Source organism: Talpa occidentalis, unplaced genomic scaffold, assembly GCF_014898055.3.
Source record: "Talpa occidentalis isolate TD23 unplaced genomic scaffold, MPIMG_talOcc4v2.1 talOcc4.4, whole genome shotgun sequence".
In the NCBI taxonomy this organism is placed as follows: domain Eukaryota; kingdom Metazoa; phylum Chordata; class Mammalia; order Eulipotyphla; family Talpidae; genus Talpa; species Talpa occidentalis.
Genome location: NW_023604295.1, coordinates 99,257,646 through 99,401,824, shown reverse-complemented (window position 1 = coordinate 99,401,824; position 144,179 = coordinate 99,257,646). Strand labels below are relative to the sequence as shown.

Genomic DNA, 144,179 nt, shown 5'->3' with positions numbered 1-144,179 from the left:
ACAAATGCGTGAAACTATTTGGTAACTCTTTCACTTTCTGATTTATTTTGCTTAGCATAATCATTTAAAAATCCATCCATTTTGTCCCAAAGGGCACCATTTCATTTTTTTAAATACTGAGTAGTATACCATTGAGTATATATACCACAATTTCCTTATCCTGTCATCTTTTGATGGGCATTTAGGTTGACTTTATGACTTGGGAATTGTGAATAATGCTGCCATAAACATGAGGGCATAAACATTTTCATATCAGTGTTTTTGTTTCTTGGGGTGAATCCCTGGGAGTGCCATTGCTGGGTCATATGGCATTTCCATTTTTATTTTTTGGAGGAATCTCCATATTGCTTCTTATAGAGGCTGCACCAACTTGCATTCTCACCAAGAGTAGATGAGTGTTCTTATTTTTCCACATCCTCACCAACAAGTATTGTTCCCAGTCTTTCTGATAAAGGCCATTATCACAGGGGTGAGGTAATATCTCCTTGTGGTTTCAATTTACATTTCCTAAAATTTAATATTCTTGAACATTTTCTGCCATTTTTTTATTATTTACATGATAAGAAAAAAATGAACACTGTCACTTAAAGAAACACTTTTGTGAAGGACAATGCCATTTGGAGCTTTCATTTTTTCCATGACTCAGAAATTCATTAGGTATATTTTCATCTCCCTGAGTAAAAGCACCCAAAGGTGAATGCATGGTTTCTGTGTGGAGTAGCAGGAGGAGACAGGAAGCCCTGCAGGTCTAGAGCTAGTCAAACAGAAACCAGCCCTGCCACCTTGTTTGCTCTCTTGTCTCATTCTCTTCAGAGAGTGGCAAACACAGAGCCCCACCCCTTCCTGACTCTAAGTGTCACTCATGTAAGGTGTGTGCAAGCAAAACTTCTACAGCTATCACCACAACTGCTTTACATACTTGGGGTTTCTTTGCATTGCAAACATTAACTAAAGGTCATTTAATTTCTTCGTTGTTGGTTTTTTGTTTTGTTTTGTTTTTTTTTTTTCATTTAAACTAATCAAAAGTCACAGGGTGGGGCAACTCTCCTTGTTTCACATACACAAACTCTAGTGTGGAAAACAGAACACAGAACCTCTACAGGAGTGTGCTGAAGCACCACAAAGGGGAGTGAAGACTCCCCTTTACCGCTCCCCCATACCACTCCTTCCCCGGAGGAGTAGTAGTATATTTCTGAAAGGTTCGGAGCTGTAAAGAAAAGGACAGTCAGGCTAAATTTCTCAAAGGAAGGAAAAATTTATTGTGCCCGGGGGCAGACCTCATGGACCCAAGGTGAGGGTCTGTGAAGCCGCGACCGATGTGAGGAGAGATGTCTCTTTCATAGGGTGAGGAGAGGTCAGGCAGGAAAACTGGGTTGGCAGGGGGGAAACAGATTTCCGGGGAACAAAGTTGTTTTGGGTGGAGCTGAGTTGTTTTCTCCTGTTTATGGCTTCAGTTTAGGTTTAATGGTATCAATGGCCCTGGTGTCAGGGTCATGTCTTTTTCTATGTGGACTTCTTCATTCCTGGCCTCTGCATCGACCTTTCAATTTCCTTCAGCAGACCTCCACTCCTCAAAGTGTAATTTAAATTATATTTTGTAAATAAGATGATTTTAAACACCACATTCTGTCTAGTCTTTCATTTTCTTTTTTTTTTAAGATTTATTTTTATTTTTTTTATACAAGCACTGGGTACAGTCAGAAGCACAGGAGGGTGAAAGAATTCACCAGAGCCAGAGCGGGGAACAGAACAGACAGACCGACGAAATATACTGCTGAGGGGAGTAGTCAGCGTGGCAGGAGAGGTCTGCGCGCCATGTGGGACCCTTGCCTGGGGGCCAGGGATCAAACTGGGGCTGCAGAAGCTGCGGGCAGCTTCGCAGCTCAGCGCTCAACTGCTGAGCCACCAGGGGAGGCCCTCTTTCATTTTCTTGATATCCCTTGACATACAAAATTTGAATTCTGATAAAGCTCAATTTCTCTGTTTCCTTTTGTTGCATGTACTTTTGGTTTCATATGTAAGAAACCCATTGTCTACTTGAAGATGACCAAGATTTATGTCTAGGTTTTCTTCTAAGAATTTGTAGTTGTAGCTATTACATTTAAGTCTTTGGTTCATTTTGACCAAACGGTTAATTTTTGTATATGATGCAAGGGAGTGGAAGCAGCTTCACTTTTTGCTTTGGATATCCAATTATCCAGCACCATTTGTTGAAGAAACTATCATTTCCCCCTATTGAATAGTCTAGGCACCCTTATCAAGAGTCTTGCCCATGAAGTGAAGATTTATATCTGAATTCTTAATTTGATTTCTGTTTGAGCTACTTATTTATTGTTATTTCTGTGTCACACTGCCTTGGTTACTGCAATTCTATAATAAGTTTTGAAGTTGGAAAAACATCCACTTCCCAGTTTTGTTATTCTTTTTCAAGAGTGTCTTCTCTATTTTGGATTCCTTAAATTTCCATATGAATTTTAGGGTAAGCTTGTCATTTCTATAAAAAGAAGTCATCTGGAATTTTTATAGAGATTTCACTGAATTCAAAGACCAATTTTGCCATCTTAACAATATCAAGTCTTACAATCCATGAACAATCGTTGTTTTACCATTTATTTCAATCTTCCTTAATTTATTTCAATAATGGTGTTTGTTTTCAAAATATAAATTTTGTACTTCTTTCATTAAATTCATTCCTAAACATTTTACTCTTTTTGATGCTATTTTAGATGGAGGTGTTTTCTTAACACCATTTTCAGGTTTTTCATTGCAAAACAAGAAATGCAGTTAATAATTATATATTAAATTTGTATCCTTCAATATGCTCATCATAATAGTTTTTTAGTGATTTCTGAAGGTTTCTGTGTATAAGATCACGCCATCTACAAATAGAGATAGTTTTACTTCTTCCATTTCAATATAGACTCTTGTTTCATTTCTTGCCTCGTTACCCCGGCTAGAATCTCCAATATAATGTTGAAAAGAGTGATGAGAGTAAACAACCTTGTCTTATTCCTAATCTTAGGGGAAAGATACTTAGTGTTTCATTATAAGATTTAATGTTAGTTGTGATATTTTATTTTTTTTTAAAGATTTATTTATTTATTTATACAAGCACTGGGTACAGTCAGAAGCACAGGAGGGTGAGAGAATTCACCAGAGGCAGAGCGGGGAACAGAAAGGCAGACTGACGAAGAAATACACTGCTGAGGAGAGCAGCGGCACGGCAGGAGAGGTCTGTCCCACTATGTGGGGGATCGAACTGGCGCTGCAGAGGCTGCAGGCAACTTCGCAGCCCAGTGCTCAACCGCTGCGCCACCAGGGGAGGCCCTATTTGTGATATTTTAATAGATACCCTTATCAGATTTAGGATAGTTGCTCTGATACTTTTATTATCTAAAAATTCCTTTAGAAATTCTTTTCATACAGTTCCACAGATGCAGAGCTCACTCATTTTATGTTTATTTAAATTTTTTTGTTTTATCTACAGTTCTGAAAGATAAGTTAGCCAAATACAAAATGGTAGGTTGACAGTTATCTTCTTTCAATACCTTGGAGATATCATTCCATTGTCTTCTCTCATTGCTGACAGTCTTACTACTGCTTCTTTGAAGGTAATCTATTTTTCACTAACTGAAATTAAAAACTATATCCTTGATTTTCAACAGTGTCATGATGTGTCTTTTTTTTTTTTAAATCTTGCTTAGGATTTAGGGGGTTCTTGAATGGTGCAATGATGTCTTTCATTGGTTCTGAAAAACTCTCAGCAATTTTGTCTTCAAATATAGCAAAATAGCAACTGCTGCATTTTCTCTCTCTTCAGTTTTTTGGATTGCAATTAACCATGTGTCCAACTTATAAACTGGAAAGTCACATGGAAAAGAATGAAACTAAACCACTGTCCTACACCATGCACAAAATTTAATTCAATATGAATTAAAGACTTGGTGTAAGACTGAAAACCATAAAATACATAGAAGAAAATACAGGAAAAACACCCCACTACATTGGCCTCAGAGATATCTTTGGGGACTTGACCCCCATGGCAAGAGAAACAAATTTAACTACATCAAACTAAAACATTGCTACACAGCAAAAGAAACTATTATTAAAAGTAAAAGATAGGGCCTCCATCATGGCGCAAGGGGTTAGGATGTAACGTATGAAGCTGTCTGTAGTCATTGCAGTGCGAGTTTGATCCCTGGCCAGGGAGCTACCCACATGGTGCAGTAGACCTCTCCTGACTTGCCTGCTGCTTCCCTTAGCAGTGTATTTCAGTCAGTCTGCCTGTTCTGTTCCCCACTCTGTCTCTGGTGAATCCTCTCTCCCCCCACACCTCTGGCATATGCCCCAGTTCTTGTATTCATAAATAAAGAAAATCTTTTTTTTAAAAAAAGTGAAAAATAGCCTTTTGAATGGGAGAACACATCTGCACATCATATGTCCACAAGAGGTTAATATCCAAGCTATATGAACTCACATTACTCCCAACAACAACAAAATAACCCAATCAAAACTGGGCAGAAGATACTTCTCCTAAGAAGACATGCAGATAACCAGCAAGGCACATGAAAAAATGCTCATCGTAAATTACTACGAAAATGAAAATCACAAATAAGATATCCCCTCCCATTAATGAGCATGACCTACATCTAAAAGACCAGGAATAACAATTGCAGATGAAGGTGTGAAGAAAAAACAACCCTTGCACACTGTTGATAGGAATGTAAACTAGTGCAGCCCCTATGGAAAAAGCCCCTCAGAAGATTAAAAATAGATCTACCATATGATCCAGCAATTCCACTCCAAGATAACTACCTGAAGAATAGAAAAACACTAATTCAAAATGATACTTACTCCTCTATTCTTTGCAATACTATTTATAAAGAAGATGTGGTATTTATACAAAATGGAATACTAGTAAGCTATAAAGAGATGAGTTTGAAATAATAACTGAATCCAATTCAACATCAGCTCTCCAATTTTATTCTTGATGTTTAAGCTCCATACAACTATCTCCTTACTCTAGGGAAGGACTGGCAACTATTTTAATAAGTATCAATATGCAGAATGAAAGATACCCTCTGGGGAGGGCAGTATATATTTCCTTGTCTCGGATCATCACAAACTGAATTTTTCAGGAAGCTATCAGTTGAAAATTAGATAAATCCAGTTCACACATAAGCAGAGGGTAAGGTAAGATGGTGTGAGTAGGGTGAGATAGTGTGGGTAGAGTGAGACTTACCAGTTCACATAACTTAAAAAGTATAAGAGTAAACCTCTCTCTAGGTCTTGTCTGAAAAAGGGTCTCAGACATCATCAAAAACTCGTATCTTGGGGCCTCCCTAGTGGCGTAGGGGTTAAGTCTCAGCGCTACCATGCTATCACCACTGTGGCCAGGGAGTTAAGCCACATATGGTGCAGCAGACCTCTTCTGTCTCCCCTGCTGTTCCCCTCAGCAGTGTATTTCAGCAAATCCACCTATTCTGCTCCCCATTCTATCTCTTGTGAGTCCTCTCTCCCCCCACATCTCTGGCCTACACCCCAGTTCTTCTACATACAAATAAATAAATCTTTAAAAAAAAAAACCCTCATATCTCTCTCCATCTTCCCTTTCCAATTGTCTCTAATATTAGATTCATTAAATATTCTGGTCATTGGTTTCAGCATCTCCAAGTGTTCATCAGACTTGATGCCAACTGTCCCCATGAAAATAGACACTTCACTTTCCCAACACTCCACTCAAAATGTCCAGAATTGAGTCTCACTCACCTGGTTTGAATCCTGCACCTATCTGCACTCCAATTACTGTGACCAAGCACCTGAGATGTGCTGATTGACCAGCACTAGGTCACACGGCCACCTCTACAGAGGAAACTGCTCCACTGGAACCTAATACATTGGGAGGAATAAGAGGTTTTGCCTCAAAAAAGCAGTCAAGATGCTATAACTTAGGATGACCATCTGTGCCAATTTGACCAAAAATGACAGACTTCCAAGGATCTAGGATTTTCTAGGACAGTGATATAACTAGGACAATCCCAAGCAAACCAGGATGACTAGTCACCCCAGTACTGTTATCAAATAATTCAAAAACCTAACACTGAGCCACTGTGCTCTATGACCCATATGTCAAAATAAATACAATATTCTTCCTCAAGATTCATACTGCCTCTCAGTTTCTGGTCTCAGGTAAGTCCTTCCCACCTTGCCCTCTGTAGGTGGACATAAGCTGTCAGCATCACTGTATTACATGGTGGGGTAAATAGCAAATCCAGACCTGGCCCCATGCTGACTCACTTAGCTGGGTCCAAATGACTCCGATCCACTCCAGCCAGAGTTTGAAGCTCCCTTTTTCTATTGAGGAGCTCTGCTCCAAGGGTCACTCACCAGTGATCATCTACTTCTTTCCCCAGACTCAAGCTATACAGTCTTCTCTCTTCTTTTGTATCATTTCACATATTTTCGCTCTTCCACCCCCCCCTTTTTTTTATTCTAAAGAACTTAGGTCACTCAATTTGAGTCTCATATCTATCCCTCAATCTCAGTTATACTCCTCGGCCCAAATCTTTATCATTTTCACCTGCCAATCTCTCTCTCAACTATCTCACAACTGATTTGGCTAGTGATTTCTTAATGGGCATTTTCCACAGCCCAGAGACAGACAAAACAATCCCCCAGAGTACAGGGAGGTAATTTCAGAATTTCTATTTCTGTGTTTGTATGCTGTATTTGTATTCATTTTTGTTTTATTCCCAGGTTATTTTATAAATATATAGTACATAAATATAGTAGTGCATATATATCTTTTGTAGATAATCATGCATTTCTGGGGACAAAGACTGTTCCTTATTCACTTCCATATCCCTGATGCTTAATGTACTGATAGGCTCAACAGTTGTGTAATTTTAGACAAATGTATCCATGAATAAACTATATTGATCACATGCAATCAATCACTCAGTCAATGAGTTCTCTTAGTCCCTGTCCATAGAATATTCTAAAAGAATCCCTTTAAAATCATAATCATTGTCCTTAGGGACTTTTCATTGCTTCTATTCTTTTCTGTGTCTGATGTGAATGATTTTTCACCAGACACTTTCAGTTCAAGAATCATGTTTCTTGCCCTTATATCCTTGCTCCCCCACACCCAAAATCCTTACCATTGAGCAGCTCACTGTCTATAGGACAGAGCCCAGTTCTCCAACTGTGGGCTTCTGCACTGATGCTGGTCCATGATAGTAATTTTTTCCATCTGAAAAAATTTTCTTTTTCCTGGTCTCTTATTTTAGTTTTCTAAATTCCTGCTATGAGTGAGACCATCTGGTATTTTTCTTTTTCTTTCTGACTTACTTCGCTGAGCATAATCCCTTCTAGCTCCATCTATGTTGCTGTAAACTGCATGTGTTTATCTTTTTTGATTGCTGAGTAGTATTCCATTGCGTATATGTACCACATCTTCTTGATCCAGTCATGTATTTTTGGGCATTTGGTTTGTTTCCATAGCTTAGCTATTGCTAAGCTACTATAAACATAGCAGCTGCTGTAAACATAGGCATACAGGTGCCCTTTGGAATTAATGATTCTGTGTCATTTGGGTATATACCTAGGAGTGGAATTGCTGGATCATATGGAAGCTCTAAGTTCAATAGGTCCAGAAATCTCCACACAGCTCTCCATGGTGGTTGGACCAGTTTGCACTCCCACCAGCAGTGCAGGAGAGTTCCTTTTTCTCCACAACCTCACCAACATTTTTTGTTGCTAGTTTTTTTAATATGTGCCATTCTCACTGGTGTAAAATGGTATCTCATGGTAGTTTTGATTTGCATTTCCCTGATTACAAGTGATGTTGAATGTTTTTTCATATGCCTGAAAAAAAAAGAAGGTAATAGAGGCATCACACTCCCAGACTTCAAACTATACTACAAAACCATAATCATCCAAACTGCATGGTATTGGAACCAGAACAGACACACGGACCAATGGAACTGAATAGAAAATCCAGAAATAAACCCACAGATTTATGGTCAACTAATCTTTGACAAAGGAACAAAGAATATGCACTGGAGCAAAGAAAGTTTTTCCAATAAATGATGCTGGGAAAACTGGGTCACTACATACAAAAGAATGAAGCTTGACTACTACCTCACACCATGCACAAAAACCAACTCAAAATGGATTAAAGAACTAGACATAAGACCTGAAACCATAAAATACATAGAAGGAAATATAGGCAAAACAGTACATGACATGCACCTCAAAGACATCTTTAGAGACACATCACCCAAAGCAGTGATAGTGAAGGCAAAGATAAACAGCTGGTACTACATCAAATTAAAGAGCTTCTGCACAGCAAAAGAGACAATAACCAAAACACAGAGAAATCCCACTGACTGGGAGAACATTTTTGCATACAACACTAATGACAAAGGACTGATCACAAAAATCTACAAAGAGCTGATGAGACTCAACAAAAACAAATAATCCAGTCCAAAAATGGGCAGAAGAGCTAAAAAGAAACTTCACCAAAGAGGAAGTGCAAAAGCAGTCTTAAGGGAGAAGATAATTGCAAAACAGACCCACATTAAGAAGCAAAAGAAAGTCCAAATAAGCAATCTAATATCACATGTGAAGCAACTTGAAAAAGAGGAACAAACAAGACCCAAAGTTAGCAAAAGGAAGGAAATAATAAAAATATCAGTGAAAATAAATGCAATAGAATTCAAAAAGACTATACAAAAATCAGTGAAACTAGGAACTGGTTATTTGAGAAGATAAAGAAAATAATAAACCTCTAGCTAGGCTAACAAAAAAAGAGAGAGAGAAATCTTTAATTAAAAAAAAACAAATAAATGAGGCAAAATCAATAAAAAGTACAGAAATACAAAATACAGTAATAAGAGATTACTATGAATGAGTATATGCCAAAAAATTCTGTAACCTTGAAGTAATGGACAAATTTCTAAATCAATATAGTCTACCATGACTAACCCAAAAAGAAACAAATGAATTTAACAAACTGATCACAAGCTTAGAAATATAAGCAGTTAATAAAATGTTTCCTGAAAAGTAAACATGATGTCAGATGAATTTTACCAAATCTTTAAAGTCTAATGTCCATCTTGCTCAAAGTGTTTTTAAAAATACAACAAAAAAGAATGCTCCCTAATACATTGTATGATGCCAACACTACCCTAACGCAAAACCAGACAAAGACAGCACAAGACAGGAAAATTAAAAACTGATATATCCCTGATAAACATTGATGCAAACATCTCCAACAAAATACTATGAAATCAAATTCATCAGTATATCACAAGGATTATATACCATGATCAAGTGGGTTTTATCCCAAGAATGCAAGGATGGTTTACTATATGTAAATCAATTAATATAATATATGGACAAAAGTAAACATAAAAATCATACAATAGTATCAACAGAGGCAGAGAAATCATTTGATAAACTTCAGCACAAATATATGATAAAAACTCTAAGTAAGATAAAATAGGGAGATCCTATCTCGATATAACAAAGACCATATATCAAAATCCAACAGCCAATGTAATTTTTACTGGTGAAAAATTGAAATCTTTCTCTTTAAAGGGAATATGCCCATATTCCTGCTGCTTCTTGTTTTACCACCAAAGGGAGCAAGGTTTGGGTTTCCCATCTGAAAACTTGCTGATCTAACAAATAGTTTCCAAGTTCTTGTTTAGCTTGAGGGCATGCATAATGTTCAATTATCTTCCAAACATGCTAGGTATATTTTTGTTGACAATCTCTAGTCTGATAGTAATCAAACTAGGACTCAGAAACATAGCTAGGCCTAAAATGCTGCTGGTACCGGGTGGTATTTTGGTTAGCCATACTTTCTGGTTTTATAAAATTGAATCCTGATTTTCAAATGCATGTGCAAAATCGAACCATTTACATTCCCTGTCCACGGTCAGGAGAGTTTTATCCTGTTACTCCCACAAGCCAAAATGGATATGAGTCACTACATGACTAAATCCTGTCCTTGGAACACCCATGTTAGGCTGAAACTCAGGATTCAATGGTCATTCACATGACTCATCTGACTGGACAGCATGAGTTCATGACATGAACACATTGAGTTTCTTCCACAGAATCTGGGGTGAACATTTCACCAGAGGAAAGCAGGTTGACTTTGATTTCTAGACATTTGACTTTGCTTTCTCAGAGCCCATGCACAGTGCTGAAACCTCTGGACATAGTGGTATTCAGCATGTTGTTTAGGTCTATGTTTTCAAGATATTCTGAAAGTGTGGATTAGGAATATTACTTATTTCTCCAGGAAACAGAGACCAGTTTTGGTTAAAGTGTGTAAGTGAAACCCCACAACAATGTTAGAGTTAAGAATTACGACATGCATTTCCTCCCATGTTATCATACACACTGAGACTGCTTTGCCTCTGATTCCCAGATTTGATATATAAAATATTCCTACAAATTTCTGAAGCATCCTTAACCACTGACCATTTGGAGAGAAGGTTAGGTATAAGGAGATATAAGAAGATATAAGGTGTGTTCTCTTGGCTACAAGGCTAAGGTGAATATCTGGAAGGTCATCTGGGACCCTTGCAGCCCGAAGGGCAGAGCTACAAGAAGCCAGCCTCACAGTCACTTAGGGGCCTTTGATCCAGAATTCTCTCTCCTCGATTCAGGTTCCCCAATTGCCCCATTCCTGGGAGAACTGCAGTCCTCTTCATGACTAGCATATCCCAGGATATGATCCCTGATCCTTGTGCTTGTCAAGTAATTGAGATTTCTCCTAAAAATTTCCCTGGTTCCTGCAGATCTAAAGATTGGCTTGAGCTTCATCCCACACACTGGGCAAATCATCTGCCCAATCTAAGATTTCTCAGCATTCTCAGGAATTTTATATTTTCATGGCTACCTCAATTTCAATTCTCTGTTTCCACTGAAATTTTGTTCTCTCTGTCCTTCTGGAGTTGTTCTCGTCCCAATTAAGTATCAACTCAAATGTGGAATTTAGTCCTTTCTAAAAATAGAGTTTCTTTTTTAGAGTAGTTTTCGGTGACATAAATACTGAAAGGAAAGTACATAGAGTTGCCATTTTGCCACACCCCATATATGCCCAGTCTCCCCCACTATCAACATGCCAAGTTGTAATGGTATATCTGTTATCACTGTTGCCCAAAGTCTAAAGTTTACATTAGCACCCAGTATCGGTTGTGTACATTCTTTGTTGTACATTCGTTTGACAAATGTACAGTCCCGGGTATTCACATATTATAGTGTTATACACAATAGCTTTACTGTCCTAAAAATCTTCTGTGCTTCTATTTATCCAGCCAGAGCCCTGAGTCCCTAGCGATCAAACTTTTTTATTGTCTCCACTGTTTTGCTTTTTCCAGAATGTCATGTAGCTAGAATCACATAGTATGTGGTGTTTTCTCATAGCTGCTTCCTTCACTTAGTAATATGCATATAAGATTCTCACGTGTCTTTTCATGACATGATAGTCATTTCTTTTTAGCACTGAGTAACATTCCAAATTTACCACATATATTTACCCATTCACTAGGGAGAACTTGGTTACTTTTTAGTTTTGGTAATTATGAATCAAGTTGCTATAAACATCTATAGGCAGGTACTTGTGTGGACATAAGTTATCAGCTTGTTTGGATAAATACCAAAAGGTGCTGGGTTGGATAGTTAGAATATGTTTAATTTTGTGAGCAACTGCCGAACTGTCTTCCAAAGTGGCTGAACATTTTGCCCTCCTGACAGCAATGAATGAGAGTTGCACCACATCTTCACCACAATTTGGTGTTAGTATTTGGATTTTATTGGTCATTTTCATAAATATGTAATATTGTCTTGATGCTGCTTTAATCTGCAATTTCCAAATGACATAGGATGTTGAGCCTCTTTTCAGATGCCCATTTGCCATTTGTATGTCTTCTTTGATGAATTACAGTTCAAATCTGATGCTTTTTTTTAATCATGCTATTTGTTTTCTTATTGTTGAGTTTCAAGAGTTCTTTGCATATTTTGGATAAGTACCTTTATCCAAATTTTTGGATAAAAAATTTTTGCAAATCTTTTCCTTTGCAAATAGTCTCTCAGTCTGTGACTTATCTTCTCATTTTTATTTATTTTTTAGATGTTTTATTACTTACATTTACAATCTTTAAAAATAGATGAATACATACTCAAATATATGGCATCAGTTATTAGCTTGAGTGCTTTCAGGAGAAAAATGATTGTTATCTTTCTTAATTTCCTTTTTCTTCTAAGATAATACCATTGCTGTTCCAAAGTTTATTTTCAAAGTCTTAAATTAAAATGATCATCCTTGACTTACATGAAATTTTAATAAAAGTATCTTTTTTTTAATTTTATTTTTGTATTCCCCAAACAATTGCAACCCATTTATTTTTACCCCAATCCCTCCCTTCGTGTCCCCCTCCCCTCATAAAGTGTCTCTGGTTCATAATTGTTTGTTGATTATGATTTTCACTTTCTTATAGATATTCATTTTCCTGGTCCCTTATTTAAGTTTTCTAGATTCCTGCTATGAGACCATCCGATATTTTTCTTTTTCTTTCTGGCTTATTTCGCTGAGCATGATCCCTTCCAGTGCCATCCATGTTGCTGCAAATTGCATGTGTTTATCTTTTTTGAATGCTGAGTAATATTCCATGGTATATATGTACCACATCTTCTTGATCCAGTCATCTATTTTTGGGCATTTGGGCTGTTTCCAAAGCTTAGCTATTGTAAACAGTGCTGCTATAAACATAGGGGTGCAGGTGCTCTTTGGAGTTGATGTTCTTGTGTCATTTGGGTAAATACCTAGGAGTGGAATTGCTGGATCATATGGAAGCTCTATGTTTAGTAGGTCAAGAAATCTCCACACAGCTCTCCATAGTGGTTGGACCAGTTTGCACTCCCACCAACAGTGCAGGAGAGTTCTTTTTTCTCCACATCCTCGCCAACATTTGTTGTTGCTAGTTTTTTTAATATGTGCCATTCTCACTGGAGTAAGATGGTATCTCATGGTAGTTTTGATTTGCATTTCCCTGATTACGAGTGATGGTGAACATTTTTTCATATGCCTGTTGGCCATTTGCATTTCCTCTTCAGAGAAGTTTCTTTTTAGCTCTTCTGTCCATTTTTTGACAGGAGTATTTTCTTTGCTGTTGTTGAGTCTCATCAGCTCTTTGCAGATTTTTGTGATCAGTCCTTTATCATTAGTGTTGTGTGCAAAAATGTTCTCCCAGTTGGTGGGGTTTCTCTTAGTTTTTTCTCTTAGTTTTCTCTTTTGCTGTGCAGAAGTTCTTTAATTTGATGTAGTCCCAGCTGTTGATCTTTGCCTTCACTATCACTGCTTTGGGTGATGTGTCTGTAAAGATGTCTTTGATGTGCATATCCCGTAGTGTTTCGCCTATATTTCCTTCTATGTATTTTATGGTTTCAGGTCTTATGTCTAGTTCTTTAATCCATTTTGAGTTGGTTTTTGTGTATGGTGTGAGGTAGTAGTCAAACTTCATTCTTTTGCATGTTATTATCGAAACAAAAAAAATCAAATACTTGGGAATAAATCTAACAAAAGAGGTAAAGGACCTTTACAAAGAAAACTATAAAACACTGTTAAAAGAAATAGAAGAAGATACAAAGAAATGGAAAGACATCCCCTGCTCATGGATTGGAAGAATAAACATTATTAAAATGGCCATCCTACCAAAAGCAATATACAGATTCAATGCTATTCCAATCAAAATGTCAATGTTATTCTTCAAAGAAATAGAACAATTATTGATGAAATTCATATGGAATCACCAAAAACCCCGAATAGCCAAAGCTCTACTGAAAAAAAAAAAGAAGGAAATGGAGGCATCACACTTCCAGATTTCAAACTATACTACAAAGCCATAATCATCAAAACTGCATGGTATTGGAACAAGAACAGACACACAGACCAATGGAATTGAATAGAAAATCCAGAAATAAACCCACAGATTTATGGTCAACTAATATTTGACAAAGGAGCAAAGAATATGCATTGGAGCAAAGAAAGTTTGTTCAATAAATGGTGCTGGGAAAACTGGGTCGCTAAAAGTATCTTTTAATTATGTTTGATAAAAACATTATGAAAACGTTTTCTTTCTGAATCTAAAAGTTTTTTGAGTCTATATACATGGTAGCTGGACGTTAGCACAGAGAAAGATTTAAATAAGAAATATTACTTAGGAGTGGGCGGAGCAACATGGCGGCTAGGAGACGCTGCGAGTAAGATCTCCCATTAAAAAAAGTTAATAGGGAGGAAAAGCGGCAGGTCCCAGTGAGAACTGGGACACGGAAGATAAACGGACGACTCCAGCAAACTGCCCGAAGAAGAAAGTGGCCATAAAAGAGGACTAGAAGGGAGGGAAGCGCAGAACCCTGCTCCCCTCCCCCGCCCACAGAGGCAGCACTCTCCGACCGGCAGAGAGGAGGGAAACAACAAACCAAAACGGCCAACAAGAAAAACGGACACAGCAAGCGGGACTGTGAGTGGAAAGGAACTATTGCAGCCACCACACCCCATGAACGGGAGCTGAGGCGAACCCTGCAGGATCCGCCGCGGAGGTGAGCTCCAGGCGCCATTAAAGAGAGCCCCGCCCCCCAGGAGGAGACCAGCACCAGCACACAGCCCCGGCCGCCCGGCTGCTTGAAACTGACAGATGACTCCTGGAAGAACCAGAGGGGAACAGAGAAGCCCACCCAAGATGCCGGCCAGTCCCAACAACACAGTGTCCCAACGCATACGGCAAATTAGAAAACAGACAGTAGGGAGGAGAAGAACCACACGCAACCTAGCAACTCTCCATAGAAAAAGCACACCACAAAAAGAAAGCCAGCCCCCAGATTGCAAAGACAATAACTTGGAAGAATTTCTGAGCCTTCCAGAAAGAGAATTTAAAATTGCCGTGATTAAAAAACTGACAGAAGTCATAAAGGAAAACAATGATAAGGGAAAAATAATCAATGATCAGAAGAATGCAATTGAGTCCCTAGAGAGGGAAAACAATGGTCAGAAGAAAGAAATTGAGTCCCTAAAGAGGGAAGTAAAAGAAATGCAGGAGATCAAAGAATTAATGGAAGAACTAAAGAATTCTGGGAAAAGCAATGAAAGCAGAATAGATGAAATGGAAGAACGAATAAGTAATCTTGAAGACACAGAAATAAAAAGAACCAAAACAGAAAAGGAAAGAGAAGTACGAAGGAAAAAGAACGAAGAAAGACTTCGGGAACTATCTGACTCCATGAGGAAAGGAAATATAAGAGTTATAGGAATACCAGAAGGAGAGGAGAGAGATGTAGGAACAGAGAAAATATTCAAAGAGATAATTGAAGAGAACTTCCCAAATGTGAAGAAGGAGCTGAAAATTGATATACAAGAAGCAAGAAGAACACCAAACTTCCACGACGAAAGGAAAAATACAGCAAGACACATAATAGTAAAGCTCCCAAGAATCCAGGACAAGGAAAAAATAATGAAGCTGGCAAGAGGGAAGAAACAGATAACATTCAAAGGAAAACCAATCAGGCTGACATCAGACTTCTCCGAAGAAACACTACGGGCAAGGAGAGAGTGGAGGGACATAGTCAACAGACTCCAAGAAAACAGATGCCAACCAAGAATACTCTATCCCGCAAAGCTCTCCTTCCTCTTTGAAGAAAGAATATGGACCTTCCCAGACAAACAGAAACTCCGGAATTTCATTGCAACTAAACCCCCACTCCAAAAAATACTACAAGGAGTCCTAAAGCCAGAACCTCAGAGGGACGAATAACAATGAAAAAAGGCCAAAAAAAAAAAAAAAGTTATTAAAAGAATAAATAAATAAAATCAAAGGAAAGACAAACACAATGGCAAATACAGATGTTAACATATCAATATTAACTCTAAATGTAAATGGACTAAACTCTTCAATAAAAAGACACAGAGTGGCAGCCTGGATTAAGAAACAAAACCCAACCTTTTGCTGTCTCCAGGAAACACATTTAGCTACAAAAGATAAAAATAGGCTCAAAGTTAAAGGATGGAAAACAATCCTACAAGCAAATGGACCAAAAAAGAAAGCAGGAACAGCTATACTTATATCAGATAAAACAGATTTCAAACTCAAAAAGATAAAAAGAGACCCCAATGGTCACTACATTATGATCAAGGGGACAATACTTCAAGAAGAAATAACACTCATTAACATATACTCACCAAACGAAGGAGCACCAAAATATATCAGACAACTGTTGTCCTCTCTGAAAACAGACATCAGAGAAAACACATACGTAGTGGGAGACTTCAACACACCACTATCAACAATGGATAGATCAACAAGACAAAAAATAAGTAAAGAAACCAAAGCTCTAAATAAGGACCTAGAGCAATTAGGCTTAACAGACATCTATAGAACACTAAACCCCAAAAAAACGGAGTACACATTTTTCTCAAGCGCACATGGATCATTCTCCAGGATCGATCACATACTGGGGCACAAGACAAACATCAACAGATACACCAAGATTGAAATCATATCAACCATCTTTTCTGACCATGAAGGCATCAAACTAGAAATAAACCATAAAAAGAAGGCAAGGAACTTTCCTACCTCATGGAGATTAAAAACCACACTACTGGAAGACCATTGGACTAATGAGGAGATCAAAGAAGAAATTAAAAAATTTTTTGAATTGAACGACAAGGAGGACACTAATATCCTAAATGTATGGGATGCAGCAAAAGCAGTAATAAGAGGAAATATATAGCAATAGAAGCTCACATCAAGAAACAAGAAAGAACGCAAAGAAACAACCTAATCTCGAAGCTCAAAGATCTAGAAAAAGAACAACAAAAAAACCCCAAAACCAGTAGAAGAAAAGAAATAATAAAAACCAAAGCAGAAATAAATGAAATTGAAACTAAAAAAACAATCCAAAAGATCAATGAAACCAAGAGCTGGTTCTTTGAAAAAATCAATAAAATAGACAAACCCCTAGCCAGGCTCACAAAGGAAAAAAGGGAGAAAGCACAAATAAACAGGATCATGAATGAAAGAGGAGAAATCACAACGGACACAGCAGAAATCAAAAGAATAATCAGTAACTACTATGAACAGTTATATGGAAACAAGTTTAACAATCTAGAGGAGATGGACAAATTCCTACAACTCTACAATCACCCAAAGCTAGATAAAGAAGAAATAGAACACCTAAACAGACCAATTACAATTAGCGAAATTGAAATGGTAATAAAAAACCTCCCCAAAAACAAAAGCCCAGGACCTGATGGATTTACAAATGAATTCTACCAAACATTCAGAGACGAATTAGTGCCTATCCTTCACAAACTCTTCCAAAAAATTGAGAAGGAAGGGACAATACCAAACACGTTTTATGAAGCCAACATTACGCTAATACCAAAACCGAACAAGGACAACACAAAAAAGGAAAACTACAGGCCAATCTCCCTAATGAACACTGATGCAAAAATCCTCAATAAAATTTTAGCTATCAGAATCCAACAATGTATCCATAAGATAATTCACCACGACCAAGTTGGATTCATTCCAGGGGCACAAGGATGGTTTAACATCCGAAAATCAATCAACGTTATCCAACACATCAACAAAAAGAAATATAAAAACCATATGATAATATCAATAGATGCTGAGAAAGCTTTCGACAAAGTGCAACACCCATTCATGATAAAAGCCCTTGAAATTCTGGGGATACAAGGAACATACCTCAACATCATAAAGGCCATCTATGACAAGCCAACAGCCAGTATCATTCTCAATGGTGAAAAGCTGAAAGCAATTCCATTAAGATCTGGAACAAGACAAGGATGTCCACTCTCACCATTGCTTTTCAATATAATACTGGAAGTCCTAGCCAGGGCAATAAGACAAGAGAAAGACATCCAAGGAATCCAAATAGGAAAAGAAGAAGTCAAACTATCACTATTTGCAGACGATATGATATTATACATAGAGAACCCCAAAAACTCCACAGAAAAGCTAATTCAACTCATCAATCAGTTCAGTAAAGTGGCAGGATACAAAATCAACACGCAAAAGTCAGTAGCCTTCCTATACACAAACAATAAATCTGAAGAAGAAGAAATCGAAAAGACCATCCCTTTTGTTATTGAAACAAAAAAAATCAAATATTTGGGAATAAATCTAACAAAAGAGGTAAAGGACCTATACAAAGAAAACTATAAAACACTGTTAAAAGAAATAGAAGAAGACACAAAGAAATGGAGAGACATCCCCTGCTCATGGATTGGAAGAATAAACATTATTAAAATGGCCATCCTACCAAAAGCAATATACAGATTCAATGCTATTCCAATCAAAATTTCAATGTCATTCTTCAAAGAAATAGAACAATTATTGATGAAATTCATATGGAATCACCAAAAACCCCGAATAGCCAAAGCTCTCCTGAAAAAAAAAGAAGGGAATGGAGGCATCAGACTCCCAGACTTCAAACTATACTACAAAGCCATAATCATCAAAACTGCATGGTATTGGAACAAGAACAGACATACAGACCAATGGAATCGAATAGAAAATCCAGAAATAAACCCACAGATTTATGGTCAACTAATCTTTGACAAAGGAGCAAAGAATATGCATTGGAGCAAAGAAAGTTTGTTCAATAAATGGTGCTGGGAAAACTGGGTCGCTACATGCAAAAGAATGAAGCTTGACCACCACCTCACACCATACACAAAAATCAACTCAAAATGGATTAAAGAACTAGACATAAGACCTGAAACCATAAAATATATAGAAGGAAATATAGGCGAAACACTACGTGATTTGCACATCAAAGACATCTTTACAGACACATCACCCAAAGCAGTGATAGTGAAGGCAAAGATAAACAGCTGGGACTACATCAAATTAAAGAGCTTTTGCACAGCAAAAGAGACAATAACAAAAACAAAGAGAAACCCCACCAACTGGGAGAACATTTTTGCACCCAACACTAATGATAAAGGACTGATCACAAAAATCTGCAAAGAGCTGATGAGACTCAACAACAACAAAGAAAATAATCCAGTCAAAAAATGGGCAGAAGAGCTTAAAAGAAACTTCTCTGAAGAGGAAATGCAAATGGCCAACAGGCATATGAAAAAATGTTCAACATCACTTGTCATCAGGGAAATGCAAATCAAAAACTACCATGAGATACCATCTTACACCAGTGAGAATGGCACATATTAAAAAAACTAGCAACAACAAATGTTGGCGAGGGTGTGGAGAAAAAGGAACTCTTCTGCACTGTTGGTGGGAGTGCAAACTGGTCCAACCACTGTGGAAAGCTGTATGGAGATTTCTGGACCTACTAAACATAGAGCTTCCATATGATCCAGCAATTCCACTCCTAGGTATTTACCCAAAGGACACAGAAACATCAATTCCAAAGAACACCTGCACCCCTATGTTTATAGCAGCACTGTTTACAATAGCTAAGCTTTGGAAACAACCCAAATGCCCAAAAATAGATGACTGGATCAAGAAGATGTGGTACATATATACCATGGAATATTACTCAGCATTCAAAAAAGATAAACACATGCAATTTGCAGCAACATGGATGGCGCTGGAAGGGATCATGCTCAGCGAAATAAGCCAAAAAGAAAAATAAAAATACCGGATGGTCTCACTCATAGCAGGAATCTAGAAAACTTAAATAAGGGACCAGGAAAATGAATAACTATAAGAAAGTGAAAATCAAAATCAACAAAAAACTATGAACCAGAGACACTTTTAGGGGGGCGGGGGTGGGAGGGGAGGGATTGGGGTCAGAATGGGGGGCTGCAATTGTATGGGAATATAACAATAAAATTTATTAAAAAAAAAATAAAATAAAAAAAAGAAATATTACTTAAATAAGAAAATTAAAAAAGAAAGATTTTTTTTAATTTTTATATTTATGGATATTGTTAATGTTTTGACAGTATAGGATTCCCCCTTCAAGTTAGTCATCATAGCACTCCCACTACCAAAGCACCCATAATCTCCACCAAAGTCCATGGTCCTCTCTCTCTGGTCAGCATTTTCACCCCTTCCCCCTCCTGCTCTGAATGCCTCAGATTATGGTCAGCTTTCAAGGGTTGGTTTTAATGTTTGTCTTGATGAGACCCTTTGTTTGATTTCTCTATATTCCACATTTAAGTGACAACATCTGGTATTTTTCTTTCTCTTGGCTAAACTTACTGAGCGTAATCCCTTCCAACTCCATTCATGTTGCTGCAAATGGCATCAGTAGTATTCCATTGTGTATCTATACCACATCTTAATCCACTCCTCTGTTTGGAGGCCTTCAGATTGTTTCCATATCTTGGCTATTGTAAATAGTGCTGTAATAAACATAGAAGAGCAGGTTTCCTTTTAAATTAGTGTTTTTGTGTACTTTGGGTAGATTCCTAGGAGTGCAATTGCTGGACCTTATAGAAGATCCATACTTAGTTTTGTAAGACCCTCCACACTGCTTTCCATGGGGGCTGGATCAGTCTACATTCCCACCAACAATGTATCAGCATTCCTTTTTGCCATACCCTCACCAGCACCTGTTGTTTCTGGTCATTTTTTATTTGAAAGATGAAAATGAGTTTTATTTCAACAAAGGGCATAATATGTATGTATTGCCATTCTTTTTTTATATTTTATTTTATTTTATACATTTTACATCATTTTTCATTTTTGTACAATGTAAGCATTTTCATCTTGGTTATATTCTGCATACAATTCTGCCCCCCCCTTATCTTGACCCTAATTCCTTCTCCCCTCTCCTCCCAACCCCCCGCAGTGTGTCTCTGGCCCACAGTTGCCCATGGATTTTGATTTTTACTTTATTATAATTAGTCTTTTACCTGGTCCCTTATTTAAGCTTTCTGAATTCCTGCTATGAGTGAGACCATCCCATATTTTTCTTTTCCTTTCTGGTTTATTTTGCTGAGCATGATCTTTTTTGATTGCTGAGTAATATTCCATTGTGTATATGTACCACATCTTCTTGATCCAGTCATTTATTTTTGGGCATTCACATTGTTTCCATAGCTTAGCTATTGTAAATAGTGCTGCTATAAACATAGGGGTGCAGGTGCCCTTTTGAATTGATTCTTTGTCTTTTGGGTAAATACCTAGGATTGAAATTGCTGGATCACATGGAAGCTCCATCTTTAGCAGGTTGAGGAATCTCCATGCAGCTTTCCACAGTGGTTGGACAAGTTTGCACTCCCACCAGCAGTGCAGGAAAGTTCCTTTTTCTCCACATCTCACCAACATTTGTAGTAGCTAGTTTTTTAATATGTGCCACTCTCGCTGGTGTGAGATGGTATCTCATTGTAGTTTTGATTTACATTTCCCTGATTACAAATGATACTGAACATTTTTTCATATGCCTTTTGGCCATTGCATTTCCTCTTTGGAGAAGTTCCTTTTTAACCCTTCTGCACATTTTTGACTGGATTATTTTCTTTGTTTTTGTTGAGTCTTATTTCTGGTCTTTTTGATATGGCCACTTTCACAGGTGTGAGGTGGGATCTCATTGTGGTTTTGATTTGCACTCCCTGATGATAAGTGATGATGAGAAATGTTTTTTCATATGCCTATTGCCATCAATATGTCATCTTTGGAGAAGTGCCTATTGAGTCTTTTGCCTATTTTTTAATTGGGTTCTTTGTTTTCTTCTTTTTGAGTTATATGCACTCTGTGTACAACTTTGATATCAGCCTCTTGTCAGATATATAGTGTGCAAATATTTTCTTCCATGCAGTAGGGTTTCTCTTCACTTCTGACATCTTCCCCTTTGGGACCTCACACTTTCGGTCAGGTGCTAGTGAGGTGTCAAGGGAGGTCTCAAGGCCTCTTGTTTTCTCATTGTCTTGAGGATGATAGTTATTTTTATTCTCAATCTTTGAAGATACAGTTCTGTCATCTTCTGGTTTCTACTATTGTAATTGGTATAATGGCTCCAATTCTTTCTTTCAGGTTTATAAAATGGTTTTTCTCTTTATTTTTAGAAATTTGTAATACTGTATTAATCCAGATATCGGTTTATCTTTATTTACCTTTTGTAGAATGATCACACATGCTTAATGTGGGATTAATAGTCTCATCAGTTCTAGAAAATAATTAAGCCATTTGTCTTATCAAATTGTCTTTCTCTTATTCTCTTTATTCTCTTCTTCTGGTACTCTTTAGATTTACATGGAACTTCTCATTTTAGCCTTCAGGTCTTTAACTGCTGTTTCATATTTTTCATCTCTTTAGTTCAGGTTACATTTTCCATAATTTTCTCAGTTCTATCTTTTTGTTTGTGAATGCTAATGCAGCTGTGTTTGATCTATTAATTACCTGTTATTAGTTTTTTAATTGATGCCGTAACAAATTCTCAGAAATTAAGCAGCTTCAAGCACTCATCTATTATCCCACGGCTTCTGTAGTCAGATGGTGTGTTAGGGTCTCACCAGGTTGAAATCAAGGGTCCAGTCATGGCAGTGGTTCTCATATGGGACTTGGAGACCTTTTCTAAACTCCCTATTGGTTGGGAGAATTCAGTTCTTTGCAGTTGAAGGGCTGTGATCCCTGTTTCCTTGACTTGTGACTCTTTTTATCTTCCAGTCAACAATGACACATCAGTCCTCATCCTTCTGATCTAGGACTTACCTTTCTGCTGTATTACCCTCACTCCCTGTTCTTACCTTCCTCTTTTGTTTCTCAGGGCTCATAGGATTACATAGGACTTCTCTGGATAATCTAGGATAATCTCCTAATTTTAAAGTCAGTTAATTAGTAACTTTAATACATCTGTAAAATTCCTTTTACCATATAATGTAATATAACCTTGGAGTAACCCAAGAGGCAGAGATCATAAAGGCCCAAATTGTACCTGTTACATTATTCACTGAGGTTTTTTGTTTTATTGACTATATATTTCATTTCTAGAAATTCTAGGAGGGAAGGTTGCCAAATCTTCCTATATTATTTTATGGTGACCTTTATTTACAAATGATTTTAGTTTCTTCTTATAGCTTTCACCATTATTACCTGATTTTCCTGTGAAATCCCTGGTAACTGTTAAGTCTTGTGATCTTATTCATAACCAAGTGGTGCCCTACAGTAAGCTCATGAGAGCTGCTTTTGTGCATTTCTTCCCAACTTTGCACTCAGTGATTTGACATTGGTAATTCAATGTCAGCCATAATGGGAGAACTTATGCCATGGAAATTCGCAAATGCTACAAGTCAGCAATAAATTTTTTTTTTGAGAGTTGGTTTACCAGAATGCGGATCATTGTTTATAATAGATTTTGAATTTTGTGTTTCGAGCTTAAGTTGTACAGGGATTTAAATGTACCTGCACTGAGGGTTTTGCAGTTGCCTTTGCAAGTTATGTTATCAGCCTGGAATCACCTTCTAGTGCTTTTTTCTTAGTGAGGGAGTTCCAGGAGCATGAAGTGGGGTGTGTAAATTCAAACCTCAACAACATTTGAAACAGGTTGGTGGTCACTTAATCTCAGAGAACTTTGTCTTCTTTTTTTCACACAGAGACCAGGTCAGATTAAGTCTAACAAGTCATTTTCTCTTAGGGCCAGTGAGCTGAATTTTCTAGTTCATCCCTTCACTGTATAAATTGTTGAATAGATTATTGAATGACCCTTATCCAGTGATTTTCAAATTATGTTCCCTGAAGCTCTGTGGGATTGTAATAAATGATCTGAGTGGCTAATTCATGGAACAAAGGAAAAATGGACAAACTCTTCCCTCCATCCTATAAACCAAAGTAGCACAACTTTCTTTCCTCTTTACACTACTACAAAGAATACACACACACACACACACACACACACACATATACACACACACATCTTTTATCTATGGCATATAAGTCTTCCTGAAAATATCACAATGAACCGAGTTCCACTTTTTTAAATTATCAGATTTTTTAGATATTCCAAACCCTCTACTTTTTAAGGGGGGAAATATAGGCACAGAGGTGTTAGCCAGTGATGTGTGATATAAATCTGTATATAAGCAAAAAGAATTGAGACTTGAATTCAGGTTCAAAATAAGTAGGAATCATAGTTGGATCAAAAATTTAAAAAGTCTTTCTGTAACTGGAGATGCTTTGTGTGAGAAGATTAGGGCTTAGTTTCTGATCAGTATGACAGAACAACGTGAAAGTGATTTGTCAGTAACTAAAGTTTTTAATTATATTACTATCAGGCTGCCTAGCAATATTTGCTATAATTTTCTGTGCAATGTTCTATGCAATGCTAAGCACTTCATATGCACTATCACATTTAATCTACAAAACAATCCAGGAAGACAAACACTGCCATTATCTAATTTTATGGAAGAAGAGAATGAGACTCAGAAAGGTGAGGTTGCTGTTGTCTCATCACCAGGCAGCAGTGGAGTGAGGACTGAACCCCAGGTGTCTCCATCCAGAGTCCAAAGCTTCCCTGCTGCCTCTGTTGCCTCCCCTCCTCCATGGCACCTGCTGAAGGCAGTCAGTGCCACAGAAGCTGCAAACAGCTTGAGCACATTAACTCTCAGCTGCATCAAATAACTGCAGTTGATTACTTGCAGATTCTGTATTTGCAAATTCTCCAACTCTAAAATTTATTTTTTTCCAAAATCAATACTCTAGAAGTTTTCTCTTTTTGTTATTGGAATGTGCAGATGCAGAGGGTAAATAACTTGAGTTGAGGGAGGTAACACTTTCCCAGCTTAGATGGAATAAGGCTACTGTAAAGAAAATGTCAGGCTTTTCTGCCCTCCCGCCATCAGGATAGATGATGGATCCTTGAGGTCCTGAATGCATGCCTGATGGCAGGCACCTGGAGTAGGGTGTGGGCCTAGGTAGATGGGATTCACCTGGGCTAAGACTGTGATTTTTTTTTTAAGGGCGGTGTCACGGGGACACCAGCAGAAGCTGAAAGAGAAGCCAAGAAGCCAAGAACGAACAGAAGCCGAGAGAGAAGCAGAGAAGGCTGGAGAGCTCAGATAGAGTGAAGACTTGCTGGGGGCTGGGAGGCCTGCCAGCCCCCCAGCACCCTTGCCTGCCATGTACCTAGTAATCCCAATAAAAGACCTGCAAAAACCACTGAGGACTCTGACTCCTCCTTTACCCGGTCTGCTGGATCCTGGAAAACCGGCATTGTGCCCATTCCTGCCCTTACAGCTACTCTCTGCCTTTTCATTTCTGCTCACAGGATTGTGAACAAGTGTCCTTCTCACAACATACTTAGTGCCACATTCTTCCCATTTTTTTGTGCTTTTTGCTAGTGATTTCTTGTAAAGGTCAGGAATGGACACAGTGCAGGTTTTCTAGGATCCAGCAGACCAGGTAAAGGAGGAGTCAGAGTCCTCAGTGGTTTTTACAGGTCTTTTATTGGGATTACCAGGTACATGGCAGGCAGGGGTGCTGGGGGGCTGGGAGGCTGGCAGGCCTCCCAGCCCCCAGCAAATCCGCTCTCTCTCGGGGCTCTCTGGCGTTCTCTGCTTCTGCTTCTTTGCTTCTCTCTCAGCTTCTCCTCAGCTTCTGCTTCTCTTGCTTCTCTCTCAGCTTCTCTTTCGGCTTCTGCTGGTGCCCCCGTGACGCCGCCCTTAAAAGCCCAGTCTTAGCCCAGGTGAATCCCATCTAGCTATGCCCACACCCTACTCCAGGTGCCTGCCATCAGGCATGCATTCAGGACCACAAAGATCCATCATCTATCCTGATGGCGGGAGGGCAGAAAAGCCCGACATTTTCTTTACCCTACATTTCTCTATTTGAAATGGCCCCCAAGGGTAGTACTGATGTGATGTCTGTGCAAGAAAGCTATGATCTGCCTCATGGAGAAAAGGTGTTAGATAAGCTTCTTTCAGGCATGAGTTATAGAGTAGTTGGCCATGAGTTCAATGTTAATGAATCAACTTTATATATTAAATAAGATGTCTTTAAGTAGAAACACACATAAAACAAGGTTAAGTATTGATCAGCTGATGAGAATGTAAGCAGAGGCTACCAGGCACCAGTCCTGCATTCCCCTGAGGGCAATGATTCAGTATTTGCTAATTCAGTGTTCCTGGCAACTTTTAGAACAGAACTACTGTGCTTAACAAAAATCGGCTATTCTTCATCCTGCCTCATAACCAGCCTTCCCTGAGTCTTTTAACTAAGGCGGCACCTCGGGAGGATCAAGTATATGAAACCCCCTTATCTATACTAGCTTGTGGATTAACCACTGGCAGCTCTGCCTGACCTGACCAACCTGCAAGGCCTTTCAAGCAGTACCCTCAGCACCTGCTTTACCCTCTACAGAGGGGAGCCTGACTAATCGGGAGAGAAACTCCCTCAAAAAGGCAAATAGTGAGTAGAGTGTACATATGGTGGAAAACAAATGGTTCCTGGTACCACGTCGTGGAAATTATCTCCCCGAGGGAGATAAAGAGCAGGGGTGGGGGCCAGCTGGCACTGCTGAGTCCCCTCCTCCATCCCATGCCCCATTAGTGACGTGTGCACCAGCCTCTCTGAGAAAACTCCAGCCCTACACTCAACACTCTCACCCGCTATTGTGTGGTGCTGTGTGGACGCTGCACACCATGGCTGTGACCGCCTGCCAGGGCTTAGGGTTCGTGGTGTCCTTGATTGGGATAGCGGGCATCATTGCCGCCACCTGCATGGACCAGTGGAGCACCCAGGATTTGTACAACAACCCAGTGACCGCTGTCTTCAACTACCAAGGGCTCTGGCGCTCCTGCGTGCGGGAGAGCTCAGGCTTCACCGAGTGCCGAGGTTACTTCACTCTGCTGGGGCTGCCAGGTAAGGGCCGAGCACCTGAGGACACCTGGCCCGGGAGACTGCACCGCTATCTGCTATCTGGGGCACTACAGAGGGACCCTGGGGTGGGGAGGACAATCCCACCACCAGAGTCAGAGCAGAAGGGCAGCAAACTTAGGGAGCAGAGAGTTCTGGAGATGGCAGGACTCCTGTTTGGGGTTCATGGTGTCCCTGATAGGTGCTTAAGTCCCCAAAGGGCATACTTTTTTTAAATAACTCCTGTGTACGCAATGACATTGAGTCTCAGTCACCCACAGGAAGAGGATTCAGAAGGCCCAAGTTGTAGCCAATTCTTCCCTTTAGCCCTAAGATCCCCCTTCCTGAGTTGGGAGCTGTGAATCTCCTGAGAGCTCCTGTCCAGGCTGACTCCAGGGAAGCCCAAGCAGCCAGCAGCAACAGCAAGGGAGCAGAGGAGAGGAAATAAGTGAGTGCCATGTCTCTGGGGAGTGCAGATGGGCCCTTTCTGTGGCCTCCAGGCTTCATGCTGGCCACATGGAACCGATTCAGGGGTTCTGTGTGCAGAGGGCTCTGTTATGGGAAGTGAGTCTGCCACGCACAGCACTGAGTGTGGGCTGTGATGGCTGCCTCCCAGACCCTTCTTAGTTGCCCAAGGGTTGTTGTTTCTTTATTTAGTGGATTGGTCATTTCAACTTGAAGAAAGATTCAAGTCTCAAGGTTAGAATATGTAAAAAATGTCTTTCCCTCAGGTAACAGAATAAGATGATGAATAAACTTGTCATTTTATTTGTTACTTATTTGTTCCTTTCATAAATACATAGCAATGTCTTGAAAGAGGCATTGATCTAAGGTGGGCATTGAAAGGGGCATCAGAAGTGGAACATACAGGACTTTCCACTCCAGGGACTTGCCATTTGACTGCAGGGTTGAGACTCCACCACAAAGGCATTCATTCTTTCATGCATTCCACACACTGATGGAGGACTTGCTATAGGTCAAGATATTGTAGGCCCAGCATCCCCCCCAAAAAAATATGATCAGGGATATGAGGATTGTCACACCAAGGTGCCGAGTGAGGAGGACAAAGGACAAGTGCTGCAGAAGAAGAGGTGCAGATGAACCCAGGAGAGGCTCTACCCATGGGGAAAACCACATATAGCCTGGAAAGGTCCCTAGGGATATGGAAAGGGAAGCATCACAGAAGGGAAAACAGTGTGAACAAAACCATTAGGCTGCTATCTTCTGAGTCTTACTTGCATGAAATGAAGGAATGGATTTGGCTGGACAGGAGGGTTTATGTGGCACTGATCATGAAAAACATTGAATGACATGCTAAGGTAGTTAGAAGCTCTGAAAGGTTTTTTGGTATTTGTGTGTGTGTGTGTGTGTGTTTTAAAGATTATAGTACTTCAAGACCAGTAATCCTACAAGAGAATGCAGGAGGACAGTCAAAGGCAGTAGACGCAGAGTAAGAGAAAAGAGCTCAGTATAAAGAGGAGAACATGAGTCAGAGTGGTGGGTGACCAGCTGCCGGTTCAACAGGATATCCCTACACTTGGGACGGGGGAAAGGTGAACCTCTCCTACTTCATTCTGTTCTCCCTCCCTCCTTAGCTCTGGGTCTAACCACCTGACCTTGGGGTTCTCCTTTACCTTCAAAATACCCAGAATCTGTCCAGAGACTGGGACCCAGGGTCCATGCAGAGCTAGAAGCCATGACATAGACAATCACCCTGGGGCTAACTTCATGCTGCACAGACCACTCGCATGCCACGTGAGGGGTTCACACTGCTTGAAAAGGGCAAACAACTGTGTTAAATCCTGCACTAGCACTTGAGAAAGCCGCTGCCTTGTACTATGTTGTATAATCTCTATAATCTCGTGAGTTTGGTGTTGTTCACCTTTGGGACACAAGGAGAATGAGTTTGAGTGACTTGCCCAAGGACACATACAGATGAAGGCAGGGTTCAGACCCTGTCCTGCCTGCACTCAAGGCCAACTTGTAGCCCTAACTGGGAGTGCCGAGCCTCTCAGACACAATGCAGAAATCTCCCTGACTCGACATAGAGGCCTTTCTAGCCTCTCTTCTTGCCTAAACCTGGTGTCTAAGCCTTACACACTTCTCCTTGGGGTGTCTGCACTAACAACAGCTATTGACACACTCTCCCCATAGTTATCTGACAGATGGAGACTCAGCAGGGTCAAGTAACTTGCCCAAGTTCCTGAAGTTAAAAATAGGCCAGACTGAAATTGTTGGCTAAATCTCTTAGAAACTCTGTGTGTGTGTGTGTGTGTGTGTGTGTGTGTGTGTGTGTGTGTGTGTAAAATGTGACTAGACAGTTTAGAGAAATATTTTTCAAAAAGAGTTTTGTAGAAATCCCTTCTTTAAAAAATTCTTTCAGACCCTCAATGTTGATTTAAATTATACTTATTTTAATGTAACTTTAACAGAAGCAAGTATAATAATAGATTTAAATTCCTTATCCATATAATCTTACACGATTACAAAAGCCACCCTTGCAAATATAATATAATTAGCACCAAAAAAACTAATAAACCTAAATTTAAAAATTAATTTGGTGTTACTGATAGTTAATTTGAATTTGGAGTTTAAGTGGATAAAGACAACCTCAAATCCAATTTTGTGTTTCACTTGTGTCAGTGTTTTGACTTCAATATTATTAGTGCAAATTCTCTACAGGTTCATCTTTAAAAATGACATTAATAAGTTTGAGGTACTGGAGTCTCCCACTTAGCCACAACCCCAGCAGGGAATCACTCGATAGTGTCTGTGATACCTGTGACTTGACAGCTAACCCTTTGCAGTGGTCTTGTTCATCTGAGGTAAGGTGTACTGTGGTACTATTTTAATGCATCTCTAAAGCTATCAACCCAATTATTTCTACTGGAGAGAGAAAATTCTTTGCTGTACACTTACTGCATTAATCAGGTATGTGTCAAAGCCAGAGCTGCACAGTGTTATGGTGGTACTCTTCTGGCACTGACATGGGGTACAGGAGCAGTTTGGGACGCCAGTGCTGCAGGGTGGGGACAACCTCCCCATGCTATTTCTGTTTGAATTAGAGTGAACCCTTTGTTCCTGCAGCAACTGAAGACATTATGTGACTGTCCCCTGTGTAAAAAAGATTATAACCGTCAACATAATATAAAAATGGCCAGCAGAGGATCTGGAGCATACTTGCTTTCATTTATTTTTCATTGTTGTTGAAATAAAAGCACAAATTTTTTGAATTTCTATTGAGAAGCTACACACTCCTGAAAATGCAAATGCAGACTCAGGTTTAGAGGGAATAATTCCAGAGAAACCCTAGGCATATGATTAGTGATCATCTTCCTAGACCAAATTATTTCACTAGGCCAATAATTGGCAGCCAACCTGTTCTGGGTTGACTGGGTGTAGACAAGGTCCCCTTTTGGCAGAGACAGAATGGAAAAGCAAAGACCTCTGATGATTTCACACACAGTGAGGTAATAGAAAATAAAAAATAACACAGGAATTGTGGCATTAAAAGGAACATTTATTCATTCAACAAACATTTGCTGAGCAAGTACTAGGTTCCAGGTTATCTGTACTTGGGGACTATGTACATCAAAAGGCTCTTAATAGAAAGAGAGACATACTAGTAAAGAGACCATTCCAGTCCATGGGTCTCAGCTTTGGCGCTATTGGCATTCTGGACCATATAATTCTTAATGGAATGCTGTCCCATGTATTATAGGGTAGTTAGCAGCACCCCTGGCCTTCACCCACCAGCAACACTCTCCTCCTCAGTTGTGACAACAAAAAATGTAGGTGTTACTATGTATCCCTTCGGGGCACAGTGAGCCCCAGTTCAGAATCACTGTGGTGGAGTTTAGTGAGAACCATGTATGGAACAAGAGGTAAAGAAATGATAGCTGAGCTGATTACTAATAACATATGTGAGTTACCCAAGATGATAAAGAGGTAAAGGACTTTTCAGAAAGAGAGAACATCATCTGGAAAAAACACAGGCTTATGAGAGAGTACAGTGAGTTAACAAAATTAATATAATTTAGTTATGCTTGAAAAAAGAAGCTTTATGAAGAAAAATGTAAAAGGATTTATACACAAATATATTATAGGCTCCTCGATAGGAATATTGTAAAGATGTGAATTTTGTCCCTAATTAATGCATAATGATAATTATTAATTTACTATTAATAATAAAATTTATTGAGCCCTTACTATGCACCAGTCATTGGTTTAAGAAATTAACACATACCAATGTATAATTTGTATAATTATATACATATATAAAAATTACCTGTACATACTTTAATTTTCACAATCCTATTGAGTAAGTGGTGTCATTATCACCACTTTATAGATGAGGAATTGGAAGTCCAGAGAGGCTAATAAATGTGACTAATGACACTGTAATAGTGTCAGGGGGAGGATTCAAACCCAGGCAGATTTCCTCCAGAATCTAAGTTCTTTTCCATTACAAGAATTCTAATCAAAATATCAGTAAGAGTTTTCCTTGACAGTGTTAAAAGTAGTGGGCTAAATCTGCCAGATATTCAACCAAATTCTAAAGCTGCAATAATTAAAAGTGCTCTTTGGTCCAAAGATGGACACATAGGTCAATGAAACAAAATTAAAAATTAGAAACACATATATGTGAATTTAACATACACAGAGGAGTTTTTATAAAGCAATAGAAAATGTAAAGTTAGTTAATAAGTACTGCAGAAATTATACATTAGTTTTTTTAAGGGAAAAAAGAATTATAGTATCAACCAATATATATATATATATATATATATACACCAAAGTAGATTTCAGGTTAATTAAATGTAAAAAAGTACATGAAATATTTTAAATTTTCTAAAATAATTTCTATATCCTAAATGGAAAATAAATTCCCAAGCATAGAAATGACAGGGGAAAACACAAAGGAAGAGTAAACTCATTTGATTCCATCTTTCAACAAATATTTTTTAATCTATAAATTTATTTATTTTATTTATTATTTTTTTAATTTTATATATTTTTACATGATTTTCATTTTTGCACAATGTATGCATTTTCATCTTGGTTATAGTCCCCATACAATTCCTACCCCACCTTGTTTTGACCCTCATCCCTCCTCCCTTCCCCCCATAGTGTATCACTGGTTTATAGTTGCTTGTTGATTTTGATTTTTACTTTATTATAATTAATCTTTTTCCTGGTCCCTTATTTAAGTTTTATAAATTTCTGCTATGAGTGAGACCATCTGGTATTTTTTCTTTTTCCTTCTGGCTATTTTTCTGAGCATGATCCCTTTCAGCTCCATCCATGTTGCTGCAAATTGCATGAGTTTATCTTTTTTGATTGCTGAGTAATATTCCATGGTGTATATGTACCACATCTTCTTGATCCAGTCATCTATTTTTGGGCATTTGGGTTTTTTCCATAACTTACCTATTATAAATAGTGCTGCTATAAACATAGAGGTGCAGGTGCCCTTTTGAATTAATGTTTCTGTATCCTTTGGGTAAATACCTAGGATTGAAATTGCTGGATCATATGGAAACTCCATCTTTAGCAGGTTGAGGAATCTCCACGCAGATTTCCATAGTGGTTGGACCAGTTTGCACTCCCACCAGCAGTGCAGGAGAGTTCCTTTTTCTCCACATCCTCATCAACATTTGTTGTAGCTAGTTTTTTTAATATGTGCCATTCTCACTGGTGTAAGATGATATCTCATTATAGTTTTGGTTTGCATTTCCCTGATTACAAGTGATGTTGAACATTTTTTTATATGCCTGTTGGCCATTTGCATTTCCTCTTTGGAGAAAGTTTTTTCAATAAAGGGTGCTGGGAAAACTGGGTCTCTACATGCAAAAGATTGAAGCTTGACTACTACCTCACACCATGCACAAAAACCAACTCAAAATGGATTAAAGAACTAGACATAAGATCTGAAAGCATAAAATATATAGAAGGAAATATAGGTGAACACTACATGACATACACCTCAGTAACATCTTTAAAGACACATCACCCAAAACAGTGGTAGTGAAGGCAAAGATAAACAGCTGGGACTACATCAAATTAAAGAGCTTCTGTACAGCAAAAGAGACAGTAACCAAAACAAAGAGACACCCCACTGAGTGGGAGAAAATTTTTGCACACAACACTAATGATAAAGGGCTGATCACAAAAATCTACAAAGAGCTGATGAGACACAAGAAAAACAAAGTAAATAATGCAGTCAAAAAATGGGCAGAAGAGCTAAAAAAAACACAAATATTTTTTAAGCCCGTATTATGTACCAGGTACTGGGAGCACATAAATGGAATACATTGTATTTTTTCTAAAACTATGAAAAAATTTCAAATAATCAATGAGAAAAGATCTTTTCCATAATCATAGTAATATATAGACTCATAACAAATAAATAATTCATATAAATTTATAGGAAAAGTATGAAGATTCCATTAAATAAATGACAAAAAATATAAATTAACAATTCAAGCAAAGAAAAAATAAATGCTTCATAAATGTTTATTTAAAAAAAGTTTCCAACTCATTAAAAAAATCAAAGCATTGTAAATTAGAACACGTGATCATGTATAATTTACCAAATTCACAATGTAGGTAAGAGTGTAGGTAAGAGACAAGACATTCAAATACTGCTGCTGAGTATAAAATTCGTAGAAAAAAAATCTCAATGTACATTAAAAAATTATTTAAAGCATCACATCTTTAGACATATTAAGGAACCTATCCTTAAAAGATAATCAGAAATGCTGACAGGGAGTTACATGTAAAAATGTCCATGATAACATTGTTTTTCAAAAAGAATCAGGAAAGGGGCATAATCTAGCTTAAGAATAGGTGATGTTTAATTAAAAAAACACAACAAAACAAAACAAAAATAAACGGACAACTGTAAATCAGAGACATTCTGCAGGGGAGGAGGAGGAGAGCGATCAAAATAAGGGTGGGAAGAACACAAGGGCCTATGGTGATGGTGCACTGGTGAATTGTGGTGGAAATACTATGGGGACTACAACTGAGGAGAAAGCAAGCATTGTAAAAAAAAAAAGAAAGAAAGAAAGAAAGAAAAGATAAGAAAAAAGAAGAACAATGATGTAAAATATTTATAAATAAATAAGTTTTTAAAAAAGAATAAACGCTGTTTAGATGAATAACAGCACTTCTATGAAATAGAATGCTAATATTAGCTCATGTTAAAATGTTTGCCTGTTTCACATTAAATAGTTGATATTAAACATATTAAATGATGTTTACCATGACCTTTAATATCATGTGTTTGCAATTGAGTGAAAAGAGCAAAACACCAAATTGTGTAATCTCTAATACAAAAAAATAAAATGATTAAAAAGGAAGTATGTCAAATATTTTATCTAGGATTTAAAATAATGAGTTACTTGTTAAAATTTTCTTTCTATCCTAATTGTCTTTTATGAGTACCAAAATGTAGGATCAGAAATTAGGGAGATATATAATATGGCAATATTTTTAAAGAAAAATTATTAGGTATATCAATTATTTGTCTTACTAGCATAACAGTTTTACTCCTTCCTAATTGCTAGATATAATACTTTAAGTTACTATTTGGCCACCTATTTTGCCTAATTACCATAGATTCATTATATTAATATTCCCAACAAGTGACAAAGAAAAGGTGGGGGAAAAGCTTTCTCCAATGTCAGTAAAATAACATAAGCTCCAGGAAATTTATAACCCAAAATGACATTGCCAGACTGTATTTAAACCTGAGTATAGGGATTATTTTCCCTAAGAAGTCAGCAAAGTATTTTGTTCCTTTTAAAAGTGATTAAACAAAATTATATCAACCCTATTACTGTTAAGCATTACCTTGTAGACATTCATTTAATATGTTTTAGCAAAACTTCTGCCCTGGGAATATTTTCCTCTGTGACCCACAATTCATTCTTTGTCAATAACAGTACAGCAGTGGTCCACTCATTTCAGAGCAGAGAAAACTCACCAGGAAGTAAAAAAAAAAAAAAAAAAAAAAAAAAAACTCATCTTCCAGATGTTTTAAAACTTGTCAATACTAATTTCACATCACAAAGTGTATAGACTTGTGATTTCTTCTACTATTCACTATCCTGTCTAGGTAGAAGTTGATTCATTTCCTTTTTCACTGACATAACATTGTGCTATAACCTTATATAAGTTTCCTTATGTTTATCCTTTAAGCTCAACTTTTCCTGGTGAAAGACAGATACCGAATGGTCTCACTTATTTGTGGAATATGAATAACCAAAAAAAAAAACTTACAAAGCACAGTAATAATAATTCTTATACTCTGTGAAAAATATACTGCTTACCAGAGGGACTGGAGGGGCAGGGGAAAGCAGGAATGGCTCAGGGAAGGGAGGAGATAGGACACTGGCACAGGAGGCTTGGTGGAGGGTGAGTGAAGCATGTGCACATGTGGACATGTGAAAATTTTTCCCCAGAGTTATATAGATCTGTAAATGATAGACAAAGTAATAAAATTCGAGGGGGAAAAAAATCAAAATTTCTTTCTTTCAAAACAAGTCACTGTCACCATTTCAAACAAAAAAAGAAAACAATTCATTTGTAACTGAATAACTTCTTTCCATCTTGAACCTGTACATAAAAACATTTGCATCGGTTGGTAGAAAGAAAAATTGCCATGAGTGAGAACAGATAACTTCTAATAACCTATATTTATATTCTGCAACTTTAATCTATTGTTTTGGTAGCATTATACTCAATGTGTTTAGGGAAAGGAAAGTATTATCAGATATCACAAATGAGCAACTGGAAACCAAACTCTGCCAGACCTCTTGATGAATAAAAAGCCCTCCTCTTGGTTGAAATAAGAATGAAATTGACTGTGTCCATAGAAACATAGAAACACAGAGGCAGAATCATTGCTAAATTAATTCCAACATTTCCCAATCTAATTAGTTAATTAAGCCCTGTCTACCAGCAGTTAGCAGCTTCAGTTTTCCATCTTTTAGATTTGACCTAATAGCCCAGTTGGGAGGATACAGAACCACCAACAAATTTTACTTTCAGTCACACAACTCTTGCTTACACTCTTCTTTTGCATTTTCTGGCTCATGCTTCATTCTCTACAAACACTGATCACAGAACCTAAAGCAAGGTGCTTGACTGAGAGGAGTGTTGCCGCCATTCAAATCAGAAGGGGGACCTTCCCTATTTGCTTTCTGTGTTTGCTGAGAGTAGAACCGGGAGAGCAGTGGCTGGGTGCAACCAAGATAACGTTGAAATGTCCAGATGCACGAGTTTGTTCCCTGGAGATCACTATGGGTCAGATTTTTGGGGTGCGGGTATGTGTCAGGGCCTTGAAATTTGGATTTGGGAAGGTTTTGATTTAAATGTATCTGAATTCAGGGGCCAGACACATGACCCACAGGAAGGAGCAGTTCAACCAATTTGCTAATAAAATCATATCATGTAGACAAAAATCCAAAGGCTGATTTCCCACCATGTCTCTCCATTTTGTGATTATGTAATTACTGTTATTTTGAGCAATTATAGGGAAAATATTTCTGCAACACATAAAAGACAGTGTGGGAGACCTGACAGGACCAGATTTTCTGAAGTGTTCTAGTTTCCTCAGCACATATTACAGTAAGAAACTATGACCTTCAGAGGCTGAGCAGTTTGCCCCAAATCAGGCATCATCTTGCCCATTAGTGACAGCTTCAGGAGTCTGAAGTCACTCAGTGACCCAGTCAGGGCTTTTAGGCCAGCCTGCTCTAGTTCCTCCTCTGGCCTTTGTGGAACCTTCTGTGCCAGGCATGCATTTGTGTGTGGTTCTTGTGGCATGAGTGAAAGATTGAACAATGGAAGTCAACAGTATGCCTTGCTTCCTCAATCCAGCTCCTATACCTGTGGACCAAGTGCAAGCCTAGGACTTGGCTTTCTGTTCTCAAAAATGGGGACAACTCTACCTACCTGCCCTCTCCACCTGGAAACAGAAAAAGAGCACTGGACTAGAAGTGAGGGCCAAGCCCTACCTTGGTATTTTAAAAGCACTTGGCTAAGTTCCTTAGCCTATTTGTATCTCAATTGACTCACCAACCCCTCCCACCACAATATATGGGTGGGAGATAATACCTGCTCTAACCATTTCTGTAAGATCAACATGGAAATGTGTAAGTAAATGGAAAAATGTTAAAGTCTGATTTAAGACAGAGCTTCCAGAGGGCCATTTCAAGTGAGATAAGCCAAAGTGGTGACTAGGACCTAAAGGAAGGGCTGGTGGGCGGGACTTCCCAGCCCTGTTGGATATGTCTGCTTTTCCCCCAGAGGGTGGCAGTGGTCAGCGGAAAGTGTCCACTCAGGTGGCACTGCTCTCAAAACGGCTGGACCTGCACAGCTCAGCAGAACAAGTGCCTCTTGGGGCCTCTTCCCTAACTAATGAAAAAATAATGCCCTTGAGCCTAGAGTGAAACTGAACTATCTAAGGAAAACACTGTGAGCAAACACCAAGAGCTGAGGGAAACCATCTGATTAGGGCAGCAACCCTTCAGGAGCGCGCTAGGCCCACACCTTCCACAGGAGCAACGCGGCAGCTGGTTCTCAGGCGGCAGCCAGAGGGCCAAGGGCTAAGGCCATGTCCACCACCACATACCAAGTAGTGGGCTTCCTCCTGTCAGTCCTGGGCCTGGCGGGCTGCATCGCCGCCACGGGGATGGACATGTGGAGCACCCAGGACCTGTACGACAACCCGGTCACCTCAGTGTTCCAGTACGAGGGGCTCTGGCGGAGCTGCGTGAGGCAGAGCTCGGGGTTTACTGAGTGTCGACCCTATTTCACCATCTTAGGCCTTCCAGGTAGGCGCCCAGCGGCACCTTGCGGGGGCACAGCCAAGTGAGGGGCAAGGGGCTGTTGGCTCCCATTGTAGCCACAAGGGACCTCGAAACCACCACAGGGACTGAATCATGTCCCACCCCTGGGTGTGACTCTGGCAGTGTTGGCTGAGAACTAAAGGTGTGAATAAGAAAAGTCGGTCCGTGTCAAAGAAGGTGATAGTCTTATGAGAGAAAATCAGAATTCTTACTAAAGACAAAGGAAATGCTAGTAAGGAAACAGGTCTTGGGACTATTGTAAGGGTAAGCTTATGCTTCTACACTGTTCTGCATGGAGAAAATTAAGTGTATGCATGTATGTGCATGTGACATGTTCCTGCCTACACACACAGGGCTAGGGAAGTAGGATCGTGAATATTTTCTTACAGCTAAAAAAAGTTTTTTGAGAGCTAGTTTCCTTTCATTTTCAGTTAATTTTTTTTTCTGAATGGCTATAGTCTCTGTAGCTGCCAAAATTATTGTGCCATGAAGTTATAAATATCCTTGTTCTGTATATGTGTTAAGAAATTCTGATATGCACTCCAAAAAATCAATGTGTGTCAGAATATAATTGCAGAATTCAAATTATATATAATGATTTCAGAATATACATCATTATAAATGTGACATCTTTTCACATCTGAAGATGAAATAAGCTAAACTTCTATTTTTAATGCAGATAATTACTTCAAGCATGCATTATAGGGATGTTGTGTTTGGGTATTATGGAAGTTCTATTTTATTTTTTTTTTTAAGCAAAAAGAAAGTAATAAGTCAGGCAAATCGATGGTTCCAAGGAGTGGCCAAGAGGTGAGGGAGGAAAATGCTGTTGGGTTTGGTCTTTGCAACTAACACTTTGCAAATAGGTAACTGGAAATAAATTTGCATGAAACTGTTAAGACCTGTGAAGCCCTTGAAAGTGAGTTGTGAAAAGCCATTCAACTAATTGATCTTCAGAAAAAAATAGAAGATGGGTCAGAGTAAAAGAATTGGGTAATAGAGAGATAAGAGTATGGATTGTTGAGTTGCTAGTAACCTAAGTTTAACTACTAAATGGCTATTTAACTATTAAATTCATATTCAAAATTAAAGTATGACAATCCCATGACTTTATGTTCAATAACCTCCTCCAAGGACTTCACCATATGTTACCAATCTCTTTCTCATTCTGTTTCTTTCCACACATGGACAGCCAAACTTGTAAGTGGATAAATGCTAGGGCTGCCACTCTCACTTGTCTTTTCTAGTCTACCAAGGATCCCGTCCTCCCGGGGCCTCTCAAAATCTCTTCCCTTGACAGTGCTACAGTCTGCAGAACAAGACCCCCTCCCCTGCCCTGCCCAAGCCTGTGAAAAGCCACCTGGGCTCAGAAATTCCCACACCACCTCTCTGATCATCCTGCCCATCAGCCCCTCTCCTTCCCGCCCCTTTCATCTCACCTCCTCACTTATGCTCATGTCCTCCTTTCCTGGAAAATCTCTACATGCTGATAACTGCCAAGTTCTGTCTCTCCCTTGATCACCAACAACCAAATTAAAAGACTAAATTCTTCCACCATCTCTCACTCTAAACTTTTCTCAATTTGTTTTCTATCCTTCATCTCTATAGTGTTTGCTCCTTTGACTGTGGCAAAGGGTTGGGATGAAATTTCCCAATCACCAACTTCCAGCTCTCAATTGTCATCTCCCTAAATATTTCAAACCCCAACACCCTCCATGGTTCCATATTCCCAGCTTAATGAGCGCAGGCATGAGAGCCGGACACCCAGCCCTCCTGCAGCCCTCACTACCTTCCTTGACTTGTCTCTCACTGTTCTTCTGACCTTGACCTAGGTTCTCATTATCTGTTTATACTCAGAGCTTGATACCCATTGCCTCCACTGCACAAGTGCTCTCGTCTACCTCCCCAACAACTCTCTCTGCAAATCCTCCCATTTAATTGACTAGAATCCCAAAAATCTCTATACCATACACCAATGGCATTGAGCATATTCCCCAGTCATGACACTGCTCACAAATCTGAAACAGCATTCATTGTATATCCGCAGAGTGCAAACACAATACTGACCTTGTCAGCATCTGTGAACACAACAGAAGGGCAGCCATGTGCATAAGTATCAAGACCAAGGCAGAGGCAGCACCAGCGGAGGCAATAGCTACTCAACGAGAAGAGTCAGAAGGAGCAGTATAGGGAAAGCTGCGTTAGTGGCTCTGTTTGAGACCAAACCTTTGCTCATTAACTTAGTTATTTTGTATATTTGTCTCCTCAGCTTCTGTATTGCAGGCCCTTCAGCTAGATAGGAATTCTTTTCTCAATTCCCAGCATAGCACAGAGTGAGCATTCAGCAAATGGTTGATAAACTAAGTTGAACTGAATAGTAAGAATATGTCATTTTTAGTGTTAATACAAGCCATTAAATACAGGTTAATGGTTTCCCCTAAATAGAATGGCAAATTGCCTTTGTATTACAGTTTTCTGCTCTTTTATACTATGTATAAAACCACGCCTGAAACATTTGTTTGTTCATCCAATCATGTATTTAGCAGATAACTTTTGCATGCCTTCTATGTTACGGGACTAGAGTTTTAAGGATTATTTTAATCACAGTATGTAATGTCAGCTGTGGCATCAGACAAGCCGAAAGATCTCAGTAACTTAACAAAACAATAATTACTCCTTGCCTACATCAAGTCCATTGTGGGAAAAGAGGCCACCTCCTGCTGCAACAGAGGAAAAAATATTTAGAAACATAACTTCCCTTAACACCCTCAGCCTAAAAGCACTGCATGGCACAGTCCTTTGGCCAGAGTAGCTGCATGGCCCTGGGAACAGGGCAATATAGGCCCATGTGGCTGTTTGATGGGCAGGTACAGGCTCTGCTACAGGCATCATTTAAAAGGCAACAACTGCTGGGCTACAGCATATCTGCCATGCTGACTTCAATTCTGCTCGGCAGACAATTCTTTGAACACCAGTCAAACCCAATGTGAGTGCAAAAGAATATATCTTACTGGCTAATATTCATTTCTGAGACAAATGTTATTGAATACCTCTATGTATGAAATATTATCTGATATAAGAATATACAGTGTGCCTTTCCAAAGTCAGACATTTTGCTGAGGGTAGCCTGAATGGAATTGGGAATTGAGGTGAGTTTCTGCAGTGCAAAAATTCCTTGGCACTTCATATCAGAGGAATGTAAACATGGGGAAAATATAATTTTTGCAAAAACTTTCTAAAAAAACAGGAGAAAGAGAGGAAAAGTAGGGAAAGGAAGAAGGGAGATGTGGTATTGTTAGATACTTTTATTCCATGTCAGACCAGAAAGAGAGATCTTAGAAAGGAAACCTAGTTGCCACTCAAAGAACTTTGAGATGTTCCTAATCTATAAGGGGTGGGGGTGAGGTGCTCTCTGAAAAAGATTCAAGGGCACAGTGAGCTGGGAGAAAGAACTTCAAGTCATGTCTTGAGGAATGTCTGATGCTCCAGGCAAGCACTTCATGCTTTTGGAAAGCATTATTCTTGTTTCTTAGCAAGCTTATGGCCTTGGGACCCCCAGCAGAGTCCACCAAAAGCCCTGAGGGGTTGGGGCAGGGGTAAGTGGCTGCTGTTACTGTGTTTTATTTCCCAGTCGGGCTGTGAAAACTCAAGCTGGCTGATTAGTCTGAGAACTAGGACAGCTACCCCAGCCACCACAAACGTACCCCAACCCTGCCCTTCAGGATCAAAGGAACCAGATTCCAGCAGAAGTCAGGAAAGATATTTCTTGGGGCTGAGTTTGCAGAAAAGGATTTGCTTTTAAACATTGATCACTTGTGACCACGGAGAACAGAGTGGATTTAAAAATAGTCAGTCCTCATTTGCCAGCATTGACTATAATGAAAATTGGCATCCTGAAATATAAATATTTGTTTGATGACTTGAGATTTGACCAACTGAAATAAGGGGTAGGCGGGAATTACCAGAAAGAAAAGGTTAAAATAAAACTCAAAAGTCAAAGACAGGAACATAAGGTGATGGAGCAGCCAGAGAGGAGACTAGAAGATAGTTTGTGGACAGTTGGGCTCCCAGGAGCCGGCAAGAGAACCAGCCAGGAACTAACACCTAGAAGGTACCAGCAGAAACAGCTACTAAAAGCAATTTCTTGACAGGGAACCAGAGGAAGAGAGACCTATAGCAGAGGAACTGGGTGAAATGACTAGAGATAAAAATGGAAAATTGCAGAGTTCAATTTTGACACAGACCCCAAAGGACTAACCCCTCCCGCAGAGAAATAAGCCTTAAAGTGCTACAAAGAAGCCGATACCATTATAAAACTTTAGCTAATAATCACGATTACTATCAATGATTCAATTTTTCTGACTATAAGCTCTTGCCTTGCAAAATCTCAGTTAACTTTTCATTCATCTAATAAAAATGAACCATGTTTGTTGGAAACATAGCCACAGAACAATTTCATTCCATTCAACTAACCTACTAAAGGGTAACGAGGTAAGTGGTGTAATAGCAGAACAGCTTACCTATATGTATTAGGAGCTCTGTATCCTTTCTAGACAGATTCCTTCACTGTATTCTGAACAGTTAATATAGCATGCAACTCTCCAAGGACAGTCCCCAGAAGTAAAAATAGCTACCATTTATTGGACTACACATAAACTTTCCAGTTTAAACTTCACACTAAATAGGGGGAAATTGGCTTTATTTTTACACAAAGTCGGAAGCTGACATTCAGAGACAGGGCGAGGTAACATACCCAAGCTCCTGAGGACAGAAAATGGGAAAAGCAGGATGGATAGGAACATGAGGTTGAAAGACTAACAAGTCTGTGTCCTTGTGGCTGCCCCATGCTTAGGCCCTGTGTCTATGTTCTGGCTAGAAGGGTCTGCCTTAAGAATCAGATTGGCTGGAGCTCAATTAGAGAAGAGGGCGCATCGGCACCTTGATCATTTATATCAATACACTAGCAACGACTTGATTAACAATTAGGATACTAAGTTATAAAAGTGAAAGACTCATTCCTCATTCTCATTTCTTCCTGGCAACTGTGGTAGAAGAAGCAAAGGGTAGTCAATAAGCAGGGTAGAGAGGGAGCAAAGCCTGGCACACTAATGCCCCTGGCTCCTTGATGGCATTGCAGTCAAGTGCATTTTTTTCCAATGTGTTTGCAAACATTTAGACTAAATTTGGTGCAGTGGCAGAGCCCTCTGGTTAGAAGCAGATGAGTTAAGATCAAGGGCACGATTAGGACACCTATATCTCTTGCCATCCCTTTCCCCATCTGTGAAATGCATCACAATAAGCCATCTGTGTGAAAGTGCTTTGTGACCCACTTACAAGATCTCACTCTGACATCATTAAATGAAAGAGTGTGTCTGTGCTGTGTTTATATAATCCAGTGTTCTTGAGCAGGATAGTTGATTGTCCAGATGTTTTTTCTCCTCCAAAAACTAACATCTTTTTATGAATCCAGATATCCAAGGAAAGATTATTTTGAGTCCTTTCACATTTCTATCCACATACCCCCTGTGTTCTAAGCACTTCACAGTTCTTGGCCCCTTGGCAAACACAGAGGGTGTTGATTTTTTCATAGGGTGTTGCTTTTTGTTTGTTCTTTCATATAACTGGCTACATGTCCCCTTTCTAGCTCAGTGTATTAAAAATTTAAAAAAGAACTACTGGAGAATGAGGGAGTTTCCCATCAACCTGTGAATCATATTTGTATACACAGGACTGTGAGATGTTAATGAAGCTACATTTAAACTAGAGAATAATCTTATAAAACCTAAGCAAAAATCCATAAAGGTGGGGGTTGGGGGGGAACTATGAAACTGCTGTTAGGAATTTCCTAAAGGAGCTGCCCTATTTATTTCTTCTTACTATTGACTGAATGTTTCACAACATGTATAATGTTCACAATCCTGTGAAATCAGTTGTCCTATGCCAACATCTGGTGGAAGAAATTGTTCCTAAGAGGTGGAGTGATTGAAATGAAATCTGGGTGAACTTGTGGTTTGGGATCAAGATGCTTTCTCCTTTTTCAAAAAAGAGAAATGTTTTAGCACAAATGAACCTTTTTAAATATGTGGATAAATATCTAAATGTGTATATATTCTTACACGCCTGAAGGAATTGAGAAAATGCTTCTGAAGCCCAAGAGAACCTGTGCATTAGGTATAAAATGAGACTGCTTATGATGTCGTGATGATCAAAGCTGTCTAGACGTTGGAATTGAACTCTGCCCAGCTGTAGTTGGAGAGTTTGTTGCTTTCCCAGCAGACACAGCCACCCAAAAAGCATCCAACCTAGCATGGCCAAAGGGGGTGTGGGTGAGAGGGACATTTCTTTGGGGGAACACTCATCATCAGAATTATGTAGTCAGAGCCCAGCTTAGCAGTGGAAAGGAGGGGTAAGGAGGTTGGGAGCCACCCGCAATGCTCAGCCATCAACAGCTCTCCTGCTTGTGGCCAGCTGATGCTGAGTCCATTTTTCCTGAACTTCCACACTACCTTGGTCCAGGTCTTTTTCTTCCTCCTCTTCTCCAATATTCTTCCCCACTTTCCCTTTGCAGACCCTCATACACGTCTCTTTCAAACCCTCAGCTATCTCTGATCACCAAATGAGAGGATTCTGGTTTGCACACAGCTACTTCAAGTCAAAACCATGGAGGGCTGGTGACAGATAACTTCTTGTTAGGGAAGAGGAGGATGCTGTTCTTACTGGGACTGGCTTAATTTTATGCTGGCGTCAGCAGCATTTGATTGTCCCCACTTGTCTTTGTAAGAGAGAGTGTTAACCCATGCCAGAGCTTAGGAAATTCTGCTTCCGGATGGTTAAATGACTTCCCCAACAACTCAACTGAACTTGTATTGTTCTGTAGAATTTCACAAGCAACAAGAGACCGCCTTATTGGTTCTTTAGGATCTCTGGAAACTCCAGACCCTTTCACCTTGTTCTCTAAGGGGCCTTTCCTCTGAAGTCTGTCTCAGATTCCCTTCTTTTGGCCTCCTCCACCAGTCCTTCCTGTCTCCAGTCTGAGGCTAAACTATGTCTAGGTACTCTCCCCCATGCCAGCGAAGGCCCCAGGTCTAGGCCTTTGGTTCCTGGTGACTTGTCTCATCAACTCCTTCCCCTGCCCCCACCCTCCAGCAAGCTCAGTGCTGTCATTGAGAATTCTCTTTCCTCCCAACTCCACACTCAGCACATCCTCCTGAGCCTTTCTTTTCCCAAATTAGTCTTAGAAATTTTGTTATTGAACATTTAAATGAAAATTTTGAAGAGTGGGATCAAATCATTAATATTCCTTTAAAAGTTCCTGCAGGAGATGCTAAGGTGCTGCAGGGTTGAGAACCACACCCAAAGGGACTTTGTCAATCCATAGCTATTTGGGTGGAATAAGGTATTTTGCAACAGGAAGAGAATACTAAGTTCCCATTTTTTGTTTGCTTCTTTCAGCCCTGAATCCTGCCCGCCCTTCAGGTCTGATAATGCTTCATTGTTCATTGGAAGGAATGTTGTAGTCACACCTTTGGTGCAGGGAATCAGTCTGTAGAGCCCCTTTGACTCACCTGTTATCAGCTGATAAGCCTGTGCCTCTTAGAATATCAAATGAGAAACAGAGTGGCTAAAAGAGAACCCTACCTCCTCTGAGAGCAATTTCTCTGGTTACCTATTTATGGAGAAGGATTAGAATCCAAGAGGGTAGAAATGTCCAGCTGGAAGGAAAGTACAAGTCACCACCATGCAACTCCATTCTCCATAGATATTACTAGACATCGGGGTTTCTAGCAGTGAGTGGTGAAGAACATTTTCCCACTTCCTGGCACCTGCTCTAACCACATCTCCCATTCTCAGAAGAAACCCCTAGGGGTCTCCAAAGCAGGGAAAACTTTGGGTTACCCATCCAGGTCCAGAGTTCTGGATCTAATAGTGGCCCCACAAGCTATAAAACTATTTGCGTTTTTTCCAACCACTTGCTGAAAGAAACGCATAGGAGTAAGCTAGAAGGATATTCTAAGAAATGAAAGAAGCTCAGGGTCAGAGTGAGCCCCAGGCAAAGCAGGTGCCAGAAGTTAAGAGAGAACCAGAAAAGAGGAGACTTTGTCATGCTAACCTGACTCAGCAGAGGCAAAGGAGTGTCTGAGAACTGGCAGCAAAGACTGACCAGAGAGGCTGACAGGGCACTAATACCAAGTGCTCCTGCAAGAAAGCAGCAGCTGCTCTCCTCATCCAGCAAGCACGGCGCTTTCACTTCCCACCTGCCAGTACTGCCATCCTTTCTCATCTAACAATGTCAGGGACAGATCCCTTCATCAGCCACAGCCACAACACACATGCTTTCAGTAACAGGTATTAGGACCACTCTATCTAAAAAGAGCCAATGCCCCCATCCTTGCTAAGAGTTCAGGAAAATTGTGATTTTTCATAAAGTGAGGAAGAGACCTTATTTATCCTTGTTAATTATTGTTTGTTTGGTAGGTTCGTTGGTCTGTTTATTTGTTTTTGTTTATTTGGTGGGTGGATTAGTTGACTGGTTTGGGGGTTAATTGATTGGTTGCTTGGTTTTGGTTATTTTATTTTAATAACATATCTTTCTAGGTGCTTCTCAAAAAGAATAAATGATTTTATTGTATGAATAGCCTGAGGTTTAAAATATCAGAACTAGCATAAGTTTTTAAAACCTCTAACAGGGCCCTGGGTAGATTTGAAGTTCAAAGATGCCCATAGGGACCTTTTATAGAGGGAAAGTTTTCCATATATCCAGTTTTCCATAAACAGAATAACCCTGAGGATATTTCCAGAGGTCTAGGGCTACCCCCAAAATATCCTCTCCATAGTTGTTCTGAACCATGGGCTCACATATCTTAAAAAGAACTATAACCACACCATGAGCTACTGTCAGAAAGTGGTGCTGTTAAGATTACCTAGCCCAGGGACTCCCAAGGTGAAAAGGATTTCCAGGAAACATAATCTTCCCAGGTTGTAAGCTGCTTGAAGGAAGAGATTATTATTCATGAAATTTCATACCTCTTACAGCATCTGGCAAAGGGTTTTGTAGATAATGTGAGCTTTAAAATACTTGAATGAACAAATGAATGGATAAAAGGACAGATGAATATACAGATATGTTAGTGTTTGAGAGTACACCAACATGTGCTAGATGAATACACAAAGTTGTAAATGAACAAATAATTAGATGATACCTACTCACATTGATTAATGAGGGAATGAAGAGCATGTGCCCAGTATCCTCTGAGACCAGCAAAGACATTAGGTAAGAATTTAGGTGACAGATGTGACACTTTAGAGTGCTCCTACATTATGAATAGATTTCAGGGGTCACTTTAGGGGACTTATGAGTTCTATTTGCCTTTCTGGGGTTACCATGACACAAGCTGGAAGCCCAAGGCCCCATTGGTAACAATTCTTCAATGAATAAATGGTCAGATCCTGATGGATGGATTCATACCATAAATTAACATATTTCCCATGAGAATGTAGTGCTCATGGAACCAAGTGCTCATGGGACCAAGATGAAGATGCTGCTTTTAGAATTCTCTTCCCAACAGTGAATCAAAGTTAAAACGAAAAGTTTATGGAGAAGAGAATCAGAATCAAGTGAATGGGCTCAGTGGCCTAGAACTAGACCTCCCTGCAGAGAGAGATGCCTGTGAGGTTGCCAGGGCCTCCATTTCTCCATTCCTCAGACACTGCGGAAGGCTCTTTAACAAATTCTGCATGATGAACTTCTCCTTTTTCAATGGTTTTCATTGATCGCCAATTCTTCCCTCATGACAAATGGCTTTGTGATACACACCATACAGTGAATAAGCTAGCAGCCCCACTGATATTGGCCATATTTGTGATGGAAATCTTCCCAAAAGATTGGAGAGCATTTCCTCCCAGTACTACCTTGTCATAAGAGTCACATTTATAAATAATCTCCTGGGACATGTTACTCCCAGAAATGATTTTCAGAGAATATTCCCTTATACATTCTTAGTATCCATTTCAGAGGATGACATTTTATGGCCAAGTTTCCAAGTTTAGAGCATACATTCTATTAGGACCATACAGATTCCTGTACCTTGACAGCAGCCAGATCTCCACTGTCTTCCCAGGATAAGCCCCCTCAATGCATTGTCCTATGATGAGAAAGTAACCATTTGAGACAGTTCTGAGTACGACCCCCCAGCTCTATATTTCCCTTCAAATGTGCTTGGAAAGTCCCAATTTCTTCAATTATAAAATAGAAATAGTTAATATTACCTACATTGCAGCAGTTTTTATGTGAGTTTAATGTTTTAATATCTGAAAAGCCCCTAATAGTTTTTAATCAACAGGAACAACTGGCTGTGACAATCAGGGTAAGACAAAGCTTGTGTTTTGTATCACATGGGTTTCAGTTCTGTTTGCCCAGAATCACCCATGCCCAGGGGCTTTCCCTTGGGAAGACACCAAAGACTCATTTGTTATCCTTTTATAAAATTCATTATACTTACAGTGGACATGTTCAGTGATTCTTTCCCTGCTTTGGCACAAGCTCATATGGGCAGATCTGTCTGCTCTGTTAACTACTGTTAGCATGTCTGACTTGTTACTACTCTCCTCCCTGTGCCCAGTCGTGGGGCTTGGCAAAATATTAAGTCACGTCACTGCACTTTAAGGATGCACTGGAAACAACTTTGGATATATCTGGTAGGAAAGGGTCTGCAGGAGGACATACAGCTTCCATCAGTTCCTGGAAAGGAGACTGGCAATGTTGAAAGACCCATGTTGAAAGGGTCATGAAATTGAAATAGCAGCTTTACTATATACACTCAAAACTCACAGTTTGCCATGACCTTTGCAAAGTGGCAGGATATAGTGTCCTTGGTATATTACTTAGCGACCTTGTTTCATTGTTTGCTATATATGAATTTTGGGTTTTCCTAAAGTGGACACAACTATATAAGCATTGAACCCATATGGAAAAACTCAAGAAGAAAGATGTTTGCTTTAGAAGTTGAAACAATACAATTTTACTGTAAGCGCTATCAATAATTTTCAATGTCACTTCAGTCAAGTCATTTCCCCTTCCTGGACATCAGATTATCAAGCTTTAAAATTAGAAAGAGAAATAGCTAAATTTTCTTGCCCCTCCCAGCTTGAACTGTCCAGAATCTTCTCATTCTATAGACATCTGCAGGAATATCCATCAATCACAGACTGTAAGTGATGGTTTTGCATTTTCCACAGTTCCACATACCTTAATGGTGACAAGGCTCACAGTCTATGGATTTACTGTTTCTCACAAGTTTGGTACTGATGAGTTGTGGTTGCTTAGTGTTACTATGCGAGAGTCTATTGACAGCATTGCTGTAGTCTGAGCTGTCTGTGCCCTACCTCTTGTCCCCAGCTATGCTACAGGCAGTGCGAGCCCTGATGGTTGTGGGCATCGTCCTGGGTGTCATTGGGCTCCTGGTGTCCATCTTTGCCCTAAAATGCATCCGCATTGGCAACATGGAGGACTCTGCTAAAGCCAACATGACGCTGACCTCTGGGATCATGTTCATCATCTCAGGTAAACATGGATTGTGGGATTCCCATTCTCACACCTGCTTCTGGGAATGTCATAGCAAACTCACTCTAGTAAAGCAACATAACTTGTCCCTACTGAATATGGCTGGACATAGATTCAGAACATTTCACGCTAGGATTCAAGATCTGAGACTAAAGCCCAATTACAATCTACAGAATTATCATAAATGCTAAGAACTCTCTTAGTTGCCTCCACGCTTATAAAAGATTCTCAATCCTCAGGTAAGTGTGTGATTTAATCTGTAAAGCATTATTTTAGTAAGACTCTAGAAAATGATTTAAAGAAAGAGTTCTTGACATCACCTAAGGACCAGGACCAAAATATTGTACCATTGTTTTAATTGAAGTAACATTGCATCATAATATTATATAAGTTTTAGGTGTGCATCTTTGAAAACCAGCATGGGTATATACTACATTAAGCTCACCACTAAAAGTCTACTTCTATTCTTCACCATATACTTCGTCCCAGTTTATCTACTATACTCCTTTCCTTTAGTTGTCTATGTAATTGATCTTACAGTCTAAAATTTGTTTTTCTTTTATTTAGTTCATTCATTTGTTTTCTCTCCATACCACATGTAATGAAATCATATGGTGTTTGTCTTTCTCTATTGCTCTTATTTCACTAAGCAAATACCCTCTAGGTACATCATGTTGTTGCAAATGACAGGATTTCATCTTTTTAAGAATTGAATAGTATTCCATTGTGTATATATACTACATCTTCTTTATCCATTCCTTCATTCATGGGCACTTAAGCTGTTTTCAGCTCTTGGCTGTTGACAATAATGCTTTTAAAAAAATGGGGTTGCATAGCTCTTCAAATTAATGTTATTGTTTTTTCCTGGGAAAGCACCCAAAAGTAGGACAACCCTTGACTCCAATGTGTTTGTAAAATCTCATTCTATGCACATACAACTCCTTTCACAATTAGTAAGATTTGAGATTCTAAGAACTTCACAATGTCTAGTGGGAATTTAGCAATGGATGCTTATGTTGACCATTCTGTTATGGGAATGGAATATTCTTTGACATGCTCACATAAAATCATTTAAGCATATTTGCCTCAGAAACATTGTGTTCCCTTTATAACCAACTCTGGAGCTTTCTTATTCTTGCAACACAGGTATTTGTGCCATCACTGGAGTGTCTGTGTTTGCCAACATGCTGGTTACTAACTTCTGGATGTCTACGGCTAATATGTACACTGGCATGGGAGGAATGGTACAGACTGTTCAGACCAGGTAACTTCTTAATCTCGGTCTCATTATTGTATGGTGAATATTGTTATAAAAATCCGGTTAAACACACATACCTAATGTGACTGTCAGTGCCTGAAATAGCAAACATTTATCAGAAGCAACCACACCATATTATAAATCAAAAAATGATCTGTAAATTCATAAACTTCATTTCAGTGAAATATCCTTGGTGATATGTCTTGAGGCTGATCTGACATTTGCATTGAAATACAGCAATAGTTTAGTATTCATCTAATACTCTTACCATGACCCATTGTGGTGGAAATGAAACAGAAACTATTAACCCAGGCATGTAAATGAGAAACACATCTCCAGCCCATGATGGTAACCTGGCTCTGGACAGGTAAAAACTTTATTAGAAGTGCAGTATCAGTGAGGAAAAGCAATGATACTGTCTGGTACAACTGCCTCTTTTTTCCATTCATTAATATTTTCATTTTATAAATGTATTTAGCACCTGCTCTGGACCAGGAACTGTTCAGGGTGCTAGAGATAAAGACAAATTCCCCATTCTCACAGCAGTCACAGTCTAGCCAAAGGAGATGAAAACCAGCTATAATTTGTTATCAGAAGGATAGTAGAACTTTCAAAAGATGGAAACTTTTGGTAACTTCAATGACAATGGCAACTTCAAATCCTGTGTTTATTTCCCCACCACTTCAAAGGGTCATATTTATAGCAAGAAGCAGTAGCAAATCCCTGAAGGAAAATGATCTTGTTCTTTGAGAGTGATATAAATATTAGACCTAAGTGGCCAGTCATCACTGGAGTAAATATACTTGGTGTTTCTCCAACCTCACCAATGTGGGGTACAGAAAGAGTGTGAAGATGTAATAAATCCATTACTCTCGGACTCCCTAGAACTCCAATCCCCACTCATGTTTCTGCTTTGTTTCAAGAATGGAGTTCAACAATGGAAGTCAAGAACGGGAAGGAAATGATCATCATAATCTCCTATCATTCGTCCCTTGATTACAAGAGCAACTTAAAAATAGACTGCACCATTCATCCTGGTTCTCCTAGGACTTTCCCAGTTTTAGCTTTGAAAATCCCACACCCTGGGAAACTCCTCTGTGAGCCATGGGCAAATCTTCCTGCTTACAAGAGCCCACCTTGCCTGGACTATCTGGGTCCCTGTGTCAGTGACTCTCTACCCAACTCTAATATCTGCCATGACTCATTCATACCATCTCCCTAGAACCTTGGGCAGGTGACTTCAGTCCTAAGATTGAGACTACAGGATTGTAAAAGTCTCCTAAAGATATCACACTCCTTCCAGTATAGTTCAGTGGTTAACAATGAGAGCTTTGGAGGCAGAGTACCTGGCAAAGCCACGTCCTTCCTAGGCCTTTGGCAAAGTTACTTGACCTCATTGATTTATAATGACTCTTAATTTACTCATTGTAAAATGGGAGTAGTAAATCCTATCACAATGACTCTTGAGAATTAAATAAAATTGTGATAAAGGAGCTTTTCATAGTATCAGTAATGACTCAATACATGTTAGTGATTGTTGTTCTCATCACTAACATTATGCCTCACTCAACCATCTAAAGGGGTATCAAGGTCAGGGACTTTGCCTGTGCCAGGGCAGAAAGACCAATGCTGCCCCCTCAGGAGAGTCATCTAGGGGGCATCTGGGAGAAGTCCCAGGAAGAGGTCATCTGTTAAGCCCCCAGTCACCCTAGGGTGTAAGAGGAAATGGGTTGGTGGTCTTCATTCCAAATACGGTAAAAGACACCAGAAATAAATTTTCTCCCAGAACTTTTCAAGAGCTGAGATCAGTCTGCCGATTTTGTCATTCACATCACCTTTGGTCATCAAGCTTATATTCTACTTTAATCCTGCTAAAATGTCTGTGCTTTCTAAGTATTCTAAAGTACCTTATTAAGTTGCAGAGGTCCACACCCACATGGTGTCTTCCTAGTGTGGCTAAATGTTCATAGCATGTGATTTTGACCATGCCAACTATTCACGGTATTCCATGGGCAGCCCATGCTCTTTGAGGAACACAAAGCAAAACCTCAAGGGCAAGAATCCACTTAGCTGAGCTCTCTTTTCCTGTGGGCTCTTGGAGATGAAGGTGAAGTTACCAGCTAACATTCAAATGCTCACTGATATCCTGAGAGTTACTGGTCACTAAGGATTTAGGGATACTTCTCTCCAGATATTATCCACAAATATCTATCTAAAATCAGAATTACTTTATTTGGGGGGATTTTGTTCCCAACCCTGCTCTAATATTATTGAGCCCCAGGGGAGGCAGCCCACAGAGGGAAAGGGCACCAGTTTTGGAATCAGACCACCCCAGGATATAATTCCAGCATGGGCTAGAGTGCTGGTGGGTCTATGTCTGTCTTGCTAGAATGAGGGTAGGTCTGTGTCTTGTTCACCCCTTGGTCACAGTGCCAAGGTAGAACCAGGCACATAGTAGGAGATCAGTAAATACTTGTTGAGCAGGTATATAAATAAATGAAAGAATGGTCTCTTCACCTTCATCTATTCTGACAATAGATGAATACATCGAGTCCCATCCATTCTTCCTGCATGGATAGTTGTGTGATTTGACGTACATAAAGTGAATACTCTTGGCCCACAGTAGGAACTCAAGGACCAAAATTCCCTCAAAAACAATAACATGAGACTGATGCCACCTCTTTCAAACTTTTCTTACAAACTCTCTAGACACTTACCTTTGTCAATAGGGACAGCACAGTATTTCCTGATATGTTTCTCTAAAACATCTTGTAGGGTCAGGAATAGACACGGAGCAGGATCTCTATGATCCCATGCAGACTGGGTAAAGGAGGAGTCAGAGTCCTCAGTGGCTTTTGCAGGTCTTTTATTTAGATTAACCAGGCATATGACAGGCAGGGGTGCTGGGGGACCGGGAGGCTGGCAGTTCTCACAGCCCCCAGCAAATCTTCACTCTAGCTGGGCTCTCTGGCGTTCTCTCTGCTTCTCTGTTCTTCCGTTCATTCTGCTGCTTCTCAGCTTCTGCTGGCGTCCCCGCAACACCGCCCTTATAAACTCAGTCTCTCAGCCCAGGTGTACCCACTTCAGGTGCCCGCCATCAGGCATGCATTCAGGACCACAGGTTTCCCTCATCTATCCTAATGGCGGGAGAGCAGAAAAGCCTGATACTTTTTCCTTACCCTACACATCTATATAATTATTTCTATGCCTGAGTGATGTATCAGTCCAAGAACCTCACTGCTGTTATGCTGACTAGCTTCAGTTCCAATTCTATTCTCCAAGGTACCTGATTCAGTTGCTTGTGACCCAATGGAGTATGTTTTCAGGGAGGCAGGGAGAGAGATAAGACAGGAATCCAAAAGTTGGGGACAGCCAGGTGCAGTGGGTAGAACCTTGAAAGTTGAGTCCCACATTCACAGCCAGCATCTCCCTGTTCAGGTATACCTTTGGTTCAGCTCTGTTCGTGGGATGGGTTGCTGGAGGCCTCACGCTAATTGGGGGTGTGATGATGTGTATCGCCTGCCGGGGCCTGGTACCCGAGGAAACTAGGTGAGTATCCCCATCCCAGTGCAATCAGACATTTGATCCAAGTCCATGTTAATGTGTAATTTACAACTGGAATGTTTAAGCATATGAAAGAACTTCATTGACTAAAGTATCATTGAAACTTCTCTTTTCAATGATTGGAGAGGACCTAAAGAACAGATCAGGAATATTTCAGCCTGAGCAGATTTAGGTGAGATTCTATTCGAAGGGGGGCAAAAATCCCTCTAGGTACCCTCTGGCTTCCACAGCCTATTGACTCAATGGTTCTCAGCTGGGAGTAATTTTCCCCCTGCCCTAGGGCTATTTGGCAACATATGAAGACAATTTTGATCATTACAACTTTGGAGTACAAGTGATACTTGCATCTAATGGGTAGCAGCCAGGGCTGGTGCTAAAATCCTAACAATGTACCAGACAGAGGCCCACAACAAAAAAGCATCCGTTTCAAAATATCAGCCTTACTGCTGCCAAGAAACCTGCCCTGATTCTGGGAGTGGACCCAGAGTAGGGAGACTTGGATTGGGTTCTACTGCTATCTAGCCCTGTGAGCCCCTAGCAGGTTATTTGCCCTCTCTGGGTTTCTGTTAGCTCACCTATCAATGAGTAAATGAGAGATGGCTCCTTCCTGCTCACAAATTCTATGATTCTTTGGCAAAATCACATTCTCTTGGATATTGTTTCTGGTTCATTTCCTTTTGATTGATTAATAGAGGGAACTCACTAGTCATTACCTACAAGCTTAATAAAACTCTAATACAAAGCCAGAAATTCTGCTCCATAGCAGAGGCAGAAAACCAGTGTCCCAAAGACTAGGGTGACCAACTTCTCAGTTTGCTCAACAATAAGGGGCTTCCTAAGACATTGGACTTTTTTTAAAAAGGTTTTATTTATTTTTGTGTAGAAGAACTGGGCTATAGGCCAGACGTGGGGGGGTGGTGAGAGGATCCACCAGAGACAGATTGGGGGGCAAAGCAGGTGGATTTACTGAAATACGCTGCTGAGGGGAGCCGCAGGCGAGACAGGAGCGGTCTGCTGTGCCATGTGGGTGAGCTCCCTGGCTGGGGATAACTCAGGCCATCACCATGTGTTTTTGCTGTGGTAGAGCTGAGACTTAACCCCTAGGCCACCAGGGAAGTCCCAAGACATTGGACTTTTAGTGCTAAAACTGCGATGTAGCCCACAGTAAATGGGGGCACTCCTACCAAATACATCTAAGGTCATGGAATATTTCTCTTTCTTTCAGCTACAAAGCAGTTTCTTATCATGCCTCGGGCCACAATGTAGGCTACAGGCCTGGAGGCTTCAAGGCCAGCTCTGGTTTTGGACCCAACCCCAAAAACAAGAAGATCTACGATGGGGGTGCCCGCGCAGAGGACGAGGCACAGTCTCACCCTTCCAAGTACGACTATGTGTAGTTTCCATCACACCTCGGCTTGGGCAGAAGAAATTCCCCAATTCACTCAAAAAAAAAGGACTTTTTTACCTTGATTTGGAAGTTAGAAAAGTCTTGATTTCACTTTTGGTGAGCCCACAGGTCTTGGTACATGTCTCTCTCAGTGTTCATCACAAAGCAGCTGAGTTATCAGGTATGAATTAGAGGCTTCAGCTCATGTTTTTCAATCCTTTATTTCATTTTTAATTATGACCTTTCTAATCTAATGAAAGAACTGGATTTAAATTCCTATCAGAGTCATGGATGATTTCGACCGACTCTGCCTCCTCCTGGTTGGTAGCCTATTGATTATCTATCTCCCAATTCCATCCCTGAAAATTTTTAAAAGGCAAAAATAGTCAACCAAAAGATACCATTTTCTGCTATTTGACTTTTTACTTTCCTCTCCTCTCCCCTCCCTAACTACTAATAAACACTGATTGAAGAAGTAATAGGGAAAGATATTTGTAATGTTTCCAGCTCATTATCTGAGTTTCCTACACTGTGATTGAACATTACCTAGAATAGTGATTCCAGCCTTTCTGCTTCTGTTGGCATCTGCTAGACTTCTCCATGGGCTTTCTGAGCTCCCCACTTCATGTCCTCTTTCAGTCACACACCAGAAAGTCTCTCAGAGGAATGAGAAAAGATTTTTTTTCTGTAATCTAAATATTTTTGATATTCTAAAGATGGTTAGGATAAATAATGTATTAGTAAATGGTACACTGTGAATTAGCTTCACTTCTGCACATGGAAAATGAAAAATTAATTCTTTTGATGTTTATACTGTTCTTTATAAAATCACACAATTCAGAATTTCATAAAATACTCACTGATCCTAAATCTTTGAGATCTCCAGGACTCTGATTATACATGACAGTCAGTATAACTCGTGTTAAAAAAAAAAAAAAGAAAGAAAAACAAATAAGGGAACACAGCAGGTCCTAAGAAGTGAGTTCAAACCTGTTCTTTCAAAAAAAAATTAAAAGGTGATTAATTTAACATTGGGTTTACAAGTGCTGGAATCCATGCTTACATGCTACAGGCAGTTAACTGTAGCAACTAAGAGGCACTGTGGTTAACTTGGTTACTCTGAAAGTTTGTTCTCACTCAATTCACCTGGAAGATTTGGCTACTTAAAAACTTAAGACTTTGCATCTACACACCTTCCCTTTATTTACATCACTGCTGCAGAAAACCAAAATGCATTTTTCCAAGCTGCCAGGATCCCATCCCAGCACCAAAACTAGAATAGACCCCCTGTGAAACTGAGTTAAGGACAGTCTCTCAAACCCACCAAATTAAGGAGCAGCATTGGCCCTGGAGGAATCTGACCATTGGGTTATTATTGTGGATTAAAAAAAAGTATCATATGAACAGTGCCTATAAATTTGGCCTCCAAGAGAATGGATAAATGGTCATAGGGTCCTCAGGCTAGACAGACTGCCGGGGGAAAGACCATGTCCCATTAAACTGTAAAGAGATGTGTTCACTAAGAGCCAAGACAGTCACGTCAGAGACCCTTCTAAGTGAGACAGAAAGGATTTAGGCCAAATCAGTTAGGGCACTCATGGAGCTCATTGACTGAAATGGAATAAAAGAGAAACAAATTAATCAAGAAAAAGAAAGTAGGGGGTGGGAATATGGAGAGTGTTAAGTGTTCTCAAGATTTAAGTCAAAGATCGTGGGGTATCATAGCTATCCCTCCTACCACCACTAAGTCCCTGGTCAGTTTGAGATTAAAATACAGCTCAGTTGGGTTTTGAATTAGTACATTCTCTGCCCAACACATAATTGTTTGAACACCTCCATATATTTAGATTGTGCTTTGTAATTTTTGGTTTCTCCTTCTTATTGTGTATGCATTGAACTATTGACCTCCATGTTTTGTTACTTAAATATTAAAAATGCTGTTATCTTACATTTGAATAGTTTCTGCTCTTTATTCCAAGCTTAGGAAGTAAAGTGGGAGTCACAGTACCTCCAAACTGAGTGCATAGTGCATGTGGTGATCCTATACTGTCAAAAATTAGCAAGGATTGAAGAAAATGGTACTTCATTGAAAAAAAAATTTTTTTAAGATTCATACAAGCACTGGGTACAGTCAGAAGCTCGGGAGGGTGAGAGAATTCACCAGAGCAAAGAACAGAACAGGCAGACTGACGAAATACACTGCTGAGGGGAGCAGCGGGCCTGGAAGGAGAGGTCTGTCGTGCCATGTGGGACCCTCGCTGGCGGCCAGGGATCGAACTGGTGCTGTAGAGGCTGTGGGCAGCTTCGCAACCCAGTGCTCAACCGCTGCACCACCAGGGGAGGCCCTCACTGAAAATTTTTAAAAAGCTGAGTGCATCTTCCCAGAATGTTTCTTCTTGCAGAGTCAGCAGTAGCCTGTCTGCTTGGGAATCAACTAGGTCTGATCCAGCACTTGAGAATTGTGAAACTAGGTCAGCTTAAAAATCCAACTAGGACTAGACCTCTATAATTAAGTTTATACATAAGTTAAATAATATACAGTCATTAAATTATTAAGATTTTTTAAAATATTAATTGTATTAAATGGTACATTCAAATACATCCTGGAAAGAAATATTTTCCAAAATATATTTAAAGTTGTTTCCAGTTGGGGATATAATGATACTTTTTTCTCTTAATTTGTACTTTTCAGTACTTTCCTAATTTTTTCCAATGAGAATATCTTTTTTTACTACCTAAAGAAGAAAAATACAAATAAAAATTAATGAAGAATCAAAACACAGAAAATTACATCTAGACATAACAAACAATGTGAATATATTTAACCGTTACTTAACTGGATACCTAAAATGGTTAATATGGTAAAATGTTTGGTTTTTGTTTTTTTTTTTGCATGATTTTAAAATAATAATAACATCCAGACACAAAATCCACAGGGCAGGTTCTGCTTTCTACCTGGAGACCTGACATTCTCAGGCAACTTAGTAGGAGGATATTGATAAGTCACGACTGAGTCTCTGTTTACTCTGAACCAACAAAGAGCTCTACTGGTCATGCACCCAGAAACTAGCCTCACATGTGTTAGTTTTTCTTCTCCTTTGACACCATTTGGCATTCATTTTTCCATTTAATTACCCCTACTCACTTCTGAAGGTGGGAAAGCAGAGATCCCACAAGGATCACAAGGACCAAGACAAGCTCAGGACCGTGTTCTAGCATGTCAGGGCAGTCAGAACAAGGACTGGAGTCCACACCCAGATTTAACCTCTTACTTTTTCCATAAGGCCACACAGACCCCATCTCTTCACTCTCATCCCATTTCCTCCCCATTTCCCTACTCCCTTATCTAGCCAGGTAAGTCAAACTAAAAGGGTTAAGATGGGTGAGCTTTGAGCAGTTGCCTGGCCTTCCACTTCCCCTGTGTAGGGAAAGACCCAGCGCAGACCCTCCGCTCCCACACATTCCGTACCTGGGACACATGAGACCTGCAGCAGTAAGAAGGGAGTTGGTAAAAGCTGTGTCTTGTATCTAAAGAGGAAAATTTTGGGGGTCTCATTAAGTTTCTCAGGGTTTCTAAGAAACAATCTTAACCTTAGTAAATGTGTTACCCTTTGACTCTACCCAGAGTTAGCAATCAAGAAAAATTCAACACTCTTTTTTTCCTTTCCAATTTTTATTCCGCCCCCGTCCGCAAAAAAATATAAAAAAATAAAAAAAATAAAAAAAAAAACATGACAGGGGATTAGGAAGTCCATGAAGAGTATTCAGTTGGACAGAAATAACAAAGACCAAGTTCAGCTGGTAAGGCCCTATTTTCCCACTTTTAAAAAAAAAAGAAAGTCAAAGCTTTCTCAGTGTGGGAGAGGACAACTTTTCCTCTTAAATGGTGCAAAATGAGTTAGAAAATCTCTGATTTTGTCTATTTATCCTTTTCTTTCTGTTCTTTTTCTTTCTTCTCTCATTCGGCCTTCACTGCCTCTTCCTTGTATTTTTTGATCAACTGTTCCACTTCCTTTTATTTGAGAACTCTGATGCTGTCTTTCCATTCTCTCATCAGTGTGACAATTTCCACTTTTTCCGCAGTTTACTAACATCCATGGTCTTATTTAGAACTTTGATAGCTAAAGCAACTGCTGACTTCAAACTCACTTCTCCTTCTTGGCAGTCTTGTTTACCACTGTCACAGCTGCAGTGCTATTATTTCCAATGCATGTGGCTTTCCCACCCCATCGTTTCCCCTAGGATCACTATGATGGAGCCAAAAGCCTTAGCACTTATATCAGTCAATATTACAACAATGAAAGCCCAAAGGAACATTTTCCTCCAAACTGTATGAGCTTGTTCAGTATCACACAGTGCTATAACCAAATGCTCACAAGGAAAAGGCTGCTGAAACTGTAATACATACCTTTGAGCACTGAGCCTCAGTTCACTAGTCAGAACATTTACATCAGAATTTATACCTGCCACACTGCAAACCTCGTTCTCGTTGAATTTATAAATTCTTTGGGGGAAAAAAGACTTCATCAAGAAGCTTGTGTATGTTGCCTCTTGGGAGTAAACAAAACACTATGATTTGCTAAAATTCCCAAAGAGGTGCCAGTATGCATGTCCAGTCGCTTCCATGCATATTAGACTTGGCATAGCAACCTTCTGGAGAAAATATGGTGGTCCTGGAGTCATATTTTCCAGACATGTTTTATCTGAACTTTATGACATTCTGGAGGAAAGATACTGAAGAGAAAAGGGTTCTGGAAGAGAAAAACTGAGAATTCACTGTGAATATGCCTCCCCCCCCACTCTGGTAGTTTTTTTTAACAGGGCAAAGCAAGGTTTTAGAAACTCAGGCTTACATAAAAATGAAGAAAACATAATAAATTCCCCTTCCCTGAAAGACACAAGAATTGAAAAGTGTTGATTGTAGAAGTGAATGATGGCCAAAAAAATTACCTTGAACCTTTAGAAAATGTAATTATTAATATTACTATCATTATCATCAACTGAGATCTGGCAAGTCTCAGACAGCTTAAGGTCCTTTTTCTTCACAATGGTGCGTGCTCAAAATAACCCATGAGACAGGTATGATAGTTACACTTGAGGGAGTCACACCATCTCAGCCAGGTCCTTATCTCATGCCCAAGAACACTGAGAACAGGGACCAGAAAGGGACCAGCTCTTTATTTAAGTGACAGGAAATCTCCATGCAACAAGGAGGGGGTCCAAAAGGGTTACCACTGAAGTGCTGATGTCCGTGGTCTTTTATGCTAAATATATGGGGAAGTAGCTTGCTAAAGAGTGTTGAAAACACACAGGGAGGTAAAACACAGCTTGCTAAAGATTAACCCATGCAGCTCAGAATGTGGGACCACTAACCCCTGCTTCTACTATCTTCTTACCAGGCATTTTAGGCTATTCTTGTTTGAGGGACAGGGCTGACAATTTTCCACTCTCCGTGAGGCCTCTACCTTATCTGCCTAACCAGAATCTGTCTTATTATTATTCCCATTTCACAGATGAAGAAACAAAGGTCAGGGAGGTTAAGTATCTTGGCCAAGTAAGATGACTAACTGTTCTCCGGGTTTAGCACTGGAAGTCCTGAACTCTAGAAACTCCTCAGCCCCCAGATATTTAGAACAGTTGATTACCCTATGCCAAGACTATAAAGCAAATAGGAAAGCATGGACTCTGATCAGGGTTTGTCTGCTCCATACCTCACTCTTTTTTCTACACTACCACGAATCCCTTTAAAAAGGCAAAATTCATACATTCATTCAATGAAAAGAAGGAAGGGATGGAAGGAGGAAGGAAGAAAGATTTAAATCTACTGCTTAAAAAAAAATCACTTAGGAATCAAGAAGCATAATACTTAAAACAATGTAGTGTAAAACGTCAATCTTTAATTCTCAAGTTTAAAAAAATGTTAGACAAGAGTAAATCTGTTGTAAATAGTAGACGGACAGAGGGCAGGGTTGCGGGAAGACACCAGGCTGGCTGGTCTGTCCTGAACTGACAAGTCAGCCACTCAAAGCTCTCAGTGCTGTGTGAAGTGTGTGCCCATTTAAGGAGTTCCTGGCTGAATAGACCCTAGCGACTAAATAGACTTTGTCTCCTGGACAGGCATAGAGAGATGCAGGACCCCCATAATGCAGTATGAGGTGAAATCCCTGATCCCTCCATTGGTAGGAGCCAAAAGCTACCCAAAGGTCACTGAGATGGGGTTTGTGTCAAGGCTCTTTCATCTGGGCAGGAATCCTCAGTTGGAGCTCCTCAATGCTGTCCAGAGTCCGAATCAGTTCCACCAGCTCTTGAGAGGTTCCCCATTCCTTTCTGTTCTCAAGTGGCGCTGGATGTGACCTGCTCACTCTGGTCTCCGGTTCTGAACAGGCCAGGCCTTCCCTATTATCAAAGCTGCCGCCCTTTGCCTTTGTTGACAATAAAAAAGCTTATTTATTTTGTTCAACCAGCCAACTTGAATTTCCCCCAAAGAATGTTTTGAAAGGTAAAATATCAAACATATTAAGCATGTAAGACTTTGCTGCCCACACTTATTGCTCAAAGAAGGATGGTTGCTATGGCAACAACTCTGGCGAGGAGATGGAGTCTGGCTGAAGGGTGAATAAAATGCCATAACAGGGCGCAGGCTGCCCACCTAGTCAGCCCTTATGAACCTGAGAGTGTTTGCCCAAGCCTTAGGAGTTAAGTCATGATTAAGAAAGAGTGAGAAACAAAAATGTCTAATTGCAAACAAACATATTGAGGGGTAGGATGGGATTCAGAATGTGGGTGGAGATATTTGGGATGTAAGCACTGAGCATCAGTGACTGTCTTCCCCTGATGGTTCACAGAACCTCCCACCAGTAACTGCAGGCAGAACAGTCCATAAGTATGCATAGGGACTCAGCCAAGGGGGCAGGCACCCAAAGGAGGGTTCACAGAGAGTTGGCATCAGAACTACCCCTGGGCAACATATACCAAGACTCTACCTGGATCACCCCCTATCATCCAGTAGGCCCATTTCTGGAACTCTGCCAAAGGAAGCCATCCTGACTCTAAAAAACCATATTAGGCCCTATGCCAGCTCAAGGGATAAATGATGATTGGTCTAAATCAATCACAGGACTCATTCTCTTATGAGTGATTGGTTTAGGGGTGGAGCATATGATCCAGTTTTGATTAATGATCCATACAGGAAAGTCTCATTCTTTTTTTTTTTTAACATTCAATATTTAATTATTTATTTAATAGTTGTTAAATAATTGGAAATCATTTTAAAAAATAGTCTTATTTTTATTACTTCATAGAGGATTTGCAAAATTTATTTTTTAATTTTATATATTTTTTATATAACCAAGATGAAAATGCATACATTGTGCAAAAATGAAAGTCTCATTCTTTATGAGAAGACAGCACTATTCCCCAACACACATGCACACGCATACACACAAACACACACACACACACAAAGACTCATCATGACGAGCTGCGATGACTGGAAGTACTATAGCTACGTTGCTACCCATCAGAGAATGAAGCCTCCATGTAAGGCAGACACAGTAAGAGAAGCCTCAGGAAGTGGAGTCATTACTCTAGTATGTTCCTCACCAATAGATATCCTATCTCTGAACATTTTCTGTGTTAATCAGCTTCTTTATTGCTTAATCTGATTTTAGTCTGTATTTACTGTACTATTACTTAAAACCAGTGCATCCTAATCAAAACAAACATGGACACCCAGGCCTGTTTGTCATCTGAGAACATGAGAGGAAGCAGCTCCCACAGAAATATCCAAAGTGTGCTTGGAGAGCATGTGGACTGAAGAATGTCCTAGGAAACCCCATCACAAGGGAAAAAAAGAACAAGTTTACTTCAAAGATGAGTAGGGATGATTTTGGATGCCATGTGATGGTTGTCATTTTAATTGTCCTCCATTCTAGTGTGTGGAGACTTGTCTGAGTTCACGACAAGTACATTGCAAAAAAAAAAAAAGAGCAAAAAACAGTAGTGGCTACTTCACTAAAATTTCCATGATTACTGACGGTGCTAATATTTGTGGTGCCATGACCCAGCCACAACGGGAGACTAGATTGAAACTTCTTGGGAGAGAAGGAGGAATCTCTGAATCTTGGATATTAAATGAGCACAAAATTCTCCCTGCTTAGAGCCAGGGGCAACAAATAGTTGGATCTTAAATGAGAACTCAGACTGATTCCAAATGAGGTGAGTCGGATTTCGGCAGGGAGAATGCCAAGATCAATAAACAACGTCTCTCGTGGAACTAGCTGGAGAATGGCGGTACACTTGCCATTCTGAACCCCTTCCAGGCTGGACCTGAGCCAATCACTCCCCGCATCACAGTGAGGATTTATGCCCTCTGATGTCACTTGGAGAGGTGTTGGGTTCAGAGAACAGGATCCTTGGGTTACCTCTGAGAAAAGTTTCACCAGATTTCCTCTTTCAGTAGTACACGGTGAGTTTCCCCATAAGGCAGAAGCAGTTAGTTATATCCAAATGGGCAGGTTTATTACATTTTAAAAACAGAAAGGACAGAAAAGGATGTTTGCACAGATACAAATGGGCAGAAAGAGCTATGTTTGGAAGGGACTGACTTGTTAAAAGACCCTGTATGAGACACAGGTGGGCAGTCTCGGGAGGAGAGCTGCTGCCCCTTGCTAGAGCAGAAATTACCCTAATATCATCTTCTACTCCTTGAGAAGGGCTCATTCCTTCATTGAATTGCTATCTATTGTTAAACTAATTATTTCTAGGGTGTGGGTAGGTTGATTTACAAGAACCGGTGATTCTCTACAATGGACCTCAACCTTCATTCCAGATATTTTCTATAACACTCTGATGCTTACTGCAGCAGTTGGAGCCTAAGGATTTTTCATTTCTATAGCTGGGTAAACAACTGTGTTCATCATTTCTACCCCATCTCCAGTTCCTGGTTTTGTGATACCTCCATCCTAAATTTTCTACTCCCCTCCATCACCTCTAACATCCCATGTTACATATTCCAAAATCTTATATTTTACTTTTTGTCTACTCTTAAAAAAGGATACACTTGCAACGAACAATCCACGAAACCCAAGAGCTATCCTCATCACCGTTGTTGTCCTCTATCCTTTAGGGTACTTAACAATACTCAACTATTGCTATTTCCTGAAGAGCAACAGCACTCCACCTAGTGGATTTTACTTCAGAATTTTAGTACTATTGTTATTTTTAGAACTGTTCTTGTTTCCCTGCTTCATCCTAAAGATCTTAACCATGAGTAGCTATGACATGCTGCAAAACTTCTTTGTGCTTTCAGGGAGCTTTTGGAGAAGGTCCAACATTGCAATGTCCTTATGAAACAAGGCCATGGAGAATCCTTTGAATTACTTTCAGAACTATTTCTTAAGTACTTTCTCTGTGCCAGATACCATGGCAGGTACAGAGATAAAAAAAGAACAGGAAATATCATTTGTTGAGACTTTGCTGTGATGTACAAAATGCTGGGAACTTTGAAGGGTCTTAGCTCCTTTCATTCCCACAACAACCTCCCAGAGAATCATTAACACAATTACAACGAAGGAAACTGAGGTTCAAGGAGGTTATATGCCAGTCCCTCACCTAATGATTAGTGGGGCTGGGATTTGAATTTGGTATGTTTATGCACCATAATATAGGACCCAATGAGGAGTACAGTTCACAGGATGGGGGAGGAGGGACTGTGAATAATTTGGCATCAGAAAATTTCCTAGCAATCTGTAAGAAAGTGGATTATTCTCTCCTACCAACCTCTCTTAGCTTCGGCAGCACATTTGTTTGGAGAAAAGGATGTCCTGAACAAGACCCACAGTCAGGCCAATCCATTTCTCATTGGGATTGCCCTATAACACAGTCAGCATGAACAAACACCTACCTTGCAAGATTGTTGTGAAGATTAAAGACAATATGTGTAAAACATCTAGAATGTGGCACTGTGTTTGTAAAGAATAGCTATTTTTATTCACAGATATGTAAATTACTCTCAAGGAGGCAGGAGTCATTTTTCTACAAATTCTCAGTACCTGCAGTGGGTATTGAGGGAGGCTTAAAGTAAAAAAATAATAAGGATGGAGGTCACAAGACCAGAAACTGGAGGTGGGGATAAAAATGATTAACATAGTTATTAAACCAGCCACAGAAATGAAACATACTTAACCACCAACTGCTGCACAAAATTATCAGACCAGGGCCTCCCTGGTGGTGCAAGGGGTTAAGATGCATCCTATGAAGCTATCCGCAACCACTACAGCACTGAGTTTGATTTCCAGCCAGGGAGCTATCCACATGGTGCAGCAGACCTCCTGATTTGCCCTCTGCTCCCCTCAGCAGTGTACTTCAGTCTGCCTGTTCTGTTCCCCACTCTGTCTCTGATGAATCCCCTCACCCTCCACACCTCTGGCTTATACCCCAGTTCTTGTATACATAAATAAATAAATCTTTAAAAAAAAGTATCAGACCACATAGAAAGTATCTCAAGGCACAGACCAGAGGTGGGGATATGGAGATGGAGGGCCATTGTAGACGATCACCAGTCCTTCCAAATCTACCTAGTCACACCCTAAAAGTGACTAGTTAAATAACAGTTTACAATTCCACAAAGGAATAAATCCCTCTCCCAAATGAAAAACACTCTATCAGTACAATTTCTGCATTGGAAAAATGAAGCTCTCCCACCTGCCTACACAGGTTTTTATGCAGGTACCTCTCATTTCCTTTCTCCTTTTCCTAATAAACCTGTCCTTTTAAAATGTAACCTCTGCCTGTGTCTACTCAAATGCCTTCCTCTGCTGGTTAAACTTGCCATGTGCCAATGAAAGGGGAACTCTGTTGAAACTTTTCTTAAAGGTAACCCAAAGACCCCGTTCACTGAACCCAAAGCCTCATCAAACCAACATCAAAACACACCACCTAAACAGAATGTCTCTGATTTATTATTGACTGCTAATTTTGTATTTCTATTTATTATGTTACTTTTTTTTCCTGATCCCCTTATTTTGTTCCCCTCTATTCCTCCTATAAGTGAAACCATCCAATATTTTTCTTTTTCCTTCTGGCTTATTTCACTGAGCATCCATGTTGCTGGATCCATGTTGCTCCATCCATGTTGCTGCTGATGGCATGAGTTTATCTTTTTTGATTGCTGAATAGTATTCCATTGTGTATATATACCAGTCATCTGTTTTTGGGCATTTGGGTTGTTTCCACATTTAACTTATTGTAAATAGTGTTGCAATAAACATAGATGGTTCACAGGTGGATTAGTGGTGGGAATTTTATGGGGAATAGACCTGAAAGGAGAAAGTATACATTGTACAAAAATGAACAATATATACATGTGCATCTATATACATATATGTGTGTGTATATATACACATAAAAACAAAAACATTTTGTATTTATATATGTATATATGTATGTGTGTATGTATATGTGTATATATATGTATTTGGTGCATATATATATATATATATATATATGCACCAAAAAAAAAAAAAAAACAGAACAGAAAAGTCAAGGAATAATTTGCAAAAATAAATAGTCACTACAAACCCTAAAATACCAATTATACTTTTATATTCCTTAGAGGGTATCTCCATCATTGACAGGACTTACCCAAGAGGGAGATGGTCAAAAAGCAAGAATTTAATGGACTGCCTCTAGATAGTATAAGAAAGAAAACAGAAGCTCCTCCACCTGTTGAGGCCAAGGTTAGGAGAGACTCCTATAGATGAAAGGAATGTCCTATTCCCATTAAGGACTCAAATCATATGGTCAAGAACAAAATGAATGTGTTCTGACAGTACTTTAGTAGATTAACTGGTGAAAGAAGCATCATATCAACCAGGAGAATAAATTGGAGAATGTATGTCCATCCTTACCACCCAACTGGAATTCAGGTCTCACTTCTCTCACTCCTCTCAGGTCTCACTGAGGCCTATCTTTCAACTCTACAACTGTTACATATATGCAGTTATACTCCCCACTCTGGCTCTGGTGAATTCTCTCACCCTCCCGAGCTTTTGACTATACCCAGTGCTTGTATAAATAAATAGATAGATAGATAGATAGATAGATAGATAGATAGATAGATAGATAGATAGATAGATAGATAAATCTTAAAAAAAAAAAAGATGCAGTTATAGTAACAAGGAGAAGGGTACAAGCAATACAGTGTTTAGACCCACACAAGCAAGGTTGCTGGGGCCCTGCTTTTCAACATACCTTCCTTGAGATTTTCTAAGTTTGACTCCAGGGCTGGAACTGGTAGGGTCTATCAAGCCATCTAAGATATCCTGAGGCCAGACTGTAACAGTGAGATATCCATAGAAAAGGGAGGTTTCAGATTCTTCGCCCACCCATGGAAGGGTGGAGCTGAGCAGCAAGTAGAAGCTGGAAAAGAGTGGGAAAAGGACTTGGAAAAAAAGGAAGGAAAGAAAAGGACTAGAAGCACAATTAAGGAGGCACATGGAGCAGAGACATATGAAGAAGAAACTGCTTATTTTTTGGCCTTGGACGTGTAGCAGGAACTTGGGGGACATGGAAAGATACACTTGAAAGAGACGTGGGCGAGAGGCCTATGGGGAGGCTGACAATGGGTGCTTTTATCTTGACTTGTATTTTGATTTTGCTCTTTTCCTTTCAGACTTGCCTGGCCCCTTCTGCCCTTTTTTCGTGGATCCCCACCAGAAGGTTGCTTAGGCTTATGACAAGATTTCAGGCCTCAGAGACCCCTCTTTTGGGCAAAATCTGTTTGTCTGGGCATTTACCATGAGGGGACGGGTAACTTTGGGTATTTCGATTGGAAACTATTTAACTATATACTTCCTTTTCTCTCTATTGCACATTAATTGTGTTACAGTTCTTTTCTACTCAAGGTCTTACGCACTAAGAGTAGGTTTGTCTTTAGGAGGCAGGTTTGGGTGCCTGACATTTCTGTCTGCTAACAAAAGCAGGTCAAGGAGAACTCAGTCCCTGTTTTTCCCCATCTCAGGGATCTCTCTCTCTACCCTGAATGTGATATTGCTCAAATGCCCAGAAGAGCTCTGGGACTTGTGCCTATTTACTCCCAGTTCCAGGACAGCAGCCAGGCAGGCAGACCATCATTCCTAGTTGGTGTCATATTTCTCTGTGGGACCATGCAAAATCATGCTTACATGCTTTTTTGGGTAATACTCACTTTCATATTGTATCCTCAATGCCACATCAGGGCTATAACACTAGAGAGCAGCATGTGTCGTTTATCCTGGGGGTACCCCGCTGTTGGCACCAAGGGCAGTGTCTCATACCCTCACAGGCTCCACGTTATGGGCCTAGCAGTGGTCTCCCCACTGTCCACTGCAGGCTTTGAAGACCATAGCTCTGAAACAGAAGTAGGTCCTTCCAATCTTTGTCTTCTCTTGCTTCCACTTGATGTGGTGGCTCCTGCGTCTATCTTAAGCCATAGTGGAGGACATATGGACATGCCCTGTGCTTCTCAGCCTTCCCACAAACCCCTTGCCTATCTTCCCCGTAGGCAAAGGGGTGTCAACATTAAAAAGGTCATACGCTAGGAATGCAGTGATTAAAGGCTAAAACATTCCAGAGAAGATATGGTCAGAAGATGTGTCATTTCACACTTACATTATAAAATTCCAAATGATAAATTTAACAAGACCAGAAAATTATCCATTTCATTTCCCTTTATATTCAAGGTAAGATGTGTATTTGCACTCATCCACAATGAAGCACTCCAACAATATTTGAGAAAAATCATTGGATCCAATATTCTTAGGTGGCATGATGTAGATAGATATTGTACCTTAAGTAATGGTGTGGCCACCATTAAATAATGGGTATCAGGGTATTTCAGAGATACGCATATCTGTATTGTTTCAATACAAGCAGCCACAAAATTGGGAGCATTGCTACTTTTACCTCAAAATGAGGGATATGAATCTAGTCAGAAATGGTGCATATGATACCAAAGAACACAAAGATATGGTTCCTGGATCTGAATAGGATGAGATGGTGCAGGACTATAAAGAGTCTTCACATTCACTGACTGGACAAACAAATCCCATGTGCCTCCTTCCACACATTTTTCTACATTGCCATTGATAAATAACAATATCATACATGATCCCATGAATTTTATATGTGCTTGAAACAACTTGTTTATATAGACAGCCAGTGAAAAATATTCTCTTGGGATCCTGCATTCCCTCAAGGTACCTTGGACAGGGTGCATCTTTCTGAGGAAGAGAAGTGGGGTTGGTGGGGAGCAGCTGGTAGAAGCATGCATAGGGAAGTACATACAAACCTGAGGATGGAAGAACCTGGTTAACAAGAGTGGAGGCTCATGTTAAATAATCTTCATTTAAAATAATCCTTATTAGCCTTTAAACAACCTTCATTAACCGCCCCCAGAGTCTCCCAAATATAAATTTTAAAACAAAAATGAGCAGACTAAAAGCTATAAAATGTTAATATCAAGATGATGTATAGAAGATAATTAAGAACGACAGCAGTTAAAGCCATTTGTCCTGGGTCCCAACCCTGCCACTGTCATCTATAGCCATGTGACCTAGAGTCTCAGTACTCTACTCTGTAAAGTGGAAGGATGGTAGTACCTTTCATCAGGTGCTTATTGTACAATAAGTGCTTGATCAGTGTAAGTAGTTATTAATTGTTTGCAGAATTAATTGACCAAACATAAGTGGAAAAAAATCCTAGATCTGCTTCTATAAAATCCAGTTAATTATCCCAGTTATTTTTGTATTTAGTATAATAAACATATTTTCAATTTTTTTAAAGGTATGAATCCTCCTGTTGAAAATAAGTGTCTCAATAAGGATAAACAAAAATAAATAAATCCAATTTTAATACTGCACAGATAAAGAGAACATCTCAAACTTAAATCAGGAAATAAAATTCACTACAAAACAGCATTTGGAAGACCACAGTCTCGTCCAGGACAGAGTGAGATCATGTCTTTAAAGTAATAATGGAAAGTATTAGTATTATATACCTAAATATTGTATCATTTAAGAATGAAAGTGGTCTTTCTTTCTATTTTCACTTATTCTGATGGCACACAATCCAAGCAAAAGCACAGTGTTCCAAAGTTTATGAAACTTCAGGTGGTCCTCTAGCCCTCACCTCCTATTCCTAGACTGTCATAAACCCCTTCTACATAGAAATCACAGCCACCAATGTGATTGAAAATGATTATTGAGAATAACTGATTCTATACAAGCTTAATGGGTTGTTAAGTATCTGGGTTGTGAATTATATTCATTGACCAGTAGTCGATGGGTAAAAATTATGTGATAAGTTATATAGAGCCATACTCCAAATATTAATGCTCCAGCCTTAACCAACAGGAAGTCCCATTCTTTGCTGTGGTATCCTCACAAAATTTTCAGGCCTCTCAGTTTTCACTTGTGATACCCAAATGTACCTAGAACTGCCTCTCTGTGTTGTCCTTAGTAAGGTCATGTCCCAACCCAGAGTGCCCAGAATGTTCCACATACACACAGAACACTTGCATGCACCCTCCCTCAGCTCCTGCCCTCCTTGTGCTCCTTGATCTCCGTCCCCCTGCTGGTTTCACTAGAGGCAGCTCATTCCTTCCCCTGTGGAGTCCACAATGCCATTTTTTTTTTCTTCCAGGCCACTCCCAAAACACTGTCTACAGCACTGCAGATGCATGCCAGCTGCTTCTCACTACAATTGCTCCTTTCTCACTCCCCAGAATGGGGGCCTCCTTCTCTTTCAAAGGCCCAGTTCTCTCTGAGTTGTGTGGGCCTTTAATGATACATCTATGAGCCCCACAATCCCTAAAGGACATTTTCAAATGTCGTTGTGTTTCTGCCATATATTAACCACAAAAAAAAAAAAACCCTAGTTCTAAAGCAAAAAAAAAAAAAAAAGACAATTATGTGATAAATGGCTCAGAACCATGAAATAGATGCTGATTATAAATATAGGCTTTAGGCATTATGAAATTAGGCAGCTCTAAATTTTCAGAGAACAAAGAGACAGCAAGAGCATTTTTGAAATATCAAAAGGACTTTCCGGTTATAATTAGTAAATTGACTAACCTTTTTAAAGGTAAAAGGGAATTTCTAAAGCCTCAGCCCTTCATGGAATTGTAGATTACTGTAGGTCTAAGAGATCATCTCTGCCAAATTCCTCACTTTCACAGATGAAAAAACAGAAGGTGTGACTTTCCCAAGGTCACAAAACAATTTTGTTACTGACAGGATACCAACCAAGTTCTTGACTCCCTTTCTCAGGCCCTTCCCATTCATTTTACAACAGAAGCTGTTAGCAGGCAGATTGAGGGGCACCGCAGCACCCCCAGACCTGCCTACCCTCAATGGCTTCTGCCATCCACCACATAAAGACAAATATACTCTTAGTGCATAATACATTCAATAGAAAAGAACTTCAATATAATTAGTTGCAGTAAAAAGAATAGAGGAGGGCCTCCCCGGTGGCGCAGCGGTTGAGCGCTGGGTTGCGAAGCTGCCCGTGGCCTCTGCGGCCCCAGTTCGATCCCCGGCTGCTCCCTGGCCACCGGAGGAGGGTCCCACATGGCGCGCAGACCTCTCCTGCAGCCTGCTGCTCCCCTCAGCAGTGTACTTCGGTCCTTCTACCTGCTCTGCTCCCCGCTCTGGCTCTGGTGAATTCTCTCACCCTCCCCCGCTTCTGACTGTACCCAGCGCATGTATAAACAAACAAATAAAATAAATAAATAGAACATGCCTCTATTAAAAAAAAAAAAAGAATAGAAGAAAAAGAATATAGTTAAAATAGTTTCCCTATAAAACACCCCAAGTTACCCATGCCCTTGTGGGTAAGTGCCCAGCCAAAGAGGGTCATCCCAAAGCAAGGCCACTGAGGCCTGAAAACTTGCCCCAAGTCTAAGGCATCTTCTGGAAGGGAATCACAGGAAAGAGGCAAAAAGGGCCAAGCAAGTCTGGAAGGAGAAGAGCAAAATCAAAACCCAAGTCAAGATAAAGGCTGCCATTGTCAATCTCCCCACAGTCTGTCACCCACGACTCTGTTTCTTTCAAGTGTCTCTTTCCATGTCCCCCAAGTCCCTGGTACAAGTCTAAGGCCAAGAAGCAAGCATGTCTTCTTCACTTGTCTCTCTGCTCCCTGTGCCTCCTCCAGATTTTCTCTTCACCTCCTTTCCCCAGTCCTTCTCCCAGTCTTTCTACAATAGCTTCTCCAGGCTGCTCAGCTCTACCCTTCCATGGGTGGGAGAGGGAAGCTGCCCTTTACAGTACCATTGCAAAGAAAAGACTGGACCTTAGTGATCAGCTATCAGGGCAAATTCTCTCCAATCTCCTGTAAGACCTGTAACTATGGTCAGAATCATGGAACCAAAAGCCGTGGCCAGCCCTCTGGTCCTTCAGACCACTCACTTGATCCATTTTTCTGATGAGCTCTGTCGAGTATAAAATGCAGCTTCGTCTTCCACAATGGTCAGCTACTTCCAAAAACAGAGCAGTTCAGCTCGTCATCTTGTTTCTGGATCACCACCCCTGACTTTTATTCTGAGTTCTCTCTATCTCTTGGAAACATTTTTCTTTCTTGCTCCTTGCTTGGCTTATTCATCTTTCTTGTCTTATTATTAGGTGGAATAATGTATGAAGACACTTCTTGCACAATAATTGACTTGGAATTGTCTTCGTTCAGCTTAAAGATGGCAAGTGTCTGCTCTATGCAGACAGGAGTAATACAAGGACCAGCAACACAACCTCCTCCCTAAGTACTCAGCAAATGTTATGCCTGGCAGTTCCTTTTTCTGTCTGTCATTCTGAATATTGAGCCTCTACCATTACCTCCAGCACAGAGACAGGCTTGTAACCATCTGTAACAAAAAGCAACAAAAACAGACAGAACAACTGTGTATGCGTAGTAAGATTCCTCCCATATCTTTTCCTCCAGGATCCAGAGAGGACTTAGGACGAATCAGATACTGGCAGGGGGAGGCCACCAAAAAAGAAGGAAAAAAGGAAAGTGTCATCACATTTGAGGTTGTGTTGACTCCAGTGTTTGCTTTCCTTAGATCCCTGGTAAATTTAGAATTCTATTATAGTGTGTATACCAACTTATTATGTCATTGCACTTAAGATTTTCCAAAACTGAAATGGTCCCAACCTTTATCTCAATTACACAAACCTATCAAGTTCCAGCCTTAATATCAAGGTATCAACTTCTTATATCAAAGATTCAAATTTTTAAATAACAAAAAATATTTTTCAGATTGTAACCAGAGACCTATTAGAAATTTCCAATCATTGGCATTTCTATAAGTTGTTACTAAAGTTGCCTCAAAGATAGAAATAAACATCCTATTTCCAAATTGAGTCATGCAATCACGGAACATGAAAGCTGATATGTCCAGAGGTATAAACCAGGATGATGGTTACCAAGTGCTGGGCTGGGGGCCAGAAGTGATCCACAAATAAGTTTTCATTTGCCCAAGGCAAATGAAGCCAGTGGTATATCATTGTGAAGGACCAGTCTATTCTTGGAAAATTCTGTCTTTCATTGCAAAATTAACTCAAATCTGACCTATCTTACTATCTTCTGATGTTAAAATGTCTTTTATAAAATAATGTTGCCAGTGACTGTTGCATACTTTCTTCTAGGTTCTTTTTTGTCAAAATTAAAGATGGCAACCTCAGATGACCCACAAACTTTTTGTTTGCACCCCGTATTACCAAAACTTCCCACTTCCACTCTACAAAGAATTGGTCTGATGAGAATTCAAAACAGAAAGAATCATGTCTACTTAGAAGTGTTCAAAAGATAACCCAACTAAGGTCCAAGATAGAAGTTTGTCAAAACCCTGCTTCAAATAAGAATTCATAAAGGCAGATGCAGATTGAACTATGTTTACTTGCTCATCCATGCATGGGGGTTGGGATGCCTTCATAAAATACGATATAATTTCAACTTTGAAAAATGGCCAGCATCAAATTTTGAAAAAAATAACCAGGGTATTTATGATAAAATTTCAATGACATTACCAGTGCTAAATAGTCAATGAATGGAATAAATAGAAAGTCCAGAAACAGACCCATACACATACAATAATTTATGTTTGATAAAAGGGAATCTTTTTAAGTGAATAAAGAAGATATTGTCAAGTAATGATGTTGAGAGAACTAAACAGTAAGGTGTTTTGAAGTAAATAAGTCCATAAATCACAGCTAACATTGCCCCCACAAAATGAAGATAATGTGTGTTAAAATTTTAAACCCTCTGACAGAACTAAAAGAAAATACAGATGAGGGCCTCCCAGGTGGCGCAGCGGTTGAGCGCTGGGTTGCGATGCTGCCCACAGCCTCCGCGGCGACAGTTCGATCCCCGGCTGCTCCCCGGCCACTGGAGGAGGGTCCCACATGGCGCGCAGACCTCTCCTGCCGCCCGCTGCTCCCCTCAGCAGTGTACTTCGGTCCTTCTGCCTGCTCTGCTCCCCGCTCTGGCTCTGGTGAATTCTCTCACCCTCCCGCACTTCTGACTGTACCCAGTGCATGTATAAACAAAAACAAACAAACAAACAAATAAATAAATAAATAAAACATGCCTCTATTTAAAAAAAAAAAAAGAAAATACAGATGAACATGTTTAAATATTGGAATGAAGTCTTCCTAATTTTGATGCCAAAGAGAATAAAAATAAAACATTGATTTATTAGACATATAACAATTTAAAACCTTCCTATAGAAAGAACAAATTAAAAGAGCAAATGATTAAATAAGAAGTAGGAAAAAAGTAGCACATGTGACAATGGATTGATAGTCAACATATACAAATAATCCTTAAGAGCAATATGAAACAAATTGAATTAACAAATTCAATCTCTGAAAATCAAAAGTAAAACACAAAAGCAAACCTAATTATGTGTCCATTTGGCAGCATAGCCACAGAAAGAAGCCATTTGAAATGATTTTAACACTGTAATTAAAATGTGATTCCTAGTGGGATATATCCTAAGGCAAAGAAAGAACTCCCCAAAAAATGTAAAATCTTAAACTGTTGGACCTCCCTGGTGGTGCAGCTGGTTGAGCACAGCACTGTGGAGCTGTCCGCATACTCTGCAGCATGGGTTCGATTCCCAGCCCGCCAGGGAGAAACCCACATGGCACGGCAGGCCTCTCCTATCGCGCCCACTGCTCCCCTCAGCAGTGCTTTTGGTCAATATGCCTGTTCTACTCCCCACTCTGTCTCTGGTGAATCCTCTCAAACTCCTGAGCCTCTGGCCTATACCCTAGCTATTGTATAAATAAAAAATAAATCTTTAAAAAAAATCTTAAACTGTTTTCCATGTTCATATCATGGGCAATGGTGTTGGTGTTACTCTTCCGAGGCCGTGTTTGTGATGTGAAGAACCAGGACTTTGGGTGTTGAAGAGATGCAGATAGATGCCAGATCAATGAGGTAAAGCAAAAACCCCTTTTGTCCTGAATTTGAATGGGAAGTGTCAGTACAAACTTGTATTTCTTAATTATATTTCCTCTCTCTGTCCACTGGGCAGGCTTAGAAACAATGACAAGACCAGGCACCCAGATTGTGAATGTAATTACCATTTTCCTCTAAAAGAAACTAGGATTTCCCAAAGAAATTACAATTCTGGGGCAGGAAATGTAGAATGTTAGCCTGGATCATTTTTCACACCAGATTGCCAGGAAAGTATCAGATGACTAGGTCAAAAGGACCCAGGAAACCACTTGGGGAGGTATCCATTGACACTGATGAGAATTTCAGCATCAGTAAGGATAGCAACTACAAATTGATTTTAACAGTCAACTTTATTCAAATATATGAGTTTATATGGTATCAATGAAAGTTACTAAAAAAATCAAACCCTTAGCTTCCTTACCTCTATAAATTGTACTTAAAGACAGACAATTTGATATGGAGAATTTCTTCTTACAGACATGTCATGCTAGTGTATGCCAAAGGAACAATGGATACCACAACTTTAGAAATTCCTAATTAATAAATGGATTTAGGGAATGAAGCACCATTTATCATTAATGTCACATAAACACCCTAAAAAGAGGGAAAAAGATATTGCATACTTCCTGATGTCCATGCCACCACCCTGCCTATGAAGTATTTTGTCAAAAAGAATCAAAGCTGAAAAATGGAGCTACCATATGATCCAGCAATTCCACTCTTAGGTATCTATCCAAAGGACACAAAAATATTAATTCAAAAGGACACCTGCACACCTATGTTTATTGCAGCACTATTTACAACAGGCAAGCTATGGAAACAACCCAAATGCCCAAAAACAGATGACTGGGTCAAGAAGATGTGGTATATATACACAATGGAATATTACTCAGCTATCAAAAAAGATAAACTCATGCCATTTACAGCAACATGGATAGAGCTGGAAGGGATCATGCTCAGTGAAACAAGCCAGAAGAAAAAAAGAAAAATATTAGATGGTCTCACTTATAGGAGGAATGTAGAAGATCCAAATAAGGGATCAGGGAAAAAAAGAGTAACTATAATAAAGTAAAACTCAAAATCAGCAGGCAACTATAAACCAGAGACTTTCTGCAGGGGCAGGGGAGAAAGGAGTAGGATCAAAACAGGGGTGGGAAGAGCACAAGGGACCATGGTGATAGTTCACGGGTGAATGGGTGATGGGAATTTTATGGGGACTATAACTGAGATGAAAATGTATATATTGTACAAAAATGAAAAATGATGTAAATAATATATAAAATAAAATAACAAAAAAGAATCAAAATTGAACCTGATCAAGTATGTAGATCTAATTACAAATTTACAGATTGTTCAGGGGAGAGAGGAAGATATTTAACAGCACAATGGTCATATAATTAGTAAACTTTAGACAAAGGGGAATTCTGTAAGACAAATTAGTTTCTTCAGCAACAACAAAAATAATAAGATTGTGTGGGATAAAAGGAGGAAGACAGAAAAGAAGGAGGGAAAAGTGGAAGAGGAATCTGCAGATTAATAGGGCTTAAACCTGTATAGGAAAATAGAAGAAATAAAAATATTGAGTAGACATTTGATGATGGCTAGAGAATATTATTTTTTTGTTCAAGCATTGGTGATACAATCATTTTTTCAGAAAGAAAGTATATTTTAGAGACACGTGGAAATATTTGTAGCTATGATAGTATTATTAGGCAGGAGGCTGGAAAGTGATTTACGGAATCAAGAGTCAACTTGCGTTGAGAATTGTGAGAACTGAGCAAGGAAGATAATGTCAAAACCGTTAGACGTTAAATTTTTATATATGTTGAAATTTTCTATAAGACACCAATCAAGAAAATAGCAACAAGGAAAAGTTAATTACACCAACTGGGAAAAAAAGGGACTAAAATTTTTATTTTTATGCCGCTATATTTAGGGGTAATTATGTAGCATAGTTACTGGAATCATAAGTGATTTCTTTTATTCATTTATATTGGATATTTATTGGATCATATGGAAGCTCTATCTTTAGTAGGTCAAGAAATCGCCACACAGCTTTCCATGGTGGTTGGACCATGTTGCACTCCCACCTGCAGTGCAGGAGAGTTCCACTCCTAGGTATTTACCCAAAGGACACAGAACATTAATTCAAAAGGGCACCTGCACCCCTATGTTTATTGCAGCACTATTTACAATAGCTAAGCTTTGGAAACAATCCATATGCCTAAAAATAGATGACTGGATCAAGATGATGTGGTACATATACACCATGGAATATTACTCAGCAATCAAAAAAGATAAACTCAGGCAATTTGCAGCAACATGGATGGAGCTGGAAGGGATCATGCTCAGCAAAATAAGCCAGAAAGAAAAAGAAAAATCCCAGATGGTCTCACTCATAGCAGGAATTTAGAAAACCTAAATAAGGGACCAGGAAAAAAGACTAATTGCAATAAAGTAAAAATCAGAATCAACAAGCAATTATAGACCAGAGACACACTACAGTAGGAAGCAGGGGGAGAAGAGGGATTAAGTTCAGAAAAAGGGGGTGGGAATTGTATGGGGACTATAACCAAAGGAAAGAAGACTTCTTGGTTACTGAAGACAAAAGACCAGAAGCTTCTTTGTTGGGGTGGGCCCTGAGCCGACCCCAGGGGACAAGACTAGTCCTCAGATCATCAGCTGGGGACCCTGGGATGGCCAGGGCTCCATGCAGTGGTGCCAGACTTCTCCGCAAGCTTTGAGCGAGATATGGGCTTCTTCGGCTTCTCACTCTCATCCAGGTTCTGTGGGGCATCTTCCAAGAAGGAGATCTCCAGCTCACTCTCATCATCAGACTGCTGCATAGAGAAAAGGGGGAGAAGAAAAGGCATCTGACAAGAGAAATGGAAACACAGGATGAACATGGGGACAAAAATGTCTGAGTTTTAGGGCAAAAGAATTGATAACTCCAGGATGCAGCTTTCTGATTGAGAAAGGTTAAACAGAAGTATGAAGTAAAGAGAGCTGTCAATTTTTCTGCCTAAAAAATAATAGGAATGAGGGAGTTGTTCCCTGACAGGAGTGGGAGGATGGTTGCCTTGTGGGACATGGAGCATCCGAGCTCTAACTTGGATGGCAGCTAGTGTCTGAGAGAGGAAGGGTCATTGAGACTTTCTTAGTGATGAGCAACAGCCTTGAGTATTTACAACAAAGGTATCAGAACACCCCCCTGTATGCTGGTGCCTACTCTGGTGTGCTATGTGAGGCCACCCCAGTAGCACACCCTGGGGTGAAGCCTGCTCTATACACATCCTTGTGTGGAGTCCTGTGCAGAGTGCAAGAGTGGGGAGGGGTTCTCTATGGGATGAGCCTGAGCTGAAAAGAGCAGCAACCACAGGGCCAGACACAGGGCCACTTCTCTGCTTTACCAGAGACCAGAAACAGGAATAAGAGGGGGCCAGGAGAATCAACCTATGGAGTAGTCACTTGTATAAAGAACTGAATGGCTTTTTAATGTTATCATGGGCTCAAACAACAAGCATTTGAAAGTGTCCATTTCAACTCATACAGAGGCAGGAAAAATAGTCCAGGGAAGAGGTCACCTGCAGTACCCCACTAGGGTCAAGGCTGACACTCACTGGACCCTCCTCAGCCCCCACCCCAGGCCCCCATAATTCAGAGCCAGCTCAGTCAGGACTGGCAGGGCACCCTCCAAGCTTCTTGTACCCCACCTGAGACGTCCTCCTTCGCAAGGCAGCCGTCGATGGCCTGGTTTTGGGCAATGAGAACAGACTGACCCCTCCAGCAGGCTTCTTCACTGGAGCCTCCAGCTTTTCCTCCAGGCTTTTGACCATCAACTGCACCAGTGTTTCTGGAAGGTCAGCAGAGACTGTTAGCAAGAAAGGCCCAGAGAATGAAGGCACCATGCCTGTGCGTCACATCTAGGCTCCAGTATGGATAGACAGCGTGTGAAGAAGGGTCAGAAGGAAGGGCAATCATGAAGGTGAAGGGCAAGGAGAGAAACCCAGGCCAATGTGTGCTGGCAAAAAGAGGGGTTAATATCATGAAAATATAACAGTACAAACTTAGAGACATGGCCAGGGATGAGGCTTATAAACATCTGAGACAGAACTTCCTCTCAGCTTGGTACCTGAACTGCAAGACTAACATGAAGACACATCCTCCTTCAATGTCTTCACAGAAACAAAAAGAAATATTATAAATATAAATTGGCACAGGAGGGTTGCAAACCAGACAGACTCTCTGAGAACTCCATGCAAGAAGAGGGTAAGCAATGACACAGATCATCAGTAAACTCACAATGATGTGATAAACCAAGGTGGACATGCAGACCTCAGGAATGGCTTAGAAGCAGGAAGCTAAGCACTGCCTTCTAGGATTCAAATGTCGAATGGCCTGAGCAGAAGTCTGGAGCTACAACAGTCCTTGGGTCATTGATTCATTTGGGAAATGTTTAAGAGCCTACAATGTACCAGGCACTGCGTTTCTCATCCCTATTACCCTCTTGCCCACATATCTAATTTAACAACAGAGGAAGCCCTCATACAAGTGCCAGCAGTCAGAGGGCTGTGTCCCAGGGACTCCTGACTCCTGGCTCTAATATCGTTCTACTCCATCATCCCATCTGCGAGGCATCAATATTTTTCTAAAGATGTGGTTCTGGTTGGTTGTAATGGACCAGCAGGCTTGGAAAATACTGTGAAGAAGATGAATATCTGCAGAATCCAGTGAGAGTGTGGACTTTGCAGATGGCACAGACTTGGGCTCACATCCCTAAGCTTCCATTTATTGACCATGGAAAGATGAAACTGTAAGTTCTACATTCTTTAACTTCTTGGCCAGAAAATGCAACTGAAGTAAGAAGCTCCAAGTTTCATTCATAGTTCAGCGGGTTGAGCGCAGCGCTGTGAAGCTGTCCGCAGCCTCTGCAGCATGGGTTCGATTCCCGGCTGGCCAGGGAGATACCCACATGGCACGGCAGATCTCTCCTGTCTTGCCCACAGCTCCCCTCAGCAGTGTTTTCAGTCATCTGCCTGTTCTGTTTCCCGCTCTATCTCTGGTGAATCCTCTCACCCTCCTGTGCTTCTGGCCTGTACCCCAGTTCTTGTATAAATAAATAAACCTTTTTTTAAAAAAAGAAAAGAAAACCTTGAAAAAAGAAACAAAAATCTTCTGAATCATGGAAGCTTGAAGACAGTGCAATGTCTTCTGAATTAGAAAGGAAAATAGTTTCCTCCTGGAATTCTATGCCTAGCCAACAGAATAAAAATATTTTTAGATATTAAAAAGAGAAAAAATCTTGAAAGAATGGGATTGACTCAGTTGCTTTAAGAAGAAAAATGTGTATTGGGCATTATAACTCCTTAGACAGAAAACAAGTTTAATGAATATATTTGCTCTAGTTACTATAACAAGTTAAATTTCTATGATGTCCTTTTCATAACTACTTGATTTCTGCCTAAATCTCAGCTGAGACAGGCAAAGGACTTTCCTGAAAGATTAAAAAGCTACTTTTACCCAAAGATTGTTGGTGAGAACTTGGGCAACCTGCTGTAAAGGTTCATTGTTACCTTGTGTGGCTGTCACCCTCGCCTTCAAGGTTACTTGGGCAACCATGATTTTCATTGTTCTCTTTTAATAAAAACCTATACTCACTATGTGTGTTACAGGAAACTATATTTGTCAAAATGTCCATTGTCTTTGAGACTAATTGTAAACTAGGTTTGCCCTGGAGGCTACTTTAACCACAGTGATAGTAAACAGGTAATTGTTAACGCAGTGACCATGTTCCCCTGGATCTGGCGCTAATGAACTCAAGCAATGTAAAAAACTGTGCAATCCTAAAATTCAGAAAATGGCTGAAAACAATACTTTCTGGGAAAACAAATTTTAAAAATTAGAAAATAATAATTCCAACACATTAATTTCAAAAACATAATAGAGAATATCAATTTTCCAACATATTACCGCTAGTTCTCTCATCTTGAACAAATCTCTGAAGGTCTCTGAGGCTGTTTCAACATCTGTGACAACGTGAAAGCACAATCTTACCACATGGTGGCGTCAGGGGATTTCTGCGCACCCTCCAATTGGGCAAGCATAGAGGGATAGCCTCTCCCTGTCCCCAGACACATGCCCACTGTCCCCACAGCTGCTGTATCCCCAGAGCCATGTTTCAGCTGGAGGAGGTTCATCAGCCTGCCTTTCTTTTTCTCTAATCCTGTCGCTGCACTAGTGACTGAGATAGGAGGTTGTCTGAGTCTGGAAGCCTAATTTTGCCCATTCAGCATCTACTTTGCAAAGCCAGTTCTGTGCACAAGTATAGCCAGCTTCTGGATCTGGGGAAGCTAGAAGGATCCCCACTTTGGCTTCAGCAGTCAAATCAGCTCTAGCAGGAAGCCAATGCCTTTGGTACTAGTGGCCCCTGTCATTAACAGAGCAATGGTTCCCACGGGTGAGACCCTGGAAGAGGAGAGAAAGGGGTGAGCTCCCCTGAATCCAGCAGTTAAATAACTAAATGACAAGAGGCAAAATGAACCGCCCTCAAATTCTGTCTTCCTCCTGATATCTGCATTATCCCAAGAAAACATCTGAGGGGTGGGAGGATCATTCTCTCCAAGTGACAACAACTTGTTGAATCAGAAAACCTAAAGAAAACTGCTGGGTGTTCAGGGCCTAGAGAAATGTGGCCTGGAGAAAGACTATGCCAGTGGTCCTGGTCACTCACCTGAGGAAGCCAGCCCACCTGAGCCCTTGTCAGGAGCCTGGGGCCTCCCCTCTGAGCTCCCACTCTCAGACCAGTCCCAGTCATCCTCTGCATCGGGACACCTCTTGGGAGGAACTTTCAGAGGCTGACCAGACATGTGCTGCATGGATTCTCCCCCAAAGTCCTCTTCAGAACTGAAGGGCGGTGTGCTGCTTCAAAGAAGAAATAAATTGTAGAGTGTTTGCTTTATCCAGAACCCCACACACACCCTCCCTTGGGCCATGTGATAGGATCATGCAATGTGTAACAGCCACATTAGCTTCTCCTTTAGGAGATGAGCATCCCACCTTTCTAGTGTGGCAACTGGGGACAAAGTAGGGAAGGGGAGGAGAGATTCATCTTGCCTGGGAGCGAACAACCCGAGACTTTTCTCTGGAGCTGGAACTCACCCGAGGCCCCTCTGTTCACTTTTGTCTCTGCCCTCACCTGTTTGCAAAAGCCTGTGATGAGCCCAGAATAGGCAGCCCCATGACAGATCCCCTGAGAGAGAAGATTCCAGGGCTTACCTCAGGCCATGTTCTGGGGCAGCAGAGGAGTTGGAGCGTTTCTGTGCTTTGTGGTGTCGAGTAGAGCTGGGCACCCGGGCCAGGTCAGGGCCACGGCTGCCGAGACTCTGAGGAGTTGCCTTGTGTGGCTCTGCTGGCTTGGAGGGGGATGGTATATATTGAGTCCTGGCCTTGGGCTGAGGCTTTTGGAATGCCACTGAGCTCTGCTGCCTTTTGGCTAGAAACACAGACAGGAATGAGTTTTACCGTATAGCTATCTGGGCCGCCAGTCCTGAAGAAATGCAGAAAGAGGTTCCAACATGCTGGAAATGGACAAGTGGCTCTGTTGCAGTACACCATAATAACCACCATGACTGAATGATTGCCCTTGCTCCAGGGGTCCACTGCCAGCTGCACTTGGGAGTGGGACTGTGTTTCTATCCAAGACTGGAACAACAGCTGAGTTCCAGTGTCATATCATCATTCTAGGAAACTCAGAAGGCAACAGGTCTGAGGAGGGCCCCAACAGACCTGAAAGACCTCCCCAAGACCACAGACCATCTCTACCCACCCAAGCGGCAGCGGGCAGCCTTGCAGGAAGGCCTCGCTGCCACTAGAGGTCGCCGCACGACCACATGGGCCATCAAGCTCCTCACACCCTCCTCTCGGAACTGGATCTGTGAGGCATGCTAAAGCAGGCAGTTAGACACAGTCCCTGGTTTTCCAAACTGCACCAAGACTATCACTACAGGGAGGGGAATCTAGGATCAGCAACTGTGTGTGTGTGTGTGTGTGTGTGTGTGTGTGTGTGTGTGTGTGTGTGTGTGTGTGTGTGTTAAGAAAAAGAAAGTGCATCCCAGGAGTCAGAGTAAGCACTTTTCCATGAGACTCTTACATACGTGGACTGTGCCACAGTGTTAAATGTGTCTCTTATTAAAGTCCAATGTCAAAACAACATCTAAAACACAATGCTCTTGGAAAATGCATTTACTCAAAAATGGACCTCTGGGAAAGCATAAACTGAAGAAAAGGGGAAAGGGAGGGCAAACTTGCAGTGGGAGAATAATAACAATAGCTACAGTTGCTGTGCAGAGACACCAGCCTGTGCTTCCTACAAAATCCATGTGGCCACAGATATTCAGAGTCTATCCTTTTCCCTATTCACAGAGATCTAGGGACTCCATTGAGGCCCATGGACATAAATGGTAGATGCAAACCCAGGTCAGCAGTCATCCCATAGCTAAGATTATTGCCACTTCCTTTCTACATGCCAGGTTTGTCTCAAAACAAAAGAGGCACAGTCTGAGCAGAGACAGAAGGAGAGCATTCAGACATACTCATGAGATCTAGAAAGAGAAGCAAGCACAGACTTTGGAAGAGAGGTATACAGGCTGTTGTGAAAACACAATGCTCATCTAACATGGGTGAGATGCCCTGGAGAAGGCAGGACTCGGATCCTAGGGGAGTAGAGAGTGGCAAAGGGGGTTCACTCCCCACTTTCTGACTACAGGGGTAAGGGCTGGAGGGAAGAGGGCTGGAAGAGCAGCACACCTTTCTTCCCATTCATCTTCCCTGAGTGTCTTGCCCCTGGTCCTGTAAGTTCCCACCACCCATGGCTTAGGGTTCCATCACATCTCCCAGTTCTGGATGGTTTCCAGGTGAGGTGGCAGACTCTGGCACAGTAAAGACTATACCAGATGACTACTGTGAGTGAATGAGTGAATGTTTTAGTAAATAAGCAGAGGGCAGTTCACTTAAATTGAGTATGAATGAAAGTTACCAATCAGGACACATATTCTACAGTCTGATTTGGAACTACAAAAGACTGAACAGCAAAAACAACCCTAAGAAAAAAAAATAACAAAACAGAGGTATTATGCTCCCCAACTTCAAACTATAGTACAAAGTGATGGTGATGAAAGCAGCATGGTATTGGAATAAAAACAGACACACAGATCAATGGAATAGAATTGAAAGCCCAAACAAAACCATACACATGGGGCGACTAATTTACAATAAAGAAGTCAAGAGCATAAAACAGAGCAAGGAAAGTCTCTTCAATAAATGGCTGTGGGAAAACTGGGCAGTCATACAAAAGAATGAAACTAGGTCACTTCTTAACACTATTCATAAAAATAATTCAAAATGAATTAAAGGCTTGAATATACAACTGAAACAAAAGTAAAAACAAATGGGACTACATCAAATGAAAAAGTTACTGACTGAATAGAAAGGCATTTGCACACATCAAGCAGGGGGGTAATATCTAAAATATACAAAGAGGGCCTCCCTGGTGGCATAGGTGTAAAAGCCTTAGCACTATCAATGCCAGCCACTGCGGCATGAGTTTGATCCCCAGCCAGGGAGCTGACCCACATAGCACAGCAGACCTTCCCTGTCTTGCCCACTGCTCCCCTCAGCAGTGTATCTCAGTAAATCTGCCTGTTCTGTTCCCCACTCTGTCTCTGATAAATCCTCTCACCTTCCACACCTCTGGCCTAGACCCCAGTTCTTGTATGCATAAATAAATAAAATAAATCTTTAAAAAATAAAAAACTCAACAACAAAAAAGCAAAATAATAAATAGCCATTTTTACAAAGAAGACATACAGATGGCAAATAGGCACATGAAAAAGTGTTCCTCTCTTATCATTAGGGAAATGCAAATCAAGTGAGCTGTCTCCTCACACCAGTGAGAATGGCAATCATCTAAAAGACAAGAAAAAAGTTTTGGAGAGGATGTGGAAAAAAGGGAACCCTCGTACACTATTGGTAGGACTGTACAAGGGTGTGGTCATTTTGGAAATCAGTATAGACAGTTCTCAAAAAAATGAAAAATAGAAATTCCATACAATCCCACTTCTGGGTATTTACCTGAAAGGTACAACAACACCAATTCAAAGAGATGTATGCATCCCCATATTTATTGGAGCATCATTTTCAATAGCCAAGAGCGAGAAACAACCTAAGAACACAGATGATGGATTAAGAAGATGTGGTATATATATGATGGACTACTACTCAGCTTAAAAAAAAAAAAAAAAGAATGAAATCCTGCCACTTACAACAACATGACAGACCTAGAGAGTATTATGCTTAGTGAAATCAGTCAGACAGGAAAGACAAATACCATGTGACTTCATGCATGTGGCATATAAACAAATAGATGAGCTAAAGGAACTTTTAGACTGTAAGACCAATTGCTGGTTACCAGAAATAATGGGAGAGGTGGGTAAATTGGACAAAAGGGATCAATAGCAGGGTGAAGGATAGCACTGAACTTTTAGTGGTAAACTTCATGTAGTATATACACACAGATTTGTTAATGATGCACACCTGAAACTTATATAATGCTAAAATGCATTACTTGGAGGGGGATCAACATGGCGGCGAGGAAATGCTGCGAGTAAGATATCCCATTAAAAAAAAGTTAATAGGGAGGAAAAGCAGCAGGTCCCAATGAGAACTGGGACACGGAAGATAAATGAGAGACTCCAGCAAACTACCCAAAGAAGAAAGTTGCCATAAAAGAGGACTAGAAGGGAGGAAAGCTCAGAACCCCACTACCCTCCCACTACCCCACTACCCACCCACAAAATCAGCACTCTCCGACCAATGGAAAGAAGGAAAACACAAAAAAACTAAAACAACCAACAAGAACAAACTGTTACAGGGCAGGGAAAGGAGCAGCCCAAACCCTGTAAACCTGCCTATTCTAAATGGGTTCTGCCATCCGCCACATCAACACAAAACATATGAGACTTTAATGGGAAGGAACTTTAATAAAACTAGGAAACAATACAGGAAAGGCAAAGAATCTAGTTTCTAAATGAAGCACCCAAAGTTACCCATCCCCTCATGGGTAAAAGTCCATCCATATGCGATGGGCCCAGAGCAAGGCCCCAAAGCCTGCCACAAGTCTAAAGGATCTTCCAGTGGGGACCCACAGAAAAGGGTCAGAAACAACCAGACAAGCCCGGAAGGAAAAGAGCAAAATCAAAATCAAGATAAAAGCTGCCATTGTCACCTTCCCATGGGTCTCATCTGTATCACCCACATCTGTGTCACCCAGTCCATGACCAAAAGGCAAGCGCAGTTTCTTCACGTGTCTCTAGGCTCCATGCGCCTCCTCCAGGTCTCCTGGCTCCATCCTGCTTCCTTCCTTCCTCAGCCTCCTCTGCAGCTTCTTCTCTCCCTGCTCAGCTTTACCCTCTCTTGGGTGGGGCAGGAAACCTGGAACCTCCCCCTTTCCTGGGGACCACCCTGTTACAAAACTACGCATCAAGGGGACTGTGAGTGGAAAGGAACTATTTCAACCACCACACCCCGTGAACTGGAGCTGTGGAGAACCCTGCAGGATTCTACCCGGAGGTGAGCGAACAGCTCCAGGCACAATTAGAGAAAAACAAAGACTCCCGGAGACCTACAAACAGCCCCAGGCCAACCGGTAAGCTTGTGCGGGAAAGCTGTGCACTTGAAAAGGATACGCAGATCGCGGCTGCCCAGGTCCCGGCGCCTGCGACTTGGGCTTGCAGGGAGACACGTGGGGGCCCTCACTGAGGTGAATATCCCTCACTGAGTAATCAGAAACCAGGCGCCCAGACATGGGAGTGGGGTGCAAAAGGCGCCATTTCTGCAGACACTGAACTGGGCTACAGCCAGCGTCCTGGACCTGAGGGCTTTGGAACTGAGACCTGGGGCACAAATTCGGGGCATGGGATCCCCACGATGTGCCCCCTTGTGGGGCACAAGGCAGACACAGCACCCCAAAGCCGTTGAGGCTTTCCCCACCACTCCCACTCTGTTCCCCTGTCCCACTGGGCAAAAAAAACAGCTCCCCAAGGACACTAGGAGAGATCTCTGGCGCCACCTAGTGACCAGAAAAAAATCACCAACACCCCATAGAATAGGGACCTTTCTTCAGTAAACACTGCTTGAAACCAGCAGAAAGCTCCCAGAGGAGCCAGAGGTGAGCTGGGAAGTTCACCCACGCCAGGCCCCTTCTGACCAGCAGTCCGAGCCCAGAGGGGGAGCAGGCACCCTCGGCCAGGGCAGACCAGGGGCACAGAAGAGTGTGCCTGTCTCCGAATCACCATTTTAGAATAGGGATCGTTCTTCAATAAAGACTGCTTGAAACTGGCAGAAAGCTACCTGCACAGTCAGAGGTGAGCTGAAGGCCCCCACAAGCCCGGTCCCACCTGGCAGGAGGTTGGAGCCCAGAGGAGGATCCAGAGATTTGGAACCCAGAGTGCAATCTAGCTGCCCCACCTCCAGGGAAGTCTGTGGGACTTCAAGATGCACCTTTGTAACTAAACACAGAAGGAGGAGAGATTCTGTGACAGTGACCATTAACATACTCAAAGTACCACTGCCTCACTAAACTTCTGGCATAACAGTTTTTGACTCATTTGGATTGCCAGTTTCTGAAACTCCCAAAAGAACACACCAAAAAGATGCCAGCCAGTACCACAGCACAGTGTCCCAATGCATAAGGCAAATTAGAAGACAGGCAGTAGGGAAAAGAAAAACTACAAGCAAAGTAGCAATGCCTCAGAAAAAAGACACACCACTAAAAAAAAAAAAAAAAAAAACCACCCACCAGCTTGCAACTACGGTGACTTGGAAGAACTTCTGAGCCTTCCAAAAAAAGAATTTAAAATTGCCGTGATGAAAAAAACCGATGGAAGTCATTAAGGAAAACAACGCTCAGAAGAATGAAATTGAGTCCCTAAAGAGGGAAATGAAGGAAATACAGGAGATCAAAGGATTAACAGAAGAGCTAAAGAATTCTGGGAAAAGCAGAAATAACAGAATAGAGGAAATAGAAGAACAAATAAGCACTCTTGAAGACACAGAAATAAAAAGAACCAAAACAGAAAAGGAAAGAGAAGTACAAATGAAAAAGACTGAAAAGACTTCAGGAACTATCTGACTCCATGAGGAAAGGAAATATAAGAGTTATAGGAATACCAGAAGGAGAGGAGAGAGACGTAGGAACAGAGAAAATATTCAAGGAGATAATTGAAGAGAACTTCCCAAACGTGAAGAAGGAGATGAAAATTGATATACAAGAAGCAAAAAGAACACCACACTTCCACGATGAAAGGAATAATACAGCAAGACACATAAAAGTAAAGCTCCCAAGAATCCAGGACAAGGAAAAAATAATGAAGCTGACAAGAGGGAAGAAACTGATAACATTCAAAGGAAAACAATCAGGCTGACATCAGACTTCTCCGAAGAAACACTACAGGCAAGGAGAGAGTGGAGGGTCATAGCAACAGACTCCAAGAAAACAGATGCCAACCAAGAATACTCTATCCTGCAAAGCTCTCCTTCCTCTATGAAGAAAGAATAAGGACCTTCCTAGACAAACAGAAACTCTGGAATTTCATTACGACTAAACCCCCACTCCAAAAAATACTACAAGGAGTCCTAAAGCCAGAACCTCAGAGCGACGAATAACAACGAAAGAAGGCCAAAAAAAAATTATTAAAAGAATAAATAAATATAATCAAAGGAAAGACAAACACAATGGCAAATACAGATGCTAACATATCAATATTAACTCTAACTGTAAATGGACTAAACTCTTCAATAAAAAGACACAGAGTCGCAGACTGGATTAAGAAACAAAACCCAACCTTTTGCTGTCTCCAGGAAACACATTTAGCTACAAAAGATAAAAATAGACTCAAAGTTAAAAGATGGAAAACAATCCTACAAGCAAATGGACCAAAAAAGAAAGAAGGAACAACTATACTTATATCAGATAAAACAGATTTCAAACTCAAAAAGATAAAAAGAGACCCCAACAGTCACTACATTATGATCAAGGGGACAATACTTCAAGAAGAAATAACACTCGTTAACATATATTCACCAAATGAAGGAGCACCAAAATATATCAGACAACTATTGTCATCTCTGAAAACAGACATCAGAGAAAACACATACATAGTGGGAGATTTCAACACACCACTATCAACAATGGATAGATCAACGAGACAAAAAATAAGTAAAGACACTAAAGCTCTAAATAAGGATCTAGAGCAGTTGGGCTTAACAGACATCTATAGAACACTAAACCCCCAAAAAATGGAGTACACATTTTTCTCAAGCGCACATGGATCATTCTCCAGGATCAATCACATACTGGGACACAAGACAAACATCACCAAGATTGAAATCATACCAACCATCTTTTCTGACCATGAAGGCATCAAACTAGAAATAAACCATAAAAAGAAGGCAAGGAACTCTCCTACCTCATGGAGATTGAAAACCACACTACTGGAAGACCACTGGACTAATGAGGAGATCAAAGAATTAAAAAATTCTTGAAATTGAATGACAAGGAGGACACCAATTTCCAAAATGTATGGGATGCAGCAAAAGCAGTAATAAGAGGAAAATATATAGCAATAGAGGCTCACATGAAGAAACAAGAACTCAAAGAAACAACCTAATCTCGAAGCTCAAAGGTCTAGAAAAAGAACAACAAAAATAACCCAAAACCAGTAGAAGAAAAAAAAAAATAAAAACCAAAGCAGAAATAAATGAATTGAAACTGAAAAAACAATCCAAAAGATCAATGAAACCAAGAGCTGGTTCTTTGAAAAAATCAATAAAATAGACAAACCTCTAGCCAGGCTCACAAAGGAAAAAAGGGAGAAAGCACAAATAAACAGGATCATAAATGAAAGAGCAGAAATCACAACGGACACAGAAGAAATCAAAAGAATAATCAGTAACTACTATGAACAGTTATATGGAAATAAGTTCAACAATCTAGAGGAGATAAATAAATTCCTACAACTCTACAATCACCCAAAGCTAGATAAAGAAGAAATAGAACACCTAAACAGACCAATTACAAGCAGCGAAATTGAAATGGTAATCAAAAACCTCCCCAAAAACAAAAGCCCAGGACCTGATGGATTTACAAATGAATTCTACCAAACATTCAGAGATGAATTAGTGCCAATCCTTCACAAACTCTTCCAAAAAATTGAGAAGGATACCAAACAATACCAAACAATACCAAACACATTCTATGAAGCCAACATTACACTAATACCAAAACCAAACAAGGACAACACAAAAAAGGAAACTACAGGCCAATCTCCCTAATGAACACTGATGCAAAAATCCTCAATAAAATTTTAGCTACCAGAATTCAACAATGTATCCATAAGATAATTCACCACAACCAAGTAGGATTCATGCCAGGAACACAAGGATGGTTCAACATCCAAAAATCAATCAACGTTATCCAACACATCAACAAAAAGAAATATAAAAACCATATGATAATATCAATAGATGCTGAGAAAGCTTTCAACAAAGTGCAACACCCATTCATGATAAAAGCCCTTGAAATTCTTGGGATACAAGGAACATACCTCAACATCATAAAGGCCATCTATGAGAAGCCAACAGCCAGTATCATTCTCAATGGTGAAAAGCTGAAAGCATTTCCATTAAGATCTGGAACAAGACAAGGATGTCCACTTTACCACTGCTTTTCAATATAATACTGGAAGTCCTAGCCAGAGCAATAAGACAAGAGAAAAATATACAAGGAATCCAAATAGGAAAAGAAGAAGTCAAACTATCACTATTTGCAGATGCTATGATAATATAGAGAACCCCAAAAACTCAACAGAAAAACTAATTCAACTCATCAATCAAATGATGAGGATAGAAAATCAACACGCAGGATAGAAAATCAACACGCAAAAGTCAGTAGCCTTCCTATACACAAACAATAAATCTGAAGAAGAAGAAATAAAAAAAAAACCATCCCTTTTATTATCAAAACAAAAAAAAATCAAATACTTGGGAATAAATATAACAAAAGAGGTAAAGGACCTATACAAAGAAAACTATAAAACACTGTTAAAAGAAATAGAAGCAGACACAAAGAAATGGAAAGACATCCCCTGCTCATAGATTAGAAGAATAAACATTATTAAAATGGCCATCCTACCAAAAGCAATATACAGATTCAATGCTATTCCAATAAAAATTTCAATGTCATTCTTCAAAGAAATAGAACAATTATTGATGAAATTCATATGGAATCACCAAAAACCCCAAATAGTCAAAGCTCTCCTGAAAAAAAAAAAAAAGGGAATGGCGGCATCACACTCCCAGACTTCAAACTATACTACAAAGCCATAATCATCAAAACTGCATGGTATTGGAACAAGAACAGACACACAGACCAATGGAATTGAATAGAAAATCCAGAAATAAACCCACAGATTTATGGTCAACTAATCTTTGACAAAGGAGCAAAGACTATGCACTGGAGCAAAGAAAGTTTGTTCAATAAATGGTGCTGGGAAAACTGGGTCGCTACATGCAAAAGAATGAAGCTTGACCACTACCTCACACCATAAACAAAAATCAACTCAAAATGGATTAAAGAACTAGACATAAGACCTGAAACCATAAAATACATAGAAGGAAATACAGGGGAAACAATACGTGCTATGCACATCAAAGACATCTTTACAGACACATCACCCAAAGCAGTGATAGTGAAGGCAAAGATAAACAGCTGGGACTACATCAAATTAAAGAGCTTCTGCACAGCAAAAGAGACAACCAAAACAAAGAGAAACCCCCCGACTGGGAGAACATTTTTGCACACAACACTAATGATAAAGGACTGATCACAAAAATCTGCAAAGAGCTGATGAGACTCAACAACAACAAAGAAAATAATCCAGTCAAAAAATGGGCAGAAGAGCTAAAAAGAAACTTCTCTGAAGAGGAAATGCAAATGGCCAACAGGCATATGAAAAAATGTTCAACATCACTTGTAATCAGGGAAATGCAAATCAAAACTACCATGAGATACCATCTTATACCAGTGAGAATGGCGCATATTAAAAAAACTAGCAACAACAAATGTTGGTGAGGATGTGGAGAAAAAGGAACTCTCCTGCACTGTTGGTGGGAGTGCAAACTTGTCCAACCACTATGGAGAGCTGTGTGGAGATTTCTGGACCTACTAAACATAGAGCTTCCATATGATCCAGCAATTCCACTCCTAGGTATTTACCCAAAGGACACAGAAACATCAATTCCAAAGAGCACCTGCACCCCTATGTTTATAGCAGCACTATTTACAATAGCTAAGCTTTGGAAACAACCCAAACGCCCAAAAATAGATGACTGAATCAAGAAGATGTGGTACATATATACCATGGAATATTACTCAGCATTCAAAAAAGATAAACACATGCAATTTGCAGCAACATGGATGGCGCTGGAAGGGATCATGCTCAGCGAAAGAAGCCAGAAAGAAAAAGAAAAATACCGGATGGTCTCACTCATAGCAGGAATCTAGAAAACTTAAATAAGGGACCAGGAAAATGAATAACTATAAGAAAGTGAAAATCAAAATCAACAAAAAACTATGAACCAGAGACACTCTATGGAGGGGTGGGGGTGGAGAAAGAAGCAATTGGGGTCAAAATAAGGGGGTTGTATTTTTATGGGGAATATAAAAATAAAATTTAAATTAAAAAAGTAAATAAATAAAATAAAATAAAAAATGTGTAAAAAAATGAATTACTTGAATTTTTATATCAATAGAAAAACAATAAAGGGAACAGATAACATTTAAAAAAAAATCTCTCCTGATGTTTTTAAGCATGACTAAGAACTATCCTGTCTTAAGAGCTCTTCGGACCAAAAGTTTATATATTAACAGCATAGAGTTCTCCAGATTATCAATACAAATTTTCCCATATACTCCCATACCAACTGTCCTGTTATCTATTTAATGTTTTATATTAAGTGACACCATTTCTAAACATAAAATACCTAATGTATTCCTGCCCAAGTAATCATTTCTGTGAACTCACAGTTACTATGCTAGCAATATGTTCTAATGCACATGAAGAAAAATAAAGATTAATTATTTTAAAATTATTCATCCATGTTCCAAATAAAATCATCTCTCATATATGCAGAGATATGTAAAACAACACTCTAGAAATTTCCTTTGAAGTCAGAGCTCATCTTGGGTCTGCCTGGACATGGGGGAGGTCAGAGCTGACTTCCACTGTCCTCACAGGTCCAGGATTGAGGACACGAATGAAATGTGCTGGGGCATCAGGCTGCATGAGAGGTCCCAAGCCCATGTATGCCCAAGCCAAATCACCCAGTGGATCTAGAATTGGGGGACTCTCGAACCTAAAAATACATGTCCCCTTGCTCCCTAATTTCTTGAGGACAGAGACTGGAGAGTGCTGGTTCACAAGAACTTTAATCCTCCACAAGAACTCTAGGGTACTCCCTTGACACCATGCCCAATGGCAAAGCAGCTACTGTGCGGCCAGGGAACAACCTGAGCTCTGCGGGACTGACCCACCTCTTACAACCACCCCCTTACCCCCGGTCCATTTTCATGTGATTTATATTTGCCTCTGCCTTCAGCCTTAATACTGTATTTAGCTCTGACATGCCTGGTTTATAGAGCCAGAAATGGCACGAGCTGCTCTCTGTCAGAGCTAAGTTAAATGTGTGGCCAAAGGAAGTAAAGCAATGTGGGCCCAAGTTGCTGAGTGGGGCAGCATGTCTGAGGCAGGACAAATTTAGGGCTGACCATAAGCTCTAGGTATGGCTCTCCTCAACTTCCCTGAGACATTGGTGCCCATTTCACCCTTGAGTCTGTTTCCCCAACAAAGGACTTTTGAACTCAGTCACTTGTGAGGATCCTACAGTCTTGTTCTTTAGAGCAATGCCCTCATGGCAGCAGGAATTATTTCCTCAACAAGCCCAAACCCTCCAAGTTACAGCCCCCAAGCAAGCCCTCTTGCCAGCTTACCTGGAGACCTGCTGTCTCGTTGGAACCCCACATTCCCCTCTCTCTCCTTCATTTTGCTGGCGATTTCCTTGGCAAGTTTCTTCCTCAGACTCAGAAATTCAGGAAAATTTGCTGCCTTCTGCGCCCGCTCGACTTTCAGGAGGGACTTCAGTCTTCTGAAAACCTGAGTTTTGATTCCCTTTGCCTTCTAAAAAAGACAGAGGTTCATCTTTGGAGGCAGGGCTCTCCTTCCTCTTTACCTTAAGCCTCTCAAACCTGTTGCAGCTGCCTAAGAGGCCCTGGAACTAGAACCCGGTGCTTTTCAGGAGAGGATGAGAGAAGTGTGGGGCCAGGGAAGCAGCATCTTCACACACTGCCAGAAGCGTGGTGTGCAGTGCTGGGAGCCCCATTGCAAAGAGCTCGACAGGGGGCTGCAGAGGGGCTGCACACAACTGCATTGACCATGCAGCATTTGGGGTTTAGACAGGATAGACTCGCCACCATGCAGCTGAATCCCAGGATGGGACCTCAATTTGCTCCTACTTATGCCTCAGGTGCTATGTGATGTCAGACACCTTGGATACATGGCTAACAATGTCTGAAAAAATTGAGTGCCAAAAGCAAAAGCCACGTACCCTCCCAAGACCTGTTAGGCCTTGCTTGGGTTTCTAACATCCACCCAGGGTCCATAGGAGGATTTGGGGAGGTACCTGAATCCAATATAAGGACTCATTCACTCGAGAATTGAAAGACATATTTTAATCAAGTCTGAACAGAAAGTCAAGGTGGAGATTAAGCAGTGGTCAAAAACAAAGGTTGAAGAGCATCGTTATTAAGCTAAACCTAGGTGTCTTTATTTTTTTACTCTATACACAGTATTGTCGATATTATGATGTTCAGCTACCTTAATAATAGCACGTTTTTATTTACAATAGATGTCATAGTGACTTGAATAATAAGCTGCCAATGCTGTTTCAACAGAGCATGGAGAACAATGGCATTTAACTACCAATTGTAGCAGAGACACTTTCAGTGCCTGCCTCACGTGCCGAGTGGGCATGGATGCTTATGCCATAGCTGATGGACACTCCACCCAAGGGACCCATGCAGAGGCCAGATTGAGCTAATACAATTCCCTCTGTCCAAAAATAGACACAGAAGAAAGTAACCCATGAGTGGCTCAGTCAGGATGCAGGGTAGCATCGTAGCTAAGAGGCAACTGGAGGAAAGAGAGAAGAGACCACCCATGCTGTGAGGGGAGGGGAGAAGTTGTGTAGTTTTATATTTATAGACATTAAAGTCAGCCCAGTTTGGAACAGATAAGATGACTAAGCACACAAGGCAAAGAACAACCCAGCACTCATCTGCATCTGAAGAGTAGATGGTGGGAATCTGAAAGGTAGGTATGGGCCCTGCAGTTTGGCTCTGGGACTTACTTGCTTTATCCCCACACTGTTCAGCTTTTCTTGCAGAGTTTCCTCCAGAATCACCCTGAAGTGCTTCACCAAGATATGTTTTTGCTTCAGAGTTGCCAGCACCTTCTGTTGTTCATCTTGGGAGTCCTCCAGATCTGTGGCACAAGACAATCACCAAGGTCAGCCTGGTTGCCCCAGTGTCCCACTATGTCCAGCCAGTGACTCTGCCTGGAAACCCAGGGGTATCTGCATGGTCCAAGTGTCCATCCCAGTGCCAGGAACTGGGGTGCCTCTGTTTCTGAGTAACACTACCTCAGATTCCACTCCCCTCACCTGCCTTCAGGATTTCATCCCTGCTGGTCTGGACCTCCAAGCTCTGCTCTCAGTCCTGCCCCTGGCTTTTTTTTTTTTAAGATTTATTTATTTATGCATACAAGAGCTGGGGTACAAGCCAGAGATGTGTGGTGGGGGGCAAGAGAATTCACCAGAGAAAGAGTGGGGAACAGAACAGGCAGACTGCCTGAAATACACTGCTGAGGGGAGCAGTGGGCGAGATAGGAGAGGTCTGCTTTGCCATGTGGGTTGCTCCCTGGCCGGCTGGGGATCGAACACGTGCTGCAGAGGTTGCGAATTGCTTCATAGTGCAGTGCTTAACCCCTTGCACCAACAGGAAGGCCCCTTCCCCTGGCTTTTAACTTACACTTGAGTCCTGACAGCAAAACCCTATAATAGGCGGGACCCAAGGAGTTTTCACTGACTTACCCTTGTCAGTCTCCTCCTCTACAAACTGTGTTTCTCTAGTAGGATTTGCATCATCTCCACTGTGATATCACTCAACAGATATCTTCCCCAAAAGGTGCATGTAACTCTAATTTTCACTACTATCTCCCACTATTAAATGCACATGTTGGGGTGGGGTTAATGGAGGGAGGACCACTTAAATAAATTTGGTTACATCCATTTAGTGAAATAAAGCAGTATTGTCCTGAAAACATGATGAAGCATTTTTACAAAAAGGATAGAAATAATTTGTAAAAAAAAAGGTTGTTAAGAAAATACATAACTGGGGCCTCCCCTGGTGGCGCAGGTGGTTGAGCGCTGCGCTGTGAAGCTGTCCGCAGCCTTTCCAGCGCCCGTTCGATCCCGGCCAGCCGGCGAGGGTCCCACAAGGCGCAGCGGACCTCTCCTATCGCGCCCGCTGCTCCCCTCAGCAGTGTATTTCATCAGTCTGCCTGTTCTGTTCCCCGCTCTGTCTCTGGTGAATCCTCTCACCCTTCCCTGCATCTGGCCTGTACCCCGGTTCTTGTACAAAATAAATAAATAAATCTTTAAAAAAAAAGAAAAAGAAAATACATAACTAGGGAACAATATTTGCAGTGTATTTCCACTTGGGGAAAGGAAAAGAATGGTTCATGTATGTGGTTGTATTGTACCAAGTATCTCTGTAAAGAGACATGAGACAGTGTTAACGACAATTTTCCAGAGAAATTAGATGGCACTCAGAGAGGTGGAGAGATTTAATTGTCACTCTAGAAGGCTCAGTGGGGCAGCTCCCAAAAGTCTGAGCCCTGAATTGCCAGAATGGTAAGGTTTTATACAGTTTGTGTGAGGAAACTTGTCACCCCATCCATCATAGCACAAGTATTCTTAGTATTCTTTTTTTTTCTATTTTTTAAAATAAATTTTATTTTTATATTCCCCATACAATTACAACCCCCTTATTTTGACCCCAATCCCTCCCCTCCCCGCCCCCCCACTCCCCATAGAGTGTCTCTGGTTCATAGTTTTTGTTGATTTTGACTTTCACTTTCTTATAGTTATTCCTTTTCCTGGTCCCTTATTTAAGTTTTCTAGATTCCTGCTATGAGTGAGACCATCCGGTATTTTTCTTTTTCTTTCTGGCTTATTTCGCTGAGCGTGATCCCTTCCAGCTCCATCCATGTTGCTGCAAATTGCATGTGTTTATCTTTTTTGAATGCTCAGTAATATTCCATGGTGTATATGTACCACATCTTCTTGATCCAGTCATCTATTTTTGGGCATTTGGGTTGTTTCCAAAACTTAGCTATTGTAAACAGTGCTGCTATAAACATAGGGGTGCAGGTGCTCTTTGGAATTGATGTTTCTGTGTCCTTTCGGTAAATACCTAGGAGTGGAATATAGCACAAGTATTCTTTATTGTTTGGGAAGGGGGTCAAGGTAGCCATAGCTACTAGTATGGGCAAGCAGCACATTGCAGGAAATTTCCATTCCAGCAAGCAGCAGACTCCAAGCAGCAGACCTAGCAACTTCCTGCTTCATTTCCCCTGTTTGATACCCCTACAAAGAGCTGTTAACAGAGGTAAGCAGAGGGAGACCTACTTCTCACTGCACACACCTCTGTATTTTGTTCTTTTTTTTTTTCTTTTTCTTTCTTTTTTTTTTTTTTTGCTAAGTATATATATTATTGTAAAGTAAATTTTTGACATAATATTTTACTCAATAGTAAAGAAGAATATTTGCTGAAAATAGAGGAAGTCTTTGCTGACACAAACAAAACTCTTGCCTGGGTATATCTGTTGGGTCATTTCGAATTGTCAAGTCACAGTCTGGAGGTAGCCAGGGCCTGGTCAGCAGATTGGCTGTGAGCACAGTCTGGTCTTTCCTAGGAGCTTCTGCCCTGCAAGCCTGGGACCTCCTTGTGGCCAGGAAGCATGTCAATGTTTGTTTGTTTTTCATTTCTCTTTTGCCTCCTCTAGCAACAACTTGCTGAGAGCACTACAAATCACAGCCAGTCACTGAATGGGGTGAATAGAAATAGCAGGTGACCAGCACTTTGAAGACAGTCAAGGCAACTTCTGCACATTAGTTAAGCCCTGTGTGAATTGTCTATATCATGATCATTACACAGAGCAAAACAGCAAAGGCCACCCTCCACTCTGGACCATTCAAGGAGAGGGGCGTGGGGATAGACGTTGTCTCACACACCACCTAAATCCAGGCTCAAGCACTGCTGCCTCTGTGATCAGGCAGTCTCTGGCCCCCTCTGAGCCTGGCTGTCCCCACCAGTGAGCAAGAAGATTGCACATCAGTACCTGCATGGAACACTCCAGGCACACAGGTGCTTAAGAAATACTGATTTCAAGTACTGTTTCCCTTCACCCCAGCTACTGGTGTCCACAGTTAGGTAGATACACACTAAACAATGAGGAGGGCAGCAATGCACCCACCTTCCTCTGAAGGTGGAAAAGAAAATGAGTTCCCACCTTCCTCTGAAAAGTCCTCTTCTGTGTCCACAGCCTGTGGGTCCTGACGGATTGCTGGGGAGAGGAGGAACAGTTAGTGGCTCCAAAACCCTGGCCCCCATTCTGACAAAGAAAAGTGGGAGGAACCATGTGAGCACCAGTCAGAAAGGGCAAGCCCTCTAGCCCATTATAGGAAGAAAAGAATGGAGTGGTGGTCACAGGGCAGCAATGCACTGGACACCCACCTTCCTCTGAAAGTGGAAAAGAAGATGAGCTTCCACCTTTCTCTGAAGAGCTCTTCTCTGTGTGCATGGCCTGCGGGCCCTGATGGATCCCTGAGGAGAAGAGGAACAGTTAGAGCTCCAAAACCCTAGCCCCCATCCCTGATTTAAAGAAAAGTGGGGTCACCATGTAAGCACCAGTTAGAAAGGGCAAGCCCTCCAACCCATTACAGGAAGAGAATGGAGCTGTGGTCATAGAGCAGCAATGCACTGGACATCACCTTCCTCTGAAGGTGGGAAAGAAAATGAGGTTCCACCTTTCTTTGATGAGTCCTTCTTTGTGTGCATAGTCTGCAGGCCCTGATGAATCGCTGGGAAGGGGAGGAAGTTAGTGGCTCCAAAACCCTGGCCCCCATCCCTAACTTAAAGAAAAATGGGAGGCACCATGTGAGCACCAGTCAGAAAGGGCAAGCCCTCCAACACATTACAGGAAGAAGAGGATGGAGCCTGGTCACAGGGCAGCAATGCACTGGACACCCACGTACCTCTGAAGATGGAAAAGGAAATGAGGTCCCACCTTTCTTTGATGAGTCATCCTTTGTGTGCACAGCCTGCAGGCCCTGATGGATCGCTGGGAAGGGGAGGAACAGTTAGTGGCTCCAAAAACCTGGCCCCATCCCTTATTTAAAGAAAAGTGGGAGACACCATGTGAGCACCAGTCAGAAAGCACAGACCCTTCAACCCATTACCGGAAGAAGAGAATAGAGCTGTGGTCACAGGGCAGCAATGCACTGGACACCACCTTCCTCTGAAGGTAGAAAAGAAAACGAGGTCCCACCTTTCTTTGATGAGTCCTTCTTTGTGTGTACAGCCTGCAGGCCCTGATGGATCACTGGGAAGGGGAGGAAGTTAGTGGCTCCAAAACCCTGGCCCCCATCCCTGACTTAAGAAAAGTGTGAGGCACCATGGGAGCACCAGTCAGAAAGGACAAGCCCTCCAATACATTACAGGAAGAGGAGGATGGAGCCTGGTCACAGGGCAGCAATGCACTGGACACCCACATTCCTCTGAAGGTGGAAAAAAAAATGAGGTCCCACCTTTCTCTGAAGAGTCCTTCTTTGTGTGCACAGCCTGTGGGCCCTGATGGATCACTGGGGAAAGGAAGAACAGTTAGTGGCTCCAAAACCCTGGCCCGGGAGAGAGATCAACATGGTGGTGGGGAAATACTGCGAGTAAGTCCTCCCATAAGAAAAAGTGAATAGGGAGGAAAAGTGGCAGGTCCCTGCGAGAACTGGGACACGGAAGATAAACGGGTGACTCCAGCAAACTACCCGAAGAAGAAAGTTGCCATAAAAGAGGACTAGAAGGGAGGAAAGCTCAGAACCCTGCTACCCTCCCAGACCCACAAAGTCAGCACTCTCTGAACAACAGAAAGGAGGAAAAAACAAACAAAAAAACAAACAAGAACGACCAACAAGAACAAACTACACATCAAGCGGGACTGTGAGGGAAAGGAACCATTTTAGGCACTGCATCCTGTGAACTGGAACTGTGGAGAATGGTGTGGGAATCTCCACAGAGGTGAGCAAATGGCTTCGGGCGCCATTAGAGGAAGATAAGGATTCCACTGAGACCTACAAATAGCCCAAGGCCAGCTGGTAAGCTTGTGCGGAAAAGCAGCACGCTTGAAAAGCATACACGGATCACGGATTGTGGCTGCCCGGGTCAATGTGCCTGTGACCTAGGCTTGTGGGGAGACGTGCAGGAGCCCTCATTGAGGTGAATGTCCCTCACTGAGTAATCAGAAACCTGGCGCTGGGACATGGGTGTGGGGTGCAAAAGATGCCATTTCTGCAGACACTGAACAAGGCTTCAGCCCGCGTCCTGTATCTGAGGGCTTTGGAACTGAGACCTGGGGCACAAAATTCAGGGCGTGGGATCCCCACGACGGAGGGGCACAGGGCAGATATAGCACCCCTATGCTGTTGAGGTGCTCCATGCCACTCCCACTCTATTCCCTCAGACCCACAGGAAAAAAACAGTTCTGGAAGGACAGTGGGAAAGATCTCTGGTGCCACCTAGCCACCAGAAAAAAAAATCACCAACATCCTGATAATTGGAACCAGGGATCCCAAAAACACACTCAGGCTATGAGAGAGGATGGGCCATGCAAACGGGGGTAAGGAGGAAAATAAGTCGTGGAGCAAGACCCCATCCTGGAACTGAGAGCCAGGCACAGGATCCAGGGCATGGGACGTGCCATAGCAGCAGGCACTGCACAGGGTGATAGCCAGCACTTTGGATCTGATAGCCCTGGAACTGAGACCTAGAGTGCAGAATTCAGGGCCCGGGACCCATACAGCTGTGGGCACAGCACCTGGTGAACATGGGGCAGACACAGAACCCAGCTTGATTAAGAGCCCCTGTGTTGAGTGCTCTCCTCTGCCCACCACCCCTCTGTTTCTCAGAGAACCACTGGAAAAAAACACAGGTCAGCAAGTACGGGTCTCTGGCATCACCTCGTTACCAGAACAAAATCACCAACTAGCTGATTCCCTGTTGGAACTGAGTAAATACAGAGAGAGGGAACTGTAAGGGACAGTGTCCAGCAACACAGCATCAACACCCTGGTGGAGTTTTGGCCTACCAGCGCTGGTCTCAGTCTGGTAAACAGGTTCTGGTACCCCTAAAAGAGCACTCCAAAGAGACGCCTGCCAACACCAGTGGCACAACGTCCCAACACATGGAACTAATTAGAAAGCAAACAACAGGGAGAAGGAAAACATAAATAACAAAGCAAGCCTGCAGGAGGACACACCACAAAAAGAAACACAGTCACCAGAGCTCAAAAATGATATGGAAAAACTTCTCGGCCTATCAGATAGAGAATTAATGATCATCACAATTAAAAAGCAGAAAGAAAACAAAAAGGAAAAAAATGATTTGAGACAAATAATCACTGAACTGAAGAATGAAATTGAGACTTTAAGAAAGGACAGAAAAAAAAATGCAGGAGATTAAAAGATTACTAGAGGAGATAAAGAACTGGGGGGCGGGGGAGGGGGGAAGCAATGAAACCAGAATCGATGAAATGGAAGAACAGATTAGTACTATCAAAGATACAGAAATAAAAAGAGCCAAAAGAGAAAAGGAGAGAGAAGTGCAAATGAAGCAGTTTGAGGAGACTCTTAGACAATTATCAGACTCCACGAAGAGAGGAAATGTAAGAGTTATAGGCATTCCAGAAGGTGAGGAGAGAGACAAAGGAACTGAGAATTATTCAAGGAGAAAATTGAAGAAAACTTCCCAAGCATGAAAAAGGAGACGAATAAAGACATACAAGAAGCAAGAAGAACTCCCAATCACCACAATGAAAAGAAATCTACAGCAAGACACCTAATGGTAAAGCTTGCAAGAGTCCAAGACGAGGATAAAATAATGAAACTGGCAAGGGGGAAGAAACAGATAACTTATAAGGGAAAACCAATCAGGTTAACTTCAGACTTCTTCGAAGAAACATTACAGGCAAGAAGAGAATGGAGTAACATATTCAGCAAACTTCAAGACAGCAAATGCCAACCAAGAATACTTTACCTTGCAAAGCTCTCCTTCCTCTACAAAGAAAAAATATGGACCTTCTCAGACAAACAGAAACTCTAGAAATTCATTAAAACTAAACCACCACTCCAAAAAAATTCTACAAGAAGTCCTAAAGCCAAAGCCAACAGAGGAATGAACAAGAAGAACAGAATAAAGCAAGGAATAAAATCACAAAAAAGACAAATAAAATGGCAAATACAGATGCCAACATATTAACTCTAAAGGTAAATGGATTAAACTCATCAATAAAAAGACACAGAGTGGCAGGCTGGATTAAAAAACAAAATCCAGCCTTCTGTTGTCTCCAGGAAACACATTTAACCACAAGAGATAAACATAGACTGAAAGTAAAAGGCTGGAAAACAATCCTACAAGCAAATGGACCAAAAAAGAAGGCAGGAACAGCCATACTTACGTCAGATGAAATAGACTTCAAAAAAGGTAAAAAGAGACATAGATGGACACTACATTATGATCGAGGGGACAATACATCAGGAAGATATAACACTAATCAACATATACTCACCAAATGAAGGGGCACCAAAATATATTAGACAATTATTATCAGCTCTGAAAATTGACATTAAAGAAAATACATATATAATGGGAGACATCAACACCCCACTCTCGCCAATGGACAGATCAACGAGACAAAAAATAAACAAAGACACTAGAGCCCTAAATAAAGACATAGAACTCATGGTCTTAACAGACATCTATAGGACACTGCACCCAAAAAAATCCAAGTACACATTTTTCTCAAGTGCACATGATCATTCTCCAGAATCGACCACATACTAGGCCACAAGACAAACATCAACAGATACATGAAGATCAAAATCCATTCCAACTATCTTCTCTAATCATAAAGGCATCAAGCTAGAAATAAATCATGAAAAGAAAACAAGGACCCCTCCCACTTCATGGAGATTGAAATCCACACTACTCGAAGACCACTGGACTAATGAGGAGATCAAAGAAGAAATTAAAAAATACTTGGAGTTGAAAGGAGGACACTACTTTCCAGAATGTATGGGATGCAGCAAAAGCAAAACCAATAAGAGGAAAATATATAGCAATACAGGCTCACACCAACAAACAGGAAAGAACTCAAAGAAACAACCTAATTTCAGATCTCAAAGAGCTAGAAAAAGAACAACAAAAAAAACCCTAAAGCCAGTAGAAGAAAAGAAATAATAAAAATTAAAGCAAAAATAAATGAATTGGAAATTTAAAAAAAAATCCAAAAGATCATTGAAACCAAAAGTTGGTTCTTTGAAAAAATAAACAAAATAGACAAACCTCTAGCCAGTCTCACAAAGAAAAAATGGGAGAAAACACATAGATAGGATTACAAATGAAAGAGGAGAAATCACAACAGACTCAGTAGAAATCAAAAGAATAATCAGAGATTACTATGAACACTTATATGCAAACAAATTCAACAACCTAGAAGAGATGGACAAATTCCTAGAACGATATAATCATCCAAAGCCGGACAAAGAAGAAATAGAACTACTAAACAGACCAATTACAAGCAGCGAAATTGAGGCAGTAATCAAAGCACTCTTCAAAAACAAAAGCCCAGGACTAAACAGCTTCACAAATGAATTCTACCAAATGTTCAGCAGTGAATTAGTGCCTATCTTACACAAACTTTTTCAAAAAATTAAAAAAGAAGGAATACTACCAAATACACTCTACAAAGCCAACATAACACTAATACCAAAACCAAACAAAGACAGCACAAAAAAAGAAAATTACAGACCAATCTCCCTAATGAACACTGATGCAAAAATCCTCAACAAAATCCTTGCCAACAGAATCCAACAATGCATTAAAGGGATAGTACACCACGATCAAGTGGGATTCATCGCAGGGGCACAAGGATGGTTCAACATACGAAAATTGATAAGTGCAATCCAACACATCAACAAAAAGAAAAATAAAAACCACATGATCTCAACAGATGCTGAGAAAGCATTCGACAAAGTCCAACATCCATTTATGATGAAGACCCTTGAAATTCTCGGGATAGAAGGAACGTTTTTAAAATGATAAAAGCCATATACGACAAACCCACTGCCAACATTATTATCAATGGCGAAAAGCTGAAGGCCTTTACTTTAAGATCAGGAACAAGACAAGGTTGTCCTCTCTCACTACTCTTCTTCAATATAATACTGGAGGTCCTAGCCAGGGCAGTAAGACAAAAGAAAGACATACCAGGTATCCAAAAGGGAAAGAAGAAGTAAAATTATCATTATTTGCAGATGATATGATAATATACATCAAGAACTCTAAAAACTCCACAGAAAAACTACTCAAAATAATCAACCAGCTCAGTATAGTAGCAGGATACAAAATCAACACACTAAAATCAGTAGCCTTCCTATACACAATCAATCAATCAGAAGAAGACAAAATCAAGAAAACCATCCCTTTTATAATTGAAACCAAAGAAATCAAATACTTGGGAATAAACCTAACAAAAGAAGTGAAAGACCTATACAAAGAAAATTATAAAACACTGTTAAAAAAAATTTAAAAAGACACAAAGAAATGGCAAAACATCCCCTGTTCATGGATTGGAAGAATCAGCATTATTAAAATGGCCATCCTTCCAAAAGCAATACACAGATTCAATGCTATTCCAATAAAAATCCCAATGACATTCTTCAAAGAAATAGAACAAATACTGATGAAATTCATATGGGACCACAAAAAACCATGAATAGCCAAAACCCTACTGATGAAAACAAAGGAGAAAGGAGGTATCACACTTCCAAACTTCAAGCTATATTACAAAGCCATAATAATTAAAACAGTTTGGTATTGGAACAAAAACAGACACACAGACCAATGGAACTGAATAGAGAGCCCAGAAATAAAGCCACACTTATATGAACAACTAATCTTTGACTAAGGAGCAAAGAATATGCAATGGAACATGGACAGTTTGTTCAATTAATGGTGCTGGGAAAACTGGACCTCCACATGCAAAGAAAATGAAAACTAGAAACTAGACCACTACCTCTCACCATACACAAAAACCAACTCAAAATGGATAAATGAACTGGACGTAAGACCTGAAACCATAAAATATATAGAAGAAAATATAGGGAAAACACTACAAGACATATATTGCAATAACATCTTTAAAGACTCATCACCCAAAGCAGTGATAGTGAAGGCAAAGATAAACACCTGGGATTACATCAAACTGAAAAGCTTCTGCACAGCCAAAGAGACATTAACCAAAACAGAGAGACACACCACTGATTGGGAAAAAATCTTTGCACTCCATTCAACTGATAAGGGACTGATCACAAAGATATACAAAGAACTTACACGGCTCAACAAAAGCAAAATAAACAATCCAGTCAAGAAATGGGCAGAAGAACTCAAAAGACATTTCTCCAAAGAGGAAATGCAAATGGCCAACAGGCCTTATCATCAGGGAAATGCAAATGAAAACCACACTGAGATACCACCTTACACCAGTAAGAATGGCACATATCCAAAAAACAAGCAACAACAAATGTTGGCAAGGATGTGGTGAAAAAGGAACTCTCCTACATTGCTGGTGGGTGTGCAAACTGGTCCAACCACTGTGGAAAGCTGTCTGGAGGTTCCTCAGTCTACTAAAAATGGAGCTACCATACAATCCGGCAATTCCACTACTGGGATCTACTCAAAGGACACAAAAACATTGATTCAAAAGAGCACATGTACACCTGTGTTTATTGCAGCACTATTTACAATAGGTAAAACCTGGAAACAACCCAAATGCCCAAAAATAGATGACTGGATCGAGAAGATGTGGTACATATACACCATGGAATATTATTCAGCAATCAAAAAAGATAAAGTCATGCCATTTGCAGTAATGTGGATGGAGCTAGAAGAAATTATGCTCAGTGAAATAAGCCAGAAGGAAAAAGAAAATACCAGATGGTTTCACTTACAACAGGAATATAGGGGAACCAAATAAGACATCAGTGTAAAAAAAAATAATAACAACAGCACAAAACACAACAAAGCAAAAACAGACAATTATAAACCATAGACATACTGCAGGGGAGAAGCAGGGAGAAGCGTGGGAGGGAGAGAGGGATGGAGGAGCACAAGGTACTGTGGTGATGGTACATGGGTGCCTTGGGGAAGGAAATTCTATGGGGACTCAATCTGAGGGGGTGGGGGAAACAAATATTGTCTAAAAAATTTTTTTGAATGATAAATGTTAAAATAAAAAAAATAAAGGATTAAAAATATATATATGAAAAAATAAAAACAAAACAAAACCCTGGCCCCCAACCCTGACTTAAAGTGTGAGGCACCATGTGACCACCAGTCAGAAAAGGCAAGCCCTTCAACCCATTATAGGAAGAAGAGAATGGAGCAGTGGTCACAGGGCAGCAATGCATTTGACACCCACCTTCCTCTGACGATGGAAAAGAAAATGAGGTCCCACCTTTCTCTGAAGAGTCCTTCTGTGTGTGCACAGCCTGCGCGCCCTGTTGCAATGCTGGGGAGAGGAGGAACAGTTAGTGGCTCCAAAACACTGGCCCCTATCCCTGATTAAAGAGAAATGTGAGGCACCATGTGAGCACCAGTCAGAAAGGGCAAGCCCTCCAACCCATTACAGGAAGAGGATGGAGCCTCACACACTAGAGGCCAAAGAGGAGAGTTGACATTCCTGCTCTGCCCCTCACCAGTTGTGCAGGAAGCAAGCTCTTGAGCTGCTCTAATTCTCTTCTCATCTAGAAAGGGAGGCTAATACTACCACACCACCTCACCTGAAACCATAGGGACAATGTAATGAGTCAATGAATGGGGAGTGCTTGGCAAAACACATAGCAGAAAGTCGTTCCTGATGGCGCTGTCACAGCCCCATTGCTGGGAAGCTCAGGGCCACAGGGACAGAGCATCTGAGCTAGTGCAAGATTGGGAAAGAAATATCCCAAGGCAAGGGATAGGAGAAGACGTGTGGGTTTGCAAGGAAGGCAGAAGGGCAGCTAAAAGGCCAGGAAAGGGAGGGTGGGTAGAGTAGCAAAGACCATATTTTCTATGGGGCTGGCCAAAGTCCTCGCAGCAGAAACAGTCCCCCATAGGTTACTGGGTGCCTTTAGATGTCAGCACCTCTAACCTATCACACACATGCACACACACCAGCATACCAGAATACCCAAAAGGAAGACAGCAGACATTCCAAACTCCAAAAGCCACATTCACATAAATTTTGGGTCAACTTGTAACATTCTGAGAACAAGTTAAAAGTTATGGCAACCATGAAGTCAAAACCATAGGCAAGGTAAATTAAAAAGAGCCTAATCGTGAACCTTCTCCATTAATCACTACCCACAAGATACTCATCCTTCCCGCACAGTCTCTCCCATCTTACAAAGAGCAGGCCAGGCAAGAAAACCTGCCAGCTGTATAGAATGCTTTTAGCACAAACAATGGTCTGGAGCCCTTCTGTCCCAGAAGCAAACGCCTGCTCTCACCTCAAGTGCCTGATACCACATGTCCTATTGTTACAGGGCAAACTCCGATATAAAATGGAGTTGCCCGACTGTGGGTCCTCACCCACGCACTTAAAAGGACTTATTAATGCTAAACTTCAGATAAATGGTTTATTTATAAGGGAAGGGGAACTGGGGAAATGAATAACTCAGGGAGAAAAAGAGGGATATAAGTTTGTCAATGTGTCCTACCCATTCCGCTGACCTGGAATCCCAATGACCTGCTGAGCTGTCAAAAACCTAGCACGCCTCATGGCCAAAAAGGGGTGACCCCCAGCCACAGGGCCAGTTAAAATACCCAAACCGAGAGCCTAGTTGTTTAACTCCGCCCTAAGGTCCTCGCAATCTTCCCTTTGGTGATCATGGGATTTGTAGTTCCCAGTGTCGTGGGGGTGGAGGCCACAAAACGTGCATGGAGTTTGCTCAGGACATCCTTTCCCCCTATCACTATGACTGCCGTTGCCCATCCTCATCCTATAAACCACCTGGAGGAGGACAGGAGAGAAGAGCCCTAAGTGACTGGCTAGGTTGCTGCAAACCACCCCCTCTCAAACTTACCTTCTATTTTCCTGAGGAATATGGTCTGGATCTGCAAAGATGTGGAACAAAGAAAGTTAAAGCAGGGAACTCTGAGCGATGGGTCTGCCTAGCACCATGATGAAGTGACAGCCACTTTCTATGCCATCCGCTGGGAACTGGGAGGAGTCAGAGTCACTGCCCTAAACCCCCAACACACCTCCCCTTGTCCATAAGAGAGAAAGGATTGAATAGCAGTTGGTACCATATTCTATTTTCCCACAGCGGGTAGACAAGAATGGCCCCTCTTCAGAGAGGGACTGTGGTTTGAAGGGCAAGACCCCTGTGGAAACAGAGTGAGACACACACAGTCATGCTATTGACATAATGGTGGAAAACAGCCAGGGCAGGTGGGGTCCCCTCCTGCAGTGTGGGCATCTGAGCTGAGTGTCCCCTGGGAAGAAGGAGGCATGATGAGAACATTCACTGAACTGTCTGCCCAACCCCTCTTTTCCAGGAAGTCCCTCTTCTTCCTGCTTCCACACAGTTGCCACGTGTGACAACATGATCCCACAGCACAGCCATCACTGACTGTCCAGGCTTGGGCAGAGAATTTCAGGCAGTAACATGTGAGGTCAAGAGCTATGGGCAGCCAGCTGGTTTTGGTTTTGGTTTTCATTGTTTCTTAGCTTGCTTTGCATGTGCAATAGATGTGGAATGGAAGCTGAATCTCAGAGGAAAAAAAAAAATGAATTGAGGCAGATATAGAGGAGGAAGAGACTCACACAACAGAAAATTCCCCATCACATTCATGTCTGTTTCCAATTTAGTCCCAGATCCAGCTGCTTCCCTGAACAGACTCTGTATGACCCCAGTTCTGCCCTCCTTATGATAAAGTCCCTATCCTGCTTCAGCTTGAGATTTTATTACCTACTGATGAATCCAACATCCATTTGCAAGTGCTTCCTTCATTGCCCAACTCTGTTCTAGATCATGTACAACTAATTATTCACTTTCTACTCTTCCTGTAGCTGTGCTGCCTACATGACAAAGCTTCGGTCAGTAAAATATAAGCATAAGTCTTGGGAAGGAACCTTTTCATCAACTTCTTCCACTGAATGTGGTTATGATGTTTGGGGCTATGGTAAGAGTCAAGCATGAGAAATAAAGTAAGCACATTAAAGAAGCTGAAAAGATAAAGAGAGGCTGGATTTCCACTGGCATGACTGTGCCTTCACCTATTTTGGTGTTACAACAAAAATAAACACTATTAGCCTATTCTGTTACATTTGGCCAGTGGGTTCCTAATGGAAACATTAGCAAACAACAGCTCTAGGGTAGACAAGGAGAAACCCTCCACGCTGGACCTGGGGTAGCACAGCAGTGAAGCACAGGGTAGCAGGGGGAGGGAGAGAACAGTGAGAAGTAGCAGGGGAGGGAGTTAGATATGTAGACTGGGTGAATTCTGGATGGGAGAACAGGAAAGCACAAATCCCAAGGAATACAGGAAGAGCACACGAGAAGGTGACTGTGTGAAATCAATCCAGGGAAGCTGCATGGAGGCTGGCCCAAGAGGTGGATGGTGTCAGAACTGGGGCAAGGACCTGCAGCCACCAGAAGGGCCCAGCTCAGGAAAAGATACACTTCTCCGTAGACCTGGGAACCAGAAGGGGTAGCTGAGTGCAGGGTGGGCAAAGACTCAGCAGCATAAAGTCAGAAACCAGTTCTGGGAGAGGGGTACTTCCAGAGTAAGCGCCTTTTCATCACACTAGCTTATCTGACAGCCTCTCAGAGGCTGTGATTCATGAAGACATTGGGTAAGAAAGCACATCTGAGAAGATAGGGAAAGAGCAAAGCTTTGCATTCCCCCTGCCTGCCTAAAAGTGACTCTCACCCCTGCCTGCCTAAAAGTGACTCTCACCCCTGCCTGCCTAGAGTGTCCAGTGTGAACTTACATGAGGAACTTCTCCAGCCTATTTCATCACCTGTCAAATGGAGATGTGGAGAAAGTAACGTCTACCTTGAATGGCAGATGTTGTTGAAATGAAGGAATAAGCACAGTAGCAACCAGATGCCAGCATTTAACATGGTCTCTGATGTTAGCATGAGCCCACTAACATGGGCCTAACATGGGCACATCTTCAGCTGGAGGGAGGCTGCATCCTCACCTGTGTGTGCCCATCAAGAGTGAGGACTCCTCTCTCTCCATAAAGGACCTGAGTAACCATATTGGTGCTAATAAGCCAAGAAGAACCTAAAGAGATTCTTAGAGAAAAGGAGCCTAGTGACACCGGCATGGCTGGGAGGAGGGCAGACCTACCTGCTCCTCCTGGGAGATGATGACCTTGTTTTGTTCCTTGAGCTTGGCATGAAGGACTTTGATCTGGTGCTGGAACTCAGCAATATCTTTCCTCTTATCCTGAGTTAGGGTGTCCGTCAGCCTCTCTTTCTCCTCATACAGGCTTTCTTTCTCCTCCTGCAGCCTTTCTTTCTCCTCATGTAGCCTCTCTTTCTCCTCCTGAAGCTGGTGGGCATAGGAGTTTTAGTCAGTCAAATGTCTAAGTGACCTCTAAAGGTGCAGGAAAAATGGTCCACATTTCACCTGAAGCAGGATAGAGGGTTTCCAGACCTGGGAAGGTGGCTTTCAAACCAGACTGGCTATTTTCCAAGTTGGGGATGTATTTAAGCTGTGCCCAAGGAGCTATTGCAGCCCCTTAAGATGAGGACTGAAGGGCTCTCTGTCAAGTGGGGACCACCCACTGAAGGACAGTGAGGTAAGCTGACACCATTCAAAAATCATCAGATGGATATTTTTAGGTAAAAACAAGAGATGAAAAAAATATAGTAACAGGTTAGCTCTAGTGTAAGAGCAAAGAGAAAATAAGACTATATTTATACAAAGAAACTCTAGAAAAATATCTAACAAAGCAATGAAAGTGGTCACCTGTAGAGTGGGTGTTAGGACAAATATATGAAGATAGAGTGGTAGTAAGACTTTACTCAGGGCATCTTAATTATATTTTTCCTACTTCTGTAGTGAATCTGAATGTATTTCCTGCTTTAAAATATTTCAGGTAAAATAATACCATCCTATGGGAATTACTGGGGTGAGTGCTTATACACTCTGCCATAAGCACTTTCATCTTTTGAGCTTTCTGCAGCCCTTCTTTCTCCTCCTGCAGCCTCTCTTTCTCATCCTGAAGCTAGTGGGCAGAACTTAGGATTCTGGTTAATAACCTTCCTCCTCAACTTGCTTCCTCTTCAAGTGCATTTTATAGAAGTTATTTTCTCTACCCTGAAGTCTAGTGCTTTCTAAGCCCCTTGAACTATCACTGAGGTCCACAATCACCTGGTTCTCTCCTGGATGGGGTTTTAGAGAAAGGCCTAAACATGAAATCAACAGACAATTCATCTCAGGTTTACACACTGCCTGAAAATGTATAAACTGGCTGAAAGTGATCACTGCTGAGGGGACCACAGAGCAAATGATGTGTTGGGTTCAGAAGAGAATCCTAGAGGTCCCTGTTCCTGTTCCTGTTCCAGACAAACTATTCTCCAGGCAGCTGATCCTTTCTGTATAGTGATAGGGTCAGCAGGCTGAAACAACATTAACATCAAAATATCTGCCAATCAGGAAGCCAGTCAGTTTAGGTGCGAAGTAAAGGATGGGTGTGCTGAAGGATGAGAGGAAGTTCTGGAAAACCAGGTCCCTGCCAGACCACCCAAGGAGAGCTACCTCTCTCTTCTGAGCTGCATATTTCTCCTGCAGTTCTTTCGTTTTTCTGGTCCACTCTGTTTCCTGAAAAATAATTAAAAGTTTATCAAGTGAGCCACTTTAGATAATAAATATATTATAAATCTACCAGAATTACAAAATAGTGATTCATGATTAGGCAGACAAAACAGTGACAATAAAAGAAAGCCCAAAGGTGTGTGTGAGAGAGGAGAGGAAGGGATAGTTGGAATTTTAGTCTGGAGGAAGGTGGATTATTGACGTACAGTGTTCAAACAAGTAGCTAGCTGACTGGAAAAAAATATGAATTTTGATCCTTATTACATAGCCTAAACCAAAATACATTCTAGATGGGTCAAAGTTTTAAACATAAAAACACTTAAGTGATTAAAATAAAATGCAGAATAGGAGGTTACTGCTCTCAAACCACCCTTCAATGAGAATACTTTTATGGGATCCCAGGAATCCAGATGAGAGGTTCTCAGTGAGGCAAAAAAATCCAACACATTGAAGGTGACAAGGACAATAGTTACAATTTTCCTACATTACCATTCTCCCAAAGCTGCACAGTTCAATACAAAGAGAAACCCCTTAGGCCTAAAACTTCTCCCATTGGGGAAAGTGAAAACAACTGAACCCAAATGCCCCGGCCTTGGGGGATGGTGCCCAGAAAGCCCAGTTCTGTCTCACCCCACCCAGAACTGAAGAAATCAGCATAGCTAAATCATCTGAAGGCCACTAGGACACAGTAAAAGAAGAGAACTTGTAGCACTTGCACATGGCTTTCAAAAACTGGCCACAGACCCTACTGGTTGGTTTATGGAGACCAGGAGGTAGTGAATGTGAAGTAAAGGTGTAGAGTATTTGTACGCAATAAAAATTAAATTGTTATTAGCTTTAAATAGGCTACTATAACTATAAATGAAAGATAGTTTATATAAACCTTATACTAATCACAAAGAAAAAACCTATAGCAAATAGGCAAAAGAGAAAAAGAAAGAAACCAAAGCCTACCATTACCAAAACAAACAAACAAAAAATCAAATCACAAAGGAAGACAGACGGAGCAAAGAACAAAGCAACTACAAGGCACCAAAAATCAATTATCGGGCCTCCCCGGTGGCGCAGCGGTTGAGCACTGGGTTGTGAAGCTGCCCGCAGCCTCTGCAGCGCTGGTTCGATCCCTGGCTGCTCCCCGGCCACCAGAGGAGGGTCCCACATGGCGCGCAGACCTCTCCTGCCGCCCACTGCTCCCCTCAGCAGTGTACTTAGGTCGATATACCTGTTCTGTTCCCCACTCTGTCTCTGGTGAATCCTCTCACCCCCGACACCTCTGGCCTGTACCCCAGTTCTTGTATGCATAAATAAATAAATCTTTAAAAAAAGAAAAAGAAGTTGCAAATAAACAACCAGAAATTAAAAAGGAGACATTACAATTGATACCACAGAATGCAAAGGATCACAACTTTTTATGAAAATTACACACCAACAAATTGAATAATCTAGAAGTTGATAATTCCTAGAAACATATAACCTACCAAGACTGAATCACAAAGTAATAAAAACATGTGAACAGAAGAGTAATGAGTACATAGTTTGAACCAGTAATCAAAAATCTCCCAACAAAGAAAGCTCTCTACCAAATATTAAAAAAATTAATGCCAAGTATTCTCAAATTCTTCCCAGACATTGAATAGGAAGGAATACTTCTAAGCTCATCTCATGAGGCCAGAATTCCTCTTATCAAATGCAAGCAAGAACACCACAAGAAAAAAAGATTATAGGCCAGAATCCCTAGTGAACATAGATACAAAAATCCACAACAAAATGCAAGCCAACAAAATTCTACAGCACATTAAAAGAATCATATACCTTTACTAGGTAGACTTTATCCCTGCCATGTATCCCTAGGATGCAACATAATACAAATCAATGTGATACACCACATTAATAGAATGAAGGACAAAATCATATGATCATATCAACAGACATAGAAAAAGGCATTTGACAAAATTCAACATTCTTTAATGTTACACAAAAAACTATCAACTAACAAGGTATAGAAGAAATGTACCTCAACACAATAAAATTCAAATATGACAAAACTACAGCTAACATCATACTCAATAGTGAAAAGCTGAACGATTTTCCTCTAAGCTCAGGAACAAGACAAGGATGCCCACTCTTATTATTTCTATTCAACTTAGTACTAGAAGATGTAGCCAGAGCGATCCAGCAAGTAAAAGAAATAAAATGAATCCAAATTGGCTTTTGAAAGGAAGAAGTAAAGATGTCTCTGCCTGCAGATAACATAATCTTCTATACAGACTACACACACACATACACACACACACCTGTTAAAACTAATAAACAATTCATAGTGGCAAAATACAAAATCAGCATGCAAAAAACAGTTGTATTTCTTTTTTTATTTTTACATTGAATTTATTTTTTTTATTTTTATATTCCCCATACAATTGCAACCCCCTTATTTTGACCCCAATTGCTCCTTTCCCTGCCCCCCACCCCCCATAGTGTGTCTCTGGTTCATAGTTGTTTGTTGATTTTGATTTTTTTCTTTCTTATAGTTATTCTTTTTCCTGGTCCCTTATTTAGGTTTTCTGGATTCCTGCTATGAGTGAGACCATCCGGTATTTTTCTTTTTCTTTCTGGCTTATTTCGCTGAGCATGATCCCTTCCAGCGCCATCCATGTTCCTGCAAATTGCATGTGTTTATCTTTTTTGATTGCTGAGTAATATTCCATGGTGTATATGTACCACATCTTCTTGATCCAGTCATCTATTTTTGGGCATTTGGGTTGTTTCCAAAGCTTAGCTATTGTAAATAGTGCTGCTACAAACATAGGGGTGCAGGTGCTCTTTGGAATTGATGTTTCTGTGTCCTTTGGGTAAATACCTAGGAGTGGAATTGCTGGATCATATGGAAGCTCTATGTTTAGTAGGTCAAGAAATCTCCATACAGCTCTCCATAATGGTTGGACCAATTTGCACTCCCACCAGCAGTGCAGGAGAATTCCTTTTTCTCCACATCCTCACCAACATTTGTTGATGCTAGTTTTTTTAATATGTGCCATTCTCACTGGTGTGAGATGGTATCTCATTGTAGTTTTGATTTGCATTTCCCTGACTGCAAGTGATGTTGAAGATTTTTTCATATGCTTGTTGGCCATTTGTATTTCCTCTTCGGAGAAGTTTCTTTTTGCTCTTCTGCCCATTTTTTGACTGGATTATTTTCTTTGTTGTTGTTGAGTCTCATCAGCTCTTTGTAGATTCTTGTGATCAGTCCTTTATCATTAGTTTTGGGTGCAAAAATTATCTCCCAGTCGGTGGGGTTTCTCTTTGTTTTGGTTATTGTCTCTTTTGCTGTGCAGAAGCTCTTTAATTTGATGTAGTCCCAGCTGTTTATCTTTGCCTTCACTATAACTGCTTTGGGTGATGTGTCTGTAAAGATGTCTTTGAGGTGCATGTCACATAGTGAAAAACCAGTTGTATTTCTATACATTAACAACAAATTACCCAAGAAAAAGTAATATTAAAAAAAACTCCCATTTATAATAGCTTCACAAGTAAAATAAATTTAACCAAGGAGGTAAAAAATCTGTACAATAAAGCCTATAAAACATTTGTGAAAGAAATTACAGACAACACAAATAAGTGGGAAGATTTAGTGCTCATGAATTTGAAGAAAATTATTTAAAATGTTCAAACTGCCCAAAGCAATCTACAGATGCAATCACTATCAGAATTCCAATGGCATTTTTCACAGAAATTGAAAAAAAATCCTAAAATTCACATGGAACCACAAACACCCCAATAGCCAAAGTAATCTTGAGCAAGAAACCAAAACACGGAGGCAGCACTTCCTGGTTTTAAATTACAATGTCATAAAATCAAAACGGTATGGTACTAGCATGTGAATAGACATACAGACCAATGGAACAATATGAAGCCAGAATTAAACCCAAAATCCAGAAATAAACCCAAACACACAGTCAACTAATCTTCAAGAATATAAAAAAGGAAAAGAACAGTCTATGGTCTCTCCAATAAATAGTGTGGGGAGAAATGGATGTCTGCAGGCAAAATAATGAAATTGTTTATTATCTTTACACCACGCACAAAAATCAACTCAAAATGGATTAAAGGAAACCTTGTATATTCTTGGGAATATAAATTGGTATCCCACTATGGAAACAGAATGGAAGCTCCTCAAAAAATTAGAAACAGAGTGAGTTACTCATTTTTCCTGGGTACTTCCCAGGTATACATGTTAATAAACTTGACTTACTCTTGTCAAACAATTTTTAAATAGAAATATTGTGTATTCTATAAATACTGTGTATTCTGTAAATACTGTGTATTCTAACAATCCTGCTTCTTGGTACTAATCCAAAAGAATCTGAAAATCTCAAAGTGGTATCTGCACCTTCATGCCCATTGGAGCTATTCACCATAACAGTAACAATAACACTACCAGTCCATCAACAGGTAAACAAATAAAGAAAGCATGGTATATACATACACTGGAATAGTATTCAGTCTTTAAAAAGAGGGAAATCCTACCATTTACATCAACATGTATGGACCTAGAAGACTCTATGCTAAGTGAAATGAGTCAAACACAGAAAGACACCTTATGATGTCTCACTTATATGTGGAATGTAAAATAGTCAAACTCCCAGAAACAGAGTAAAATGGTGATACCCAGGGGCTAGGGGAAGGAGAAAATGGAGAGGTGATGATAAAAGGGTACAAAATTATACATGATATATAGATATATGTGTGTATTGTTTACTTATAGTTTTCTAAGAAAGTAGATCTTATATAGGTGTTATATATAACACACAAAGAAAATAATATTAATAATAAAGAGAATAGAAAGAAACTTTGGAATGTGTTAGATACATGTATAGCCATGGTGGGGACAGTTTCATGGGGATACACTTATCCCCAAACTCATTGAGTGGTACACAAGTATATGTAATTTTTCACATGTCAATCATACCTCAATAAGGTGGTATGTATGGATTAATCATGCCATGAAAGTGCCAAAACAATAAATGTTTTCTTTTTAAATCTGAATGTATCAAAAGTGAAGTTTTCTTTTAAAAGGCAAATAAATTTTAGTGACCATTAACAAAAGATTGATAATTTGATCATTTGGACCACATAAATAGAGTTGATGTTTATATGGCCAAAACTATGATAAAGTTGAAAGCCTAATAAAAATTCAGGGGAAATAGGGCCTCCCTGGTGGTGCAAGGGGTTAAGCACAGTGCTGTGAAGCTATCTGCAGACTCTGCAGCACGAGTTCAATCCCTGGCTGGCCAGGGAGCTAACCCTCATGGTGCAGCAGACCTCTGCTATCTCACCTGCTGCTCCCCTCAGCAGTGTATTTCAGTCAGTCTGCCTGTTCTGCTCCCCACTCTGTCTCTGGTGAATCCTCTCACCCTCCACACCTCTGGCCTGTACCCCAGTTCTTGTATGCATAAATAAATAAATCTTTAAAAAATAAATAAAGCCAGGGAAAATAGCCACAATAAAAGATAGGGTTCGTTTACATGTATTTTACAAGCTCACAAGTTGGTAAGGATATCAATAGAAAAGCAAGCATAGCAATGGAACACGGACAGTTTGTTCAATTAATGGTGCTGGGAAAACTGGACCTCCACATGCAAGAAAATGAAACTAGACCACTACCTCTTACCGTACACAAAAATCAACTCAAAATGGATAAATGAACTGGACGTAAGACCTGAAACCATAAAATATATAGAAGAAAATATAGGGAAAACACTACAAGACATACATTGCAATAACATCTTTAAAGACTCATCACCCAAAGCAGTGATAGTGAAGGCAAAGATAAACACCTGGGATTACATCAAACTGAAAAGCTTCTGCACAGCCAAAGAGACATTAACCAAAACAGAGAGACACACCACTGATTGGAAAAAAATCTTTGCACTCCAGTCAACTGACAAGGGACTGATCACAAAGATATACAAAGAACTTACATGGCTCAACAAAAACAAAATAAACAATCCAGTCAAGAAATGGGCAGAAGAACTCAAAAGACATTTCTCCAAAGAGGAAATGCAAATGGCCAACAGGCATATGAAAAAATGTTCAACATCCCTTATCATCAGGGAAATGCAAATGAAAACCACACTGAGATACCACCTCTTACACCAGTAAGAATGGCACATATCCAAAAAACAAGCAACAACAAATGTTGGCAAGGATGTGGTGAAAAAGGAACTCTCCTCATTGCTGGTGGGTGTGCAAACTGGTCCAACCACTGTGGAAAGCTGTCTGGAGGTTCCTCATCCTGCTAAAAATGGAGCTACCATACAATCCAGCAATTCCACTACTAGGGATCTACCCAAAGGACACAAAAACATTGATTCAAAAGAGCACATGTACACCTGTGTTTATTGCAGCACTATTTACAATAGGTAAAACCTGGAAACAACTCAAATGCCCAAAAATAGATGACTGGATCTAGAAGATGTGGTACATATACACACAATGGAATATTATTCAGCAATCAAAAAAGATAACTCATGCCATTTGCAGTAATGTGGATGGAGCTAGAAGGCATTATGCTCAGTGAAATAAGCCAGAAGGAAAAAGAAAACTATCAGATGGTTTCACTTATAACAGGAATATAGGAGAACCAAATAAGACATCCGTGTAAAAAAAATAATAACAACAGCACAAAACACAACAAAGCAAAAACAGACAATTATAAACCAGAGACCTCCTGCAGGGGAGGAGGGAGGGGGAAGAGGGAGGGAGGAGCTCAGAGGACTTGGTGATGGTACATGGGTGCCTTGGGGAAGGAAATTCTATGGGGACTCAATCTGAGGGGGTGGGGGAAGCAAATATTGTTTAAAAATAAATAAATTAAAATAAAATAAAAACAAAAACAAGTTTAATCATTACAAAAAAAAAGAAAAGAAAAGCAGGCATAGGATATGAGCAGATTTCATAGAAAGGACTGGCTTTTTTAATGTGAAATATTAAGCAATAGAAATACTTTATTGCTTACTACTAGTTACACATTAGCTCTTTCTTAACAATCTTGGAGAGCAGAAACAGTAACACAGCATGATTCAATGACCCTGCCAATTTCCTTTTCTTACCATAGAATTATCAACTATTCAGACCATATAAATTACACCATTCACCCCAAAGTGTCCCAAGCTGCCTCCCACTGGCTCTCTAGTGAACTGTGCACGTCTTCCCAATTCCACATTCAGGGGCTTCACACCTCTAGAAGGAAATCAGTCCTGGTGGGAAGATACACATCACCCAAAATGGCGAATGCTACAAATCAAAGCTTTTTTAGTTCCAGAGAGCTGGTTGCTAAACATTTGCCACCACTAGATCCATCCCCAAATAGTTTCAGATCCAAGAGACCACCGCACTTTCTAAGAGCTGTTTTCAACCAGGGTGGAATCAAAATGAGGACAAAGGTGTCAAATACAAGACACAGCTGTATGTAGTTTGAAAAGATACCAGGCAACTCTGGTATCACAAGCATGCTTATCGCCAGCCTCACCTGAGAACCCTAAGAACTCTACTCTCTGCACTCACATATTGGCAGATGGTCTGAAAATATAGAAGTTTGACGACTTTCAAGTTTCCTAAAACCACAGAGCAAAGATTTTGTTGGAACTTGCTCGACATGGCTCTGGGAAGAAAGGTACAGGGCAATTGCTTACCTGAATTTTCATCCTATCTGTGAGGAGTTGGAGTATCTGAGCCAGCTCACGACGTTCCACAGGCTCCTCATCCTGAAGTGACCCAAGGTTAGAAGCCCTCATGCTGTGGGTCTGAAGTCCCTGCAGGTTTTGAAAAGGCTGATCAGAGGTTAATTAGATGAGAATCTAATCATGAAGTTCTCTTTTATACCTTGAGCAATGTCAGAAGGGTACACCTTACCCCACCACAGAGTCCAAGCTCCTCCCCACTAGATATCCAGATATCTGTGAATATTCACAAAAGTCCACAGTTCCCCTTCTCTAAGTGTTCTTCTGAAAGAGCTCAGCCCTTACAGAAGGGAAACAAGTTCCAATGGAAGAACAGAATCCAAGAGTATAATTTCAACTGCACTGCAAGTCTGCTGTACTCCAAAAGGAGCTCCCTGCAGCTGCCCCATTTCTTCCTCAGTCTCGAATACCTAGAATCAGACTCTTAGGGCAGTCGTGAGGGTTTCTGGCACCTCGGTCCATTCCCTGAGGACTCCTACCCCTCCTCCAAACACACACATACACAGACCGGATGTCCCCAGGAAGGGCTGGCTTTGCACAGCTCAGAGCCATGTTACAAGAGATCCCTGAGCTGGCAGTGTGTGTTCTGAAGTAAAAGGCACAAATAACTGGATCAAAGAGAAGATGCCTTTCCACCCACTTGTGGTATATTTTTGAACAAGAATGATATATTTTGGGCCTCCCTGCTGGTGCAGCAGGTTGAGCGCAGCGCTGTGAAGCTGTCCAAAGCCTCTGCAGTACGGGTTCCTGGCCAGCCAGGGAAATACCCACATGGTGCAGCAGACCTCTCCTGTCTCGCCCGCTGCTCCCCTCAGCAGTGTTTTCAGTCATCTGCCTGTTCTGCTCCCTGTTCTGTCTCTGATGAATTCTCTCACCCTCCTGTGCCTCTGGCCTCTACCCCAGTTCTTGTATACATAAATAAATCTTAAAAAAAAAATGACATATGTCTAAACATATCACTATTGCAGTAACAAAAGTAAATCTCTCCATCTCTATTACTATATTAAACTCATAAGCCCTATTAATGCTTTGAATTTATTTATTAAATTTCCAATTTAACTTGGAAAATTTTTGCTAATCTTTAACTTCTCAATTTCTGCTAAGGCAATATTGAATCTAAATGTTAACCATTTCTAAATTCTTTGAATATTTTCATAGAGTCAAATGCTTTTTATCAGATGTTTGTACAACTCTGATTTCTGATGTGCCACTTCTGTCTTCACAGTGCTGCTTATAACACATCAGATAGCTGGCTTTCCTGTATTACAAACCTTCGTGGCATTTTCCATTCAACTAGAGACTCCCTTGGGCAGCTGGATTTATCTACAACTAATCTAAAATTCTCTCTTCAATCAGGTATCCCAGCCAAACAGAGCTCTCAGACTTCTGCATCAGGGGGAAAATTTTGAGGAAATATTTTCAAAACACATTTAGCTCTCATTGGCCCTCCTGTAATTCAGGAGAACCTTTCCTTGTATTTTGAAAAGTGATTGTCTTACACAGTGTTTTTCAAAGTGACTCTAAATGGAATCTCATTTGTTTCTCCCCCAGAATTTAAAAAAGTTATCAAAATAATTATCCAACCATATGAAGAATTTTATACCCAGTTTGGTTTCTATGCTTTAATAAAAGCAAAATAATAAAATATCAGACAAGAAAATCCCAGAGTGACATAAAAACACAGTACAAGTACATAAGTAATCCTACATAAAAAAAGAATTGGGGGCCTCCTTGGTGGCACAAGGAGTTAAGCACAGCACAGACTGTGAAGTTATCCACAGACTCTGCAGCATGAGTTCGATCCCCAGCTGGCCAGGGAGCTACCCACATAGCGCAGCAGACCTCTCCTGTCTTGCCCACTGCTCCCCTCAGCAGTGTACTTCAGTCAATCTGCCTGTTCTACTCACCACTCTGTCTCTGGTGAACCCTCTCACCTCCCGCACCTCTGGCCTGTACCCCAGCTCTTGTATGCATAAATAAATAAATCTTAAAAAAAAAAAAAAGAATTGGATGTTCCAGCTTAGGAGAACGTGATCCAAATGAAAAGGAAACTAAATGTTAAGAATTACCAAAACTCAGAATATCCTAACCCTGAGTAATGCTTTGGCCATTGATGAGGTGGTTTCTGAACTCCAAATTTAAACCATTAGCTATTCATTGGCTATCTAATCAGCTAGCACCATGTCAGGGGAAGCATGGCGTCAAGAGAGATTTAGGTGAGCTGGGAATGATAGGCAGGGAGCCAGGGCTCAGGAGCATGTGGTCCATACGGTGGAACAGTATCATATCTTCTACAAACCATCCCTGACAGCGCTGGGGGAGCATGTAAGCAGGGATGGTTGCACACACACACACACACACACACACACACACACACACAGAGCTCTCATTTCAACTCCACTACCTTCCACCCTTGGTTTCCCATCTCCAATTGAGATGATAGGTCACCTAACACTCTAAGCATATCCTATGATAACCTCCTTCTGGAAAAACTACCTAGGTGTTTGTGAGAAGTGATTGTGAAAAACATTATTAGTTCATTTTCAAAAACAAAATTCTCCTTGATATTAGATAATTAGTAAGAGATAAACACACTCTAAAACTATTTCTCCTCAAAACTTTCCCCCTGATACAGTTTCAGTCATACAGGTTTATATGGGAAGATACAGTCCAGGGAGAGTTTTAATAAGGTTTTCCTGAACAAACTTGATAGTATATCCAATAGGAGAAATTTGAAGTTTCAAATCCCAGCTCTACCTTTTAATAGCTGTGTGAGACTGTGGGCAAGTTACTATGTCCTCACCTGTGAAGTTTTGTTAAACTTAAAAAAAAAAGAACTTTTAAAAAGAAATTAATAAATTAATGATGTACCTATGTTGAGACTGTTATGGTTGTTTTGGTTATTAGGAAGATTAAAAGGTAGTGTATTTAAAGCACTGTGTCCAGGGGCTAGAATTAGTAAATATAATCTGTAAATATAAGCTATTATGTTTGACCTCTATAGATCCCAACAGAGAGCCTGGCATTTAGACAGTACTCAGCAAATTTTTGTTGGAAGAAAAACGCATTCATTTCTTATTTAGTGATAAAACCCCTTGCAAAAGTAAAGATATGCCAGATAATGTTAAGTGCCATGTATGTGCTAATTTAACTATTTCAGCAACCTGTCTTACCAAAAAGAAACTGACACAAAGGAAGGGTAAGCAGCCTGTCCTTGGTCACACAACCAGCATATGCTAGAGCAGGGATTCAATCACAGGCACTGCCCTTGGTATCTGAACTGACAGTATACTAGTCTGCAATGGTAGATAACATAAAACTAGAACAAACTAAGAAGAGGAGTTTGAAAACAAGCAGATTTTCAACAGAAGAACTTTGAAAAACCTTTAAGTTGGGTACCTGTTCTAGTGTAGCATTATGGTGGGCAACATTTTTAAATTCATCCCAAAATAATTTTTTTAGCTTGTCTATTTCCATATGTAGGTTGGCCCGCTCTTTTTCTATCCACCCATCAAATTCTTTCCTAGTTTCTCTTTCCCTAGCTTCTCTTTCCCTCTGACGAACAAACTCTGCTTCCTGCAAATAAAAACAAAAACAACAGAATTATTAACTCCATCTTAAGGCAAATGTTTACTGAGAACTTGCAAGGGCCCCTCATCCATGCAAGTGACTATGGAAATCCAAAGAGCATTGCCCCCATTACTTGAACTTGGAAGGGGTCAAGTCTTATCTGAACTGTAAAGTCACTTGAGAATAGGGTTCACATCATTGTAATGTTTATATTCCTCAGGATGCCTGCATAGTTGATGCTTAAAAAATGCATGCTAAGGAAATAAATGATAAATATAAATAACTGAAGGAATGAGCGAGACAAGTTTATGTATATTTATTCTACAAATGCTTGCTCAATACCTCCTCTGGGCTGGATCTAGAGCTTTCAGGACCCGATCTTTCTCCTCAAAAAGCTAACAGTGTAGTGTAAGAAGTTAAAATTCAGGTTCAAATGCCCTCAGAGGGTACTGAATAATGCAGAAAATTACAAGTCTCTGCTCTTCTTTTGACGAAATAATTGAATTTTCCTTTCCAGATTGCCTAAAATTATTTGTCACAAGAAGATGCCACTCTAACTCTGACTCCCAGCTGTGGGAAGCCACTAGAAATTTTGGCCCTGTGGGATACATGATGGGTCTCCAAAGCCTCCTGACATTTCCTTTTCATGTCCACCTGGCACTGCCGCCGTCTCTCAGCTTCCTTCTGGGCCTCTAGTTCCCCTTGGGTCAATTTCAGCTTGGTCCGCAACTCTTCTAACTGGTCCTCCAAAGGATGTCCCTGCTTCTTCAGTTTTCCTGCTCAGTCCAAGTAAAGAGAGGGGGATTCATTTGAGTTAAAATCAGTGGAGTACAATTCCTCACCGATGCAGTCACACCACAGTCTGAGACCAGCTTTGCCACTTTCATTGTACATTCACTTCAGCCAGTGATAGAAACCTCCTTGACCCTCGGTTTCCCTAATGGAGCTAATAATCACACATAACTCAGAAGATTGTTGTAGAATAAAATATGAAATTGCAAAGTGCTTAGCATCAGGGCTGGCACAATAGCTTAATAAATGGGAACAATTATTGCCTAAAATAACTATGCTGACAGCACCGACATAGTGAATACAAAATTACTAGAATAACAGCAAAATGCCAAGTAGTATGTACACACTGATCACTAATACAAAAAGTATATCTACATATCCTGGCATCTGAGAGGCACTTACTATAATGTAAATAATTGTAATTTTAGGATCACTTTTTTCAATAATATAGTATAACAAATGTATAACTTTAAATTTCAAGAAAGAAAAGGCAACATGCATGTTTTAATCAAGGTTGCTTTCAGCATATACTTTAAATTTGTTTAAGTTAAAATAAAGACTTGGAATGAATTACAAAAGAACATTTGAAACTACATACTAATAAAGCAAAAGTTAAGAGTAAATGAAAAAATCACCAATCATGCTTTAATATTGGTTACCTTTTAAAAGTGATTATTGGGTAGATGGTACTGTTCTTAAAACTCTAAGTCTTTCTTTAAAGAGAAATGAGTTTTGTCAGATTGAGCCCTCTAGAAACAAGTGATTTTTAGATTCAGTAGAAAAGTGATTTAAGGTGAATGTGGTACAGGAGAGCTGGGGTGTCTGAGAACAAAAGGTCATGACCATTAAAGTGACAAAGGTTGCCTAAGAATATGTTTCCTCTCCCTACAACACTTTACATTAAGGGGATAACAAGGAATATGCACAAAGATTTACATACAAGAATATTAATCATCAACTGTTTATAATAGGAATACTTCTTAGTAACCCATACAAATTATAAAATAATTCAATTGTGAAATAAATTATGATAGCCACCTGATGAAATACTACCCAGTCATTAAAAACCATGTTTTCAAAGATGATATTGATATTGGAAAATGTGATCTACTCTAAATTGAAAATAAGCAGTAGTCAAAACTGCATACTATATGATTACATAAGTACACAGAATAATGACAGGGAATTAACCAAAATATGAACTACTATTGATAGTCTCAATGGTTTTTATTTTCTCTTTTCCACCCTCCTGATTTTAAATTATCTATATCAAAGGCATTTTTCACCAATTTTTTGTTGTGGTAAAATACATATAACATAAATTTACCATCTTACCCATTTTTAAGTGTACAAGTTAGTGACATTATATTCATATAATGGTGTGCAACAGTCACTGCCATCTACTACCTCTATAACTCTTTTCATCTTATAAAACAGAAACTCTATACCCATTAAATAATTAACTCCCCATTCCTCCTACCTCCAGACCCTGGAACCACCGTTCTACTTTCTGTTCCTATGAATCTGACTACTCTAAATACCTCAGATAAGTGAAATCACACAATATTTGTCCTTTCATGACTGACATTTCACTTAGCATAATATCCTTAAGGTTCATCCATGTTGTAGTGTGTGTCAGAATTTTTTTCCTTTTTAAGGCTGCAAAATATTCCCTCATAGATGTATTTTCATATCCATTCATCTGTCAAAGGACACTTGGGTTGCTTCCACACCCCTTAATTACTATGAATAATGCTGCTATAAATATAGATATAGAAATATCTCTTTAAAGATGTGTATTTTTATCAGAAAAAAATATTTAAGAGGTAGGAAAATTTGTTTTTCTTTAGCAGCCTCCAATATAAGATGAAGAAGTCAAAATATAGTAAATGCACAGTACCTAAGTAAATGGCCCTGCTTTAAAAATCTTAAGTCTGTGGGGTAGGAGTAAAGGATGGAGGGGTCCAAAGAACTGTGGTAGAGGGCTACTGGTACTCTGGTGGTTGATGATGGGTGTAGTGTGGCATTTGCATTTTAAGTGTGACCCCAATGGAATACTATTTAGCAGTCAAAAAAGAAACACATGCCATTTGCAGCAATGTGGATGGATCTGGAAGGGATTATGCTCAGTGAAATGAATCAGAAGGAAAAAGGAAAATATTGGATAGTTTCACTTACAGTAAGACTATAGGAGAACAAAGCAAGGGATCAGGAAAAACAAAACTAGCAGGCAAAAGATAAATCAGAGACATTCAGCAGGGGAGAGGGAGGGAAGGGGATCAGAACAGGGGAGTGAAGAGCACAAGAGACTATGGTGATGGTTCTCTTGGCGGTGGGAATTCTATGGGGATTACACCTGAGAGAATAACAATGTAAAAAAAAAATACATCTGTAAATAAAAAAAAATCCAAGTTTTAAAATTACTTTAAAAAGTGTGAACTTGTGTTGCTAAAACATTCGCTGTGTTGTAAACCAATATTGCCTCAAAAAATTATAATAATAATTTTAAATAAATAAATGAAACAGTCTGTTCTTTGAAAAGGAAGTTAAAATGAAGGAAATTTTTTAATCTTCATCTATTGGAATTTTTATTTTTATTTTATGTTTTAACAGCTATTTCTTAGTGAACCTCAAAATAATGTACTTAAAAGTATGCAGATCTCTTTTATGGGAAAAACATGTTCCCTTGCAACTCATTTTGGAAGTTGAAACAATAAGATTAAAGTGATTAAGCCATGATAAGTACATGTACATAAAAAAGCCAAAAAATCAATCTGACTGTTCATTAACCTCCAGAAGCTCACTCATAATTAACATCAGACAACAGTACATTTGCAGAAGACTGAGAGGTGGGGGTCCTTCAAGGCCACTAAGTCTTACCACTCCATTCACAGCGAAGTCCACTAAGACTGACAGTGGGAGGTGCTGATCATGGTCACACAATAGAAAAGACCAAAGCTAAGATTGGAACTACCTGTGTTACAATCAGCCCGTCTGCCCTGTATGAGATGCCCCCCACTGCCATAGTAGATGGTGGTACCATCCCATCCTCAACTAAATGACAAGGTTCTGAGGCTAGATTTGGTGGTGTATGTGTTCCTCCCCCCACCCAGTGAACCAGCCCAAGTCCTTCTACCATCCCAGGAGGGCCCCAGAATGCCAACCAGACTTACCAGCTTCTGCCATGTTCCCATGCCTGCGCTGGATATGGTTCCAGAGAAAGGTGGAATTCATGAATATCTTGTCACACAGGTGACACTAGACAGAGGCAAGTAGTGGGAAGAGCAGGATTAGGTCATCTGAGTCAGCCTAGGATTATCCCTATATCAAAACTCCCATTCCTTTGGGGTCCCTAGACTGGTTCAGAAATGAAGGGTTTGATTTACTGAGTAAGGTAGTGACTTCAAACCCTTCCCTCCTGTTCCTTCCCCCCCGGCCAAAAAAAATATTCTGCACGTTAGAATCACTTAGAGAGCTTTAAATACAACCAATGCTCTTGGAGAACTGTGAACACTATCTGATGACCCCAAGGGATTTTTGTTGGTTCCTTAGGTATGCTAATGATATTGTGTTTATGTCTTAAAGTGGGAGTCCTTGCCTTCTAGAGACACATTCTGAAATATTTACAGATAAAATCATATGACTTGTATGCTACAAAATACTCCAAAAGTGAGGGATGTAAGTAGGGGGAAAAGTAAACAACACTGGCCATGAGTTGATAACTATTGGACTAAACAGTGTACAGATGAAGGCTCATTGCATTACTCCATTTTTTATATGTTGGAAAATTCCAGTAATTAAAAGCTTATTTTTTTTTTAAATACCAATGTCCAGGTCCCACCCCAGAGTTGAGAACCACCGGAGCAGAGGATTACAGCTAATAGCTTCTGTAATCTCACTTGCCTCTCCTTGGGCATTTCAGACACTGCCAATCTATCACATCATCTTTGCACTGTAGAACTTTAAAATTTTTCCAACACGGCTCTGCAAGCTGCTATTTCTAGTCAACTAGAGTAAGAGGGCAGATTATTTACTATTTTGCACAGAAGCAAATATGACAGAAATTGTCAGTTGCCCCCTAAAATCCATTTTATTTATTTTCTTTCATAAGAGAAACCCTGATGCTTCTGCTGACCTGGAGACCAGTGAGAATAAACACTATTTTGCCCCAGTATCCCTTATAACCAGTGAGGCGATGCAACTAAATTTTGGCCAATGACATGTAAGCAGAAGTGGTACATGCAACTTCTGGAAGGTTTCATTAGAGAAAGCCATGACATTCTTCATCCTCCCTCCTTCTGCTGAATCAAATGTAGACCTGCGAGATGGAACTCAGGCAGCACCTCCATGCAAACACATCCTTCATGCACACACCTGCCACACTTGCACAATCTCCACACACACATTCTGCAGCATCTGATTAGATGCTCTTAGCATCTCTGGCCATGAGAAGCATCTCTAAAATCTTCTCCTAACCAGTGAGAATAGTCTGCAACCACCTTTGGGCCCAGGGCAGTAGTGCTGTCCACATGGCCCAGTGGCTAGATGCACAGCCCTCCCATTGTCCCCACCCTGCAGAGATTCCTCACCATGTGGTAGTTGTGGGCGCCTGTTTGTAGGAGCATCTGCTGTAAAGTATTAATCATCTTGTGGCGTCGGTGACACTCCTCCCGCATTCCCTTCAGTTCATCAGTCTGGCGGTCCAGCTCCTTCTGGCCACGCTCCTGCTGACCCACACTGACCTGCAGCTGTGCCTCCAGCTTGGTAATGTTGGTGTTCAGGCACTCCTGGCAGTACACCAGATACTCAATGATGAGCTGTGCCAGGCGCAGCACCTTGAGTAGCGCTGGGTCCACAGGATGCCCACAGCGTCTGCATGCCTCCCGGTCGAAGTTGCAGAAGGTGATACCAGCAATGTTTTCCTGCAAGGTGGCCAAGTCCAGGTCCCGTATCACGCGGTCCACATCCACAGCACTAATGCGTCTCCAGTCCACAGTCTCACAACGAGGCTGGAACTTGAAAGCAGGGGATATATAGAGTCCAGAAAGAGGGCTTCTGGAGCCCTCAGCAGTAATAAACTGCATGGGTGGGGGAAGCCCTGGGATACCTACTAGGGAAGGGTACCACAAAGGCCACGGCAGCAGGCAAAGGAACTGAGAGAGAACCTGGAAAGTGAGAAAAATCTCCAAGTTAGGCAAGGTTCATGTGACTGCATGTACTGCTCATCTGGCCCACCAGAGTCTAAGTGGGGTGAGGTGGGGTAGGGTGAGTTATGCAGCAGCTCTAGCAAGAGCTATGGCCAGAGCTGTGGAAAGGAAGGGTGCAGGCTTACAATCACACTGAGCAAAACATTCAGAGCCTCGTTCTTGGGAAAGTCTCTCCATATCTTTAAGCCTCATGCATATATTTGGGAATAATGGGAGCAGGCTCATGCTTTGGAAGGAATCAGGTGAAGCACCCAGCAAAATCCCTGGCACATTGACTCTCCCCTGATGCTCAAGTGCACTGCAAGACAGCCTGCCAGAGGTCTTTTTCAAGGAGGAGGTGTCAAATGTATAAGTGGGCCCTTCTGCAACCCTACATTGACCTCAGGCTAAAAATCAGTAACTTGCCATGAGTGGCAGAAATTCCTAAAGTCTGCCATACCACACGCTCTGTAGTTCAAGACTCTAGAGAACAGAGATGAGCTGAATTACATCTCCCAGTTTCCCTGCTTTCAGGTGTGATCACATATATATGATATCTCTAGCGGGATGTGAGTGAAATGATGTCCAGGTCTCTGCACTCAGGCAGTGCTCTATCCATGGCGTTCTTTTATTCAACCCTAATGTTTCATGAAAAGAGCTCCAGCTTGTTGTCAAAAGACTCAGATTTTACTCCCCACTTTCTTGGTAGACATAGAAGTTGTTATCTTTCTTTGAACAGTAATTTGACAGTAGCAATAGGAATTTAAAAATGAACATTCCACTAAGAATTATAATTTATCTACAGATAAATGGATACAAGTGTGCAAAGGTGCTTGGCAAAAACTGTCACTGTAGTATTGTTTGTAATAATGGAATACAAGAAAGCAAAGTACAAACTAGAATAGGGGATACAAATGGTATATCTATACAATGAAATACTATGCAGCTGTGGATAAGGCAAATGAGGCGAATCATAGCTACAAACAAAGCTAAACGACAGCCATAATAGAAATAGCACAGGTATTGTCCTGACACAAAGATACTCAATAAGCGATGTCTGCTATCATCATCATCATCTTCAATTCCCACAGTTTTGCTACCTTTCAATGTCAGAGACCTATGACTTCTGTGAATTGCAAATAGGAATTTAAAAATGAGCATTCCACTACTAAGAATTACCCTCTTATCCTCCTCTGGGTTCCCCAGAACACAGAGCACACCTTCCTTTGGTCACCTTCACCAAACCCTGGTCTGCGTTGGGGTGGCTATGCAATCTGCATCCATCCATCAACAAATGACCACTAAATTCCCACAAGTGCCAAGCACTGAGAGTGGCACTCAGTGTTAATGGTAACCCAGGCAACAAGCTCTTCCATCATAATGTAAGCAATTAACAGTTCTAGAATCCTATGATGCTGCAAACATCTCATGTACTGACATAGAAAAATGATCACATATACATATTCCATTTCCATTTAAAGGGTATATTAATATAATCACATTTAATAATAACACAAGCACAACATGAAACTGAGATCTATCTATCTATATATCTGAATATACCTGTATATGTATGTGTGTATATATATGGATATATGTGTGTGTATATATATATATATATATATATTACAATGGCAATATTACAATGGCTGTCTATGAGGGAGGAAGACAATGGCGATATTAAATGGAGATAAATAAATGAATAGATATGCACAGGTATGAGAAGGATGGACAGACAGACATATACAGACAGGCCTTACACCAGTGGTGATAATGACACACACATATATAAATACATACACATAAATAAATAATTTACATTTTTTCCACATATAATCATAAATAAAATTTACTAATTTATTCTTTTTGTATATTTTCACTATATATGTTATCTCAACAGCTTAGACTATTTCTAGAAACACAAACAAGCTGTTAGTAATGGTTACCATTGGGAAAAAGAAGTTATAGAACTTTATTCTCCACATTATGCTACTTCTGTACTATTCAAAGTTCTTTGCATCATCATCTATTACTTTCATCAAAATTTAAAAAAAAAAATACAGTTTCTGCCCTTGGGAACTTAGATTCTGCCTAGGCCAACAAGACATACATGTGATCCTATTTAATTACATTCTTTTATATATGTGTGATTCAGACATTTTAGTCCAATAGGTCAGAGAAGAAAAAGGTTATTAACTTCCTGAAGGAAAAAGGTCTGGAGGAAATAGTACGGCTGGGTTTGCAAAAGAAGGACAAGGCCCTTAAGAAAGGCCCTTTACCCAGCTGAGTCTATCTTCATCTGCGAAAGGCAGTGACGGGCAGGGACAGCCCGCCCTAGCTACACCCAGGGTGCAATGCGACTTGTAGATGTAAGGGAAGGCATGCAGTAATAACACTGGCTGCAGTGCAGTGGGTGCCAGCTTCTGTGCCAGTCACAAACTCTAAATACAAACCTACAAGCAACTATTGCCATTCTCATTTTATAAACAAGGAAATTCATGTCTGGAGAGAATAAATAGCTTGCCTGGGGGGATAAGAATGCCAGAGTAGAAGTATAGTTGGAGGTGCATCTGGTCCAAATCTTGTGAACTATACAACATTGATCCTTAAGGCCATTTGTCTTAAAACTTTGCTTTGATCAGATCATCGCCCCTTATCCCTTAAGCTCATTCACTTGTTCACTCATTCCCTCATCCCACCGCCCCCCTCATTTACAGCCTGCCTACTTGGGCCAGGCCTGGTGGCTGGCATTGCGGCTACCAAGGAGTAGTAAGATCACATCCACCCCCACCAGGGAGCTCGGCATGGCTCCATTACAGGACAAGTCCAAACCCCTTAGCGTGGAATGCTACTGACCCACCTTCTCAGGCTAGATCCTATCTTCCCTGCCTCAGTTTCCTTTCCCCAAAACATTCTCCAAAATCAAAACCGTCTAGCCACAAGCACCTTACCACCACCAAGAGGAGAAGGTCAGTCAACTTCTACTAAAGGTGTCAAGCTATTAAAAAAAAAAAAAAAGAGGAGGTAGGGGACATGATACTCACTATGCTGAGCTCCACATTGCAACAATATCACCAGAGCCTCAGAGACAATTGCCACAACAAGCTGTGCCTTAGAGCAACAGCAGGTTACCAGGCGTGCTAAATGTAACAGAACACCTGACTCCTGTCCGACCCTGACCTGAGAACTCACTGATTAACTATTTAAGCTTTGGTCTCAGATGTTTGCCCACAGGCCTCCGTAATGATAACACCCAGAACGTTCTATCAGCAAATCTCTCAGTTCTCTCCCCATTTCTCTGAACACTCCTTCTCTGAACTCTATTTTTTTTTAAGATTTATTTATTTATTTATTTATTTATTTATACAAGCACTGGGTACAGTCAGAAGTGCGGGAGGGTGAGAGAATTCACCAGAGTCAAAGGGGAGAGCAGAGCAGGCAGACTGACTGACGAAGCACACTGCTGAGGGGAGCAGCCCTCACCTGGTGGCCGGGGATCGAACCGGCGCTGCAGAGGCTGCGGGCAGCTTCACAACTCAGCGCTCAACCACTGCGCCACCAGGGAAGCCCCTTCTCTGAACTGTCTTTAACAGCTATATCCTTTATTTCTTAAGACAGAGTGCCAATACCCCATATATTATGCTGTTTGCTCACAACCTCAGCTAAGCCTCAGCCACTTCCCTATCTCTTTCTCTCTGGCCCATCCAACTCTTGGGGCCTGTAGACTGAGCCTTGCATTGTGATTACATCATAAATTACAGATGTAAGTTCCATCAAGACCAGGAAGATAGTGTTAATACAGGAAGCATGTCAAGGATAAGAGAAGCCACAGTATAAGTTTAATGAAAAATAGCAACCGATTCCCCATCTTGGGATCTAAGATATAATTAGGCAGCGACTCTCAAAGTTGGGTCCCAACAATATCATATTACCTGGAAACTCATCAGAAATGCAGATCTCCAGACTTAGTGATTCCGAAGCACAGCAGTAGGGAGTGTTGCGGGTTGTAGCAAAACGAAGCGAATATGCCCTGGTTAAAAGGGGTAACACCATTGAACTTCAGCTATAAGGGAATGGCTTATATGTGTTCCTCATGGGCTAGTTCCAAATTCATTAAGAAGATAATCAAAGACCTCAATGAACTGTTTCAAAACTACCTTTCTAACTGCATCCTCAGTTACCATGTTACTTGCTGTCCATACTTACCTATCTCTGGATTGTTTGTTTTCTTTCCAGGCATTGTAAGTGCTTTACAAAGAATAATTCACATCACCCTTAGAACAATCCCTTGAAGAGGTACTACAATTATCTAAGGCACAAAAAAGTGAAGAGACTTGCCCAAGGTGCAGAAGGCAGGAGCCTGGTTATAGAGCCTGAGCTCTTTGCCACAAGCCTATAATGCCTCTTGGAATACATGGTTCCCTGCCACTTCCTTCTGCTCCTCCTCAAGGTGAAAACATACTTCAAGGTCCAGCTCAGACATGAGGACTAAAATAAATTCCTCCCAGGCCCACAACCAGGGTGCTCTTACCCTCCTCTGGGTTCCCCAGAACACAGAGCACACCTTCCTTTGGTCACCTTCACCAAACTCTGGTCTGCGTTGGGGTGGCTATGCAATCTGCATCCATCCATTAACAAATGACCACTAAATTCCCACAAGTGCCAAACACTGAGAGTGGCACTTAGTGCTAATTATGAGAAAATTATGTACTGACATGACCTGTCTTCCCAAGTACAGAACTGTCAAAATCACAACTGCTTCTCACATCTAAAAGAAGAGCAGTTTAACATGCAATTTGCAGCAACATGGATAGAGCTGGAAGGGATCATGCTCAGAGAAATAAGCCAGAAAGAAAAAAAGTTAAAAAACCCAGGCAACAAGTTCTTCCATCATAATGAAAGCATATACAGAGTTTAACTAGTCAATGATGGTGTCTGGTCCACAACATTCTTTAGAAAAGACAGAAAAAAAATACAGAAATTCCCCCTGCAGAGAAGTAAATACCAGCATAGGAGCTAGGGCAGGGTGCTGTGGGTAGAAGGGTGCCACACCAGGACATTTCTGCCTCCTTTCTCTTCTACACTCCCCCCAGCTAGGAGCTCCAGAAGGGGTAAGACTGTGGTTTACTCATATCTTTTGTATTACATTCCATACATGTTCCCTACAGTCCAGATTGCTACTGAACTGAATTGTCAAAAATCTTAGAATACCTGCTTCAAGTTTCTATGTTCTTGGGGTCTTGAGGAAGTAAGGCTATGAGCAGCAAGAATTAGGATAAAGAAAAAGAATGAAGTCATTAATCTGGACTCATGAGAGAGAAATGTTATTCAGACTTAGTAAAATCATTGATTGGCTGACTCTCCATATCCACAGCTCAATCAGCAGGCCACTAATGAAAGCAGAGTGCAGGGGCCCTGAGGTCAGGCTCAGACACATGAGGGAGCCCACTATCAACATGTGGCTGCAGTGTTAGAGCTTGCTTCCTCAGCAGCCTTTAAACCTTCAAGTTTACATTCTGAGCACTCTAACCACTGAAAGTGGCCACCCCGCTCCCAATTATATGGAATTCTGAATTGGGAGGGGAGCTTGAGTTCATAAGCTTTTGCTGAACTCTAGAGTATCACTCCCATCTTCCAATAGAACCCTAAGGGTCCAAATCGCAGAAGTCATGGGTCTCTGACATTAAAAGATAGCAAAACTGTGGGAATTGAAGATGATGATGATGACAGCAGACACCGCTTATTGAGTATCTATGTGCCAGGACAATACCGGTCTTTAAAAGTGCTATTTCTATTATAGCTGTCATTTAGCCTGTTTGTAACTATGATTTGCCTCATCTGATAGAGGCAGAAACTGAGAGTCAGAAAAACTAGGCATATGCCCCAAGTCACTCAGCAACTACATCATGAAGTCAGGGTTCAAATCAAGTTGTCTGACTCCAGAGCTTTTCAATATTGCTAAACTATCCTCCAATGATGGTGATGATGACATATTAATATAAACTACTGCCCGTTATAGAAATTACAGTACCTGAGATTTCTTGAACAAACTGCAAGAACTGAAGCATTTGTCAAATCACAACAGGTTCAGTGCTGGAAACACTAAGCTTTCCCCCATCCTGGCAGGGCTAAGCTGAACTGGACTCCACTCCATGGTTTTCTTCTGGTTAAGATAGGCAGAAGACAAAGCCAAATGACAGTACTGCAGTTACCTGGAAACCATATACTCCAGGGAGCAGGGACACCATGCTTTCTCCAGAATGAATTATCAGCAGACTGATTTTCCCACTTCTGGGAATATAAATGAAACAGGACAAATGCAGGAGACAGGGTTGGACCCAGATGGTGGGTCTTCACCCATGCATTTACAAAGGCAAGATACGACCAAAAAGCAGGCAGTGGTGAGAAGGAAAAAAAAAAAAAAAACAGGATTTATTTACACAGGGAGAGAGAAAGAGAAGAAGAGAGAATTTATTGTTGGCACCTGACCAGATGCTATCTGTCCTACCCTAGAAGATGTCCACTGCACAGGGACTGAAGGCCAAGCCAAAGCTGAATGTGGTAAGTTGGCGGCTTCTCCATGGTCACTACTCCTCACCAGTGGTTAACTGCCAATGCCTCAGCAATACTGTTATAGGACAGGGAGAGGGGTAGCCCAAACCCTGCAAACCTGCCTATTCTATGTAGGGTTCTGCCATCCGCCGCATCAATACAAAACATATGAGACTTTAATGGGAAGGAACTTTAATAAAACTAGGAAACAATACAGGAAAGGCAAAGTCTAGTTTCTAAATGAAGCACCCAAAGTTACCCATCCCCTCGTGGGTAAAAGTCCATCCAAATGGGATTGGCCCAGAGCAAGGCCCCAAAGCCTGCCACAAGTCTAAAGCATCTTCCAGTGGGGACCCACAAAAAAGGGTCACAAACAACCAGACAAGCCCGGAAGGAAAAGAGCAAAATCAACATCAAAATAAAAGCTGCCATTGTCACCTCCCCATGGGTCTTACCCACATCTGTGTCACCCAGTCCACAACCAAAAGACAAGCGCAGTTTCTTCACGTGTCTCTAGGCTCCATGGGCCTCCTCCAGGTCTCCTGGCTCCATCCTGCTTCCTTCCTCAGTCTCTTCTGCAGCTTCTCCTCTTCCTGCTCAGCTCCACCCTCCCTTGGGTGGGGCAGGGAACCTCCCCCTTTCCTGGGGACCACCCTGTTACAATACAACCGCCAAAGTACCAGCCGTTCAACTATCAAATCCCCAGTAAGCTTCACTGTCAAAGTCCCTGCTCTGCCCCTTTTACCCATCAGGCCCCACTCAGGGGGTGGAATCTGGAGAGCTCCACCTTCTATCATTCTGTTGTTGAGGAGCACCAGCAGCTGGCTCCGAGTTTGATCCTCACTGTTCTTCTTACAGAAACACAAGGAAGAAATTACTGTCATTAGAAAATATGCAGCTGTGTTAACCTTCTCTAACATGAGATGAGGGTCTCAGAAAACTTCCCTTTCCTAGACCAATGTCATGAAATACATTGGACCTGAAAGAATATTTATGGTAGCATATCAAACTTACTTCATTGTTGAAGAGGTAGTTTCTACCTGGGACGATCTCAGATAGGCGAGGAAGCCTGTCTACCACCCTTGCTTTGCCCACCCCCAGCAATGGGGTAGTCACCACCTCACAAGGCATCCATCCACTGGAAACATTTCCTGGGAACTCTACAGTTCTTCTGAAACCTTGTCCACCTATAATTTGTCAAGGATAACTTCCACATAGCCTGCCAAGCAACTGATTTTTTAACAGAAAGTGCCTGATCTTTTAATATAAACGGACAGCTACACTACACCACCACCGCTAACCTCACTCTCTTCTGCTCCCACAGAATGCAGATAAAAGGAATAGTTGGAGGGGCCAAGCTTCCAAGAAGGCAGCTAGATATTTACAAGAGTGTTCTGGCTCCCAAGCTAAATTCGGCTGTGCCTGCCCCAGGGGAGCTCAGGTGTGTCATTAGTGCTAATTGTTGTGGCTGCCAAGGAAACCCTGCACAGTTTGCAAACAAGCTGCTCTTACACAGTAGGCAAGGGAGTGCTAGAACCCCCAACAGAGATGACAGTGACCCAGGAGCTCTCCTCGAGCTCCACCATAACAGACTTAGAATTTGTTCTCTAATTCGATTGTGCTAAAGAAATGAATCCCCCTTTCCATTCTTATCTTTCATGGAGGCTGGACCCACCTCCAGAACCATCAAGTAACAAGAGAAAGAGAACCACAGCACCAAGCACACAACTTTCCTAGCAACTTTAAAGAGATATTTTTTAAGACAGTGTCCACCCTTCAGTAAAAAGCTTAATTTACATTTTTACCACAAAAGGACTTTCTTCAAAATAAAAATTCAGGGTAGGAATTTGATTAGCATCTCTTAGGAATATTAAGTGGAGAAAATTATGTACTGACATGACCTGTCTTCCCAAGTACAGAACTGTCAAAATCACAACTGCTTCTCACATCTAAAAGAAGGGCAGTTTAACATGCAATTTGCAGCAACATGGAAGGAGCTGGAAGGGATCATGCTCGGCGAAATAAGCCAGAAAGAAAAAGAAAAATACCGGATGGTCTCACTCATAGCAGGAATCTAGAAAACCTAAATAAGGGACCAGGAAAAAGAATAACTATAAGAAAGAAAATATCAAATCAACAAACAACTATGAACCAGAGACACTCTATGGGGTGGGGGGCGGGGAAAGGAGGGATTGGGGGCAAAATAAGGGGGTTGCAATTGTATGGAGAATATAAAAATAAAATTAAAAAATAAATAAAAATAAAAATAAAAGAAGAGCGGTTTAGAATACCCTGGTGTTTCCCTCCCATGGAAGCATCATGGCTTCTTGGTAAAATCTCTCTGTTTCAGTGCTTGAGCCATCAGACCCCACAAAACCCTCCCTGGAGGTGTCAGGCCTAGTGGCAGGTGGTTAACCCTGCTGACCTGCAAGGGACACAGAGGTAGTTCAGAACAATCCCCCAAGTGGTCCCCTTCCCTGCTCCTGTCAGTTCCAGTTAAGCAACAAGCCTTTTGGCCAAATACCAGTTCCCTGGAAGGACCTGATTACTTTGCACAAATGAATTCAGGTTTCTGTTCAACTTGAAGCATATAATTTTCATGGGGCCATTTTATCAAGTTAAATGGTGTCCAAAAAACTTTATGAGAAAGATGACTCCAGATGTTTCGTGTGTGAACAAAGATGGACAAAAGACTGCTTATCAGCCACTTACTGGAGAACAAAGCTTAACCTGGTGGGGTTGCTCTGGGTCTCACTAACCAGTTCCCAGTTGGAGGTGGGAGGGGCAGGGCTGCTGGGGAGATAGTGCAGAAGAAGGAGACCAACCATCCTGTCTGCAGATGGGGGTGTGGGAAGCCACACTTTTCACACTCACCAGACCGCACTTCAAAGTTCTGTTAGGAATCACATCCAGGAGCCAACCCATCAGCAGGGGTAGCAGGCAGTGGGCCCAATGGAGTGCTGAGAGCTGAGGCCTGACACCTCCAGTATCAGGTGCTCCCAGTCAGGCCTTCTGGAGACCCTTCTCTGTCCCTTTCTCCAGGGCCCCCAACAGGTAAAGCAAATCCCCCACGAAATTTTATCTGTAGCCACCTCAAAATGAAAATACTTTTTCTGCCTCCCGCGAAACTCCAGCCCAGGAGCAGGACATCTCATGGACCACACATGCCTGTGCCTTTGTTTTTAAATCATCTCCTTACTAAAAGATTCCCTCTTTACCTGCAGAATTCAAAGTATCATATTCTCCTCCCCTCAGATCATTTTACTTTTTTCAAAAAGTAAGACTCCACCGCGGCTGTCTTCCCAATGAAACTCAGTCGTACCTTGTTCCTTGCTCGCCTCCCTGGAACTTAGTCCACCGCAGGCTGAAGGCGCTGAGAGTGAAGGCCAACCTGGCGCAGGAACCGATGTCTGGAGGTCGAGCCCAGGCGCAGCTCCCGGGCTTGGACCTCCGTGGGCGTCAAGAGCTGCCAACGTTTAACCTTCCTGCGGCCCGCGATCACTGGACTGCAAGGTCGCTCCCCACAGCGCCCCTCCTGGATCGAATTCCTGGCATAGTTTCCCCACACCGCCCGGCTCACCTGGGGGCCCCGGAGCCTGGGGATTGTGGGCAGAGGTCCCAAGGTCGCCCCCGCCGCGCCTCCGACTTGGCTGCACCACCCGGGACTGCAGCGAGGCCATTCCCGGAACCCTCACCCACCCGGGGGATGCTTCCTCAGCCGGGGGAGGCCCAGACGCTGCGGGGCGGGGAAACAAAACCGACCCGCCCACCCCAGTGCAGCCTGCCAGGCGGGATTCCGTGCCTGAGAACCTTTCTCTAGCCCGCAAGAGAACACACACACACACACACACACACACACACACACACACACACACACACACACACACAGCCGCTGATCCACTAGGCTTAAATTAATGAAACATTTCTGGTTAAGGACTGAAGCCCATATTACTCTTTTGGGTGAGTCCCTGGCCTGGTGAGATGAGATACCTCCAACAAACCCAGAACCAAAAGGGTTTTCTTTCCTGATAGCAGTCCCTGATCCTTTCCCATAGTCAGTCTTTCCCTTACTGATGTTCAGATTTCCGGCAATTTTTGTTGGTGTTGTTCAGGCCTTCTCCCAACCCCAGCTTCAATAGCCAGGCTATATCTTGGGGCAGGCCAAGCATTAGGGAACAAGTGTTGCCAAGGAGATGGAGGAATTGGAACCCTTGTGCACTGCTGGTGGACATGTAAAATGGCAAAGCCACTGTAGAAAAGAGAACGGCGGTTCCTCAAAAATAAAACATAGAATTACCATAGGAGCCAGTCATTTCACTTCTGGGTATGTAGCCAAAAGACTTAAAGGCAGGGACTCAGATATTTGTTCACACATGTTCATAACAGCATTATTCACAAGAGCCAAAAGGTAGAAACAGGGGTCTCCCTCGTGGTACAAGAGGTTAAGTCACGGCACTCTGAAGCAATAAGCAGCCACTACAGCAAGTGTTCAAGCCCTGGCCAGGGAGGTGACCCACATGGGGCAACAGACCTCTCCTGTCTCACCCGCTGCTCCCCTTAGCAGTGTATTTCAGTGGATCTGCCTGTTCTGCTCCCCACTCTGTATCTGGTGTATCTTCACACTCTGACCCCACACCTCTGGCCTGCACCCCAGCTCTTGCACACATAAATAAATACATCTTTTTTAAAAAATAAAAAAGAAAAGATAAACGGTAGAAACAACCCAAATGCCCATCAACAGATAAAATGATAAACAAATGTGGTGGACTCGAAAATATTTTTTTTAATTGAGGTAGAATTGGTTTACAACATTGTGATTTGAGGCATAAGATCAGACCTCCTCAGTTGCATGTTCTCTCACCACACCCAACACCAAGACACCCATAGCCCTCCACCCACTATGCCCCCAATTCTTACAAACACACACACAATTATAGCCTCAATTCCATAGTCAGTTTGGTTTTCTCTGTTTTGTTTCTTTGTATTTCACATATTCGTCTTTCTCCTTCTCACTTATTTGCTTTGCATTATCCCTTCCATTTCCCTCCATATTGCGGCAAATAACAAGTGTTCATCTTTTTTATGTCTGAGTCATATTCCTTTGTGCATATGTATCACATTTTTCCAATCCACTCCTCTGTCCTTGGCTACTTAGGTTGTTTCCATAACTTGGCTATTATGAATAGTGCTACGGTGAACAAAGGGGGGTATATATCTTTTTAAATTAGTGTTTTACATTCTTCAGGGAGATACCTAGGAGTAGAATTGCTGGATCACATGTAGATTTATTTTTAATATTTTAAGAAACCTCCATGCTCTTTTCCATAGAGGCTACATCATTTTACTTTCCTACCAACAGTGTAAGAGGGTTCCTTTTTCTCCACATCTTCACAATACTTGTTTTCTGGTCTTTTTGATATGGATGACTCTCACACATGTAAGATGGTATCTCCTTGTGGTTTTGATTTCATTTCCCTGATAATAAGTGATAATGATTATTTTTCATGTGACTATTGGCTACTTGCCTCTCTTCACTGAAGAAGTGTTTAGCTCTACTGCCCATTTTTTGATTATTTGTTTTCTTTTTGTTAAGTTGTATGAGTTCTTTGTATATTTTGGATATCACTCTCATCAGATGTATGTATGGTGTGCAAATATGTTATCCCATTCCATTGGGTATCTTTTATACAATGGAATATTATTCAGTCTTAAAAAATGAATGAAATCTGATACAAGCCACATGAATGACCCTTGAAAACGTTATGCTAAGTAAAATAAACCAGTCACAGCGCCTCCCTGGTGGCGCAAGGGGTTAAGCACCATGATATGAAGCAATCCGCAGCCTCTGCAGCACGAGTTCGATCCCCGGCCGGTCAGGGAGAAACCCACATGGCGAAACAAACCTCTCTTGTCTCGCCCGCTGCTCCCCTCAGCAGTGTATTTCAGTCAATCTACCTGTTCTGTTTTCCGCTCTGTCTCTGGTGAATCCTCTTACCCCCTGCATCTCTGGCCTGTACCCCAGCTCTTATATGCATAAATAAATAAATCTTTAAAAAAAAAAAAAAAAAAGGAAAGAAACCAGTAACAAAAGGACAAATTTTTATATTGTTCTTCTTATACTCAAATTCATAGAAACAGAAAATAGAATGGTACTTTCCAGGAGGAGGAGAGTATAGAGAGTTATTGTTTAATGGGTGCAGAATTTCACTTGGAGATGATGTTGTGCTGGTTGTACGACAATGTTAGTGTACTTAATGCCACTGAGTTGTACACTTAAAAATGGTTAAAATGGGGGCCTCCCCAGTGGCGCAGCGGTTGAGCGCTGGGTTGCAAAGCTGCCCGCAGCCTCTGCAGCGCAGGTTCGATCCCCAACCGCCGGGCAAGGGTCCCACATGGCGCGCAGACCTCTCCTGCCACCTGCTGCTCCCCTCAGCAGTGTACCTCGGTCCCCCTGCCTGCTCTGCTCCCTGCTCTGGCTCTGGTGAATTCTCTCACCCTCCCGTGCTTCTGACTATACCCAGTGCTTGTATAAATAAATAAATAAATCTTTTTTAAAAATTTGCTTTAAAAAAAATTTTTAAAAAATGGTTAAAATGGTAAATTTGTGTGTATATTTTATCACTATTTTTTAAATGTATAAAAAATTAAAGTGGAAGGGCAGGCATGCCTGTGAATCCTCTTCTCAGATGGGTAATGTTATCCTTCCACTCCTCTCCTGGTCAGGGAAATCTTTCTCTCCCCAGGGTTCCTGCCACCGGCTAAAGAGGAGAGAAGAGTTCAGGCTTGGGAGTGAATACACATTTACACTACACCTTCCCAAGCTGTGTAAATCTGGAAAAATCATTTAACCTCTCTGTAAAATGGGAAAAAATAAACTCTACCTTGCAAGGTTATTATGAGAACCAAATTAAAGCCTCTCAAGGTTCAGCTGGGGCCTGGCAGTCACTGATAGTCCAGGTTCAGTCTAGCGTAGAATCTGGGGGAAG

At 40.9% G+C, this 144,179-nt stretch overlaps 2 protein-coding genes and 1 pseudogene across 12 annotated transcripts; 1 reads left to right on the top strand and 2 right to left on the bottom strand.

Moving 5' to 3' along the window:
• Positions 1-37,482: 37,482 nt before the first annotated feature.
• CLDN18 (claudin 18) lies at positions 37,483-56,221 on the top strand. The gene is made up of 5 exons (XM_037524672.2): positions 37,483-37,702; positions 49,113-49,277; positions 50,424-50,541; positions 53,974-54,084; positions 55,325-56,221. Exons 1-5 carry the CDS (start codon positions 37,483-37,485, stop codon positions 55,494-55,496), a joined length of 786 nt encoding a protein of 261 aa, XP_037380569.1. The 3' UTR covers positions 55,497-56,221.
• A 3,184-nt stretch (positions 56,222-59,405) lies between these two features.
• LOC119256935 (proteasome subunit alpha type-4-like) lies at positions 59,406-60,182 on the bottom strand (annotated as a pseudogene).
• Positions 60,183-75,346: 15,164 nt separating this feature from the next.
• On the bottom strand, positions 75,347-140,874 carry DZIP1L (DAZ interacting zinc finger protein 1 like). Of its 11 annotated transcripts, XM_054700800.1 has the most exons (23): positions 140,516-140,873; positions 134,574-134,671; positions 130,567-130,620; positions 130,045-130,470; positions 128,629-128,713; positions 125,318-125,439; positions 124,493-124,669; positions 121,046-121,183; positions 113,298-113,360; positions 111,882-112,085; positions 109,604-109,634; positions 107,995-108,048; positions 101,018-101,071; positions 100,759-100,812; positions 100,498-100,551; positions 99,945-100,034; positions 99,721-99,774; positions 96,497-96,630; positions 95,082-95,268; positions 83,255-83,471; positions 82,710-82,900; positions 79,693-79,832; positions 75,347-78,819 (listed from the first exon to the last, which is right to left on the bottom strand). In XM_054700800.1, exons 2-23 carry the CDS (start codon positions 134,583-134,585, stop codon positions 78,658-78,660), a joined length of 2,703 nt encoding a protein of 900 aa, XP_054556775.1. In that variant the 5' UTR covers positions 134,586-134,671; positions 140,516-140,873; the 3' UTR covers positions 75,347-78,657. The 11 variants fall into 11 exon arrangements, with proteins under 11 accessions (XP_054556775.1, XP_054556773.1, XP_054556770.1 ...); XM_054700798.1 differs by having other exon boundaries at positions 82,728-82,900; positions 130,045-130,620; positions 140,516-140,874; XM_054700795.1 differs by having other exon boundaries at positions 130,045-130,620.
• Positions 140,875-144,179: the final 3,305 nt, after the last annotated feature.

Bases quoted from the DNA above. Each gene is read 5' to 3' on its own strand.
- CLDN18 (XM_037524672.2), top strand. From the start codon at position 37,483: ATGTCCACCACCACATACCAAGTAGTGGGCTTCCTCCTGTCAGTCCTG. The intron at 49,278-50,423 runs GTAAACATGGAT...CTTGCAACACAG, and splicing joins GATCATGTTCATCATCTCAG to GTATTTGTGCCATCACTGGA. The intron at 50,542-53,973 runs GTAACTTCTTAA...CTCCCTGTTCAG, and splicing joins GTACAGACTGTTCAGACCAG to GTATACCTTTGGTTCAGCTC.
- DZIP1L (XM_054700795.1), bottom strand. The intron at 112,086-113,297 runs GTAGCTCTCCTT...TATGCCCACCAG, and splicing joins ATGCAGCTCAGAAGAGAGAG to CTTCAGGAGGAGAAAGAGAG. The intron at 96,631-99,720 runs GTGGGAACTCAT...CTTGTGCCACAG, and splicing joins AGAGGACTTTTCAGAGGAAG to ATCTGGAGGACTCCCAAGAT.